This window comes from Mytilus californianus, unplaced genomic scaffold (assembly GCF_021869535.1).
Source record: "Mytilus californianus isolate M0D057914Y unplaced genomic scaffold, xbMytCali1.0.p SCAF_11, whole genome shotgun sequence".
NCBI lineage: Eukaryota > Metazoa > Mollusca > Bivalvia > Mytilida > Mytilidae > Mytilus > Mytilus californianus.
The window spans coordinates 29937900-30056835 of NW_026262593.1; the positions used below are offsets into that span (position 1 = coordinate 29937900).

A 118936-nucleotide genomic window follows, 5' to 3' on the forward strand; every position below is an offset into this window, starting at 1 on the left:
CGGATTATAGAGAGACAGGAAGCCTTCAATATATCTGAATTTGAAACCAAAGAACTAAGCAAAATGGCTTTCTTTAGGTCTTTGATAAAGTTCTGCATTTCCAATTGCAGTGAGGACTGTAAACACCGTTATGTTATGTTGACTTGTGCATCATTCGTGTCCGCTTTAATAATAAAAAATTTCCAAAACAATAGAATGAGCTTTTAAAAGTCACAACCATCCCGGCGTGCATTTTCCTGTAAATTTCATCAAAATCCATCATTACACAGGTATCAACTGTGTCAAAATACCACGGTTGACTGTAAGGGTAATCAAAACAATTATCCCACTTCTGCTTTTAAGAAAATAACACTATTTAAGGGATTAAACTTATTGTTTTGCTTCTTTGAAATGTTAAAGCCAAGATTCAACGGACTTCCCAGTTTTATCATCTTTTTGGGATTTTGTCGGATCTCCATTTCTTAAATCAACAACTAAACTTATTTTGCCTCTAATATGAATAAAACTATATCAACAAAACCTCAAAAAAGAATTACGGACATCCAAATAAATCAACAAAACAATAAAACATCAACAAAAACAAGTAATATCAAGTCCTAAATATTTGAGGAAAACTATGTATGCAGCCAAATCAGGGACGGACACAACTTTCCGGATTTTTTTTAAGTTAATGATTGCATAGAAGAGATTTTTGAAAGTTTAAAAAATATCGTTTTGAATAATCTTACCTCATAAAAACTTGGATATATAAATAGAAAAATTGCAGTTTTATTAATTTTTAGTAGTTACGATATAATTCATTCATCAGCGCCTTATTCTATGATGTTGGAATCCGGTGAAACACAAAATGTCCCCATTTACATTTTTTTGTACCTTCATTATTTGTCATCAAAAGGCATTTAGGATTATATTTTCGCCTAATGAATAAAGCATTATGTGTGACGTTAGAATAAAACAAAAAAAGAATTACATTTTAGTGCAGCCTTTGAATAAAAAGCCAAACTGCGTGCCATTAATGATCTGCATTTGAAGTAAAATTTCCTAGCTAAACGCTAAAATAAAAAAAACTGCACCATACGAATTTTTGACGACCAATCTTAAATTCAAGTAAAATCATTTTCCTGGGACTGTGCAAATTTTTAGCCGTGTATTATGAAGTGAAATTAAACTCTTTTAATATTCGACTTTTTCCTCAGTATTCCGTCACCGCACTAATTTGGTGTATGGAAGGATTGTAAGGTATACATATCCAACTGGCAGGTGTCATCTGACCTTGACCTCATTTTCATGGTTCAGTGGTCAAAGTTAGGTTTTGGAGTTTTGGTCTTTTTTTCTAATACTATATGCAATAGGTCAACTATATTTGGTGTATGGAAATATTTTATGATGTACATGTCAGTCTCGCAGGTTTTAATGGACCTTGACCACATTTTCACGGTTCATTGCTCAGTGTTAAGTTTTTATGTTTTGGTCTGTTTTTCTTAAACTATAAGCAATAGGTCAACTATATTTGTTGTATGGAAGGATTGTAAGCTGTACATGTTTGCCTGGTATGATTCATCTGACATTGACCTCATTTTCATGGTTCTGACCGTTCATTGGTCAATGTTTAGTTTTCTTGGTTAAGTCTGTTTCTTAGAAACTATAAGCAAAGGTCAACTATATTTAGTGTATTGAATGATTGTAAGGTGTACATGTATTTCTCGTTTGGTTTATATGACCTTGACTTCATTTTCTTGGATCATGTTAAATTTATGTGATAGTTGTAGTAAAGCTTTATATTTAGGACTATCAACATAATATCAATGGTTAGTAAAGAAGGCGAGACATTTCAGCGTGTGCACTCTTGTTTTAGTAATAACCTAATTTGTATTTTGTCTTTTTATTTGTCTTACAATTTAGCGTCTACTTTTAGTTTTCGACATTAAATAAATACAGTAAATATTTCATTTACATCAACACAAATTCTGTCGTCAGTGTCTTCTTTTATCGAATTTGACTGTTTTGAGCTCTCAACTTCCTTATTGACATTTTCAGTCTTGTTATTGTCGTTCGTATCATTAATTTGTCCTGTACTTGTTACTTCTTCATTCGTGTCTATTTCAAGTATATCCATAGCTTCTGGGTTAAAAAAATATTTATACATTCTTTATTATTTAAATGTTTAATACCGTCTTGCCTGATATTTGCAATTTATTCATTCTTTCAATTATTATAGTTAACACTGTCTCTGCAAATATTTAACACTTTATTGTATTTAAGATCGGAATATGTTACACACATACAAATGTAACAGTGTATGGCTATCAGCTAATATTAGAACGTAGTCCCGGGAACCAGGATAGTACCAACTATGATTGTAGTTGTGACGCGACCAAGTATTAAGACATGTCTGAGACTAGTATATTGTTATAGCATTTATTTATTGTTGGTAACTTAACGTCCAGTGGCAAATATTGCATAAAATTGAGAATGGAAATGGGGAATGTGCCAAAGAGACAACAACCCGACCATAGAACAGACAACAGCAGAAGGTCACCAACAGGTCTTCAATGCAGCGAGAAATTCCCGCACCCGGAGGCGTCCTTCAGCTGGCCCCTAAACAAATATATATACTAGTTCAGTGATAATGAACGCCATACTAAACTCCAAATTGTACACAAGAATATAAAATTAAAAATAATACAAGACTAACAAAGGCTAGAGGCTCCTGACTTGGGACAGGCGCAAAAATGCGGCGGGTTTAAACATGTTTATGAGATCTCAACCCTCCCCCTATACCTCTAGCCAATGTAGAAAAGTAAACGCATAACAATACGCACATTAAAATTCAGTTCAAGAGAAGTCCGAGTCTGATGTCAGAAGATGTAACCAAAGAAAATAAACAAAATGACAATAATACATAAATAACAACAGACTACTAGCAGTTAACTGACATGCCAGCTCCAGACTTCAATTAAACTGATTGAAAGATTATGTCTTCATCATATAAATATCAGGCACAATCTTTCCCGTTAGGGGTTTAGTATCATACCATCATAACATATATGAGAAGAACATAACCCGTGTCATGCCAACAACTGGTTTTTAAATAAATGTGTTTAGTGCCGATGCAAAGACCCTATAAGTGAATCAATATTAACGCCAAAATATGCAATCTTTAATGACCTGACAACAGTATCGTAACTATATCCCTTCTTAATAAGTCTATTTAAAGGTTTTGTTAGCTTCAGAGGTGAATACTGACATTTTTGTGCTTTATAAAGAATATTTCCATAAAAAATTGGATGTGAAATACCTGAACGTATCATGAAGAAGTCTGCATGTTGAGCTATATTTACGAATGATGTCCTTATACCGATGATAAAATTTAGTAAATGTTTTGACTAGTTTGTGATATCGAAAACCCTGGTGTAATAATTTTTCAGTAATACATAAATATCTCTCGTTAAAATCTAAAACATTGTTACATACACGAGCGAATCGTACAAGTTGAGATAGATAAACACCGTAAGATGGTGACAAGGGAACGTCACCATCTAAAAATGGATAATTAACGATAGGAAATGAAAAATCATCTCTTATATCATATATAATTTTTAGTATTAAGCTTTCCGTTAATGATATAGATATCAAGATCGAGGAAAGGGCAGTGGTCATTGTTAGTATTAGCTTTATTTAAAGTAAGTTCAACAGGATAAATTTCTTTAGTATACATACTGAAGTCGTCATTATTGAGAGCCAAAATATCATCCAAATATCTAAAAGTATTATTAAATTTGTGTATCAGATGTTGTTTCGATGTGTCTTTGCTGATTTTTGTCATAAATTGTAACTCATAGCAATACAAAAAAAGGTCCGCAATAAGTGGTGCACAGTTAGTCCCCATTGGAATTCCGATAACCTGACGATATACGGAATCTCCAAAGCGAACAAAAATGTTATCTAGTAAAAATTCAAGGGCATATATAGTATCAAAGCATGTCCAATTGACATAGTTTTTTTGTTTATTGCTACTAAAAAATGACCTAAAAGAGTTTGAACTTATATATTCACATTCTGACTTTTTAAATGCCCATTTAATTAGGTGTGTGAATTTTTTCTTAATGAGAATGTGAGGCAATGTGGTATATAGGGTAGAAAAATCAAAACTTTGAACAGATTCAAAATCAACAATAAATGCATGCAATTTATCAAGTACTTCCAACGAGTTCTTGACACTCCAAAAGTAATTAATTCCACTATTTTCGAAGTCCTTATTTGAACAATTTATTATCATGTTTTTGATTGTACCAAGTGTACTGGTAAGAAGAATAGACAATTTAGTAGTGGAACAATGGCTTGAAGACGAAATGAATCTATATTTGTAAGGTGTTTTGTGTAGCTTAGGAAGCCAATACATAGTTGGGACTTTCATTGTATTTGGTTCTGCTTGTAGAGCGGTAGCTAAAAGTTTATGTTTGTTACAGATGTCGTTTTCTGAAAATGGAGTCAGTTGGAATGTTGGTGAATTGGTGATTTCTTTTTTCAGAACCTCAACGTAAAATTTACGTCAAACAATAATAATATTATTAGCAGCTTTATCGGCCGGGACAAAAACAAATTCCTTGGCTAGTTCTTTTAGTTTATGTTTGATACGAGAAATAGGTTTATTGTGGTTATTGTTAAGAGTAAAATGTTCTTTAAAATGTTGAATACGTATATCAACTATGTTCATTACTGATTTAAAAAAAGAGTCCAAAGATTTTTTGTCAGCTTTTTCCCGTTTTATCCATTTCAAACAGTAAGTATGGAGTGAGTCGTGGATGATATTACGACACTCATTCCAATTAATAATTGACGGGGGACGATATTTAGGTCCTTTACTGAGGAATAATTTTAACTCTCGGTCTTGAACGATGTTAAGATCTCCTGTTATAACATGGGAAATGGGTCCATAAATGTATTCGGAATTACTGCAATTACATAAAGTAGGTGTATTTTCACTGATATTAACATCTTTACACAATTGGCTATAATTAAACACAAATTTCCGGGTAGATTTCTTGTAAATATAACAAATAAGAGGGAGCTCAGTATTATCAAAATATCCCGGAATTTGTTCTTTAACAGAATGGTCGTTAAAAATACCGGCAACATTTACAAAATCAAAACCTTTATTGACATACTTTATTTTAATAAACTGATTTTTATGCTCTTCAGGGCGATCAATTTTGGGAAACAGTTTAGAATAACAATATGCCATTATAATTTGAACGATTTCATACTTAGGACTGCTATATGAAATTGTGTTGCAATCCTCTAAAATTTTATTTAACTTATTAACCGGTAATGAACAGAGCTTTGTTAACAGATAATGTCTGCCGTTGTTTTTTGAAATAGAAATTAGGTCCGAAATATTGGTATGATTGGTCCGAAATTTTCTTTGATTGCGATTTTTTCTACGACCATGAGAACGGTTTTTACGAACAGTTTTAGAAACTATATCCAAAATGTTAACAGAATCGGTTCTTGATATACTACCAATTCCCATGATATTATCATTAAGACCGAGAGGGTAGACTGTCTGTAATTTTTTAATCCAATTTAATTCAATTATTTTCCGCGATCGTACAAACTTTGAATGAGATTCACCAGGCTGCTTATTTACTACTTCTAAAGGTTGAACTGCTAAATATTTAATAGGATGATTGTGCTTCTTAAGGTGTTGATAAATGATACTTTTGAATTTATTGGGTCTTTTAAAACGATACAGATGTTCTTGAGTGCGTTTAGATAAATATCGTCCAGTTTCACCTACGTACTGAATACCGCATCCCGGTTTGTTTCATGTGAGTAAATAAATTATACTGTTTGTTTTTCAAGTTATATCAGTTTCAAAATTTAAAGAAGAGGGACGAAAGATACCAGAGGGACAGTCAAACTCATAGATCGAAAACAAACTGACAACGCCATGGCCAAAAATAAAAAGACAAACAGACAAATGATAGTACAGATGACACAACATAGAAAACTAAAGACTAAGCAACACGAACCACACCAAAAACTGGGGGTGATCTCAGGTGCTCCGGAAGGGTAAGCAGATCCTGCTCCACATGTGGCACCCGTCGTGTTGCTTATGTTATTACAAATCCGGTAAATAGTCTAATTCGGTAAGTCACATTCGTGAAAAGGGAAGGGTATTGTAGTTACGACATATGGAACATATCCGATATCATCTGTGAAACGGTTATTCCATAACGGTCAACCAACTCGTGATGGCGTCCGTTAAATTTACGAAGGGATGATCTCAACTTCACCATTTGGAACTCTTGGCTTAATAGCTTCCTTGTGAGCAGCAATCCTCTATCAAGAAAATCATGATAGGAAACACAAGCCCGGGGATATCGTATCAATTGGGAGATATATACTCCGTATGCAGGCGCTGCTGGAATGTTGCTACATAGAAATGGAAAGTTCACAATTGGGAAGCTGAAATCATCTCTTTTGTCGTAAAGTTTTGTTTTCAACCGACCCTCATTGTCAATTTCTAGATGTAAGTCAAGATATGAGGCAGACTTAACTGTATCTGTAGTATCCTTTATCTCTAGTTCGATGGGATAGATTCGTTCAACATAGTCACCAAATTTAGTATTAATTAGTGAAAGAACATCATCTATATAGCGGAACGTAGAGTTAAAGGATATTGCTAACTTCTTATCTTTCTTCCTAAGAAGTTCCTGTATGAAGTCAGCCTCATAATAATAAAGAAACAAGTCGGCAAGAAGAGGGGCACAATTGGTTCCCATTGGAATTCCGACAGTCTGTTGAAAAACACGTCCTCCAAACGTAACAAATATGTTGTCAATCAAGAAATCAAGCATCTTGATAATGTCAGTTTCAGAGAATTTTTTGTTTGAATCAGAGTGATTCTTTACAAAGTAGGATTTATCCCTCCCCAAGACAAGATACTTGTATCTACGTTCGCCATTCTTTTTAATGAAACAAAGTAAAACCAACTCTTTCAATTTGTCTTTTAGTTTTGAATGGGGAATACTTGTGTAAAGTGTAGAAAAGTCAAATGTTTTAATACTATTGCAAGATGAGGGAGTCTTAGATTTTATGTACTCTAAAAGACCTTTGGAATATTTTAGTATCCACATCTGATTCACGCCACCTCTAGAATAGGCAGTTTCACAATAACTTTGGAGCCCCGCTTTGATTGCTGATAAAATAGAAAATGTGCGACCATTAAACGTGGACCTTACCGTATTGTTGGTGGAAAGACGGGGACATGTAAGTCATTTTTTGGCATGACACTTATCGATAGAAGGGTAACCACGATTTTTATTGTTAAAAATGTTAGCGATGGTAGTATTTTTAGATAAGCGATTTGGAAGATTGAGACGTGCATGTAGATACCCTTTGAACGAGTTTAGTATTTAATATTTTTCCATTTCTAAGCTTCATATTTGTTTTTTGTTTGTGAATTATATTAGAAAGGAGCAAAGACTGGCGTCCAGAATATGAACCAGCATACAATGAATTAAATTATGTAAAATGATAAATCTGTTCGGCTAAAGATGTCAAACGCTATCCGTATTAATTACCCGAAAAAGAAAGGGTATATCAGGGTAGCGACTGACGTCTGACTAAATAGTAGAATGGGGCTGAATATTGAAATACTACTTTTTGATAAATATTCCTAAAGTAGTGAACTAGAGAAGTTCTCGCTCGGACACACACTCCATAATCTAGTATTTTATAAGAGCATAAACCTGAAGCACGGGGAGGCACTCTACTGTCTCCACACGGCACTAAAGACAAACTCTGTAAAAAATAAAATTGAGAATGGAAATGGGGAATGTGTCAAAGAGACAACAACCCGACCAAAGAACATACAACAGCAGAAGGTCACCAACAGGTCTTCAATGCAGCGAGAAATTCCCGCACCCGGAGGCGTCCTTCAGCTGGCCCCTAAACAAATATATATACTAGTTCAGTGATAATGAACGCCATACTAAACTCCAAATTGTACACAAGAAACTAAAATTAAAAATAATACAAGACTAACAAAGGCTAGAGGCTCCTGACTTGGGACAGGCGCAAAAATGCGGCGGGTTTAAACATGTTTATGAGATCTCAACCCTCCCCCTATACCTCTAGCCAATGTAGAAAAGTAAACGCATAACAATACGCACATTAAAATTCAGTTCAAGAGAAGTCCGAGTCTGATGTCAGAAGATGTAACCAAAGAAAATAAACAAAATGACAATAATACATAAATAACAACAGACTACTAGCAGTTAACTGACATGCCAGCTCCAGACTTCAATTAAACTGATTGAAAGATTATGTCTTCATCATATAAATATCAGGCACAATCCTTCCCGTTAGGGGTTTAGTATCATACCATCATTACATATATGAGAAGTACATAACCCGTGTCATGCCAACAACATGCATTTTCAGGACGATGTGTAGTGATGATTTCGGGATTTTTTTTTTGTACGCTCGTGTAGTACTTTACAAGTAAATGTTAAATATATCTTTATAACATGCTTATAACTATAGAGTATGATTTGTGTGAGTTTTTTTATCAACTAGGACTCGTAAATCCAAAAGCTATTACAAAGAATAAATTATTTTACATCCAAAAGTTTAGTACACTGAAACTGCTCTTTATGCTAAAATTTTATACTAAATTAAAAAACTTGTATTAAAAATATACCTTCAAATGAAATATTTTCTTCACCAGTATTAACCTTATAATTTATGTGCTCACTAGCACAACCATCACCGACCTCAGGCTGATAGGTTTCTGTAGATTCTTCTGTACTATGATATTCTAAATCTTTATCCTCTACATTCAAATGTGCTGTGGTCAAAATAATCTCTCTTCCTGGGTGAGGATTGTGAATGGAATCTATAGATATTTTTAAATGTAACACTATTAAAAATGAACTAATTGCATGTGTGTCAGTAATATTTAAAGTAAATAATCAAATTATACAGACTTAAACATTTCAAACAATGTATTTATCAATATTTTGTTATATCTTTATTGAAATTATTGTCTTATAGAGTATTCATTTTGTTTTTACTTTGTTATCCTCATACTCTTAAAATTTTGTCTTTGCAAATTATAATTTTACTTTAACAAAAGACCAAATTTTAGTATGATTTTTCACTTTACCGCTACCGCCTTTAAATTTGTTTTTGCTATCAGGCGTCTGTAACAAATAACGTAAAACCTTTGTGAAGTCACGGATCACAATTTTTTTTATATTTGGTATTTCACCTTAAAAACAAAAGACAAAATTCTTTAAAAAATTTTTTTAATATTTTTGAAATGCAAAAAATAAGTTGTGGTTGTCTAAATAAATCTCATTTGAAAACAATAAATTAATTAAACTCAACATTCACAATAATTTTGCAAATATGGCATTCAATGTTCCCTTTGTCTTTAATAAAATATCGTTACATTATATTTTGGCATTGTTATATATCTTATAAATTAATAATTTGCTTATAACGAAACTCACCTGTTCATCTACTGGAGGGGCAAAATTTGGTCGCTTGAAAAATAACCGGTAAGGCGTTGCTGGCTTTGTGGCTTTGTGGACTTTGTTATTGTAATTATAGTAAAATTCTTGACGTTCAGAAGGCCAGTCTTTGTGCTCAGACATCTGGATTCTAAAATATTCTGTTAACGTTCTGTTAAACCTTTCTACCCGGCCCTGGCTTTGTGGCTGATAAGGACGCCCATGGATTTGTCGTGTTTAAAACACATCAATTACATCTGCTAGGATGGAGTTTGAAAATTCTTTTCCATTATCAGACTGTAAAATTCTTAGTGATCCTAACACATGTAACAGGTAGAGGAACTTTAAAATTAAATCTGCTATTTCTTTAGCAGTCTTGGTTTTTGTTGGTCCTCCAAAAGCAAACCTTGAGTAACAATCAATCATATTGCATACATATGAAAATCCTCTTACTACTGGCATCTTTTTTTAAATCTACTTGCTATCGTCTCTTTGAATATGTTGCTGTAATTGGTCTCCGTGTTGTAGTTTTAGGTAGTTCAATAGCACTGGCACATTGATGACACTTTACTTCTGTTTTGAAAAGAATTTTAACTGTTTCTCTGACAACGGGAAACACTGTGGTCCTTAGCGCTTCGTATATAGTATCTGCTTTTCTGTGGGTTTTTTTTGTGATTTTCTTTGATCATATCCACTAACTCAATTTTACTTACGCATCTTCTATGGTGCACATTTAAATCAACAGATTTTCTAAACATTTAATTTGTATTTTGGTCGTAAAAATATTGACTTAGAACTGTCTTCATCACTCTCTCAGACAATCCAAGTTTCAGTTCTGCTTTGATCTTTTTAGGTCCCCATTTGCCGTTTTGTTCTTTTGCTTTAGCTATTTCCATGTAATATGGCATGTCGGCCCAAAATGTCTCGGCGTTTGGATCTTTGCTTATTCCTTTTTTTTCTTTTTTTTTTCGAAAACATATCCTTCATCAGGTACTGTGTCTTGTTTCATTGTTGTCTCAAAGCCACCTACGAAGTCATAAAGTTATGACGTCATTGCTGCAAGTCCATAAAACGGACGTCAAATTAGAGAAGCTAAAAATTGGACTTCGATTAGAGAAGCGAAAAATTGGACGTCGTTTAGAGGGGCATAAAATATCTATGGCCGTGTTTATTAATTTAGTCTAATAAAACAGGTGGGGCCAAATCATGTAAAAGATTGTGTAAGTCTCCAAGGCCATTGTTCTTATCCTTCTAACGTGTACCACACAGCCTGATATAATAATAGGTACTGAAACTTGGTTAGATCCTAAAACATCATCTTATGAATATTTTTCAAAAGATCAATACACGGTATTTAGAAAAGATAGACAATCAAATAAAAAAGGCCAATGTCATGGAGGCGTACTCATAGCTATATCAAATAATTTTTTATGTACAGAAATCAAAGAACTAGACACAGGATGTGAAATGATATGGGTAGAACTATTAATATCAAATGCACGTAAATGTTATATATGTGCTTATTATCGACCTCAGCCAGATGATGATACATCCTTAGATTTGCTAAATGAATCAATAAGTAGAATAAACGCCAGCTCAAAGTCAGCCATAATTATTGGTGGGGACTTTAATTTAGGGAACATCAATTGGGAAACAACAAGCGTCATCCCTGGAAAAACAAATCAAAAACAACATCAGCAATTTTTAGACATAATAAATGACTATTCTTTAGCACAAGTTGTAAACATACCAACTCGAAATGATAAAATATTAGATCTTGTGTTAACAAATTATCCAGCCATCATTGAAAAAACTGAAACCATGCCACCATTAGGAGAGGCAGACCATGATATTGTATATATAGAATGTTTATTATCATTAAAAAGATGCCAAACCAAGCCACGTAAAATCTATAAATATAAAAATGCAAACTGGCAAAAAATAAAAGAGGATATAGATCAAACATATCAAAAGATCATGCATAAAAAGGATAGTGAAGATACAAATACACTTTGGTTAATATTTAAAAACTCATTACAAAACACTATCTCTGAGAACATACCACAGAAAATGATGAGAAACAGCAAAAATCTACCTTGGATAACAGACAGTCTTAGAAGACAAATGAAAAAGTACAAGAAAAAATATCAAAAGTACAAATTGAAAGACAAAGGGAAACAAGACCAACTCAAAAAATTAAAACATGAAATACAAAAACAACAAAGAACATCTTATTGGAATTATATTGAAAATATGATATGTGGTATACCAGTTGATGACAACCCTACTACTATATCAAAGAGCTTCCCCAAAAATCTGTTCAGTTATATAAAAACACAAAAGTCTGAAAGCTCTAACATACCACCACTCCGAAAAGAGGGCTCACTTACATCTGATTCAAAAGCAAAAGCTAATATTTTAAATGAACAGTTCAAAAAAGCATTCACACCTGTAACAGATGATCCAATACCAGATAAGGGCGTCAGTAAACATCCACAGATGCCTGATATTAAAACACAAAAACAGGGCATAGAAAAACTTCTAAATAACATCAATATCAACAAAGCAGCTGGGCCTGATCTCATCCATGGAAAAATTTTAAAAGAGTGTAAGACATCTATCACTCCCATCTTGTCAATCATATTCCAAACATCACTGAACTCTGGAAAGATCCCAGATGACTGGCGTCACGCAAGTGTATGTCCAGCATTCAAAAAAGGCGACAAACACGACCCTATAAACTATCGCCCCATGCATATCATTGACTTGCATCTGCTGCAAACTATTAGAACATGTTGTAGCTAGTAATATAATGAAACATCTGGAAAAAAATAAAATACTATATGACTTACAACATGGTTTTCGATCATCTCGCTCCTGTGAAACTCAGCTAATATCATTTATTCAAGATCTTGCAAATTCAAATAATAAAAACATTCAAACAGACATCATAATAATGGATTTTGCAAAAGCATTTGATAAAGTTTCACACCACCATCTCATGTATAAAATCGGTTTCTGCGGTATAAATTGCAATGCATTACATTGGATTCAAGATTTTTTAACAAACAGAACACAAACAGTAGTCCTTGAAGGTGAAACATCAAATAAAATTCCTGTAACATCTGGGTTACCTCAAGGCACAGTGCTTGGTCCAATTTTATTCTTAATATTTATAAATGATTTGGCAGAATATATTGAACATAGTACATTAAGATTGTTCGCAGATGACAGTATTATTTATAGGGAAATTAAAAAACCAGATGACACATATAAATTACAGTCTGACTTGGAAGCCGGCAGATGGGAGCAGGACTGGCTCATGCATTTTCACCCTGATAAGTGCAACATTCTCAGTATAACTCAAAAACGCAAACCTTTAGACTTCACTTATAAATTACACAATCACTCTCTAGAAAAAGTTTACTCTACAAAATATTTAGGCCTAACTCTTCAATCAAATTTAAAATGGGACAAACATATCGATAACATGACATCAAAAGCAAATCAGTCTCTTGGATTTATTCGTAGAAACCTTAAAATAGCCTCACCTAAAGTTAAAGCACATGCATTTAAAGCTCTTGTCCGACCAAAACTAGAGTACTGCTCAACTATTTGGGATCCACATCAAAAACAGCAAATTTCACAAATTGAAAAAGTTCAGAGAAGAGCAGCGCGCTTCTCGTGCAACCGCTTCCATAACACCAGCTCAATTACTGAAATGATGACAGACTTAAACTTTGTACCCACTTGAAATTAGGCGTTTACGATACAGACTTGTCTTCTTCTACAAAATTATACATGAAATTGTTGCAGTCCCTACATATAACCTTTTGATCCCACTAGACAATAGAACTAGACATAGCAATCCACACTCATTTAGGCAAATACAAACATCTAAAGACAGTTATAAATATTCATTTTATCCACGAACAGTTATAGATTGGAATCTTCTGCTCTCATCCCCATTTTCTATCCCTAACTATTTTGTTATGAAATGTATATAGTTTTATCTAAATGAAATTTTTCAAATGCACATACATTATTTTGATTTTTTGATTTTGTTTCTTTTTATTTTTCTTGCAACAATGTAAATTATAAAATTTTATAGTCGACGCCCGGCGAATAATCTTCAATAATTGAAGGATCGGTAGAAACTGAAAGAAGAAGTACCTGATCAGACTATTATGCTTTAATATATTATACATCATGTCCCAGCTTGTATGTAGGCTAGGTAGATTTGCTTTGATCATTGTTATATTTAAATGTAATATTGTCAGTCAGAGCTGTCAGAGTTATGCAAACTGTGTAACATTCTTTAAATAAAGTCTATACGGTAATACCTCCTTAAAGTTTGCTGATTTACTACAACGACAACTCATCTTCAGTATCCTGAAGTTTTGTTGTATAACTGATGAAGAAGGAGAAGAAGAAGAACGTATGGCAATAGTACGAATCCTGATGGCGCAAACAACACACCGTAGACTGGAATCACTCTTCTGGAACCAGTAATATTACGTCACTATGAGTAGTTATTTTTAGAGATTAGACGACTGACATGTGACTTTTGTAAATACGCATCAACTAGATATTACGCCACGTAATTTACAAAATCATTGGAACAATCAAGTCAGCTGTCATAACCTTATGTACAGCAATCTAAAATATAAATTTAATAAATATTTACTCAAACTGAAACGGATAAATTAAAAAAAAATATATAGAACTATTTGGTGTGCGGAGTAATTATTTGTTTATATCCGAAATCCGCCATATTTGTTGACAATTTGTTGCATCAAACAGAAAGGAGAAAAATCTTTAAATCGTATCTAGAAGAAATAATGAAGTGGGAATATAAAGAAGAACATCCCTTTGAAAAAAGGCGTGCTGAGGGTGAAAAAATCCGAAAGAAGTATCCAGATCGTGTTCCTGTAAGTTGTGAACAAGGAAATTAACAAAAAGAATGGCGAAGGAAAAATATTCTAAAAAAAATGTTGCCTGTCCCAAGACAGGAGCCTCATCGGTAGCTGTTCTACGTCATATCTTAATGACTCTTTAAATTTGGAGAATTGAGTTGGATAGTTAGATTTTTTAAATGTCTCTGTCAAATTTATTCACATCTTTTAAGAATTTTGGTGATTTTAAAAAACATATTGTCTGTTGTTAAATGTTTGCCACTTAGCAAACAACAATCAGTCCATCTATTTGTGACGGGATTGTTTCCCTTGAATAGTAGATACTTAGTTTAGCTCAGTCAGTTAGAGCGCTCCCTTGTAACACAGAGGCCCTGAGTTCGAGTTCCGGAGGTGGCAAGCGATTTTGTAATGAAAATAAAGCTCTCGAGTTTCATATTGTTGAATACTGCATAATTCCAGGTGGACAACCTCCAAACAGTACTAGGTCAAAATTTATGTAAAACTAAAAGTATCTCAGTTTCACACTTAGTCTATTTCCAGTTAGGTTGACCTATTAATGTCATCCGTACTATTGTAAATATTTCAATTCTGACTGGTAGTTGTACATTGTACACAATTTCTCATTTACAATAAAACAGTGGTCAGTTATTTTGTCTGTCCTACAAATCTACGTGACTGAAGATTTGTTTGGTTTTGTCAGTTGTGACATCGGCATGATTTGACCAGAAAAGAAAGACAAAAATGTGATATTAGGAAATTGGTTGGTTTTTAGCAGTTTTACTTCAAAATGTACATGCAAACAGATCTCTTAAACAATATACATTGTATGTTGAACATCCAAATGCAAATTCAGGTAAATGAGAACAAACAATTATAACGGTATGTTGTTTAACATTGTAACCATTATTAGGTTTCGTAGTGTAAAAGTACTTTTATATTACAGGTTATTGTTGAGAAAGCGCCAAAGGCCAGAGTAGGAGATTTAGACAAGAAAAAATATCTGGTGCCATCAGATTTAACAGTTGGACAGTTTTATTTCTTGATAAGAAAGAGAATTCATCTGAGGCCTGAAGATGCTTTGTTTTTCTTTGTAAACAATGTGATCCCTCCAACAAGTGCAACAATGGGATCTCTTTATCAGGTACAAAACTAATAAGTTATAACTCCAATAGGGTCTCTTTATTAGGTACAAAACTATTAGGTTTAACAACAATAGGATCAATTTATCAGGTATAAAACTAAGTCTAACAACAATAGGATCTCTTTATCAGGTACAAAACTATTATGTTTAACAACTTGAAAGGCTATACAGCAAGGAGTAGAATACATAATCACATTTTCATTAAAAGTGAAATTACAGAAATTATGTATCCATCACACAAACACACACATACAAAGGAATGTTAATCTTGATGCTAATTTACATGAAGCACCAAGATATATACTAAAAAGATAGCACAGAGGAAATTCTGAGGAATTCACTTTTGATAGAATCATGGTGAGAACTTTGTGTATATAAAAAAGAAGATGTGGTATGATTGCTTTGATGATGAAAAAATATACACTTGTAGTTATATTACACAAATAACATGTAAAAATAAGGAGCTGTATATGATTGCCAATGAGACAACTATCCAAACAGCCTTCAACAATGAGAAAAACTCGTACTGTCTTGTTGGCTATAAAAGGCCCGACATTCAAAATATGAAATATGAAACAACTCTATAGAGAAAACTAACAGCCTATTCTAGCTAATTTATAACAAAACAATTTACGAAAAACAAATCTGACAGACATAAACCAACAAAAACCACAGAACTACAGGCTTATGACTTGGGGACAGTTTGAAGGTGCCAACTCTCCCCTATTGGGACAGTGGTGTAACAGTAAAACATAAGAACAAACTATAAAAATCAGTTGAAAAGGGCTTAACTCATCAGATCAATATCTGCAAGAAGGATAAACTTTTTGTTTAAAGTTTAATGTTGTGTTATAGTTTCAAGACTCTGTAAAAACTGTATACATACAAAATGTGTGTAACACATGTATTAAAATACACAAATACTAGTATTCATTTGTTTTTCAGGAGCATCACGAGGAAGACTTCTTTCTATACATAGCATACAGTGATGAAAGTGTATATGGAGCCTAAACACTGGACTGATGACTAAATCTGTACCGGGAACCAGTTCTTTTAAATCTAATGCTTGTGTATGATAGATGTGATCAGAGAGTTATATATGTTGCTTATACAGAATTTTACCTAACTTTGTAAAATGTCTGTATTTCATGTGGTGACATTTTTAACACAATGGCAAAGATCATTCACATATTCTATTTTTATTGAGGGTGCATAAACCCTCAGCCTTTGTTCTAAAATTTCGTAAGCTTCAATTATTTGAAAAGTATTTGCTTTGAAAATGAGAAAAAAATGAAAAAGTTACATCTAACTGTGCAGTTGACCACAATCAACTGTTGTTGATATTTAACATCTTTTTTAATCTTATATGCATTTAATATTATATTTCTCTGTGTAGTAAAAGTTTGCAATTATGTAATGCTTTTATCAATGTTCTACAAAAACACAGAATGTTATTGTTATGATGAAGTGAAGAAAGTGTTACAATGCTCAGAATTTTACACAAGTATGTGTTTACATTAATGTACACGTATCACACCCTATGTTAAAAGCAGATAACACTGACCCTTTAAAGATATTTTATACAATTTAGGAATTTGAGTACATATACATGTATAGTACACACATGGTTATTCATTTAAAAAAACTTAATATTGGGTAATTCCCTTTGAAAAAAGATTGCTGAATTTTGTTGTTGATAACACTGATAGTGTCATGCAATTTCTGCTGAATAAACAGATTTTATATATTGAGTTAACTACCAGCATTTATTAAAAGATCACCACAGATGTCACCCTGTGTGTGTATTGTACATGTTGTTTCTATATATTCTACCAAATTAACTGTTTTTAAATAATTTTGTGATAATTATGTATATAAGTAGTGTATTGTTATTATTATCTATTGTTTTTATTGTTATATTATCTGTATGAATGGAGAAATAGATGTAAATATTTTAATTTTGTTGTATCATTTTATCAGGTGGTAACTGGATTTGTTTGTCTCGTGTCGGGGAGATAGATATGGGATAATACTGCTTTTGTTTCTTACAGTACACGCAAGATGTAATAGTTTAAAGATAACTTATATAGTAAGCTTCAGTAGATCACTGTAAAATTAGTAGATCTTATTAATACATGTACCCCAGAGAATTTTAGCAATTTAATCTCTGTTACTTTTGGTCTTTATGTTAGTACTAACTTTTGATTGGTACCTAAATTTTTTCCCAAAAAATTACATTAGATTTATGGTCACAGTTTTGCTTGCTTCCTGTAAAATATGCCCCCAACATAAATTATTATTCTATTTCCGGCAATTTTTTTTTGGTATTGAACTTGCATTCACTAGAAAGTGATTTTAAATAACTTAATGTATAGTATCTTAAATTTACTGCAACATGTTATGTGTACTGTACTATTTGTCATTAGCTGTCATAAGTTTTATCAATCTGAAGGCTTATCATACTTGTAACTGAGGTCCATATCGTGTATGAATTAGTATTACTTTTTGTTGTAAAAGCTGACATATTATATGCAGATTTTTTTTTAGCAACTTGTCTATTACAATCTTATTGTTTTAATATGTGAACAATGAAAATAAATGTAACATTTGAAATAAAAATTTTGACAGAGCTCAAGTTAATATTCGGTGAAATTTCCTTAATATGCCTCTTCTGATGAAAGATGACATTAGTCAAAAGAAAATATGTGTAAAGTGTGTTGGTGGTTGCTGTTAAAGCTGCATGCATACAAGTTGGTGTTCAGCCATGCAATGAATTTAATCTTTTGTGGATTTTTTTGGTCAGTATGCTCCATCTTACTTATTTATTATCATGATCTAATATAAATGGAATGGCTCTGTCAGTAATTTTCTCATGTTAACCTAAAAGATCTATAATATATATTTATACAAAATATTTATTCTTATTAGATGGTATGTCTCAAAAAAGTCATTAAGGTTTATAATTTTATTTTTGAACAAAATTAATTGCAATGTTTAGTGAAAAGCTCTTTCAACAAATTTCGTTGATAGTAATACTGCCATAAAACTTTGACATATCACACAGCTTTCTAGAAAATAATTCTGTTTCTCAGGTCTTTGACAATAATATGTCAAAAGGGGACCACATCAAAGATTTTATTTGAAATTTGAAGTTAAGTTATGTTTTACAGATATGAATATCATTTATTATATGTAAGAAGAGTATAAATGTCTGTTGAGTCCACAGTACTGACATTTGGGGATGTTAACAACAGCGCTGACATTTGGGGATGTTAATGCAATCAGAAATTTTAAATTTGTATCTCAATTTTAATTACAACTAGATGTTGTTGGACTCTGTCTCATTGACATATACCCCATTTCTTGTATTTAAACATATATATATATAAAGTTTAAAAGGCCTGATAAATAGACTTTATTTTAGATCCCCTTACTATTTTACATATATTAATTGGTATGCTAAAGACATTTTCTTTATCCAGATATGAATATGTTTAAACAATTTTCAACAGACATTTGTTTCGACATATATTGCATCTTGTAAATGTTCATTTATAAAATAAAATATTGTTCAACTAAACATTCTTGATCTGTTTGTCCCTCCATCTCAGAACTGCATGGTGGTCTCATGGTCTTGTTCTCACCTCGAATGTTGAGATAAAAAAAAAATCATATACTTTGAAATTGGTATTTGCTGCTTCTTTACCAAGCATGTAGCATTCAATTGTTGGGGGCTGAATATGAATGGGTCAGGGTTAGAATATTGTGTTTGGGTAAGGTATGTCTTCCCTCAGAAAGATATCTTGTTTTTTTAGCTGGTTAAAGAGCCATTATTCATTATTATTAGTCCCCTACTGATGAAGTCTAAGGGGACTTTAGGTTTGCAATCCGTCAGTCCAGCAAATCAGTTTTCCACACTTTTTATGCCCCCGCCCCCCGTAGCGGTTGGGGCATTAAATTTGACCCTTGTCCTGTACATACGTACGTACGTCCAAAAATTGGTTTCCATTCTCTAACTTGAGTTTGCCTCGACCAAATGTTATGAAACTTATACACAATGCTTATTATCACAAAACACAGATCAACTTTGAATTTTGATGCCATCACTTTAACTGTTCTAGAGTTATGCCCCTTTATAAATGGAAAAATTGCAAAATCTTTAGTTTCCATTCTCTTACTTAAGTTTGCCTCAACCAAATGTTATGAAACTTATACACAATGCTTATTACCACAAAACACAGATCAAGTTTGAGTTTTGGGGGCATCACTTTAACCGTTCTAGAGTTATGCCCCTTTATAAATGGAAAAATGGCAAAATTTTTATTTTCTTCTAAATATCAAGTAATTTTTTTACGACAGCAAAACTTTTTTGTGGTCGTATATTGGTATGACATTGGCGTAGTTGTCCTTCCGAAGACACATTGGTTTTCACACAATAACTTTAGTTTAAGTGAATGGATCTCTATGAAATTATACCAAAAGGTTCAATACCACAAAAGGAAGGTTGGGATTGATTTGGGGGGTTATGGTACCAACAGTTAAGGAATAAGGGGCCAAAAATAAGCATTTTTTTGTAACTTCCAGACAACAACTTGTGTGTTAGTGTATGGATCTCTCTGACATTGTACCACAAGGTTCCATATCACAAAGGGAATGCTGGGATTGATTTTGGGGGTAATTGCCTCAAAATTTTAAGAATAAGGGGCCAAAAAACAAGCATTTTTCTAGTTTCGTGACAATAACTTGTGTGTAAGTGTATGTATCTTTCTGAAATTGTACTACAAGGTTCCATATCACAAAGGGAAAGCTGGAATTGAGGTTGGCAGACAATTACTTGTGTTCAAGTGTATGGATCTCTCTGAAATTGTACTGCAAGGTACCATACCACAAAGGGAACGCTGGGATTGATTTTGGGGGTAATTGCCTCAAAATATTAGGAATTGGGGGCCAAATAGGGCCAAAAAACAAGCATTTTTCTAGATTCAGGACAATAACTTGAGTGTAAGTGTATGGATCTTTATGAAATTATATTACAAGGTTCCATATCATAAAGGGAAAGCTGGGTTTGAGTTTAGGGGTAATTGCCCTAAACGTTTAGGAATTTGGGACCAAAAAAACAAGCATTTTTACAGTTTCCAAACAATAACTTGTGTTCAAGTGTATGGATCTCTCTGAAATTGTACTGCAAGGTACCATACCATAAAGGGAAGGTTGGGATTGAGTTTTGGGGTGATGAATCATAAGGGGGTTAAAAAAATGGGGGGGGGGGGATTTTTTTTTCCTTTTTTCTTGTTTCTTTAAAATTTTCCATTTTAAAGTTCTTAGACCACATTCATTCTGTGTCAGAAACCTATGCTGTGTCAAATACTTAATCACGATCCAAATTCAGAGCTGTATCAAGCTTGAACGTTGTGTCCATACTTGCCCCAACTGTTCAGGGTTCGACCTCTGCGGTCGTATCAAGCTGCGCCCAGCAGAGCATTTTATTAAAATTGGAGTTATCTTCCTTTGTCCATGATTATAGTTGAATGCTTTATACAATGCAATGTTTAATTTTGACTTCCACTGATAATACACAGATCAAGTTGAATTTGGGTAGTGTCACTTTAACCATTATTGAGTTATGCCCCTTTATAAATCGAAAGAATGCAAATTTTTAGTTTCCATTCTGTAACTTAAGTTTGCCCCAACCAAGCATTATGAAACCTATACACAATATTCATTACCACAAAACTAAGATCAAGTACAAATTTTTTGTTTCCGTTTTCTAACTTTGGTTTGCCTCAACCAAATGTTATGAAACTCATACACAATGCTTATTACTACATAATACAGATTAAGTACGAAATTTGGTGGCTACACTTTTACCATTCTTGAGTGATGTCCCTTTATAAACATAAAAATTGCTGAATTTTTCGTTTCCGTTCTCTAACTTTAGTTTGTCTCAACCAAATGTTATAAAACTTATACACAACCGTTCTAGAGTTATGGGTCTTTACAAATAAAAAAATTGCTGAATTTTTAGTTTCTGTTCTCTACTTAAGTTTGCCTCAACCAAATGTTATGAGACTTACACACAATGCTTATTACCACAAAACTCAGATCAAGTTCAATTTGGGTAGCGTCACTTTTACCGTTCTTCAGTTATGTCCCTTCATAACTATATGATATGCAAGCGGGGGCATCATCTGTGTCCATATGTGGACACTATCCACATTTATTTTCTTCATGCTTGAAGATATTGATTTGATATTTGTTGTATTGTTTTATCATGACAAGTTACAGATAAAGTTCAAATTTTGTTGCGGTCTGATGATTTTGTGCAGAATTATGGTCCTTTGACCTAGAAAATTCACTCAAATAATCAGATTTCCACACTTTTTTTGTCATTCTTGAAGATATTGATTTGATAATTGGTATATAGTTTTATGATGACAAGTTACAGTTCAATTTCGAATTTTTTTCTGGTCTGATGATTTTGTGCAGAGTAAGATCCTGGGACTTAGGAAATTCACTCAAATAATCAGTTTTCTGCACTTTTTTTCGTCATGCCTGAAGATATTGATTTGAAAATTAGTATAAAGTTTTATCATGACAAGTTACAGATCAATTTTGAATTTTGTTCAGGTCTGATGATTTTTGGCAGAGTTATGGTCCTTGGACTTAGAAAATTCACTTAAATAATCAGTTTTCAACACTTTTATTCGTCATGCTTGAAGATATTGACTTGACATTTGTTATACAGTTTACACCATGACAAGTTATAGATCAAGTTAGAATTTTGTTTCAATTCAATGAATTTTTAACCGCCAGGGGACTATTTATTGCCATGCAATACTCACAGAATGCTTGTTTAACACATTATTGTCCTGAAACTGCATGTAACTGATGTTAAAAAGCCTCAGCTTATCACTTGATATACAAATAAGATGTGGTACTATTGCTAATGAGAACTATCAACCAGAAAACAAATCATGTAGATGTTAGCAATTATAGGTCAGTGTACTGCCTTTAACAATTGGCAAAACCCATAGATAGTGCTAAAATTAAGGTCCTGACATGACAAAACCTAAACAATTCAAAACAGAAAACCAACAGCATGATTTATGTACATAACAACAAACGAAAAACAAATATAATATACAGCATCACTTGGAGTCTGTTGTTGTCTGATAACTTTTTCAAAATGTTTCTCCTATGAACTACTGGGGCAATTGGAACCACAGTCATCCTTGGGGTATAAAGTTAAAACTAGAAAAGTGATCTAGTGCTACCTCAGACTGTAGCAATCAGGAATCTGAAAAATTCCATATTTCTTAAATCTAAGAGTCATAATTGTAAATTGTGAATATCAAATCCACCAAAAGCAAAACTTAACTTGTAGTTTATACCGTCCATGATAATGTGTTAAAATGTTAAACAGATATGGACAAAATTTTATTTTAATTATTAACTGGAAACCAAGTATGTGTTGGACAGACATCACTCTATACTCATGAGTATAATTATATAATAGATTTTAAACTATTAAAGGTTCCTAAATATAACATTGAAATTTATTACCATTTTATTAAGCCTTCCTTCATTTATCATCTGTAAACCACAACTCTTAGAGTGTTTAAAGTGAAAATGAAAAAAAAAAATATTTGCAGGACAAGATCTATAAATGTCAACATGGTAAAATTGTTAGTAGATATTGTTTTGCCATTGAAAAACTAATTTTACCAATTTTAGTGTTTTTTAATGGAACTATAGTAGATAGAGAGAAACTGTAACATTAAATATGATCAGCAGGACAAAATCTACAAATAAGCAAAATTGTCAGTCAACTTCTTACAGGGGTTATGGCCCTTGAAAGACATTTTTTATCCAATTTGGTGATTTTTGTAGAAACTACAGTAGATAGAAAATGTAAATAGCAAAAATTATCAGTAGGACAAGTTTAACCATAGAGTCAGCTTGGCCAAAGTTGTTGGCTCATTATAAAAGTTATTGTTGTTAAATGACATTTTTTACCCAAATCAAGCTTTTTTGCCAGAAAATCTCAAAAACATTTTTATCATTGCATCACTTTTTTGCAAAAATAACAGGTGACCAATACAGGTTCCTTGAAACCTCTAGTTTATTGTCTACTCAGATTATATTCTTATATTTTTTCATAGTTAGGTCTCCATTCAGGCAAAAATAGGCTTGTCTCACTAACTTTTCATGTTTGGCTGATTTGGGTCATGCTTACATAAAAGCTTGTATTTTATGCTTGCTTTCCGGTCCTGTGAGCATCCTTTTATTCTAGCGTATTGTCAAATGTTGTTTTTTATGTAGGCTAATTATTGTTGTTATTGATACCTCAATTATTGCTTTCCGTGATTTACTTTTATTGTCTCTGTGTACTCTCTGTATTCTACTGCTCAAGATATTCTAATTGTCACAAAAAATCTAATTGAACCCCAATGCATGTTCATGTGTCAGTACGAAGTCAGGAACTAATCCATACAGAAATTGTTATTAATGGCAGATGCATGGTGAAAATGTTACATTTTTCAATAGGCTGCACTCTTAAATTATTGAGCTACTGTACAGTGTTCTCCCCAGGATTTTTAGATAGCACCAGGGTAATCAAGGCGACAAATTAGATATATGCATCGATCATAATTTTTACCAAAAATCATAGCACTGCGGAACAGAAATATAGGACCTCGCAAGGACTGATAGAACCACGCTCGGAAATTGTAGGACCGTGGGGCCTGGGGAGAACACTGACTGTATCTTAGATTCGTAGTGATGTATTCTGTGATAAGTTTATTCAATATGAAAGTATAAATATCAATACCTTTGCATAATTATAAATGTAGAATTTTTTATTACTGTGATTGTTGAACAATGAATAAGAATGCAAGATTAATTATTGCGATATCAGGAAATTATTAATTTATATAAATAGCAAATCAATATTTAAATGCCAATTTTAATTTTGATGAAACCTATCCCATTGCAATTTCGGCAATAATAATAACATCACAAAAATTTCTGAATTTTCAGCGTCCATTTTAGCTATGGCTAAACAAACTCAACTTATACAGCCACATTAGGGACCCTATTTGATCTGGCTTGTTCACTTCAGGTCATTTTACAAGGCCAAATATAGATAAAGTCTAATATATGAGTAAAGAAATTCTTTATTTCTTTATAACATTTGTAAGTTAATAATAACAGACACATGATTGTAATAGACAGGAATGTGACAAGAACATTACAAGAGATACTTAAGATACGTAAATAAAACAAGATCAATCATAAAAAACTTTATATAAAATACAACAAAATATGAAAAAAGAGAATAAGACATACTGAACATGTTTTATAAAAAGCAAATAAACATATACATACTACAATTCAGTTAAAAAAAACAAGACAGAACTGTTCATTTCTTTACAACATCTAATTCTATATCGGAATGATATATGGTTTATTTGCAATTTTAGATCAGATGCATGTCAACTATTGTAAAAAAACTATCTTAAAAAAGATAATTCAAAAATAAAATAACAATGTCTGAAATGGTTGGCAAAGAATTGTAAAAAAACTCCAACCAAATACTTTAGGTGTAAACAATAAATAAAGAAAGATCAGAGACTCATAGACCAGGTTGCAATGGTTATGATCATAGTATTTGATATTGTTTAATGAATTATTCTAATGATGGTAATGAAGAGTAAAATCTACTGATTTCTAGACAAAGCTGAGGGAAACACGTCTCCTTGGAGGTGTCCACTGATATCATGTAATGAAAGAAGATAATAAATGAACAGATGGATGGATATAGTTAGATTCACAAAACAATAAAACATGTAGCTTTGGATTTTTTTTTGTAAAGATCAAGATAATTAGATTATACTTTAAATTTAGAAATGAATGCACACATTTAATATAGTAATCCTTGCATGACTACTGTGGAAAATGCCAAATCTATTTAAAGCAATTGCAAAATTTTCATGAAGAAAAATCACAATGGTTTACAAATAAAATTAAGATAATTTTGAAATGCTTGAATAATTTTACTATTTTTGCAATTTCAGGGGCCTGAGATAATGGCTCCTATCATACCTCATCTTTCTCATGAGAAATGATCCTGTCAATATAGAAAGATAGCTAGAGTGTACAACTGACAACCCAGGAATAGTAAACAAAATCTTCTTTCCCATGAAGAAAATGACCCTGTCAATATAGAAAGATAGCTAGAGTGTACAAATGACAACCCAGGAATAGTAAACAAAATTGTCACCCATATAATTAATGTACAAGGCAATAAGTACTTGTGTACAATAACATGTTCTACAAACAGATTTAAAATAAGCCCTTTTTATTGTATTTAAAACATTTTAAACTTGTTTCTACAGGAAATCATTTTGAGCTTTAACAGTTGTTAATTAATCAAATTTGGCAAAAAACATTTAGGATATGCACAAATCAAAATTAGATTATTATGCAACAAGAAATACATGCAATTTGAGATTCACTACAAGTTGTATTATGCAATATTTTTTAAAACTTGATCATTAAAATAAAATGTAAAAATGGGTCAAAGTCTCAAATAGCCTAGTTGCAATATTTGTGACTAATCAATGAAGCATGTTTGAGGGATGTTAGTTGATGATTACAATATCAGATACCCTGTTTTGTAAATTTTGCTGGAAAATAACTATGTCCCAAAGTCTGAAAATATGTTAATAAACTCTTCAAAAATTTCCATAATAGCATGTGCACAACTTCAGAAATTATACGTCATTGATATAAGCCTTTATTCATACAAAAAATATATATTTTACAGGTTATGTAACCATTTTAAATGGATTTTTGTCAAACATTACAAATATTATCTAATCCGGTGAAAAGCATTATTCAGGAGGATTAAGCATCATATACTTTCCAAATGAAAATACTAGCACTTTCTCCAATTGAGTCATTGTAGTTTGCTTAATATCCAATGGCAAAATTTCATGCATATTCAGAACACTATTTCATGAGCAGATCAGGACTGATAAGCATAAAACCACTTAAGGGCTGTTCCATAAAAACAAACATGGGACCCAGGGAAGGCACTTTGAAATCTCAACTTATGGGGCGGTGTTAAAATTATTTTGAACAGTGAAAATGTAAAGAGAAATTCTAAATTGCCTCTTTAGTTGGTTACCCTATTTTCAAAGTGCCTTCCCTGCGTGCCATGTATGTTTTAATGGAACAGCTCAAAGTTAAAATATCCAATCATAGCATTAATTTATCGTAGGACATGTAGAAAAATTTGTCCGTTTGGAACAAATCTTAATTAAGTAGTTTTATGCATATCAGCTCTGAGGAGCAAATGCTAGCTCGACCAATTACAAATATGTTAAAGTTCCTGGTATATGGATCTCTTTAATATGAAGTTTCATTAATATTCATTAAATTATTCAACAGAAGTTATGGAATGGTTAACTTATAGAACAACAAAGTATAAGCTTAGAAAAAACCTCCATATTATTATGATGCAATAATGAAGTAATAGCTTGTAAAGTGGCTTTCAAGCATTATACTTTAAACATTCAAGGAAATCCATGAAAAATATCTGGTCAATAATTTAATTGTGGATGTAACGCGTCTTCTGATTGGCTGACGTTGTTTTGTTTATCAGCTCATAGACATAATTTTGTCATGTGACCGTGACGTCATCAACATTTTTTCATGGTTTACTACGGTTTAAAATGGAATTTAGAATTAAATTATAAGAAATGACTGTAATATTTTTTCTGTCTATTCGAAATAACATAAAAAATGTGGTGCACACTTTAAAATAACACGCTACGGGGGTTATTCAGTGTGCACCACATTTTTGATGTTATTTCTTCATAGACAGAAAATTTTTTACAGTTATTCCTTAATAATACAAAGATCTTTATGTGATATGGACAAATATTAATGATAACATCAAGTCGATAAGAAACTTTGCATATCCTTTGACCAAATATAAGTCAAATTGTAAGTGCTCAGATTATATACTGTAAATTCAGAAATTATTTTTGTCAATGGAAATAATGCGACTTGGTGATTATCATAATAATAAGAACTCACATTCTGATATTAGATACAGATATCTGTATGCAGCTTTTCCTGAAATGGCAATAATTAATCTCACATTTTTGTCCATTCTTCAAAAATCGCAATAATAACTGCACGCAATAATTTCTGAATTTACAGTAGTCAAATGACATTTGTCTCAACAATTCATTTCTGTATACCACGGTCAAAAAATTCAATATGTTAAATCCAATATCAGGTAGTTGAGAACTTGCTAGTATTGGACTAGATATAACTATAATACAACCACTCATATAATTAAAACAATAGTTTGAAACCTTTTAAATTTCAATACACTATATTTGGACTACAAATATGATATCATGATTTTATAAACTTATAATTTGTGACTATATAAGAGACTATGCCCAACCAAAATATTCTTTTATTTCAGTGGAGATTTGTGAAGGATTTTTTGGGTGAAAAACTTGCAATATTCCTTACATATGGAAGATCTATAGATATCAAAAATACTTTAATAAGTAATGTCAGACTTTAAAGGCATGATTTTTGTTACCTAATAAAAAGCAACATAGACAATCACTATGTATGATAAAGACATCTTTCAAGATAAAACCAAACTGACTGTAGCAAAAATCAGCTAAAAAGCAAAATGGAATTCATCTCTGTACAAAATGTGAGAAATTTTCTTGACACTTGCATTCTTCATTTTTGACAGCAAGATTCTTGGGTTTTTTTCAGTATATATTTGTTCCTGTAACAATCCAAGGAACTATAAATCAAATTGTTTCTTCATATATTTCAGTAAGGAATTGGCCTCATATTTGAGTATTTTCAGAACCCCACTCACTAAAACAGGACCCCACCCCACTCAGGCAGCTCCATTGAAACAAATAAATTAAATAAACCAAATTTGGTATAAAAAAAATTAAAACATCACTGATTACCACTCTTCTCAATCAGACATAAAATTTGAAAAGTTAATAATAAATGTAACAACCTTCAATAAAAACAAAACACATCTTTTAACAATGTCTGACCCATTCTCACATGAAAAAAAAACCAAAATAATGAGACATTTTAAGATAATACAAATGATATGATGATATTGAATGTTTAAACTGTCAGTTTATCCTGTAACTGACAAACAATGTATGACACATAAACCTTTCCCACTGATTTCCTACCATTCTGAACAATGACCAATCAGACAATGACATTTGTGTTCCTAGTCTTCAATTTGGACAATCATTAAATAATTTCTAGAAGACATAATCTGTATTTTTGTATATGCAGGTTTTACTGCATATGTTAAAAATGTCATATAGGAAAAACATCTACATACTTCCTTTGTTCTCAAGGGAAAAAAGCTTTGTCTTGGTATTTGTTCACTGAACTCGTTAGTCTATAAAAACTGGAAAAATTCCAGTAAAATTTTTTTTTTGGTTCAGTGATAAGTAATTCTTTACTTATTCAAATCAGATTTATATCTGATAAAATTTTCACACTGCAATGTTTTGTCCAGTAAATATTGTTTGGTTCTGTTTATATTGTATGTTAAGCAATACATTAACCCCAGAATTTTTCGTACATTGGATAGTTTGAGAAGTAGCTCAGCGTTACTTGTCCTTCCTGCTAGGATTTTTTACTTGTCTTTATAGTGCTATCAACTTTTACTGATATTTTCTCCAGATCATCCTCTTCTTCATCTAATCCACGAGCCATCTGTAAAATGAAAAACAGAAAATATAAACTGTGAAATTAATGCCATATTTTTAAAGCTTTATGATCATTATACAAAGAAAATGTTCTAGATGGCTTAATGAATCATTTGCCTGTAAAATTATAGGGTATTGATCATAACATAACTTTTTTCAGAATAATGATTGATTGATTTTTTGGTGTTTATAACCACTTTCAGCACTTTTGGCTATGATAATAATAATAAATAATAATAAAATTCTTTATTTAACGAAGGTTACTCATTTAACAATGACATGTTAATCTTCCCTGAGGCCTTCAAAAACTATTAATACAAATAGAAAAAAAAAATGCAAACAAAATAAAATACATAATACAGTTATATAATGTATCATGTCGATCAGTTTTGATTGGTGGAGGAAGCCAAAGTACATAGAGAGAACCACCCACCGTTATCAGGTAAACTTGCAATTCTAGACAAATTAAGGTAGGAGTATAAGATGATGGGATTCACACTCAATATCTCAGTGTTTACAGTGATCACTGTAGAGAAACTACCAAGAGCACATGGCCACCGACGCCCCCTTTTTCAGTAAGATGTACCCTTTAGTACTTTGATAATATACCAAAATAATATCTAAGTTCTTCAGATGAGTAAATGCTGACAGTACCTGTAGTAAAAAATATTAGATACAGCATAAATTTCTTAATACTTTAATTTCTCAATACTTTAATTTCAAGAGAATTGATAGTCAAAATCGGAGAAAATTTTCTTGTTTTAATAAGTCTATTTTGAAAAATCCACTTAAATTCTATTGCATTACATTTGAAACTTTAACTAGTTTTATCAATATGCAGTTTAGGTTAATTTTACTGAAACTTTATGTTATCAATTTACCCATAGGAATAACATTAAAATAATAGATAAACTCAGGAAAAGTTTGCTTAAAATGGGCAAAGTAGTTTCTGAGAAGAATATGAAAAGGGTTTCAATAGGAAGAAATTTACCACTAATGTTCAATGTATGCCACCTCATCAACTTTAAATGAGGATAATTTATAGAGGGAATCATCAATATTAAAATTGGAGACATAGTTTCAGTTATTAAAGAGAAATAATACTTTTCCATGGTAATGGTGCATGATGTTTAAGATCCACAAGTATCCTTTGTAGAAGGTTTCCTATCGTTTAATCCTCTAAAATTTCAAAGGATTTTTCAATGTAGTTTCAGATGAGGAAAAGATTTTTTAAAAAGTGACCAATCAGAATCAAAAATTGTCTCTGCTGATAATGTTTTTTTTTAATCTGTTTGGAACCAACTAAGTTAGTTAATTAGTTGTAGTGAACCTTGCATACTGGTTCATCATTATTAGTTGGATACCAATTGGGGAACCAGGAATTTAAATGTTCAATCAATTACAAATTTCCTATAAAAATGTATGCAGACTTTTGCAAAACAACAAAAGCAAATATCCACAAGATGTAAGTTTTCCTCAATCCACGAAAATTGATAGCCACGAAAATATATGAATCCACTGTCCATCACTCTTGTCAAGTTTGGTTTACCTTAGCAAAGTCGATTCCCAGGGGCCAGTTGTGAGCTAAAAAACAATCTACTTATGATTGAAAATTTGATAAGATTTACAACTCCATATGTGTAAGGTTATGACGTAGGAAATGAAGTTTGACAGCTGTATGTAAGTGTATGCAATCTTTGTAACAGCTTTTTTTATACTCAATGTATTAAATTTTAACAGACGGAATAAAGTTTTTAAATCTTAAAATTTAAAAACCTCTTTTTTAGTGATTACAAATTAAAGATTAAACACATATTGTCCTGAGGTGTTATTTTGGTATTCATGCCTCCAAGTGTCATCTTGCTTTGTTTTTGGGAGTTTGCAGACATGAGCATATCTGATAAGCAGCAAAAATATGGAAAGAGATTTCCTAAATTCTTTTTTTTTTTTTTTAATTGGAATGACAAATTATGCAAAGTCTAGATTTTATTATATTATACTTTCAAACTAATTACCAAAAATATATTTTATTTAGTTCAAGTCGGGTTCAAGGTAAATATCCATATTAATCTAAAGCTAGTAGATTTCTATATTCATACTGTAACAAGGAGTCAATGATGAATGCTATTACGATTATATATTTTCTTTGTAGAAATTTCAAATGGTAATTTCTAAATTAAAAATGTTTCATTTGTGACATAAAAAATTCATAAAAAAATGTTTTTCAAACATTTATCTAAAAAAAATATTAAACACAACATGAAATAGTGAATGATTTAAAAAAAAATCATTTTCTAAGTACTAATTAAGAGCTATAAATAAACTGCATATAGATTATATAGAAAATTCATTTACAATAGATATATACATTAGGCTATATCTTCATACAAAAATAACTTGCATAGAATATCATTCAAATGTTAACTTTCTCTGATACTATTTGAAAAAAAATTATGTTTTCCACCATGGTTTTAAGCTTTTAGCAGACAACATATAAAAGCTATCACTCAGTGGTGAATACACATAGAAAATATACAAATTTACTTTAAAACAGCTGAAAAAAAAAATGCAGCAAAAAAAATTTGCAATCAAGTGTCCTCATCGTGTTTAATCAAATAAAAAAAAATATTCTTAATGTATTGTGTGAATGACTATATTTTGAAACATGCATAATAATTTATACCTTCTGATATGCTGAGATGCATACATAAACCACAAATTATAGAAGAAATATTACGCCACTTCAAAGATACCCTGGTACTATTTGAGAAGTCAGTCTGAGTAAAATGAGGATAATACATTGGACAATTGGATTAATATTTGTCAAACACATAGAATTTGTTTTCAAGCTTTAAATTTGACTTAGTGATTTGATTTTTTTTTTCACACACAGTAGAGATCAAGATTGTCTGACAGCTGTTAGTGATATAGTTGTCAGTAGCATAGCTGTTTTCTTTGAAGATTTGGCTCATTACAACAAAAGCGTCTCAAAACGAAAATGTTAATAAAAAATGATCAGTGATACAGATGTAAAAAAATAATAACTATGTGTAAAACGACAGGCTCCATGTGCTTTTTAACTTACTACACTTCTGTAATATGGTCTTCTAATTCCTTTTGTTTTAATGCAAAAATATTTTTTTAGATATAGATAACTAGATGAAAAAACTATTTTCTCCACATAACTGGGAATGAAACTGTTTTCAGTTGGCTTACATAAACAACAAAACAAATGGCTAAAAGAGTTAAGTATTTTCATCCAGAAAAAACAATAAATATATACTGATATACATTTTGACAGGAGCACATGCTGAAAATAAAATTATATGAAGGCAAATACAGACATTTCAAAATCAACATCTATAGATCATAAACAGGGGTACCATGGACTCCTTCAAGCATTCATTCACATAAAATTTTGTTGACACCTTGGAAAAATTAACATTATTATCTTTGATTTATATTCCATGATTAACTATAAAGAGTGCCTAATTTCTCTCCCTCTAACCTAATTCTTCAATTCATATGGCAAGGTATGAGAAAAATCATATGTGATGAATACAGGAATGGAAGGGGTTCCAAAGTACCTCATTCAAGCTGAAACACTACTACAATTCAGTCCTTAAATACTGTACAACATGAGGATAATAATCATATTATCTAACATTGGGGTCACTGAAATGACAACATTTAAACTCACTTCCACATCAACTACATTATCATCATCATCTAGTTCCTCTTCAGCGTCTGAGGATTCGTTCTGATTCAAAAGTTTGAACATTAGATTTTTTTTGGGGATGAGGGGGGGTGGAGTTAATTTATCAATACATGTTTATTCATTTATAACAAAATTGCTAAGCCGTGTTTTTCTGAGAAAAACCTTAAAAATTAATTATTTACTGTGGATTCATTTAATTTTGTGGTTTTGGCAAAAGCTACATACATTCCTTTAGAAAATTTGTAATTTGTTGAACATTTAAATTCGTGGTTCCCCTGTACCAACGAAATCCAAGAAAAATTGGTATCCAACGAATATTAATGAATCCACAGTATCCATCAAAAGATATTCAGTTTCCTACAAATGTTGTCCATCTATAATTGACCAGAACATCTTGGACATATTTTTGAAAAAGTTCATTAACTAAGTCCTTCCGAAGTGAGTTTAATTTGTAAATGAAAAGTATCTTGTTATTAAAAATTATTGTACACTTCTTGAAAGAGAAAATTGAAAAGTAGTTCAATAAAGCAGTGTTTAACATTAATTAATGTATTTATGCTTACCAATCTTAATCTCTTTTTAATTATTTCAAAGACTACCGTAATTATAAAACTTCCACACTTTTTAAACATTCATAATTTGGATGATTTCAATTTACAATAAATGGGTATTTTATACTAACCATCATGATTGTGTCTGTATCAGCTAGTGCTTGCTTAGCCAGATATCTCTCCCGCTTTATTTTTATCTCTAAAGCCTCAGGTACATCTGGTACCATAAAGTCTATCAGTCGACAAAAACCAAATACTACATGCTACAATACACAACAAACACCATTTATATTTATGATATTTATATATCTTACCATTTGTATTTATGACATGATATTTATATATCTATGCTAAAAGCTACCTTAATCTTAGCTTATATCTGCTTATACATGCTTGAGTTTTTGTTGTCCAGTGCATATTTATCCCATATCCTATTTTTTTATATATATAAAAGGGTATTAATCTCTGTTCAATTTACATAACTTTTTTTAATACACTTATCTACTGTTGAAAATCATATGCTGACCTGAAATTTCAATAGAGACTATGGGCATTAAATCAGTCTTCAAGCTTAACCACAAGTCCTACGGCATTGGCTTGTAAAAGTGCTTTCGGGCTTGTAAAATTCTTCTCTACAAGCCAACAGAATCCAACTAAAATTTTTCAAAAATTGAGCTTCTGGCTTGTGGACTCAAAAGTTAAGCATGAAGGCTGGCATTTACTGAACACAATCAATTACACTTGTCAAATCATGTTATACAAGAAACCACATCACATGGTATAGCTGACTTATATAAACCCTAAAACCAAATTTCAGAAATCCTTATGATGTAGTTCCTGAGAAAGATGCGACGAAAAATATTCATGGGACGGATGGATGGACTGAGGGATGGACGGATGGAAGGACAGAAGAATGGACAGACGGACAGAAGGACGGACAGTCAAGGGTTACACTTAATGATCCTTTCGCCTAGGCATAAAAATAGTAAAGGTACTTCCAAAAATTAATTTTTTTTACATTTATTTAAGTTTTGTCATACAATTTAAGGTTCATTGGTTTTAATATTATCCCTCTTAAAACATCAATTTCAATGGTAATCTGATGCAATACAACATCCTTCTCTAGAAACTACTGTAATCTAACTAAATATTGCGAGAGAAATATAACAAGAGTATTAATTGTCGCAAACATGTTAAACTTAAAAGTATGATGTCCATTTTCACTGACTTCTTTGATCCTCTTATATACATGTATCAATAAAGTTCAAAACCATAAAAAATAAAATGCTGCAAAGTCAGCTAGAAAGGGATAAACATTAAATAAAGTTTTTGCAAAAAATAAGTTGGTTTACTGTATTTCTACAACGACCTAGTCAAATTATATTTTACCAATTTGCAATTTTCTGTAAAAAATATCTCCATCATCAATATTACAGAATAAATTTGGACTTTTCGATTGCAGTGTGAAAATTCTTTTGAAACTATTTAACCAAAACAATATCTTACCTCAAATACAATAACAAATCCTAGTCTAAAGGCTAATAAGTGCCAGTAAAATAACGTATAATGGCCTTCTTTGTCTCGAAAATCTCTATACCTAAAATTCATCAAACAAATTAATTCACATACATTGTCAAATGTTAAGCAATATCTTTTTTGCCATTAGTCATACTTGAAGTCTAATTAAAAGTTTACCCTTTTCCAGAATTAACAATTAAAAGCTGGTATTTGTTTTTTATTGCTAACTTCAACATCATTTGATCGCTAGTGGATAGTTGTCAATCATACCACATCTTCTTATTTTTATAAAATAGTAAATTCTGTAATGCAGTTTTCAGGCAAGTCAAAAAATTACTTTTGAAAAATATGGTTAATTATTTTTTTATCTAAAACATGGAAAAGGTTTTATTGTCAATAGAATTTTTGTCACTTCAAAAATGTCAAACCAAACAGATTATTTTTTATCAAATACAAAGAGAAAGTTGATCTTTAACAACTTTCTAAAATCTTGTACATGTAATTTGAAATGGACAGGCAAACTGAGGGTAATTAAATTCTAAAAAAAATTTCAGATATGATTTAAGTTTGTTTGTATATTTATAAATTAAGGTATTTTTTAGAACAAGCATTGATTAATTAAATTTGAAAAAAAAATTTCATCTATAATTTTGGAAAATGCTTTTTATATATTGCAATTTATATTAATGAGGTCAACAATTTTTTTTGGAAGTTTTTTTTGTTCATTTAACATTGATCAGTAGGGTGAATGCCTTAGTTCACCTAATTTTGTAAACATTGATTTTTAACTAAAAAAGAGCCAAGTATACCTACCGTGTAATATGAATTATCAACTATGCTAAGAGCCAAAAAGGCAACAAAAGGGTTACTGTAAATTCAGATATAATTGCAAGTATCACTGCAATTTTTGAAAAATGGACAAAAATGTGAGATTAATTATAATTGCCATTTCAGGACAATCTGCATGTAGATATATGTATCAGATACGAGAATGTGAGTTCTTATCATAGCAATCCTCACCCAAATGCATTATTCTCATTTATAAAAACTTCGCAATAATTTCTGAATTAACAGTACATTGTACATGTATATACAACTTTTTCAGGTCTTTCTTTGTTTTGTTTTTTCTAATTCATTCTTTTTCAAGAAGCCTACCTGCAAGTCTGATTCATTGTACCATTTGGAGAGACAGCTAAAGAGAAATCTGTATAGCCCTCTAAATTAGAATCATGCTGGAACTGATATAATAGTCTAGGTAAAAACTCTGATGTAAAGGCTATAAGGAATGCCTGCAATGATAAAAACAGTCAAAAGTAAAATTACAGCAGTCTTTGTAAAACAACTTTTTGACTTACAAGATGGAAGACCAGACTGTCATAAAATCTCTTTAAATTTATATTTTACTGGTCTGACAACTTTTTACTAGCCTTGGTTATAATCTTTGAAATCCTTTCATGCACTGATTTCTGACTAGATGTTGGGCCTCCTCATTATATGTGTATATCTCCAAGAAAGGTTGCAATCCAATATAAAGTATTTAGCATCTGGAACCCAAGATGAGCCATGAACTAACAGATAGACATACTGACAGGTTAATAAATTAATATACCCCTCTAATTCTTATAATAGAGAATTTTTAGAACACATTTAAAAATCATAATTTAATGAAATGTGACTTTTTCATACCATTACATCTAAGTTTAAGAAATAGTTATTCATAGTTATTTTTTGGAACCTACATTACTTATAACTGCTAACTGAGCCATGCCATCCAGTATAGAAAACCAGACTCCAATGTCTTGTGCCCGATCAGCCACTGGTCTCCTCGTTTCACATACATATTTCTGTGCATCCAGTCGAATTTCTACCCAGTTGTTTAACAAAGCAAATAAAGGAGCAAGTGGAAAAGCTGCTACAAATATTGTTATAAATCCAAACTGTAAAACTGAAAGTAAAACCATGAAAATGAAATTTATTTTCTGTGAGAATTTCACCTGTATGTATAAAAATATCTTCTTGCACTGTAATACAAGAGTGAATGGCCTTCAACAATAACCAAACTTGAATACTATATTAAAAAAAAAACCTGATTCATGAAAGCCTAGTCGATTAAAAGATGGTTAATTAGTCATTTTCTATTAGCTCAGGACTTACCTATCTCGAGGGCCTGAATTATTTGGGTTAAGCAGAATGGAACACGTTTGAATTGGAGTTATCTTCCTTTCTGCGGTCATAATTGTAGTTGAACTTTAACCAACTTTTGTAATTTTTAATATAATCGTCTTCTTGTTTTTCTGTTCTTTTTGATATATTGAAATACGGGTTTTGAAATATGTTTTTGAAAGAAAATAATCCCTCATTAGTTTGACATTTAAGTTGAATAACCTTATATGATAAACAAGTGAAACTGTGAGCTACTGCTCACTGATGATACCTCCGCCCAAATACTTGATGGTAAACAGGAAGTTGTTGAGTGATGAATCTGAAAACGCATCACACGGTATAGCTGACTTATATAAATCCTGAAACCAAATTTCAGAAATCCTTGTAGTGTAGGTCCTGAGAAAGATGCGACAAAAAATATTCATGGGATGGACGGATGGATTGATGGATGGACAGACAGATGGATGGACAGACGGACGGATGGATGGACAGATGGACAGACAGAGGTAAAACAGTATACCCCACTTTTTTAAAGCGGGGGTATAATTATTAGATAGAATCAGACCATCTTATCTGTGTGTCCGACATTTCACTCTAAGTATCAATACCTACCCATTTCTAAGTATTCATCAAACAAGCCTTGACTGTCTATTAAGTTATAGTCCTCTTCCCATCTAGTTTTTATGGCATTCTTATCCAGACTTATTTTCAGATGATGTATAAATGTTTTCAGTTTTCTGAAATCAAAATAATGGCAAAAGTTAGTAGGAAAAGATAAATAATATTAAGACAGTCATATGTGAAAAAACCATATTAGAATGAATATTTATTTACCATTACAGTTGACTATTACCTCTTTTCATAACTGAGGTTAACCAAGAGTTAAGGGTATTTTTTCAAATAACACTTAACTGTTGTCATATGGCAAAATTTGGGGTACTTTGCTAATTTGCATATTGCCTTATCATGACGACAGTCATTGCAATAGGATTATACATGCTCTTTAATAAAAATGCAAATATGCCAATTCCTAGGTTGAATCAACAATTTGTTCGCATATGGATGACTTCTACATGTTTTTTGCCTTCTGTTCGTGTACAATGAACATTGTCTACTTGGAAAACTTTCGGCCTATTCAGTTTGAAAATTGGAAGCGTGACCGTAGTATAATATATATATGAAATAACAAAAAATTGTAAAAAAGCAAAATTCATCATAGATATAAAGAAACAAGAAGAGGTTGTTCATGATTTGTTCGCATGTAGGGAAATACCTTGCAGGTTGAATTTTCAGGTTAAACATCTTTTATCTTACCTGCTTTCTTAAGTTTTCTGCCAAATTCTTTTAAAAACATGATGATTTCATCCTGCCCATTTCGTAAATAGTCAAATTTACAGCATTTTCCCAAAGAATTACACAACATATTTGTAAATATCCACCAAAGGAAGTTTTCAAAGACACATTAGTTTTAGATCCAAGATGGAAAAAGACTGAATTATCTGTAAATTTGATAAAATTTATGTTTTCAATTTACAACTAAGGGAAGTAATTTAATCAAAAGGGCCCAGGTCACGTGGTGCAAATTATATGCATAAAGTATCTAGGATTTTGCCATATGGTGAAGCAGTCTTAGCAATAAAGTACAGAAATCAAGAACAATTTAAAAAAACAACCAAAAAGCCACAACATCCAGTAGTAGTAATCATTCTATCCTTATTTTAGTTGGCGTTTTTTTTCAAATTCTTTGCTGTTCAATATTTTTTTTGACAATGACCCTCCTGGTCATCAGCCTTTTTTTTGGGGGGGGGCTTTTGTTTCAAATTTTGATGGTTTTTCCAGTATATCATTCTTCATTTTGATCACAATCATAGCTAAGGAGAGATATTACTCTCTCGAGGTATTTTTTACTTACGGCACTATTATTTCTTGTGCATTATTTATCATCTGTTTACCAATCATAATAACAGCTAATTGCTGAGCTAATTCTACTAGACAACCACCATTATTGCACTGAAATGTAATATTGAGATTAGAATTATAGTAATAGCAAATTCTTTGTTAGATTTTTTTTAGTAAGTTATCGAAGTGCATCATTTTTTTACAGAATCTATTTAAAAACCCTTCAAACCACTAGGACACAAGTTGGTGGAGAAAAATTGGTCTGTTGATGTTATTATTTAACCTATTGCTTGGTGGCAGTAGGAGTAATAACTCTTTTTAAGATTTAATGTGTTACTGGTAATGGTCCCATTCCCGATTGCCATGGTTTCTCCCTTTCTCAGCACCAGTTTGTTAGTTGATACCTTTAAGTACAGACATAGAGTTGTGACAAGGATAACTTATAGAAATGAAAACAGTAATGTTAAAAATCAATGACGATGTATTAGTTCATATCATCAAGTTTTGCTTTGCCACTAAAATTTGTCTTTCATGTAGGAATATATTTACCCCGAGACCTTTAATAAATATCAAATTTTAAACATACATGATAACTTAACTAATAAAGAGCTGCGCCATGAGCGCATGATAAGCCCTTCGCTTTTTCAAAGAATAAAGTTCCATAACTCCTCAATGTCATATCAGAAATTTATAAAAAAAAATTAAGGGAGGTTATTTTAATAGATATAAAAGAGTCACCAAAGTTTCATGAAAACTGCTCAAAGCACTTTTGAATTATTGTCTGAAAACTGGAAAATCCCCCCTTTTTTTATGAATGAAATCGAATAGCCCGGAAACGTAAAATCTAAAATTTATAAAAATCAAAAGGGAGCTTATGTCAATAGATATAAATAATTCATCAAAGTTTCACGAAAACTGTTCAAAGCATTTTTGAGTTATTGTCTGAAAACTGGAAAATCTCCCTTTTTTAATGGAAAAAAAAACCCATAACTCGGAAACGTAAAATCTAAAATCTATCAAAATCAAAAGGGAGCTCACGTCAATAGATATAAACAATTCGCCAGAGTTTTTTTCCGACATGTTGACGACAGACTGGCAGACGGACAATGGTATACCATAAAATATCCCGTAAATGGGCATATAATAAACGGGCGTATGAAAATAGCTTAAATGTTCAGCAAAGTTGTTGCAAACAACATGGGAATTTTCTTAATTTGATTTTTCATTTTGTGAATTTTTATGAGACAGATTTATTCTTTGAAACCTAACTTTTTTCAAATAAGAAGAGATCTCTTGTTACTTCCTGTGCACCAAGAATATTACTATTTCAGTACAACACATTCACTCAGAATAAAATTGAGTTGTCTCCCTTTAATAACAGTTTGAGCAGTTCTACAAATTTTTTGTCAGCTATTTTTTCATCAGATAAAAGTTAGACAACTGAAAAAACAGAATTTTTTTTACCCAAGGTGTAGATTGCCTTAGCTGTATTTGGCTCAACTTTTCAGAATTTTCTGTTTCTAATGCTCTTCAACTTCGTATTTCATTTGGCCTTCAAACTTTTTTTATCATAGTGCCACTGAGAAGTCTGATGTAGACCAAATGTGTGTTTAGCTTTCCAAATTATAAGCAAGATATCTCTGATGTTTTTACATCAACGTCATCTGGACTTCGGTGGATAGTTGTCTCATTAGCTATCATATCACATTTCCTTATCTTAATATTATTATGAGTAGTCAAATGTCAGTGTGGAGCAATTGTAAAACTTTTCAAGAGGAGTTTCAAAAGTCTGTTTACAGTCTTCTAAAAGTAACTCGTTCTGAGGTTCATTAACTTTTTTTTCCTGGGAATTCGTGTTTGCCTTTTGTGTATATACTGTAAATTCAGAAATTATTGTGTGCATTTATTATTGCGATTTTTCAAGAATGGACAAAAATGCGATTTTAATTATTGTGATTTCAAAAAAATCTGCATACAGGTCCATGTATCAGTTATCAGAATGCGAGTTCTTATTATTGCAATACTCACCCAGTCGCATTATTCGCATTAATAAAAACCTCGCAATAATTTCTGAATTTACAGTAATTAAAAAATTGTAGACTCTACCCAAGTGTTAGATTACTCACCTCTTCACTTCTCAAACCAAAAAATGAATTATAATGACCTGGATACCCAACAAATCTAAAATACAAATACAAAAAAAGGTTACTTTTAAAGTTTAGAAATCTTACAGTAAGCTGTCATTTATATGTTATTTCAAACTATGAAAGCATTGTCAATATATAATGAATTATCATTTCCACTTTTTTCCACTTTTAAAAAAAAATTAAAATGGACGTACATTGTTAATTACATGATTCTAAGGGAGGGTACTATGTAAACCCTCTACTTTTTGTTGTACAAACTTCTGTAATAAGAAAAAAAATTGTCTTTAAAATAATCAATTTATTTCATGGATTGCTATCTCATTTTGAAAGGGATTTTCCATGACACTATGCTTTTAAAATTAGTTCCAGAGATGTATCTCCTCCTTTTCTAAATGTATGCATTCATCAAGAAAATTCATTCCATACAGTATGCATTAACTTTAAGTTAACTGCATTAATGTAACAGGAAGTAATTTGATTGAATATTCCTACTTGCTGAAAAAAAGAAGCCATGCAGCCAATGGATTTTACATGGAGTTATACTAATGTATTAATTCACAAGATATACTTTGCATATTCAAGCATCAGGAATATAGAAATATAACATATAACATAGATGTATCATTAATTATACATTTAAACAACTTACCTCCCTTTGAAAAAAGCAATATAAAATATGGAAGAATAGAAATTGACAAACTGGAAAATGAACACTTTAAATGTCAATTGATCATCAAATTCTGTCTGGGTTCTGTGCATTTCTAAAATAGAGAAATAGAAGACCTGTTTGTACAAGAAAATTCTTTTTTTTCAAGAATAGAAAAAATATAAATTTGCATTCACACAGTCAAATATTCCTATCGCCCATTTAATGAAAATCTATGTACTAATACGGTATATCCCTGTTGCACTTTGGGTTCCTGTATCTCAAAACCAAATTATGAAAAAAAAATTATTATATTAAAAATAATTAATTTTTTATAATTTTTGTCTTAATAATTCTTTTGATTGTTTACTTGATCTATATTTTGCATTGTGTAATTCCATATCATTAGCATAATAAAATATTTTTATACTATAATTATTTTCATGTTTTCAAAAGTACTTCGGGAAAATATATTACATTCATGTTTTTTTATTGTAAAACACACACACCAGTATCATTTGAGTTTTTAATTTAATGTATGCTTTTCAACACTGGTAAATTGTTCAACTAAGGCCAGTCTCACAAAAAAATCATCTTGTTTTTATAAGAATTGACTCTCTTATAAAATCTATATAATTTATATCAATTATAAATAATTTAATTTTGGATGCAACAAGTCTTCTTATTGGCTGAAAATTTTTTGTCTATCAGCTATACGAAATAACACTTTTAAATAATCCGGATAAATAACCTACCCCACTGTGTCATTTTAAATGCCAACTTTTCATAGACTTTACTCAGTGACATGATGAGGATTAAGTTGACAACAGCTGATGACATGCTGGCAATTAATGATGCTTTGCCTCGTAAAGTTTTACTTTGAAACAATGGTATACTGACGAGAACTCTGTACATTATGACAGCTATTATAAATACTATAACAATGGTAATCTGAAAAACAGAAAACAAATTATTTTATAAAACACTTCTTTTTTCAGTTTTAAGGATAAGCTGTATAGATATTAGAAAACAGTATTTATTTTGACCAACAATTTGGTTTCATTATTGCACACCAGTTTGTCACCATGTGTGGCTGTTCCTTTATTTTGTCCAAATATCTACCATGACCTCAAGAATGTAGGAATCACAGAAAAAATACCTTTCATTAATCAAAATACCACATTTTCTCTTTTTATTTCTTTTCAGCAGATAACTTTGCAGAAAAAAACCTAATATACAATCTGTACATATAAATGATTGATTATTGGTTGCTTGATGTCCAGTGGCACAGTTAATTTGAACTCTGTAAGAGACAGTCAAGAACACCAATCAAGGCTAGTAGTATAACCAGTTTCTCAGTGACACTGTATATAAAGCATTCATTTATATTATACCACCTTGTTTTTACTTCAATGAAACAATTGTATATTGTACAAAATTCTTTCTAGAATATATATTGGCCACAATTAATTTCCCTATCATTTTTTTATTACCATTTTTTCACATTAAAAAAAAATTAACCTTCAAATTTGCAAATTATCTGATATGTGTAATGTGCAGTACAAGTCTCACATTATATCCAACTTTTAGGAAAATCCCTTCTGTGCAGGTCATTAAATTATCCAAAACACATCCATACTGGTATGGAAAAGTCAAGAGATGTTCTGAAAACTATAAATGTTACCTATTGCAACTGGCCTAATCACTCATTCCCACTACTGAATAGTTAAAATAATGCATCTAAACATTTATTTCAACTCTCTTCTTTCATTTCTACCCTATAAAAACTAAGAAATGAATCAGGAAGGCAGACAACAAAAATAAAGAAAAAAGACACTATAATAACAAGGAACTATATTTGTGGACAACAAAAAGCAGGGTCATTAATTGTGGTCTGGGGCCTATTAGGGGTCAAAAACTTGACCAATTCTAATAAAACTTGGCATGATTTAAGCTTAGTGTATTATGAGACAGTTTACCCAGTTTCAAAGCCATATGATATCAATTATAGAAAATGTGGCCTTTTTTATATCTGAACTTTGGGTGCTAAATTGTGATGTTGAAATAAAACAATTTCAACTATCAAATTTAGGCTTCAAAAAAAAGAAAGATACAAAAATGTGCACTTTTTAATGTCTCTATGTACTGTGGATTCATTTTTATTCGTGGTATACCAATTTTCGTGGGTTTCGTGGGTCACAGCGAACCACAAATTTAAGAATTCAACGAAGAATAATCTTGAGAAATGTGTATGGAGTCGGATGTTTATTTCCGGTTATGTTATGTAGTTCTAGTATAGTGTTGACTAGCGATAAACATTGTAACATAATACGAGTTTTTATTGAAAGAAGATACAAGTATTTTGGTTAAATCAATAATAAATATATCGAATATCAGTGATAATTTACATTTTAAAATTGATTAAAACTTTTCATGGAAAATAACTGCAAGTTCTTAATTATCGTGTCATAGTTTGGTTTACTGGTGATTAAAAAATCAATAGGATTAAGTACGGGGATATTGCCCGTAGGTAATATTGTTTATGACATGAACATTTATTTTCACACCTTTTACTTATATGACTGTTTATTATATCTGATTAGGGAAATGAGCTTTCAATCATAGAGTTTTGAATGCCTTATAAAATTCCGACAAGAATTTATAAATTGTAAAAACAAACAAATAATTATTTGTCTCTGTCCATTATTGTAATAGAAGTTTTCAATGAACACTTTAACCTAGAATGACCAAGCGAGGATTTTGACAATTCAAAACTTTTTCAATGAATTCCTTCTTTTTTCTTTGTTTTATTATTGATCAAACCAAGGAGGTTATATGATCTCCTAAATCAAAAAGAAATCCACGAATTACGTATCTGAATTTTTTTTTTGTAATCAGCAATCCACGAATTTACGTATACCACGAAACGTCTTTTTTTCTCTATCCACGAAAATTGATACCCACGAAAATAAATGAATCCACAGTATAAGATATCATCTATTTAAAGTAACAGATAGCATACTGAATGTATCAGACTTATAAAACATTGGCCAAAAGTTAATTTTATATGAGCCTGTGCCAAAAAATAGAGGTTTTCAAATGAAGCGAGGCCTTTTATGAAATGTAATATTTTCCACTTACAACAATTTTCTGAAGTTGTTAAGTTATTAAAAACCATTCTACATATTATAAATGTGATTTTCATGGAAATATAAGTTTCAAATAGCATAACACATGAGGATGAAATGTTTTCCAAAATAATGTAATTTTTAAACAAAGCCATCTGCCTGACATATTTCAAAACTTTCAAAATTCTAATTTCTGTCAAAAAAAAAAAATATCTGTAGATTTTAAATAAATTCTTTTCAATATCTGAAATAGAGTTAACTGGATACTTCAACAGACCACTTTTACTGATACGGTCTAACAATTCACTAGAAGTCGGTCATTAAAATAGTAAAGGTGATATCTGACAAAGAAATGACTTGTCAAGGGTTTGGAAAATTGCTCCTTTTCTCATTTCATACATACAATGTAACATCAACATTTCCACTCTTTTAAAGATTTTCTTATATCTTTTTTTTTAAATGTGAGCATGATGAGTTCTGATTAGTTCTATTCATGGCTGGTTATCTCCCTTCCTATTTCTAATAACTCATGAATTATGAAACTTGTTTAAGAAACACCATTATTTCTTTAATAAATGGTTTTCTTAAGATTATAATCATATTTTGGATCTCATTCAACCTATAATCTTTCCTCTAAATATTAAGTAATAGATACACCAAGATACTATTGTCAATGCAGAATGATAGTTTTCAATAATTTAGGACGGGGTCTTTCAGTGATTTGACAATATGTTATCGAAAAGCATGATAAATGCAGGGTATCCAATTTCATTGAACGACATCTTGGTGTAAGTAGAGAAAATACATATGCCTCTCACCATGATAGTTATCGCAGCAAAACCAGATATAATTCTGGGAAGTCTGGCCCGCTCAGGGAAATGTGGCTCCTTCACACCTGTGATGGGGTTCTTTTCATAAGCAGGAGCTTTGACAACATACTCTGGCCTTGGTCTTTCCTGGAAATATTAATTATATATCTAATAGTATTGAGGTCCTGAATTTCCTTTACTGCCAGTCTTCAAATACCTTTTTAGTTACTTAAAAAAACTTTAAATTCTGATCATGATTAATCAAATCATATTTTTCAAGCCACTATTTATTAAACTGATGTACAAGTGTACAGTAATATTACCAATAAAATTGACCACAAATAATTAAACCTTTTACATAGTGTTTTTCCAAAAAATGCTAAAAAAAAAAATTATCTATCATTTTTCGATTTTTCCCTCAAATTCTAATTAGTGAATGGTTCTAATGTTTAGGAAAATTACAATTTCATATTCAAAGCTTGCTGTTAATGTCTATATATCTATACGTTGAGAGAGCTTCTCTTTGTCTATAGGTTCTCTCAGCAATCCACAATAGATATATAAAGCTTTAAATTAAATACCGCCCTTTTCATATTTTTTTATTATCTAATGGGGGAGAGAAATGCTCACCTCTTCCTCTTCAAAGTCCAATACATCCCAGTGATGAGCAAGACTGGCATTCTTTCTTTTCCAATATTCTAAAAATGTCACAGCTATAAAAAAGGGTTTATATATTAACAAAAAATATATGCATTCAATCAATTTCATTCAACACTGCTTATGTATAAAATAGAAATATATACAAACCAATAGACATATTTACACTTGTATGCAAATTTGTCCACCATTACTTACAGTCACACAAGTTCCCGTAAAATTTGACATCACAATTTTAAAAATTGACGTCATAATTAAAAAGTGATTGTTGCTTGATGTCAATGTTATTCGGAGACAGATCTTAGGTCATTGGGAGACAAAATTCAGCTAAATACCAAAAGTGTAAATAAGTTTATTCTGTGAAATGCAGGTCTGTCATATTTCCTTAGTGTTTATCACTTTATAGGTCTTTTCTCTTTCAGTATTTGGTATGAGTCAATACTACTTTCTATGCATGAAGAATCAGAGATTGAATTTAAAGGGACTGTTATATCCCTGTGAAAATTTCTTTACTGGCAAAAATATGCATGAAGTCATAGTTATAAAAGTGCATAGTTTAATACCCTGCAAGAATATGTTTGCCCCTCTTTGAATTTAACATTGATCAAAGAAACATGAATGCTTTCACATATCATATCTATAAATTTAAAATGACCTCGGTGTAAATTATCAATTTTTAAGTCCACAACTAAGAGATACTTACCCCAAAATGATGTAAAGACAGCGTACAGTACAGTACCAGGATGATCAAATAAATAGGATACTTTTACATAGATACACACATCAGATAAGTACCAATATGGGCAACCTATATTTTCAGGACAAATAGGACACATCTTAAATGTTTCTGCACTGTTACAAACTTCATTTCTGTTAAAAAAAAATATCATCAAACAGTTAAGCTAACAGGATATTCATCATTTCCTGAGCACATGAGATCATCCCCCGTTTTTTATGTTGTTTGTGTTTGTAAGTCTTGTTTTTTGTTGGTGTCTCTCACCCCCTGTTTTTAAATGTAGTTTGTGTTTGTTAGTCTTTAGTTTTTTGTTGGTGTCTCTCATCCCTTGTTTTTTATGTAGTTTGTGTTTGTAAGTCTTGTTTTTTGTTGGTGTCTTTCATCCCCTGTTTTTTATGTAGTTTGTGTTTGTAAGTCTTTAGTTTTTTGTTGGTGTCTCTCATCCCCGTTTTTTTTTTTTATGTATTTTGTGTTTGTAAGTCTTTAGTTTTTTGTTGGTGTCTCTCATCCCCGTTTTTTTTATGTAGTTTGTGTTTGTAAGTCTTTTGTTTTTTGTTGGTGTCTTTCATCCCCTGTTTTTTTTATGTAGTTTGTGTTTGTAAGTCTTTAGTTTTTTGTTGGTGTCTCTCATCCCCGTTTTTTTTTATGTAGTTTGTGTTTGTAAGTCTTTTGTTTTTTGTTTTTGTCTCTTTCAAGTTTTGATTCTCACTCAGTATCATTTATCTTAGTATAGTACAGATGCATTAGAAATTTGCTTTTTGTACAGCTTTTTGAACAGTTCTGACCAGTTTCTGTTATTTTCACAAGTATACTATTAATTGTGTTCAATCAAATTTTAACATTTCATCGTTATACCAAGTGCACATTAAACCTGTCAGAGGTAGGGTTTTGATTTAACATGCGAGATAAAACATGGACATAGGATGATACAGTATACTCACGCTGGCACATTAGACGCCATTGTAAAAACACCATATAAGAACACAATTACACCAATAATTGAAGCTGGTAATAACCAAGCCGTATAAAAACCTACAATTAAAAAAATAATTATCCACAATTTACTAAATTAATCTAATTTCTGGACAACTTAAAAATCTATATAAATATATAATTTACCTAAAAGCAAAAGCACATGACACCAGAATTTAAAATCCTAGATACATCTAATGCAATAGTTAATATTTGAGATATTATTAATATAACATTGGAGTGGAAGACTATAAATATCTACTTGAAAAGGTAATATTTCAAGCTTTAAGAAGATAAGTCTTTTTACAAAGAGGTAAAATTTCCCACTTCTGAGAAGAGTATCACCCAAGATACAAGATACAAGATATTTTATTAACCAATCATTGTGCCCAAAATTTGAGCTATACAATCAAATGAATTACAAAATAAAGCACAGTAAATGATTAGAATGATTAGAGTGGTTAAAGTACATTTTAACAAAAACATGTATACACTTTTAAACAAAGTAACATAATTATAAACAATGTCATTGACAAAACATTAAGTCATTTTGGAAGCCACTGTGACCTGGAGAAAATACGTTTCTTAATCAATTTATAGACATAGGTCTATGGGAGACAACTCCATATCGACTTTTTTTCTTTCTATTTTTCAAACTAAATTGATATTTGCTAGAAGATTTTTTTAGTTCTTCAAAAAGGGAGTGCAATACTTAAGATAAGTTTAAAGTAACAAACAAATCTTCAGATGAAAGAATCCAAACAAATTTCATTTCATCAGATAACTTTGAAAAAATTTTTGAATTTAGAATTTAAATTAGACAGCTGTTGAGATCTTGTATAATTTAGAACAGGACATTTTAAAAGAAAATGTAGTTCATCTTTAACTGCATTCTTACATAGCTTATACTTTCTATCTTCAGCTTTTATACCAATTTACCTGACTCTTTCAATTTCAAGGTCATGACAGCTAGTTCTAAATCTTGTAATTATTTGCCTGTATTTTTTTTAATTTATTGTTAAATATGGTTCAAACAAAAAAATATTTTAAATTTTCTGTAAGTTATTAATTTATTGCCTGACTGTATATTGGTCTTTTTTTACTATTTTTAATATATGGTTTTGTTTAAAATTTGACTGGTTTACAAATAGATAGTTTAAATCTAGGATTTTAAATACATGTCTAATAGTAAAAAATCCTATCCAAGATTACTGGATATATTTGTTCGTAGAATGGGGATAGATTTATGGCCTCCAATAGGATAATATTTGAAGGTTCAATTTCTTTCATAAGATGAATCCAATATTTTATCATATTCATAATTACATAGAAAAATGTAGGGAGTGAACCTAGTTACCTTCTACATCATACATGCCATATTTGATGTTTTTGTGTTAACTCCAAGTGAAAATTTACAAAGCTTAGTATGAATTTTCTCTAGTACAAGATAATCAGTTTCTTTTGATATAAAGTTATCCATATGTTTTTGTTTCTTATATGGAATATAACCCCAAATTTCAGATCCAAACAACAAGATGGGTTGGATTGTAAGGTTATAGATGTGTAATAAAGTACTAGGTTTTGGGCTTTCCACTGAAAAGGTCTTCCTTAATTTGAAATAAGCTTTCGTTCCTTTATCATAAAGTTCTTTCTTTGCCTTTTGGGAACTCCCAAATGCTGAAAAATTTATTCCTAAGTATGCGTAGTTCTGTACACATTCTAAAATCTGGTGTCCTAAGGATATTTTAATATTTCTATGCTGTCCTGATTTGTTAAATACAAGAACCTTGGTCATTTTGGTGTTAACTGTCATTTTACAATCTACTGTAAATTCAAATAATTTATTAACACAATTTTGAAGTCCTTGCTCAGATGATGATAAAAGAACTGCATCATCTGCATATAATAAAATATTTAAGGGGTGTGTGTGCAATGGGGTTGGGTCACAATAACTATATTGTTCCTTGCCATAATGTGGTGCAGGGGACATAGAAATGTCGGGTGGGTGTCTGACTGTTTGTCTGTATGTCTGTTTGTTCAGTTTCTTAAGTGGTCTCCCACCTACATATCTTGTCAGATTTTCATAAAATTTATATCAAAGGTTTACTGTATATCAGCATTGTCTCAAATAAATTTGACAGTCAGCACTGATCAATTATTTCATTAGAAGTTATGCCACTAAGAAATGTAAACTATTAGAAATTGCATCTAAAAACAATAGAAACTGGCATGTCTTTATTGAATTTAGTAGAAAATTAAAATTCATGCTAATTATGATGTCATAAAAAGAAAGCTTACAGGTATATGAAAAATTCTTAAAAAAGACCTATTTTCTATCTAGTCAATAGCCATTGTTTTAATTACGATACACTATGAAAATAGCAACAATTCCCTTATTTGAAATTTTTCCTAAAAATATGTCCATATTGGGACCTAAGTCTATCTTACTCTGTTGTCCTATACCTATATCCTCCAACATACATTTATATGCAAGTGCCTTCAAAGACCTTAATCAATTTTTTCTGAAACTACCTTCATTTCCTTAATTTTTAATTGATAAATAAATTAATAAGTTATTTTCAATTTATTTGCAAACATTTCCTGAAGTAATAAATTGTTTTATTTTTAAGTCATATTGTTTATTTTGTTATCATTGGTGGTTTTACATTATTGAATTAAACGCATAAATCATCTTTGAAATCACTGTTTGAACATTCAAAAGATTTTTCATGTGAATTAGAAATAAAAGACTATTGCAGACTAATTGGGAGGTTTTCTGATATTGTGTTAGACAGACTGCCATATTTTGCCAAATCATTAAGTCATTAGTCTTGTATAAAATCAGGCATCTGCCATATAGAATATAGAAAAACTAGAGCAACAATGGACACTCTCCAACATTGTCTTGCTGATCATTTTTGATCTAAACACTAAAACTTAGTAAAAATTGTCATTAAGGAGGAATAATTCCAATATCGAGTTGACTGAATAATTCTGTCATTAGACTTATTTGTAGATCTTGCGATGCTGATCATTTTTGCTATTTAAATTTTTTATCTATGTATTGGACTTATCAAAATATCTAGCACATTTCAAAATGTCAGATTAATAATTAATACTTTACCTAACCATGCGAAATAAATTCCTACTTTTTCTCCAAAATACTCCCGTATATGGTCTAGTGGTTGGTACTTAAACCATTTCCCCCACCTTGCCCAGTATTCATATAATATTTGTCTGTCATTTAGTTCTTCATGTTTTATTGGCTGCTTTGGTTTCTCAAAAGTCCCCTGCAATTAAAATAAATCTTATAAAGTAAAAAAAGGTTTTGCCAGTGAACAAAATTTTTCAAGGAAAATCATATTTTCACAGTAGATTTACAAAAAGTAACCAATATTTTTTTGAAAATAATTTTGGAGTAATTAAACCCTTTTTTAGACTTTTCAGCCACTTGTCCTCTTCAGTTTCTTTATTATCCTTCTAATCTATATGGTAGACAAGTCACTTTTCACAATCATTTTGATATTATACATTTAGATCATTGGTAACGTAATGACGTCTCAATAACATGATGTCAGAATAACTTAAAATGAATAAACCTCAAAGTTGTTGTTATCAGTTAATTCAAAGTAATTCTCTTTTTCAAGTTGACCACAAATGGCTTAATTGTATTTAGTCTTTGCATCCACTGTGCTTACATATATCTTCTATAATTTATCCACTTTTCTTTTATAAATTTGTTAAAGAAGTTGTATTGTCCTCTTTACAATGGTCCTTCTGATTAAAATGTTCAGATATTGCTTTTTCCCTGTTATGTCTAATATTTGCTATGTGATTTGATTCTGTCGTTCAGAGATGTTTCTGTTTCTCATACATATATATATAGTGGTCACATTTTCCATGGTGTAGTCCATAAACAAGGTTTATAAGTTTACATTCACGAATGCTGTCTTTGAAATTAAATGTCTTATCACCAAGTATAATGTTTCCTTCATTTCTTTCAATATTACACACTCCATTCTTTTTTACATGTTTTGTAGTTATTGTTGTCATTTTTTAGTGATATTTTTTAGCTTCCCATGTACTATTAAATCTTCAAAGTCAAATCCTCTCTCTTCATAAGCTTAACAAGCAGTGGTTCTGGAAAAAATTCTTTCATAAAGCCAGTTTTGTAAAATATTAATTCTTTTTTTTCACAATATCATATATATCTGGTAGTAGAAGAGTACGCATAATAACAAGTGGTACAATTTCTGTTGTCTTTTTGTTATTTGATTTTCTTTGTAACAGTTCTTTACTTTTTAGGTTGTCTTTTTTTCAGTTGGTTTTCAATAAATTTTCCATTGTAGCCTTTTTTCAACAGTTGTTATTTAACCCCTTGTCTGTGTCTTTGATAGTCTTCTCCACTCTCTCAAATTCTCCTCCTTAATTTCAAGACTGAATTGTTCTTATTACCTTTTCTGGATGACATGATTTGCTGTGAACATAGATATATGCTTCATAAGTGTTTCTCGTTTCTCGTTTTTAATTTATAGATTAGACTGTTGGTTTTCCTGTTTGAATGGTTTTACACTAGTAATTTTTGGGGCCCTTTATAGCTTGCTGTTTGGTGTGAGCCAAGGCTCCGTGTTGAAGACCGTACTTTGACCTATAATGGTTTACTTTTATAAATTTTGATTGGATGGAGAGTTGTCTCATTGGCACTCATACCACATCTTCTTATATCTCTTGTTAGTTGGTTTGCAGTGAAATAATCATAGTATGAGCTGCGTCGGATAGAAATTGACCGTATGCAAATGAATATTAATACATCTGTCAACCTATTTCTGGTTGAAAAAATATTGATGGAAAGTCTGTAACTCTTCAAAAATTGAGCTGTTATGAGAAAATCTACAAAACAGACCAAAATTCATCTTTTATTTCGTATTTTAATGTTCAAAAATCAATCAAAGTCTTATACATGTACATGTATACGTGCACTTGCATAAGGTCGATTTCTAATCGACATAGCTCATATCTTACATCATGTAAAGCATAGGCAGCTTTATATATTCCCTCTTCCAGTAATCTCTCAACTCCAATCTCTGCATGTTTACGTTTACCATAAGCTGTTGTTGCCAAGATTTCCCAAACAATCCTACCTCGTTGTGTAATTGAGAAATATGTCTCTTGATTATCACTTCCTAAAAACCTGCATATAAAATTGAATTTAATAAGACAACTTATTTCAACATTTTTTATAAATAAAATGTAGATATCAATCCCTTAACAAAGTTTGTAAAGTCAAAGCATTTTGTAATGAATTATTTTTTTAAAATGACAAACAAAAATGAAACTGATCTGACACTACAGTATATGATAACAGCTTAGTAAAATGTTCAGGGTTTTTATAACAATAACAAATTTCTCCCCCAATTATCTGAGAGCCTCTCATTCATTCCTGGAATATAGTGTTATTCTCTTCATGCATTTGTTATTGCCTAGTGCATTGTGGATCTTTTTGTCTCATGTATATCTTAACAATAATATCCTGTTATCCAAATTAAGTAACCATCCTAAGAGTAATCACATGAGTGTTTTAGTTAGTATAAAGTAAAATAACAAAAATAACAAACTCCAAGGAAAATTCAAAACAGAAAGTCCTTTATCAAATGACAAAATCAAAATATCTCAAACACATCAAACGAATGGAAAAAAACTTTCATATTCCTGACTTGGTACAGGCATTAAACCTGGTTTTATACCTAGCTGAATCTCTCACTTGCATGACAGTTGCATAGAATAAGTTAGTATGCGGACCAAATGCCTATATCAATCTCGAGAAATCAATAGAATATTCACTTACTAATATACCTGGTATATAAAATTTACATATTTTTTTATGTCTCAAATAATCTTACCTATTTAATTTAGATTTTTTGAAAGCACATGTATAATAATCTAATGGTTTGTTAGGAACATCTTCAGCCATCATATTTGGTATTCTGAGCATCTTAAGAATTTTCCCTGACCAGTTATTTGAAGGGTTTGGATGTGCCTGAAATAGATAAATTACAACAGTGTAAAAATAACATAGTTAAATAATGTTTGAGTTCTATTATGGTAGTGTGTTTGCCTCAATTGGGTGAGGCTATAGTTTGGACCCCCTTCAGGGTAAAACAAAACTACGTTGATATTGTAAGTGTACCTTCATTTAAGCTTGTAGAACTTGTAGTAAATGAATATTGCACCAGTGATTTCCTTCTTCACACTAGTGTGTTTATTCCGTCGGAAATAAAACCCTCAAGAAAATGTGTCAAGAAATATTTACAATTATCTCATCCAAAAGTACACTGCTGGAAAAGTTTCACTGACACACATCTTACTATTAACAAGGTTTTGTTTTGAAGCAAATTAATGAGTAAACAATTATTTTCATGTGCAGTTTGTTGTTTGTTGCATTCTAAACAAAGTTTATGTTTGTAAAGTCTTAACATGTGAGAGTTTGTGAAGATAATTCAAATAACTGTGGTTCGTTTAAACAAAAACAAATTAAAACATTATGCTCTTCATTGTAACTCAGACTGAGGTTGGTTTATGTGTACTTTAGTAAGAATACATATTCATAATCCTGAAATAAAATGACAATGCCCTTTATTCACTCAATCAGACTGTCTGAGAGGTACATGGTTTATATGAAAACTGATAAATCTATAACTAACTGCACAGAGAACCAGCAGTGATATTAACCATTATATAAATTATAGTAATGATTTGTCACCAACAGAAGTACTTGGTTTAATGAACAATTTTAGATACAAATCATTGTGTCTGACATCCCTCAACAAGGTATGATCTTATAGCAATAGCTGTATTATGACCAATCTCCAACACCTGATAACACTGTGCAAGATGGCATACTACAGTAGAATACTTAGAACTAAGTTCAATCCCCCACATATTCATATGCCTGTCCCAAGTCAGGAACCTTGCATGTTATATCCTTATGTTTTTCGTTATTTGGAGAGTTAAGTGTTGAAGAAGATTTTCAATTGTTTCTGTTTAATCTATTCACAATTTTTGATGAATCAGGACAATTTAGAACTTGTTGTAAAGACACCTGTCTATTGTTGAGGACTGTATGCTGCGTCCTAGATGTCGTTCTTTTTTCAGTTTGCTATCATTTGCTGTTCCCCTTTTAATCCACTTCATCTCGTTTATTTCAAAAATCACTTGTACCTGATTTATTAGGAACTTACTATTTTCTAAAAATTGGTACATTTGATTACCAACAAGTATAATGGCAATAATAAGGACCTTCCCCTCTTTCACAGATAACATTTGTGTCATATTCAATTATATATAAGAATTTGTAACTTATAAATGAATATCATAGTTTATAAGAGTAATTTTGCTTATCAATAATTCTAAAAGAAACTTTAAATTTCATTTTTTTAAACTTAGGAAAAACCAGACGCTACATCCCATATTTAAGTATATAAATAAGAGGATGTGGTATGATTGCCATTCAGACAACTCTCCACCAAAGACCAAAAGACGCAGAAGGATGATTTGATTATGGAGTTAAGTTTTACTCTTTAATAACAACTGCTTCCTTAGAGATTTATTAAAGGGTAATCCTACATTTTATACCTGACAGAAGATATCATATTAAAAAACACAGACATCTAATGCTAGGTTTGCATGACAGATATATAATCTTACTTCAGATTATACCCAAAAGATATTATGTTTTACTGAAAGGAAACAGAATCATTTCTCTACCATTAGCTTACTGACAGAAATTCCCATGTAGTATTTTTTTATCTCACTAGAGGCCCACACAATAATGGATATAAAACATGAGTATAAGCTGTAAATGTTGTCTCAAGGTTTATAAAATGGTCATTACCTTTTTATGTATCAGAGCCAAGTGTTATGTAATTCAATCTACTATAATTTGAAAATGTACTTATAAACAAATATATAAGCACCTTTCTGTAATACTGCACCAAAGTTTCTGGAATATCAGATTATTTAATCTTTGTGTTAGTCCTAATCAATTTTTTGTTGCATAAACAGCAATTTGTATATTTGTATGTTACGTCATAAGTTAATCTAACTTATCTGTATAGATTGTTGATGTCTGAAAAGAAGCTACTCAAGTCAAGAAAAACAAGTCTTATAATTGACATAAATAATTTATATTGACTATAAATTTTGCAATTGCTTTCGTACATTTCACTTCTACACCACATAAAAATTTTGTAAAAGGTGAATCATGGGTGGAAAGCCTACAAATAATCATTTTTGATATTTTTGTTCAGAATGCAAAAGCTTACTTTAATTCATATCTTAACTCCTGCATGTTAAAGGAAAATATAAAACATATGGAAAGCACTATGAAAATTCTGTAAAGCGAGACAACTCTTTGATCTGCAGTGCATTTCTTTGAAACTTTCAAGTCAATTTTCTTCCATGAACAGGCAGTAAGAGAAAACCATTACCCTTTTTATAATGTGTACCAAACAGCAATTCAAATAACAAAACTAAATATTTGTGTTTGCTTACATCCACGTCAATTGGACTCTGGTGGATAGTTGTCTAATATTGGCAATCATATCACATCTCCTTATTTTATATTTATTACATAAATCGATCCCCTTTTTTCCAAATTGCATGATTGTTATATGGAATGATATTTCAAAAGCAGCAAATGCCTACCTGACACGACATTAAATGAGCACAAGTCTTGCATTTAAAGTTATTCTTATTACATAATACCAGTTTTGTTTATTATGATGCGTCTGAACAGAATTTTACCGTCTGACTGAGAGCATAAAGTTTGTGTGTAGGATGTAAACCTCCCCCACTGACTAATAATCTGAGTGCAGCTTGGCTACAATAGAGATACTATTTGTATTGAGATTGAATTAGCAGGATTTCATTAATGGTTTTTTAACACAGTAAATTGATTCCCCGACAAATAAATTGTATGCTAAAGATTTTAAAATTAAACCTATCAGTCATTTTCATGCCAACAATACCATTTTTGAAATTTTTCTAAAATGAAATAAATTTTTAGAAAGTACAAAAATCAAAATTCTAAAGTTGAAATTTTCTCCATAAATTCCATGACAATCCAGCTTTAATTTGTAATTTTTTATGGACTTCATCAAGTCTTAAAATATATTCAAAACTTTACATAAAGGACACTGGTTTTCTATTTTTGATTTTATCTTGTTGACAGATTTGGTGTTTTAATGATGTTTAACCCAAAAACTACCTTCTTACTGGTATTGCAATACAAATCATGACTGTCCTGACTCGTCTTAATACTCTTAGGTTTAAAGATGACACTCTAATCATCATTATTTTTATGGCTTGTGTAAAAAAGTTAAATTGTTAGTTTACTTATGTTATTGTATCAAAATAAGAAAATTTTCTTGCATTCTGCCAATTCTAATGAGATCTTGAGGCTAGCAATAATCTGACCCCCGATTCAAACAAGTTAGTTCCCCTTATCCAGGCATTTGCTGAACCATGGTACTTTCATCATATTTAATCATGTGGTGCAACAACATTTTGTGAAAGATTGTTTCAAAATTGTTATGCTCGTTTCATATTTTGGACAAAACTGTTTTTTTACCTCAATTTTTAAACTGAAATTCTTCCATTTAAGATAGATCAAATAAACCTCATTGCCCAACTTCAAACTGTTTTACCAGTCCCAAATATAATCAATCAATTTCGAGAAATGAAATTCTATTTTTTTACACATCAGGCATATTAGAGATACTCCATAACTCAATCTTACAGATGAGAAAAGATTCTAATTTCATTTTGTTTCCTAAAATATTGACTATCAATCTAGATTTCTTTATATTACAAACCATTATTAAATTTACTTGTTGCTGTGGCCAGAAATTCTTTAAATAAGATGTTTAAACCACTAAAATAACTATAATAGAACTTAAAATGTATCAAGCTTTCTGAATTTTCTAGAAATAATTCTTACATGAATGGAATTTATTGAAGTTAGACAAATTGTTTATTAGGATTTAAATGCTGGTAAAAAAGCTGTTAAATAACGAAAAAGAAGGGATGTATGGTATATTAATTTTCCGAACAAAATTGCTAGACACATTTGACAAAGCTGACGTTTCATATCCTTATTTTCAGTAATGTTTCTAACACTTTTAATGAAAAAAATAGTTAAAATGGAACAGATACAATGATACCTCCCTCCTTCTACATGTCTTTAGCGGGAGGAGGCTGCATTTATCTTAAAAACACAGGATAAAGTTTCACAAAACCACCCAAACTTAGCATGACATTTATCTGATATTGTTCCTTGAAAATAAAGTCAGAAATGATAAGTCATTTCATTTTCATTTGTAGACCAAAAATTTATTTACCTACAAAATGAATCCATTACTGTTGCTTCCTTTAATTTGGTGGTTTACATTGCAATATCCTTAGTTCTCCAAATAAGAAAGGCACATATTTTTTGTCAGCGTATTACTATATATTCTGAATTTGATGCAATACAAAGTTGTGGGTTCCCCCCTCCTCCCCCAATTGCCTTTGTTAAAACAGCCTAAATGGCATCTCAAATCATTTTGGGGTGGGGTGTTTCATTGCTATCAAAACAAAAAAACAGACTGTCTAGTTTTTTTGTTTAAATTGTTTTGTGGTGCAACCGAAAGATTTGCTATATTATTTAAACATTTTTCCTGTCAAGTTGTCTTATAAATCGCTTTATGTGCTCTGTGATGGTGTGAGTATTAAATACACCTTGAGGGCGTTAGCTCAAATGGTTGTATCTAATTTACACCAAGATAATTATTGTCAATGCAGAATGATAATTTTCATTGATTTAGGAGCGGGTCTTTCAGCAATTTGACCATGTGTTATTAAAAAGCATGATAAATGCAGGGTATCCAATTTCATTTAACAACATCTTGGTGTAAATATGTTTTTGTACTTCACACTGAAAGGCTATTGTGAAAATTTTATAGATTATAATATTTTGAAATTACTTCAAAATTTAGTAAGTCATAAATGCAAATGTGTACTGCTACTGACATTTAACAAAAATTTCCACTCAATTCATTATGGACTGTGTGAACTTAATTGCTGTGAGATTTGAGCTCAATGCTCTGTGTTAATGTCTCACTGTGACTTTGAGATGATAAACAGCAATAAAAGCCGTTTTTCTGCTTTTGGTGTAGTCAATGTAGTGTAATGAATTGATACACCATAACCCTAGTTTTCCATTTATTTTTTACAGCAAATGACCATGGACTTACCATCATTTCTCAATTGATTTTTCAAGTTTCATAATTATAGAAAGGCTTGTATTTTTATATTCATTCTTGTGTTACTATCTTACAAGAAACAACTGAAGATAATTCTTACAATAATACATTGTGAAACAATCTCCACGTTTTCTTTGCCTGGCAATTTATTTCCCTAAATTATTCATTCTAGTTCAAAATATTTCTAAAACTGTTTAGCCATCTGTTCTTTATTTATCAAGTCCTATTATAACATAGTCCAGGCAAATAAAAATTGTAAAACAAGTGAAACTGTGAGCTACTGCTCACTGATGATACCCCCAGCCCAAATATGGATAATTTTAATAGTATAAAAATATGTAAGTATTCGGTAAACAGGAAATTGCTGAGTGATGAATCGCATCACACGGTATAGCTCACTCATATAAACCTTGAAACCAAATTTCAGAAATCCTTGTAATGTAGTACCTGAGAAAAATGCGACGAAAAATATTCATGGGACGGATGGACTGATTGACAGATGGACCAACAGACAGAGGTAAAACAGTTTATTTCTTATGCAGCAAAAATACTGCAATCTGATTGGTTAATTACCCCGGTGTAAATAACACCCCACCCTTGTTCACCCCGGGATAAATAAAATTTTGCCAAAAAAAAAAAAGAAAAAAAATTTAAAAAATGGCCAAAATGTCAACAAAAAAAAAAAAAATGTCAAAAAATAAAATAAAACAAAAATAAATAAAATGTCAAAAAAATAAAATAAAAAATAAAACAAAAAAAATATGAAAAAATGAAAAATAAATAAATTTGAGGACAAAAATTTGTAAAAAAAATTAAAAAAATTTTTTTTTTTTAATTTTTCCCCGAAAATTTAAAAGAACAATTTTATTTTCTGAATCCCCAAAATAAAGAAAATAAGTATTTGACAATGCGCAGCAACATCAACATTGAAAAAATGTAACACTGGAAAGTTTTCATTAGCATTTTTCAATTTTACATCCCAGTTTAAAAAAGAGTAAAGGAATTGTTCATAAGAAATAAATTCGTTATCTTGGTGTAATCAGTGGTGTACGGCATTTTACACCGTTGTTGAAAATTCATACACCCAATTGGCTGCGCCTCAGGGTGTATGAATTTTAACAACGGTGTAAAATTCTGTACATCCCTGATTCCACCAAGATAACTAATAATACCCCCACTTTTTTGAGGTGGGGGCAAAATTAACGAGAAAAGCTGAAACTGAGATTTGGATCACAGGTAAACTAAAAATATGGTACACAAAAATTGAACCATAAGGGATCCACTGAAAATCTTTACTGATATCATGCATTATATTTATATAATAAGTCAATTGTATACCACCATCACTATGCTTAAACTAATTAACGTTATAATGATTCTGTTAATCATAATTTTTTAAAAGTTCTGAATGCTCTTCAACTTTGAACTTTATTTGGCCTTTTTAACCATTCGAGCATCACTGATGAGTCTTTTGTAGACGAAAAATGTGCGTCTGGCATATTAAATCTTAATCCTGATATCTATGATAAGTGTATTTACAGCTTACATAGAAAAATGTCAGCTCAATATCTGCAGAAATAATGTAAAAAGTAGGTATCACTATTTGATTTCAGAATGATTGAAGGACAAAAGGATAGAATGATGAATTTGGTAACAATATACACCCTTGTGACAGAGTAGGAACACCATGAACATTATTTCTTTACTAATCATTTAATGGCACAGACTATAAAAAAAAAGCCAGTCATCTACTTTTCTTCATGATAATTCAGAAAAAGTAAAGGTGGTTGGTTAAACCAGGTTTTATATACTTATTAAAACCATTCATTTGCATGATAGTCTTCCAAAGAATAATCTAAGTTAAGTTTAAAATTTAGTGACAATACAAATCATCATTTTGAAATTCATCATTTTATCCTTTTTAAGAGTTGTCTAACACATCTGTAAACATATTTTTTTTTTTGTAATTGTTTTCTTTTCTTTCACTGCTTAAAAAAGGTTATAAAAGCATAGTAACAAAATGGATGCTCTAAGATTATAATATTCCCTCTCCAGCATTCAAACTTTTCAAAAATGGGTAAAAACATAAATATAGGGTCAGCAAATAATCTACATTAAAGGCAAAGTAACCATGCAAAAACAACTTACGTTACTTTTCTTATCAAATATCTGTAGGTCATAGTCGTAAGCAAGTATAAATAGGTTTACTATATTAACAGTGAAGTTAAAAAATCTAAATCTGCTTTTTTTAATGCCTGCAATTACCAGATATTTATATATATATTATCTACATATAATAATAATGATAAAATAACACAAAACAAGAGCAATTCATTAAAAGTTGTAATAATAAAAATGTGATAAAAAGTGTGCTTTTGTGCAAGTTAGTAATATCTATAGATAGACATGTATATCTTAATATGCATGCATGTAGTCAAATCTATTCTGATGGTTACATGAGCTTTTTAGCTTTTTGATAAGATTCCTTGGATTACATTTCTCCATTGGAAAAGCTGAATTTGCTAACATCTATCAGTTTTTAAAAAGGTGTTTATATACTGGACCAATCTGAATAGAATTGTCAACTTGCATGAAAATTTTGATCAGCTTTTGTTGTAAAATAACCAAATGACATTTACAAAGAAAATGTAGAAAGAAGCTACAAATAATGTATAATATATAAAAAGTATAAAATGAAAGTCTTGCTTACATTGCAATCAAGAAAAAGACATGTATAAAAAAAAAATCCTAAACTAAGGTTTGACAATAACTTGGTCAACTCAACAAAACGAAGCTGACCACACTTGGAATGAATGCAATTGACTATTCAAACATGAAAATAGAGATGAGTGGTAAGTGGAAATTAATAATAAATTTTAAAGTTAGGCAGGGAAAAAAAAGATGTGTTTGTTGTACCTTCACCGATCCTAATTTTTGAGAGCTGACCCTAACTTTTTTATTACTGAAAATTGGGCAAATCATATTTTCCCAAGTATTATTCTTGACAGTAATGCTCCTTTTTTTTCAACCTGTAGCTTTATACCGAAAATTGTCAACAAGTATTGTGTAAAACTGAATAAAAACATACGACTGACAAAAACAACTCTGACAATGGCAGCTAACCAGAATGCATTAATTACCGAATCTGATTTTTTCAGCAGGTTACAGTAAACATACATAAATTCTTTTGTTTTACATTAGAATTTATTTATAAACTACTAATTCATGTTATTCAAAAAGAGTGTACATCGAAATAGTGCATTTAAGTTAATATGTGAAACATAAATAGTTATAAAAATTAAGAGTATACCAGACAATACCTGTAATGGGGCTCTCATGCACAGGTCCTCTGCGTAGAAACAACAAACATCCCAGGGAGCATGAAGTTTGATGAATGTTGTGATCTTTTTTTGACTTTGCACATTTTCCTAAATAGAAAAGACACATGATTAGATGCTATTTGTCATTTCACATGCAAAAAAATTGCAGTAAATAACTAAGGCCACAACAATTCAATTCTAAGATCTTTTAATTCTTCAGAGACAAAAAAAGAGGTGCTATGTAATAGGTAAAGACAAGCAATTCACAAGGATAATCAACCAATGAGTGAATAGCTTACAGCATGTGAGAGAGCTGTCTTAGTTATTATTATGTTTTAACTGAACTTGGATAATAGTTATCTCATTGACAATCATATCACATCTCCTTATTGACAATCATATCACATCTCCTTATTTTCATATTACATAGAGTGCAACCATATAGTCAGGTTAGCTGGTAGGGAACCAATAAAACATCATATGTATATCCTTACTATTTTTTTTTCACTAAGCTGTGCAGCTTAATGTATTTATGTGACGTAACATATACTGTCTTAATGTATCTAGGTGACGTAGTCTCTGTCTCTTGATGTATATAGTTTGTCATAATATGTGTGTCTTAATGTATCTAGGAGACATAATATGTGCATTTGAATGTATCTAAGTGACATGACATACTGTCTTTATGTATCTAGGTGACATAATCTCTGTGTCTTAATGTATCAAGGTGACATAATCTGTGTGTCTTAATGTATCTAAGTGACATGACCTGTGAGTCTTAATGTTTCTAGTTGACATAATCTGTGTGTCTTAATGTATCTAGGTGACATACTCTATGTGTCTTAATATTTTAAGGTGACATGACCTGTGTGTCTTAATGTATCTAGGTGACATACTCTGTGAGTCTTGATGTATCTAAGTGACAAAACCTGTGTGTCATAATGTATCTAGGTGACATAATCTGTATGTTTTAATATATCTAGGTAACATAATCTGTGTGTCTAAATGTATCAAGGTGACATAATCTGTGTCTTAATGTATCTAAGTGACATGACCTGTGAGTCTTAATGTTTCTTGTTGACATAATCTGTGTGTCTTTATGTTTTTAGGTTACATAATCTGTGTCTCTTAATGTATCTAGGTGACATAATATGTGTGTCTTAATGTATCTAGGTGACATAATATGTGCATATTAATGTTTTTAGTTGACATACTCTGTGTGTCTTAATGTATATAAGTGACATGACCTGTGTCTCTTAATGTATCTAAGTGACATGACATGTGTGTCTTAATGTATCTAGGTGACATACTCTGTGTGTCTTGATGTATCTAAGTGACATGACCTGTGTGTCTTAATGTATCTAGGTGACATTATCTGTGTCTCTTAAAGTATCGAAGTGAAATGACCTGTGAGTCTTAATGTATCTAGGTGACATAATATGTGCATCTTAATGTATCTAGTTGACATAATCTGTGTGTCTTCATGTATCTTAAGTGACATGACCTGTGTCTCTAAATGTATCTAATTAATATGACCTGTGAGTCTAAATGTATCTAAGAGACATGACCTGTGAGTCTTAATGTATCTAGGTGACATACTCTGTGTGTCGTAAGGGCATACTATAGTTACAAGGGAGGTAATGACGTTGCTAACATAAAATATTATTTTTAGGGATGTCAAACTATGACATATCGAGAAAAGATGCATTTTTCGACTGATTTAACGTGAAAACAAGTTCATGGACCCCTCTTTTAAAAAATGACATTTGGATTGATTATGTATGAAGATTATCTGTGCCAATTTTGATGAACAAATCACAGATGATTTTTTTTTAAATTAGATAAATATACAGCCAAAAATGCCGTTTTTTTTAACTAAAAAACACACTTGTGTCGAAAAGATATTTCAGACGAGTTTACAAAAATTAGTTTGCGTTTATCATTTGAAACAAAAAAGTTGCGTAAGTTTCTCCAAACGATAGAAATGTTGAAGAAACCGAAATGTCCAGTAAATGTCTAAAATTCTACTCTAAAAGTAGCACATGAAGGTATATTTTTTATTACATATTTGAATTGACTAGGTGAAAAATAGCTTTTATGCAAACTTTCATGAAAAATTCACTGTGGGATCAAAACTGTATCATATGCACTTAATGTAATTCGGTAAATAATATTAGTGTCATAATGTATCTTTGTGGTATGATCTGTGTCTTAATGTATCTAAGCAACATAATATGTGTATATTTATGTATCTAAGCAACATGACATGCGTGTGTTTATGTATCTAAGCAACATAATATGCGTCTTTATTGTTCTAGGTGACAAGACATTTTTTCACTTTAGTTCTGGTGAATTGTTTTAGAAATAACTCTTAAGACTAAAAGCTGAGAAACCTTCTATACATATTACAATAGTTGCTTTTACATAAATCACTTCAAACAGCAATAACCAATATTAACACTCTATTCTGTTATTACAAGTTTTGAAGTGCAACATTCTAACTCATTAAAATAGATTAATGAAGCTGCACTATCTAATAACTTGAAAAACATGATCAATAATCTTCTATTAAACACCCTGTAAATTACTTTTAAAGGTTAAAACTTAATAATTCAATTATCATATCAGGATGTGCAAACCTCTTCTACTTCTAGACCAATTTTGTGTAAATTTTTCATGAATTTTTGTCTCCATTTTCCTATTTTGACAATCTCACTGTTACTACTTTTAGTTTCTAATTCCTCCTCATAAACCAGGATAAAATCTGTAAAAAACAAAAGTGAAAGATCAATATAGTAATTAGGGAAATATTTAATCAATAGAACTTCATTAAAATTCTATATATATAATAATATCACATCATTTTATAGCCTACTTAGTGTTTATGATGTATTCTATGTATTCAGGTAATGTAAATACCTGAAAGGCAAATTTAGTGGGGGGGGGGGGGGGGCATGACTGGAGCGGGCCCTCTTTTATGGCAGTCAGTGGGTCCCCCTTTTGAAAATTTCTGTATCCGCCACTGAATACAGCAGTATACAAATACACACAGTATACCAATAAACATTTAATGTAAAAAGAACTCAATTTTCACAAAATTTCATTGTCGAAAACTGCATTATTAAGGGCTCTTTGGGGTTTGCTAAACAGACAAAATTCTAATCTTGTGCATGACATATTTGACTTTAGTGAAATTATATGAAAACCTAAAAATATACTGTTAATTCAGAAATTTTTACGTAAATTGCATCTAGGTAGGTTTTGCAAAAATAATATCTCACATTTGAAATTCAGATAACATTATTTGATCATTGTTCAACAATAGCATATCTAAATGTAAACAGAAACTTCTGAATTTACAGTACTCTGGTTTTTCATATCTTTGTATTGATGTCTCATTGACATATACTTAGTCATTCAATTCTTCAAAGTAACCATTAGGCCCCATTAATGAGATAATAACATTTATTTACATCAAACAATATCAATAATTAAACTCTCTTTACTTGTCAATGATCATATAAACAACACAGCAGGAAAATAAACCATGATAAGAACAATGTACCTCTATCTTTTATGACATTGTCATCATCAACTAATAGGAAGTATAATATTCACTGACAGTAAGTAACTGTCAATTTAACATCCATAAATATACGGAAACATGGGATTATTAATGTATTATAGAACTACTTTACATTGTTTCAATATAGAAATTTTATTTGTAGAAGGCTTAGAAACAGGTAGAACGTGAAGCTTTGTCGAGGCTTTGTCAAGCATTTCTAATGTTTCTAGCACTCAGATTACAAATAAAATCTATGCTTGGAGACCTCTTTATATGGCAACTCTTACAACTGTCCCAAATGAAATATATTAAGTAAAATCAACAATTATCAATTTGAAGCAGATGACATAAAAAATTTCTCAAACCTGTTGACTACTTTCATTACATCATAGAAAAAACTCTACAGAAACTCGAGATCATTATCAACATCACAAACAAAGCTGCAATTAAGTTATACAGTCAGTGACTTTTTCCCATAAAACCTTGAGATTATGATTACTTAATTGTCAATCTGTAAAATCCTTTCATATCCTATAACCTTTTATACTTGAAAGATGTTTTTTAAAAAGGGTACATTAGGTGCTGGAATAGCTTTCATTTGTTCATCAATTTCTGTAGTAGAAAACCTACATACAGTTTAATAATGATGAAAACAGGAGATAAATGAGAACTTCTTTCCAAAGAGAAAGGTCATACCCCCATTAGTAGACTCTGTGTTAAAGAATAGATTTTCATATAAAAAAAAATATATATATAATATATATTTACAAGTAGGCTGCAATGATATATGGAGAGCTCATACATCTATATATCACCTTAAGTCAAAGATAATCATCATACATTGCCATTGTTCTTTATCCATATAAAACTGACCTTTTCTATAAAAGCCAAATGTGTTGGTGGATCAGTTTCATTTGATAAAACGTGACAATCCTAAAATGGGAGTAAAAATAAGAAGATATGTGGTATGATTGCCTATGAGACAACTATCCCCCGCTAGATCAAATGAGGATGTAAGCAACTAACAAATAGGTCCCTGTACAGCCTTCAGCAATGAGCAAAATCCTGACCATAAAGTTAGTGACAAAAGACCCAAACATGATAAATGTAAAGAAATTCAAATGAGAAAACTGATGGCCTGATTTAAGCTAAAAAACGATTCCGGTAACCAAAAATACAAACATGTCAGACAGCAACCAATTTGTTGTTCTTAGTAAAGAAATAAACTGATTCTAAAACAAAAATGCTAATGTGTCTATTGTCTTTTTGATTTTTGTTCCTTTGGGCAATGCTGTCTGATTGATGTATACCCCAAATCTCCTTTTATTCCTACTCAAGACAAATAAATCAAAACATGTCGGATGCAGAGTAATATTAATAGATTTACAGGTTTTTGGTGTCAAATATTAATTTGCAGACATCTAGATTGAGTAATTCACAATTGAAAAATGTGTTTATCCATTGTATTTTTTACTTAATATAGCTGTGAATAAACCAGAAAATGAGACGAAAACTATTGTTGACCTTTATTTGGACCCTTCATTAAATCCTATTATTTCCCTGGAGAAAAATAAGTGTTTAGAATTCAATAGGATTTTCCATATAAACCCATTCCAATCTGATTAACAAGTAATTTAATTGTCACATCACAAAGATTATGCTGATTTTTGTAATTGTTTACGATCTAGTTCATAGATCAAATGTTTAGTCCAATTCAGTCCATATGGAATTGGTTGCATGAATATTTAATACTAGACTACACGCAAAGGAATGAAGTAAATATTATTCAGTAAGAAGCAAAAGACAGTCACAAGTTTTACCAAAATCACACTATCCATTCAACAAACTCACACCCTCCTCAAAAACAATTTTACTCACAAAAAAAGGCTTTTTTCTTCTTCAAAAGGAGTTACATATAAAATAATTTAATTTCATCATTACCAATTCTACTCATAGTTTCTTGTTGTTTAAAAATACATTTTTATCTTTTTTTTTTACTGTTTGCTGGCTGGCTGCTCTTTGGAGCAACCTGCTGCATACTGACAGTGATTCTTGTGGTTAGTTTTATTTGTAGAGTACTAGTAGAAACCTAAAATTCTGTCCTTTATTTCATGTAATATCTAATGACAAAAAGAGTAAATAAGTGATGAATAATTCAGACTAATCAATTCTAGTCATATGATATTTTGTGAAACACTGACCTCAGCACTAAGAAATCTGAACTGATAAACTGAATCATACACCTGAAATTGCACCATAATTTTGTAAATAACCAAGGAGGACTCAAACTTCTACCATACTAGAGGTGGAATCATTACAAGGTTAAGTACGGTCCTACTAAATGTCAACAGACTATCCAGACCGTTCAGTCCACATATCCCTCAGTTAAATGGCAAACTTAAATAAAAAGGCAACCTTGATCGAAGCATGGATGTTAAGCCTATACATCTATGATCGAAGCAAAACATATCTTATACACAGGACTTAAGTAAATGCATGCAGTCCTCATGTTATGAAATTAGATCCAGTAAGATGAATCATTCCATAGTCCAAACCATACTTTACTTGACAGAAAAACAGAACAAATGACAATAGTAGTAAACAAGATACAAAAATAAACTGAACTTAAATTCAGACAAACAATTCAGGGTAAAAAATATTTTTATCTGAAATAAAGTCATTTATTTTACTTCATCATGACCACTTTGTTATTCTATTCAAGTTAATTAAACAGCCTCGTGCAACTTACGTCTTAATCAGTCACGGTCTCCATTATAATTATTTCCACTAAAGTATCTAATTAAGAATAATGCTTAAGGGACTGTCAGTTACTTCATTATCAAAAGGAATCAATGATTTTACTAACCTTAAAGACAACAGCCATGCTGGTAAAAAAACAATGCAGGTTTTTTCAGGGAAAACTTTATGAGACACCACTCTATCAGTATTTTATTAGTCAACCAGGTATATACAATATCTCATTTTATTAATAAGTGACAAATAAAGAGCATCAAATTAAAATTCAAAATTTTGGGAAAAATTTCTTCATAATAAGTCTCCTTCATGAGAGATTTTTATTGCTGTAAATCGTATGAACAATTGGACAGATAGTTTTACTGTTTAAAAGTAATGGACCATTATGATATAACCTTTATTAGAAACTAATGATCAATATATGTCATTAAGCCATTATCATGCTAAACTAGAAACTTACAATGAACTTTTTCCTTGTCTATAATACAATGTAATACACCCACAAATGTAGCCATTTTTGTATAAAATGCATCATTAATTTTAACTTTTAGAAGGATATAGAAATAAAGTTTAATTTAAATTATGTAAGCACTTTTTTCAAAGGATTCACTTGAAAACCAGCAAGATTTAAATCAAAAATTGGAAAAATAAAGTCTGCCTGAAACAGTGAAGGAAAGATATTTTGCAATCAGATGTCTTACTCGAAGGTGTTGGTGTGAATCAAATCTCTTTTAGAGTAAGGCTAATAGTCATAAAACTAATCATAGAATGGTCATTTTGTGTCTATAATTACATTTTTTATGACTTCAGAGTGTCACAACACAAATAAAATTTCTTTACTGAACTCCCTATACAGTGTTACCTATTTATTTATCAATAAAGTTAGCATAATTTAACAATTGACCATTCCATCATTTTTGCAATTTCACAGACCAAATAAAGACCTTTATCACACACCTCAGTTACAGGTGTATCCAGGATTTTTCAAAAAGTGTTGGCCAGTGAAAAATAGGGATTCAGAAATCAGAAGAAATAAATGTGGATTGTGGACAAAGATGATGCCCCCGCTTGCATATCATATAGTTATAAAGGGACATAACCTAAGAACGGTAAAAGTGACTCTACCCAAATCTGATCTTGATCTGAGTTTAGTGGTATTATTTAATTAATAAGCATTGTATATAAGTTTTATAACATTTGGTTGAGACAAACTAAAGAAAAATTTAGCAATTTTTAAGTATATAAAGGGGCATAACTAAAGAATGGTAAAAGTGACGCCACCGAATTTCGTACTTAAACTGTATTATGTAGTAATAAGCATTGTGTATTAGTTTCATAACATTTGGTTGAGGCAAACGTTAGAGAACGGAAACAAAAAAATTGTACTTGATCTTAGTTTTGTGGTAATGAGTATTGTGTATAGGTTTTATAATGTTTGGTTGGGCCAAACTTAAGTTACAGAATGGAAACTAAAAATTTTGCAATTTTTCGATTTATAAAGGGGCATAACTCAATAATGGTTAAAGATACACTACCCAAATTCAACTTGATCTGTGTTTTATCAGTGGAAGGCAAAATTAAACATAGCATTGTATAAAGCATTGATTGTAGTTGATTCAACTATAATCATGGACAAAGGAAGATAACTCCAATTTTAAAAATTACTTGAATAATGACATTTATATTTTTAGAAAAAAAATGAAAAATTTAGCAATTTTTCCATTTGTAAAGGGTAATAACTCTAGAACAGTAAAAGTGACGCCACCAAAATTCAAAATTGATCTGTGTATTGTGGTAATAAGCATTGTGTATAAGTTTCATAACATTTGGATGAGGCAAACTTAAGTTAGAGAACAGAAATGAAAAATTTTGCAATTTTTCCATTTATAAAGGGGCATAACTCTAGAACGGTTAAAGTGACGCCACCAAAATTCAAACTTGATCTGTTTTTTTTTGTGGTAATAAGCATTGTGTATAAGTTTGATAACATTTGGTTGAGGCAAACTAAACTTAGAGAATGGAAACCAATTTTGGGACGTACATACGTACGGACAAGGGTAAAACTTAATGCCCCTCCGCTTCGGTGGGGGCATAAAAATATTAATGTTAAAACATGCAGACCTGGCTCCCTCTATCCACTGGATTCATCCTGGGTCCTCCTTTGTTGAAGTCAACATTGTAAAAACCATATCCTGGGCAGGATATAACAATGATAGGCTAACTCAAAAACCAAACACATTTTTAATGTGCATGTCCTATTAAGTCATGAGTCTGTAATTCAGCAGTTGTTGTTTTTTTATTGTTTTTTGCATAAATCAGGCTGTTGATTTTATTTTTTGAATTGACTTTGATACTCAGGCTGTTGATTTTCTTTTTTTAATTGAATTTGATTCTCAGGCTGTTGATTTTCTTTTTTGAATTGATTCAAATTCTGTCATGTCCTGGCATATTAAAGTTTACTTTATCTATACAATATTGGTTTTTCTCATTGTTGAAGGTTCTACAGTGACCTGCAGTTGTTTTACATCCTCTTCCTTTGATGTCTAGGAGATAGTTGTCGCATGCGCAATCATACCACATCTCCTGTTTTTATATTTTTCAAGTAATAGTTCCACTAGCAACTGTCAAAACCAATTTAGTGGTTAGAAATCAAATTCTAACATACCTAAAGTGTTTCTCAAATGAATCTTACAAATAACAAAATGACAAACTTTTAAAGATCAAATAAGGAAAATATCTATGAAATATACTTAAAATATGTTTAACCCATAATGATATAAAAATAAGAAGATAAGTATAGTATAAAAAACAATAAGTATTGTAGAACAGGAAACACTGCCTGGCAGGTCTGAAATCACTTACAGAGGGTATAACTCATCATAAAACAGTTCCAGTTAAAATATCAAACTGTTTCTTAATATAGATGCTGATATATATGTGACAGAAAATTCCATGCTATGTTTGTATAACAAACAACTAGAACACACCTGCAATGTTGCGGGTCTGAGACTGAATTAAAGAACCTACGCCTTATTTTCAGCCTGGATTTTTAGTATTTGTATTATCATCTGAAAAAGTCATGCTGATTATAAGGTGCATAGTTTTCTCTGCTTTCAACATCTTTCTGTTTGAACCCGTCCTGGTTTTCTTACTACAACCGGAAACTACATGTGACATTATATACTATTGGTATCAGTATCGGATTCAACCCAGAACTTGTTATCATTGGTAATATTAATTATGTGGAAAACAAAAGGGCCTATAATGGTGTAATTTTTAATCAACACCATTGTCCTATATAAGTTATATATAAAGTTGAATTCTTTGATTTGTCATTTGTACGTCATACCATTTAACGAATTGGACCTGGTTATTTTAGTAGTATAGAAGTATCGACAATAGGAAGTGACTGCTAAACAGGTCTGAAAACAGCTTACACTTAAGGTCAGTACAACTCCTAATCAGAAAGTTCCACACCTTATTTCAAATCATTCTTTCAGACAACAGCTGAGAAATATGTGATACAAATTTCTACTCTAAGTACTATCATAAGTATCGTCAAACAGGAAGTGAATGGGTGACAGATCTGAAAATAGCTTACAGGGTACAACTCATCATAATAAGGTTCCATAGGAAATATCAAATCATTCCTTTACACAATCTGAATAATAAGCAACAAAAGTTATGGACAGATCGATGGACAAGATGAATGCAGTATATTAGCCACTCTGTGAGTAGGGGTATATAAATTTAAAAAAAAAACATCTCCTGTAAATACTCATTTTTGTAGATAAATGAATAGAAATAACAATCAATCAAACAATCGACAACAACATAAGGGTACCAGAAGTAACCTGTAATTCCAGGGTACCAGAAGTAACCTGTAATTCCAGGGTACCAGAAGTAAACTGTAATTCCAGGGTACCAGAAGTAACCTGTAGTTCCAGGGTACCAGAAGTAAACTGTAATTCCATCCGTTATTTATTTTGTTGTTTGGTGCATATCATTTGGTACAACACAAAGATTCCCACAATATCCTTTGTTCTGTCCTACTAAAATAACAATCAATTCTTCTAATTAAGCTGAAAAATGATAATGGAGCCAATTTCATTACTAATCAGGTATTGGATTTTTTTCATTACATATAGAAAATTTCTCCAAAATTGGTTAATATATTGCCAACGGAAATAGAACATATTGTTCTGGAATCACACTGTAAAACATTAGCCTTCAAGGAAACAATACCATCATATAATTTACGGTTGTCACTTACTATTGACCAATAAAATATTCTTTATTTCCGATGGTTGTTCAAATTACTATAAATTTACAATTAATTTTATTGCCCCTATCACATACTTGATAGAAAAGCAGCAAAATTCATCTACAAGTAATGTACTTTCTTGAAAGTATGTCTGACTTTGTCATTTAGATTTAGTCCTAAAGTTACTAACTACAGTCATCATGATAAAATGGAATATATTTAGAGAACAAGTACAATAGTCACAATCCAGTTCCTGTTCTCGTTTTTTATCAATCTCGTGTTTTGACCAAATATTAATGACTTATTATTTCATTTTCACATATCACAAAAACAGATGCCAAAAGTGGAGCAAGAAATGCTTACTTTTCAGATCACTTGACTTCATACCTCCGATTTTTTATGAGATTAGTAATGCTTCTTCCTTAGTGTTTTGTGTTTTTTGTAGTAGACTATATACTGTTTGCCTTTTTGTCTTTTTTAGTTTGGTCAATATGTTTTGATTGCCTTTAATCTAAATATGGGAAATGATTGTTTGGAGCTTGAATTTATGTAAAATTTATAAAGATAAGACAAGTTGGGGAACTCAATTGTATCAATAAACAGTTATTTCTGCTATTCCAACATTTTCAACCGAGAATTTAAATTGGATTAGGTTGCAAAAACATAAAGCTAATTAACTTCAGGTAAATATCCATAAAACTCAAAGATTTCAACTAATGTGCAATTTGTAAGTACATGTATTATAAGCAGAAAATGTAACAAAATATTAAAATAAATACATGTCCTTGTATCATTGAAATGTCATGTGTCTTTATTCTGTTTTATTTTAAAAAAAATTAAACTGTTGTTTGTTTATTTGGGTAACAAAAGGTCTGTATCATTGAGTATATACATAAAATAAAAATAAAAACAAATTGGATTTATTCCCCGAGAAATAAAAGTTTATAACTGTAAACACAATTACATAAACATTATTTACACTAAAATACAAATATTTATAGAAAAACTAATCGAAGAATTCAAATAGAGAAAAATATTCAACGAGTGACTGAACAACACATTAATTCACGAATGCGCGTAGCGCATGAGTTAATTATCAGTGTTGTTCGGTCACGAGTTGAATATTTTTCGATATTTGAATTCTTTGATTAGTTATTCTTTTTATTACATTGGCAAATGGCTTTTTTTTATGAAATTAAAGAAGAAAAAACATAAGGAACTATATCTTTTTCTATGCATTCACAATTTGTTTTGATCCGACGTTATCGATGTCTTGACAATGCCTATTGTTGTATGACGTCAGAGGAGTGAAATAACCACGTTTATTTCACATGTGAAATTATCGGTTTTTATTTCACTTGGAAATCAATGTAATTCATTGCAACCAATGTAATAATATCATATACATGAGAGAAAAAAATAATCAAATTTACTGGACAATATAATAGATTTAATTTTGATAATTTTTCATAAAATCAGTTCATATGACACAATAACTTGATTAAATGAAATTTGGAGAAAATTGTAAATTGTCTGCAAAAAAGGTTTTTATTCCAAGTTTTATTCTAATTCTTGCACAAATCAAATTAAAGCTGTGCAAAAATGTGATTTTTAAGGGCAAGTGAAATGGTAAGTAATGCAAGCAATTGTAATGCACTGGTGTGTAGGAATAGAATGAATGGGTATTCTAAAATGCAAAGATAGCATGACAACACCAAATTAACACCAAATTTTAAATTCTGGCACGAATTGTTCATTAAATTTCTGCCAACATACCAAACAAATAAAAAAATCATTAAATCATTAAAGTTCTGTATATCATGACAATAAAAAATCCACAAATTAATTTCACATTCAACAGAATTTCATCATCTGACCTTTTTAGCAAATAAATTGAAAGTTATTAAGTGTGACATTCACACATCTTAACTATTTCATTAAAATTGAAATGGATTTTGCTATTAGTTTTTTTCTCTCACAATGTCGAATTACCAACATGAAACTCCTACATCTTGTCTGGTTTCATGACATTTACAGAAAGTACTACAATTTCAATTTATTTTCACATTGCATGACATGAATTATACTCCTACTCTCAGACTTTCATCCTTTCTCAAGAACAATCATAAATAGAATAAGACTTTATATATTCAGTCTGAGTCAATCAGAAGTTAATTAAGTCATTCAGTCTATCATTTAAAGCACCCAGTAACCTTTACCATTGGTGAGTCAATGGTATGTAAGAACAATTGTAGATCAGAGAGAAATTACTGAGTAAGCAAAAACTTGATGCCCAAATCAAGACAAGATAGCTATGCTCAAATCATCTTATTTCCCTCAAAGGTGTGATATTATTGCTGAAGGCCTAATGTCAGAAACTGTTTAAATGAACAGCATGCAAATACAGATTTAACATCATACAATTATTGACTTTTGGTGAGGTTGATACAATGATTTATCAACCCCAGAGTTATGAAATTCAATGTGGCCAATTGGGGACGGTGAATGTCATATCCAAGGTGTTGATAAATAATTGTATCAACTGATATCAAAAGTCAACCATTGTTTTATCATATGACTGTTTATCCTTCTCCAATTTTTGAGTATTTTCTCAAGATACTTTTAAAACTGCTCCTTGTTTTTTTACAAATTATATTATCTGCTTTTGCAGTTGCTAACTTTTATAAGTTGAAACATTTAAAAAAGTTTACTAATTAAAAATACACCAAAAACAAGACAAAGAGAACAAGAGTGCACACGCTGAAATGTCTCGCCTTCTTTACTAATCATTGATATTATGTTGATAGTCCTAAATATAAAGCTTTATTACAACTGTCACATAAACTTAACATTAACCAAGTAAACTATACATTGACCAATGAACCATGAAAATGAGGTCAAGGTCAGATGAACCATGCTAGGCAGGCATGTACAGCTAACAATTCTTCCATACAACAAATATAGTTGACCTATTGCTTATAGTTTAAGAAAAACAGACGAAAACACAAAAACTTAACACTGAGCAATGAACCTTGAAAATGAGGTCAAGGTCAAATAAAACCTGCGTAACTGACATATAGATCATAAAATATTTCCATACACCAAATATAGTTGAACTATTGCATATAGTATTAGAAAAAAAGACCAAAACTCAAAAACTTAACTTTGACCACTGAACCATGAAAATGAGGTCAAGGTAAGATGACACCTGCCAGCTAGACATGTACACCTTACAATCATCCCATACACCAAATATAGCTGACCTATTGCATGCAGTATTAGAAAGAAAGACCAAAACTCAAAAACATAACTTTGACCACTGAACCATGAAAATGAGGTCAAGGTCAGATGACACCTGCCAGCTAGACATGTACACCTTACAATCATTCCATTCACCAAATATAGTAGACCTATTGCATACAGTATAAGAAAAACAGACCAAAACACAAAAACTTAACTATAACCACTGAACCATGAAAATGAGGTCAAGGTCAGATGACACCTGCCAGTTGGACATGTACACCTTACAGTCCTTCCATACACCGAATATACTAGACCAATTGCTTATAGTATCTGAGATATGGACTTGACCACGAAAACTTAACCTTGTTCACTGATCCATGAAATGAGGTCAAGGTCAAGTGAAAACTGTCTGACGGGCATGAGGACCTTGCAAGGTACGCACATACCAAATATAGTTATCCTATTACTTATAATAAGAGAGAATTTAACATTACAAAAAATCTGAACTTTTTTTTCAAGTAGTCACTGAACCATGAAAATGAGGTCAAGGACATTGGACATGTGACTGACGGAAACTTCGTAACATGAGGCATCCATATACAAAGTATGAAGCATCCAGGTCTTCCATCTTCTAAAATATAAAGCTTTTAAGAAGTTAGCTAACGCCGCCGCCGCCGCCGCCATAGCCGCCGCCGCCGGATCGCTATCCCTATGTCGAGCTTTCTGCGACAAAAGTCGCAGGCTCGACAAAAAACTTTACTCCAAAAACAAGATGAAAAAGAACTAGAGGCTCTCAAGAGCCTGTGTCGCTCACCTGTATTTACTGATGCTTTGGAAATCATGTAAAATAAGGTTAAAATCATAATTAATAGTATTAGATATTAGATATTATAATGATATCTAAGATAATAACAAAAACACTGCAAAATTTTTGTAAAATTACTAACTCAGGGGCAGCAACCCAACAACGGGTCGTCGGATTTGTCTGAAAATTTCAGGGCAGATAAATCTAAATCTGATGAACATTTTTGCCACCTGTCAGATTTGCTCTAAATGCTTTATTTTCAGAGATATAAACCAAAAACTGCATTTTACCCCTATGTTCTATTTTTAGCCATGGCGGCCATCTTGGTTGGTTGCTGGGTCATCGGACAAATTTTTTAAACTAGATACCCTAATAATGATTATGGCCAAGTATGGTTAAATTTGTATCAGTAGTTTCAGAGAAGAAGATTTTTGCAAAAGATTACAAAAATTTACGAAAAATTGTTAAAAATTGATTATTAAGGGTAATAACTCCTAAAGGGGTCGACTGACAATTTTGGTCATGACAACTTATTTGTAGATCTTACTTTGCTGAACATTATTGCTGTTTACAGTTTATCTCTATCTATAATAATATTCAAGATAATAACCAAAAACTGCAAAATTTCCTTAAAATTACCAACTCAGGGGCAGCAACCCAACAACAGGTTGTCAGATTTGTCTGAAAATTTCAGGGCAGATAGATCTTGATCTGATAATCAGTTTTACCCTATGTCAGATTTCCTCTAAATGCTTTGGTTTCAGAGATATAAGCCAAAATCTACATTTTACCCCTATGTTCTATATTTAGCCATGGCGGCCATCTTGGTTGGTTGGCGGGGTCATCGGACACATTTTCTAAACTAGATACCCTAATGATGATTGTGGCAAAGTTTGGTTAAATTTGGCCCAGTGGTTTCAGAGGAGAAGATTTTTGTAAAAAGCTAACGACGACGGACGACGACGACGACGAGAATTTACATGTCGTCATAAACCTACGTCATGGATGTTGCCTTGGAATAACTATATTTAGGTACACTTAAGCTGTTCCAAATCTTATATTAACCTCTCATGATTTTTCTGGTGGCGAATATATTGTTTTATCAAAGAAGACTCTGTATGCTTTTAGCCAATGAGAAAAGAGAAATTTTTTAGTCATATGATAAAAAAGTATGTTGTAACGTCCTCCATCTGTATAAATCCATATTGAATTCTTTTCCTCCTTAATTTTCTAATACTCCTACTTCTAAATCTGTAGATAAAGTAAAACACTTATTTGCTCAAAACTTTTAAACAACGGTTATAAACAAATGAACAAATCAACCAAATTAACCACTGAATAAACATATCAGCTGATTAAAACATTTAGGCAACCCAGTTCAAAGACAAACAGAACACAAAATCTTACTCATATCCTAAAAACTTAGTTAAAAGCAATATGTTGGTTTTAATAGTCCCTTAACTCAGACACACCTTGCTAAATGTAAGTGAAATATTTAACTAACAAAGACATTCTCAAACTTGGAATGTAAACAATACCTCAAACTTTACCAGCAGTTATTCAGTAAAAAAAAAAAGATTACTGTTAATTCATTATTACTCATTATTCGTTAAATAACAATTTTCGTGCATTTTGAGGGTATAGGTTAACCTTCGAATTTAAAAGTTTATAAGTGAAGTACAAATCTTCTGATGGCAAATATGCAGACTTTGGCAAAACCACAAAATCAAATATCCACGAAAATACAGTTTTCTCTCAATGTACCAAACTTTGGTATCCATGAAAATAAATTAATCCACAATAACTAAGCATTCCAGAAGCATGAGACTGCAGTCTTAATCACAGACATTTTATAGTCACCAAACAAACAATTAATATTCCACTTGATACCCAGAGGTAAAACAATTGTCTGTTAATATACAATATAATCAATGTTTGTCTAATATTTGTATAAGTAATTATGTAATGACGAATAAAGTAATGAATTTTTCACGATAATATGCTATATTTGTCTTATAATGAAATATGATAAGAAAATTCTTCTAAGGAGACTAATTTGGGTTCAGTCAGTTATGTGAATGTCAAGATAAACTCCAATTTTTATCATTGGAGTCAAAACAAGATAGACACTGTCAAATCTAAATGATGAAGCACAACAATTATCTCACATTAGCCGATTATCAGGTTCTCTTCAAAAATGTTTAGTAATGCATTAAATGGATCTGTCCAAGGAGGAGCATTGAAAAGCAAAATCCAGCATGGTGAAATTCTTCACTTGTGATGTCATTTTGTCTAGACATCATAACCATGTTCAAATCGAACTATTTCACCTATAATGGGGATTATACACATACTTTTTGGCTAAATAAAGGGTACCAAACACTTTGACGTAAACGGATTTGGCCCGTTTAATTTTTATAAAATTTGATAAAATATTTATTTGACCTATTGACAAAATTATAAAAATTTCAAGAAATTCAACGGTTTCAACCTCACATTTTCCAGAAATTAATTCATCAGACTAGGTACTTGGGGACAGGACAAAATCTTAAGCCTTCCCCCTTTTTTCTGAAATCCATTATTTTTTTGTTTTCTATTATTTTCAATTATTTTTGCATTTTTCTGTATTAAATGAACACAAATATACTAGAAATAACTTGTATTTGCTTTTTACTATCTATTCCAAGTTTTCTATCCACAACGGTCATGCACTCATATATTACTTTAAACTGTTTAATCCATTTTTGGTAATATACTTTTGGCGTGGCTCTGTACTTATACATATCGCCATTGTGTTATTGTCCTTGGTTATTTTTTATCTTCTTGTCTTTCATTTTTGCTTATGTACTTTGTCTATAGTGTCTACATACCATTTTTTTTTCTTTGTTGAAATAGTTATTTGTTTTTATCACTGTTTATAGTGATTAAGATTATAACACAATGTTGACAGCTTTACCCTAATTTTTGACATTTTTACCTATTATGTCTGTTTGTTTTGCAGCAGCTCACACATTAATGTCAGTATAATGGAATTCTATATGACTTGTCATACAAGTGAGAGGTTTAGCTAACTATAAAACTTGAGGTTTAATTCACCATTTTCTACATAAGGAAATGCATGTACCAAGTCAGGAAGGTAAACGGACAGAAAGTCACAGGACAAAAAGTCACAAGACATAAAGTCACAAATTTGATAGGACAAAAAGTCACAAATAATTTGTTGACAATTGTTTGAATATATCAGAGAAAGATCTTGAAGTATTTTCTTTTTATTACATATATTCATTTTTAAGTTTAGGAAATTGTTCATAAGCCTTGATAAATGAAAATTTATTAAATTTTAATCATGCAAATGATATATTTCTTGGCACAATCAGCCATTTAAGTACCAAGCCACTTTGACATTTTGTTTTCATAACAATTATTTGATCATTATTGATATTTTTTGAATAAATTTTAATTACAAAGTTGCTTCATATATAATAGTTCAAGAAAAAACAAAAATTTTATTTTTTAAATAAGTGTTTTCTTGTTTAAAGAAAAATAATCTCAAAACTGATTTGTGACTTTTTGTCCTGTGACTTTTTGTCCGTGACTTTTTGTCCTGTGACTTTCTGTCCTACATTCAGTCAGGAATATGACAGTTGTTTTCCATTCGTTTGAAGTGTTTGAGCTTTTGATTTTGCCATTTGATAAAGAATTTTCCGATTTGAATTTTCCTTGGAGTTTGGTATTTTTGTTATTTTACTTTTTTTTATAGATAAAAAGCCAGTGACTGCTGTGGGTGGAAAATTTGAAATAGATACATGTAGTAAAAAGCAAAAACAAGTTATTTCTATTATATCTGTGTTCATATAATACAGAAAAACACGAAAATAATTGGAAATTATAGAAAACAAAAAAATAACGGATTTCAGAAAAAAGAGGGAGGGCTTATAAAAATTTTGTCCTGTCCCAAAGTACCTATGCTCAAAATGAAATTATTCTAGTAATTTCTGTAGTTCTTCATTAAATGAAAGAACTTTGAAGATATGCTTAGTAAAATTTTATAATCAAAATACTCATACCTGACAGACTAAAGTATTGTAAACATATATTGTGACATCAAATTTAATGTACACCAAGGTGAAGCTTTATTTGATATTAATTGACAACCCTGCAGACCGAGATATCTACTTCAGGAGTCTCTGCCAAGAGTGATCATAATGGCATTGGTTCACTAGATGGAGTTATAATTGTTATATTTAATTTGAACCTTTGCATCCAAAAGGAGAATGCTATGCCAACTGCGCTCATCTACAGAGTATATATATGGACTACTTAATATTCCATACATAAGACAAATCAACGAAAAAGAAACCAAGATTACCAACTGACTTCTGCTACCAACCTAGTTGAACCGACATGTATTTACAAATGAGAGATGCTAACAACAACATACAGAACAGGTGCTCATTTTTTCAATTCAAACTACATTATTTTACAACCATGCCGACAAACAGATTATCTATGCCAGAAGATCAACGAAATAATTTTACATGTGAACAATTTCTGAAATTCCATTTCTTATTAGTAGCATCCAAAGTTTCCCCAATGTAACCGACACGCCAGGAAGCAAAACTCTCTAACATATTCTATTTTTCATTTGTTCTATTTATTGTTTTTCATTATTTCTCTCACCCAGGGCACCGACACACATTCATTGTGATGTCAAATTAAATGTACCGAGCTTTGCAATTCAGTGCTTAACTTCTGTATGTAAATTGTCCTGATGACACCTGCCTGGTAGGCAAAACATGTCAACCAGCATTTTGATCATATTGCAGTCTCATGAAGTGTTGTTGTCAAATTGGTACTTTATGTTAATTTTGTATTGTATAATATAATGAAAAGTTGTAAATCTAAATCTGAAGGTCAAAAGAATTCTATGAAGGTCATGGTTTCTGGTCCCCTTTTTTAATCTGTTGTGCAGTATTTATACTTACTTCCTCTGTTTATCGTTGTAATAGTGACTTTAGTTTTAGTATTATCTTATTCATTGCTGTACTTTGTAGATACAGAAATATACCTAATTTTCAACTCCAAAAATATATGTTAATATATAAACTACAAAAATAAAGGGGATGAATTTAAACAAGGTATTTTATGAATTCATCCCTTTTATTTCTGGATAAGATAACTTTAATATCATACGGAAGATTATGATCATCAATGGGACAAATGAAGATTTTATTTTTCATTTTCCACTGGACGTTAAGCAACCAACAATCAATCAATATTTTTCATTTTGAACCAGTTTGCAATTACTGTTAATTTCAGCATCATATATCAGTGATGTAATTTGCAAAAGATATAAAAATAAGAAGATGTGGTATGATTGCCAATGAGACAACTCTCCACCTGAGACCAAATGACACAGAAATTAACAACTATAGGTCACCGTATGGCCTTCAACAATGAGCAAAGCCCATAGTCAGCTATATGCTAAAGGACAATAATTAGGCCAAAAGTAGGTCAACTAGTACGGGAACCAAAGTGAAAAGCCTGTTCCAATTATTTCTAAACTATTGTATAGACATCATTTTATTTTTGGACTGTATGTTGACTTTTAGATGTATTTTGGTAATTGGTTTCATTTGTTTTCTGTCATAATGACATAATACACCATGTCTTCTTTTATAATAACCAATTTGATGATTGTAGTTAAGATTACTTTTAACAAGAATGCACTCATGTCATGCTAAGCATACCCCCACTCACAATTCAAAGTATTGGACATTAAGAACAAGGTATCTGGCAGATCTGTAAAGAACTTACAAATTACAACTCATGAAGTAGTACCTGGGAAAAGTGTGACCAAAATAATTGATGGACAGATGAACAGACAAGATGAATAAAATACAGCCCCTTATCCTAGAGTGGAGTTAAAATGTACCCAATAGATTTGCAACACATTTTGACATGCCAGGGCCTTTTATAGCTAACTACACATATTGGTTTTGCTCATTGTTGAAGGTTCTATGGTGTCCTTGTTTACGTCTTCATTACCTTTGAACTCTGGCAGATATTTATTTGTCTCTTGGAAATCATACCACATCTCCTAATTCATATATTATACACCATGTTATGATTTAAGTGATGACAGTGCGCAAATTTGACATTTGCATCAGGTTAGTTAAAACAGGGCTCTAGATATTTGAAAAAAAAACAAAATCTGTGTGATACTATAGATGTTGAAAACAGGATAAAAGATTATACAAAGGTCACCATTACATATGATCAACAGTATATCAGTGACCCACACAATTAAATCCTTACAAAAAGTGACACAATTGAATGTTTAAATAACTAGTAATGCATAAAATATCTAACTGATCCTTAATGTGATATATCAATACAACAATTTCAAATAATTTCAATTTAAACCCTTTACAAAAGATGTGAATACATCCATAAAATATAATATATAAAATCTACATGTAAAAATATCTTAATGGTATGCCATATATTGTATATTGTTTCTTAAATCTAAATTTATGAGTAGAAAAAATGAAGAAAATTTTGCATTTGTTGCAAAAATTTAAAGAATCTATTTACTAAGAGTAAGTGCATCTTTTCATGCTAATTCATAAAGTATAGTCTGAACTAAGAATACATACATGTTTAAAAGGACAATTCAGCGAAACAGTACTTTAAAACCATGAAATACCTCAACTTGAAATGGAATCCAGATGTAATTATTTATTAAAGTGCACATTTAATGCACTATTTGTTTATGAGAAATGATATAACAAATCTCTTTTATAATGTTGTAAATGTTTATCATGTTTATCCTGGATACAACTGTAATTTTAAATGACACCAAATCTATCTATAAGCATGATTACTGCAAAACTGTCTGATCCATAACTTAAAATGAAATCAATTTCACCAAAATAAATATTGTAAATATTCAGAATATGAAAAACATATTCAGTTTGTCACTTGAAATGAAACTAGTTTAACCAAACTTTATACTGCACAACTGTTCTGTCAACTTACGATAAAACTAGTTTACCAAAATTTAATTTGAAATGAACAGTTGTGTAGTATAAAGTTTGGTTAAACTGGTTTCATTTCAAGTGACAAACTAATTATAAGGTACATTGTACAAGTATATGAGTATTGCAAAACAGTCTGAACCTTCATCTCAGGCCTTATAAGAGAGACGACCTTTGAACTGAGGTAAAAATTGTTTAAGTCTACCCTTAAACAGGTAACTCTCAGTCAACCTAGTCTCATTGATGTATGGAAAAATTATTCTGTCTTTTTTTCTCAATAACTGCGACTATGGAGAAAAAAAAATAACAAAAGATTGATCCTCACTACAGCCTTACAAAGAAAGTTTATTGCCCACACAGAAGAGAACACTAAAAAAAACAGAAGTAAGGGAGGTGTCTGATTAATATAAAAATAATCGAGAAGGTGTCCTTGGGACATAGATGATGCCCCTGCTTGTATATAAGATTATTAGGGGGCATAACTTGAGAACGGTAAAAGTGGCGACACCCAAATTCGAACTTTATCTGTGTTTTGTGGTAATAGTCATGTCCTGTTTGAATTGTTTTACACTAGTTATTTTGGGGCCCTTTATAGCTTGCTGTTCGGTGTGAGCCAAGGCTCAGTGTTGAAGGCAGTACTTTGACCTATAATTGTTTACTTTTTACACATTGTGACTTAGATGGAAAGTTGTCTCATTGGCACTCATACCACATCTTCTTATTTATATTGTGTATAAGTTTCATAACATTTGGTTGAGGCAAACTAAAGTTGGAAAACGGAAACCAATTTTGGGAAGTACATACGGATGGACGGACAAGGGAAACACTTCATGCCCCCTCTGGTGACGGCTGGGGCATAAAAAAGAATATCTCCAGATATAATTGAGTTGTATTATAGTTACCTATTCTTCTCTCTCCATCCCTGAAGAAACATGTTTCTTCTTGTGGCACCGGTGTCTTAGCTTTTGCAGACATCTCAATCCCTCCTTCTGAGCTCTAAAGAATAAAAACATAATATTGTAAAAATAGTGAAAACAAATTAGGTGTATCAAAAATAAATATTCCTGCCTGCACTTGTTATTCATAATAATACAACAAACAGGAAACACCAAGCCAATAAACTGAAAATAAATTACACAATGTAACTAACATAGAGCAAGAACGATTCCTTACTTAATGAGAAAAATGTTATCAAATTTTTACATTCCAGTATTGCATTCAAAGGACATGCATCTATTTAGCAATCTAATTAAAATTAAATGTCCGCCCTTGCTCATTTCTCTTGTACTTTGTCGCTGCATGAGCAAACAAATTTTTTATTTATATGTTAAACAAAAGGCAAAAGGTGCCAAACTTTATCTATCTTAATGATTTTTTTTTAATTTTTGCTAGATATTTGTTCAAAATGGTCATCTAGAATACCTCAAAGAAAAGAAGATGCGTATGATACAAAAGCACATGAAACGGTTCATATTGAAATAAATTTTAAAAATGTATTAGAAAACAGGTGTATAGTCTGCCCTTAATAGAACATTTAAGGATGCACGTTTGGTCAGTTTAAATGTTAATTGTCTGACCACTTGGAGTAATGTATTAGTATACCCACAGTTGGAACTGTGCATGTATTGTTAAAAGCTAGTCTGAGACCAGATAGCATGTTAAGGCTGATTTTGGACCCTGGAACATAGGGTCAAATATATTTATTTTCACATTACTTGTGGAACCTTCAGACAATGTTAATTCTGAAAGAAGCATAAGAACTTCGTATCTGATGACTGCTTACACACTGACCTTATTTTCAAAGAATTAATTCATGTCAATAATAATTAATAATAAAGGTATTCTAATTGCACCTACCAGCAGTTTGGTCTTCATCATTTTTTAGAATCAGATAAATTTCAAGTCCATTATTGTACTATATAACAATTGGTTGATATAACAAATATCAATACACAGTTTATGTTGACAAATTCCCACAGTACATAATTTTCTCTAACTATCTCTATACTGTCATTTCAAAAGCCTATTGTTAAAAGACCTTTGAAGCATGACTTGAAGTTTTTAACTGAATCCATATTTAAATAATAAATAAACAACAAACACTTGATTGGGTTTATAAGTTTAAATCTCTAATCTCAATTTCAGAAATGCACTTTCATGTAAAAAATAAACTGTAAATAATAAACTATATTACATTGATCTCCCTAGAGTTTATTTGTTTAAAAAAACCAAGACTGAAAATTGAAAACCAAATCTATGGTACTGTATTTTAAATGAGCAATTAAAGGGACAATAGCTACGAGATATAGAAAAAAAATAAAACATGATTTTTTTTTTGTTCAATCATTAATGAAAGTGAAATAGTGATATAATTATTCGCTTTTAGCAGCCAGTTTGGTTCAGTTTTGTCAAAAAAGCAAAGAAACATCGCTAATGAATTATTCACTTGCAAGGGAATAATTCAACCTCATTAAATCCGTATTCATGTGAACTACAGTTGAACCCCTTAGCTAGAGATGGGTTACGCATGAACAAGGCGTGCTCAGCTATTAAAAAGAAAAGAATGTCAACATTGGAAGTGAAACAAGGGTAAACCATTTGGTTTACTGATTCGATCTTCAAAAACTCATTGTTATACAGTTAAAACCATTATTAGCATATTTGTTTAACCTATAATATGAAATCAAACAGACCTAGAAAAATCAAATTGCACGAGTTCTCTATCTATTTATATCTATGTTCATGTTTATATCGGGTTATATGACCGTGGGCAGTCTTCGAGGTTACCTTGATGGTTAATTAGATGACGTCTAGACTAAAATACACACTAAATGCTGATACATATTATCGAGTCAGTGCATCGTAAATTGTTTACTTTAGACTTTTTATTATTTGGATATACGTTTTAGTATGTTATAAATCAAATATGAGAATTTCGATGAGTCAAATCGGTGAACATGAATTTGACAGCTAATGCCCCTTTAAAGGAGCCTGTAAATCAGTGATTGTCGTTTGTTGCTGTATATCATATTTTTGGGTGGTTTTTTTTTTACATAAATCAGGCTGTTTGTTTTCTCATTTGAATTTTGTTATGTCATGGGCTTTTATAGCATGCTAAATGGTATAGATTTTGCTCATTGTTGAAAGCTGCAGGGTGACCTAGAGTGCTACTAGCAGGTACATCATTTGGTCTCTGGTGGATAGTTGTCTCATTGGCAGTCATTGATAAAGTACTTATTTAATTTTACTTCATTAGGTAATATAAACAGCAGTACATGTATATACAAATATCAATATATGCAAAAGAATTGAGTAAATCTCCAATGAAATGAGCTAAAAGTGCAGTTAAAAAACAAAATCTCAAGTACTTTGAAAGAATATTTTTGCATCTTATAGATCTAATCTCAGCTATGGGGACATCAGAGGCTGAGTGGTCTAAGTAATTCATCTACAGCAATCACTAGCCTGTTAACACTGAGGTTGTGAGTCTGAACAGCTATAAGATCATGGTTCTCTACTGTAAAGCACTCCAGCTTCCTCCACAAATAAAACCTAACTAGCACAATATAGCCAAAGAGTGCTGAAAGAGGTTTGTTTTAATACAAATCCAGTTAAAAACTGATAGGCAGATAAAACAAAACTGAAAATTCTTTTATCATATAAAAATTTATCATCAATACATTTTTATTTTGAAAATGTAAATTGCAAACATTTTTCCGTTAATGTGACAAAATCATCCCTGGACTTTTAAATAAGAAGATGGTACAGTATAACATTTTCTAGTGTTTAAATAATACATTGTGAACAGTACATTTGTTACTTAACAGAAGATTTCTGGAAGACTGAATGTTAAAGTCTAAATAATTACAGTACACATTCAGTGGAGTGTAAACTTTATTTCAACAATGTTTTCAATTAAACATGCCCATAAGCATCCACATAAAGAGCTTAAAAGATACCCCATTTTCTAACACATTCAACAGATATAAATGGGATAACTATGATGTAATCTATAAATAGATAATCTGATAAACGTAATGATAATAAAAGATATAACCTCTCAGCTATTTATCCATCTAATTCAGTTTAATTTACCAATTCAGGTTGTATACACTAGCTGTTGGTATTTGGATACCAAATAAAAATATTTTGACCAGAAGCTGTAGTATTAGCTATTAGTGGATTACTCTTTACAAAACAAACTTAAGAGCCTATGATACAGTTACAGGGGGGAAATGATGTCAATAATATAAAATGTTATTTTTCGCAACGTCTCAAACTGTGACATATTGGGAAAAGATGCATTTTTCAACTCATTTTAATCATTCGCTTGAAAACGGGTTCATCGGTCCCTCTTTTTTAAAAATGATATTTGGCTTGATTATGTATTTAGATTATTTGCACCAATTTTTATGAACAAATCATGAATGAATTTTTTTAAATTAGACAAATATACAGCAAAAAATGCTGATTCAATCATTATAAACAACATATCTCCTTATTTTATATCAGGTAAAGTTTTTAACATTTTAACTTTTTTGGCCTTCAAAAGATTTTGAGCATACATAATGAAAGATATTTTAGAAATGTGTTATTATGCCCACTGATATATCAGCATCATACAACGTTGTTTTACTTCTATTGTGTTGGATGGTACAGCTACTGATTGAATATAAATATATAGGGGTACCATCCACCTAGTAGCCCCATTGACTATAATCTGTACCGAGGCATACCTGAACAATATTAGGTAGTCCTTTAAACTATTTGTACCAATTTGTATTAGCAGTTCAATTTAATGCTTCAGTGCTGGCTTTGCATCATAAATTAAAATATAATTTTTTTTACATCTTACAACAATGGCTGTCTGAATCAAATCTTTAATCTCTCAAATAATGACCAACCAACAAATGGTATTGTCAAACTCCATCTCAGAACTAATATCCACTTAAACTTTCATTTTTGCTACAAAAAGTAATCAGCTAAAGAAATAAGATTAGTTATAATACTTATAGATCCATTCTACATCTCAATAAGCCTTAAATTGAAGGAATAATATTTACTTTTCTTTTCCGATTACCAATCATCAAATATTAAACAAGAGTTTCATCAATCTGTGATATTGCCTAGACTAATACTCTAGGTTCTAGTTTGTACAATAAATGATAAATGAAGCTTCAGGTTTAATCAATATAAAATACAATGGTTTGAATTCTAATAACTATATTGCCTAAAATTCTTTCTATGGATATGTTGCACTTTTATTTCTGCAAATATACAAAGCAATTATAATACTTCATATTGGATATTCTCTAGTTGCTGTAAGTGTAATTAGAACTCGATAATATTGTAAAACCTTTCTAGATAAACGGGATCTAGTTTTGCATTCAAAATAGATTCTAAACTACATGAATTTGACCTGATTTGGCAAGACTTAACTACTGATTTTCTGGGAATTTATTAAAGAATAGCTTAATGCAGCATTGCTGATTTCTAATCATCATAAATGAAATATTTGCCACTGGACATTAAGCAAACAGCAATCAATCAATTTAATCTTATGATCCAATCAATATCACTTTATTAACGTGACTCAACCTTACCTGAAATATAACATTTTTATTTACATAGCCAAATAAAGTTAAAGGTTTGAAAACGAAATTGTGAGGAAAAATTACTTTAAATCGGTCTTCTGATAGAGTTTTCAAATTATAGGTCTTTCAAGATGGGTTCAATTGGAATGACTTAAATTCAAAATATCTATTTGTTTTCAAAAAAAACCAGCCATAATTGTTTTATGCAGGTTCCTTGCAATTTGAGTATAAATGCAGTGAGAGCATTCAAGTACCAATCCATACATAAGCCAATCGTCAAACTATTACACGCGAAATTCCTGGGTTTGATTTTAGGGCTGGGCTACTAAAAATAAGAATAAGAGGAACTTATTTGACACAAAATTGGCGATACTTTTACCTTTTTTGACATTTTATTTCTTTTTGAGGAGGAGAGCGCCCCCATCTGAATTAGTACTATGACAAAGTTGGAACTGAGCTTGAGACTCTAAAATAATATTCCAAAAACTTCATTCTCAATTTAGACAGAATCTCCCCCTTCCTGCCTAGATTAGGCAAGGTTACAATATAAACAGCTGATAAAATCTACAATAACACTCTGATATAAAACTTTTGTAAGCCTTTACAGAGAGAAATATTGATACATCTGATACAGTGACAGTCCAGTATTGACTTATCTAAAGAAAGGAAACAGCTGCTACATGGGATCAGTTCTTTGACCGTCAAATCAATAAGAATTTTATCTTGTATCAATTTGCTTATATATAATTGTGTGACAATTTATCAATTATTATATTTCTCCTGAAATATATTTCATTTAAATCTAAGTATTTAAGATCTATTTTAATGTTGGAAATCATTATAGTAACAATTTCGATTCTAGGGATCACCTAGAAGGCTTAATACATCATCTTGCGGTCTAGATGACACTCCTAATCCCTCAACGCCTTATAATCCAACATCATATTAACAATGACCAGGAGCTAATATTTACTAATAGCATTGTAATTCTTTAAATCTGCTTATAAGATGTCTATCTATAACCTTGCTAAAATGACCAAAAGAGTTGTGAATTTTTCAGAATTCTGCGTTATCAGAGGCATGAACGTGACTACCATATCTTTTGAGGCCTTGCAACTTTTGGGTCTGACTGAGATAACTGTATCTCAGTAGTTGATACTTCGGTTATACTGACATGATTATAACAAAGGAGTAGGCCCGGTAAGACCCCTTTTTGGCCCCAAAATATAGCATTTTTACAAATTTGTTGAAATGTAAACTTTTAGGTATTTTTTGGTAAGTAGAATACTTCTGTTCCATAAATATGGGCTGTTTTTTGACAATACAATGCACATGCATCAGGTAATAGCATCATAAATTCATGAAGTAGGTATTTGACAGATCCAAGAAGTTCTCACACGTCACAACTCATCACTGTCAAGCTGCTCCCTTAATGTGTAGTCATACTGTCAAGTAGTCTCTGACAAAAGTGTTACAAAAACATTTGTTAGACAAAGTCAGACCGACAGAAGGTAAAACATGGAGTAGGAGTGATAGTAGGAGTAAATTTAGAAGATTATAACCAACGACATAATAACACCAGAAAATACATCTCCATGTCAACATACAGTCTTCAATAATAAACTATTTCCTGTGAATGTAGCTCTAAATCACCCCCGGCTTAACTTTAGTTGTGAATAAAATATAAACATATCTACTTATGATATCAATCTCAGAGCCCAATACACTAGTTTTTGGAATAGTTGTGTCATCAGGTACAATCTAGGCTAAAAGTTGGGGAAGCCAAATATTTATATAATGCTTATAACAGCATCAAAATTACAAAGGGACTATATATTTGTACAGTAGATATTATCTAAGAACATATATATATATAAGCATGTTGCCAACAACAGACAATAACACAAATAAGGTTATAAAATCAGATTATCTTGACAAATACATACAATTAATTATCTTTTCCTGAATCCTGATCTAGCAAAACTTTTACATGCAACCTGATGCACTCTTTTCAAACCCTTAAAACATTTTTTTTCATTTTAACCCGCAAATATTTTTTAACAACATTTATAGTTTAGGGCTGTTAAAGGGGCACTAGCTACGAGATATATAAAAATCTAATATATGATTTTTTTTGTTCAATCATTAATGAAAGTGAAATAGTGAAATAATTATTCGCTTTTAGCCGCCAGTATGGTTCAATTTTGTCAAAATAAGCTAAGAAACATTGATGATGAATTTTTCACTTGCAAGTGAATAATTCGACCTCATTGAATCCATATTCATGTGAACTTCAATTTAACCCCTTAGCTAGAGATGGATAACACGTGAATTGTATGTGTAAAGTTATTTAAAGGAAAAGAATGTCAACATTGAAAGTGAAACAAAGGTAAATCATTTGATTGACTGATCTGATCCACAAAAAATCATTCTTATACAGGTAAAAACAATGATAAACATATATTTTTAATCTATAATATGAAATTAAACAGACCTAGAAAAATCCAATAGCACAAGTTCGCTTAATCTATTTATATCTTAATTTATATTTACATCGCTTATATGGTCATCGGATGACTTTGGAGGTCAACTCGATAGTTAATTAGATGGTGTGTAGACTAAAATACACACGAAACGAAGCTATGTGTTATCATGCCCATGTCCTGTTAACTGTTTATTTTAGACTTTTAATAGTTTGGATAAATGTTTTACATTGTTATAAATCGAATAAGAGAATTTGAGTCAAATTGGTGAACATGAATTTGACAGCTAGTATCCCTTTAATATACATGTGTATTTACTATGATTTCTAATAGAGGATGTATGCATCTGTCATATAAACACCGATTTTTAAATACAATTATTAAACCCACATTCAATGTAAATAGCTATCACTCAGTGACAAGAAAATTATCAATTATTCAATTACATCACCAATTAAATCATACACAGTAGCCATGGTGTAATTCAGTGAATCCTATAACTACAGAGAAAATTAACTCCTAAATAAGAATTGTATCATTAGTCGGTTTTAATTACCCATAACATTCTAGAACAGTTTTCTGCTGGGGATGAAGCTATAATTCGCTTTAATACAGATAGCTGATGAAATTGATCTTTGCCAATAATACCATATAACCAGTAGCAATGTAAACTGCTTATAAAAACTTCTAGAATGAGGCTAGGTTAAGTAGTGCATGTAACAACTAATATTGTAGGTCTTTGTGACCAGCAACAAGGATTATTAAATGCTGCTGAACATACAATAAACAATGATTTTCTAAAAAACAAAACAAAAATATATCGCAAAAGTTTGAAATTAGACCCTAAAAACAATTTTCCAGGAATTATCAAAGCTTGTTATTGAAAATGAAATAATATCCATTGTGGATATCAATAATCACATAAAAATTTCTGCTTTAATTTCCTGTTGATAAAATGACTGTTCAAGGCCATACTACCAAAGGGGAAGAAGCGTTTCAATGTTTTTTTCATGTATATTACCAACAAGATGTACAGTGAGTATGAGCTTGCTTATTGCTCTCTTATATTATCCTTACTCAATGTTGTTGACTAAATCATTAAAATGTGACTTTAATTTCATATCTATATGTGAATAATCTTTTCAAGAAATAAGTATTTTCCGCAAACAAGAAGTAAAACATTGAAGAAACTGATATTTTCTAACAGTATGGCATAGCCAGATAAAGCTTTGTGCCATTTAGGCCATAAAAAAGAATATGTTTGTTTATGCCCTAATCCAACCTACCCAGAAAATAACAGTGCCTACTCAAAATCTTTTATTGTCCTGATGTGAAAATTTTTTTTTTTAATCAGATAGGCAGGAAGACTAAAAACATCTGACACTTCAATTTCTCTTTGCATAAAAAAAAAGAAAATAAAATGTCTACCTACCTACCCACCGTCTACCTTTGGGTAGGGTTTGGGCAAACCAAAATATTTTTAAGTGTGGCCTTACCTAGACATTATGACCTGTATGAAAAATTTTACATAAACATTATGCGTCTGATAGCATTTCAAAGTTACAGCATAAAAGAAACTGAAAACATGTCACATAGTATGTGAAATGGCATAACCAGAAGATGCATGGTGCCATTTATCAAAAAATCCATGATTTGTACTAGTAGTTGATGAAATGTGACATAAATATGGTAGGAACAGGGAGACACACAGAGGGACAGATGAATAACTCTGTATACCAGCATCCTTTGAAACAATAGTATACTGGTTCATAGATCTACGAGATAAAATAAAAAAGATCCTTTGTCGCTCACCTTAGTCTATCCAGCATTGTAGACGAGAATAAAATTCACAACAAAACTTTGTTTTATTGATCTTGTATTACTGATCACTTAAGTCTGTTTAGTTTCTCTCTATCTTTTTTAGTTTTTGGTCAAAACACAAAAGAGGGTAAAAAAATTCGTAAGGGTTCCGCGGAACCCAGTGTCTCGCCTACTTTTTCTGTTAATCGCAGGCTCAACAAAAATGAGGAAGTAAATCAATAAAAATATTCCTCTTGATACTATCTTTTGATTGTAAGAACTTTCTGTCCAAGTTTGGTAAAAATCCAGGATAGTTTATGAATCTAATAAATGTTTAAAAACTTTATCTGCAGACTGAATGTAATGTTAACTTAAAGAAAACAAAATTTCCTTCTAGATACTAGCATTTGATCATAAACAAGCTTCTGTTAAAGTTTGGTGCAAATCCAAAATAGTATAAGAAAGTTATTAAAATTTTAAAAACTTTAACCACAGAGTGAATGTGTTGTTTCCTGGCAGAAAATCTAAGTCCATTTAAAAGTAAAATACGGAAAAAATGGATTTATTATTTTACAAAATTTCCTTCTGGATACTATCTTATGATCATAAACAAGCTTCTGTCCAAGTTTGGTAGAAACCCAGGATAGTTTAAGAAAGTTATTAAAATTTTAAAAACTTTAACCATAGAGTGAATGTAATATTTCCCGGCAGAAAAACTAAGTCCATTTATAAGTAAAATATGGAAAAAATGGAATTTTATTTTTACAAAATTTACTTCTGGATACTATCTTATGATCATAAACAAGCTTCTGTCCAAGTTTGGTAGAAATCCAAGGTAGTTTAAGAAAGTTATTAAAATTTGAAAAACTTTAACCACAGAGTGAATATTTGTGGACGCCGCCGCCGACGACGACGACGCCTACGCCGACGGAATGTAGGATCGCTATGTCTCGCTTTTTCGACTAAAGTCGAAGGCTCGACAAAAATGAATGTAATTATGGGTTGTATAGCGTTTACATTTATTAAAACAAAAAGTAGACTGCCCTTTCATCTTTTTATGGATATGTTAAAACCCAAGAATAAAGGACAATTTGTAAAGTTCATTAAGCATGACCCTTTCATCTTAGAAAAAAGGCATTATGAGACCTTAAAAAAAATCTATCAAAGGAATAAAAAATAACTGGTATAAACTTTCATATTTCTATTCATCTTATACCATTCTTACTAACTTGCTAGTTAATAGTCACTGATAATTAAGTACTCCTTTATATAAATACATGAATGCTACCTAAATATTATTTTAAGCTCCTGGATACCCTTAATTATATTAGATGACCGTGAAGACTGTCAAAATATAGGTTCAAATTCTTCTATTACAATCTTACAAAAAAGTTTTACACGATTTTTCTCAAAACATTGTGACGTCACACATTCAATTATACGAGGTATATTTAAACCTAAATAATAGTTCTCTAAACTGACATTCATGATGTAAATACATAACAAAAATATTATGTTTTTCAAATATTGAATATTACACTATCTACAATAATACTGACTTTAAATATTAAGTTCTTGTGAACAGACTGTTGAAAATAAGATTTAAACAGTAAACAAATTGCCAACAAAATATTATTTTCCATAAATATAGCTGACATATTTAAAATAGTATGTACCAAAGTTAAACATAATTCTAAATTTAAAGCTTGAAGTCCTCATTGTGCAGTTAGAACTGAATATTTACATACAAAACAAACATATGCACATCTTGAGTAAATATATCAATCTTTGCTTACTCACACAGTGGATTCATTTACTTTCGTGGATACCAATTTTCATGGATTGAGGGAAAATTGTATTATTTTGAATATTTGATTTTGTAGTTTTGTCAAATTCTGCATACAAGCCTATAGAAAATTTGTACTTAGTTTATATTCGTGGTTTATAGCCTTTACCCACGAAATCCACGAAAATTGGTATCCCAGGAATAATAATGAATCCACAGTAAGTAAGTAAATATAAATACAGAGATTCCTATTCCAATGCATGATAGTTGCAACAACACATTTATTAATATGGTAATGTGCCTTTCAGTTGAATGCCTAATATATATCTCCTTTTATTCCTTATTTATACTTAATTTGTTGTAAAACTATTGTTGAGAAGTCCCTCGTTCAATCCCTTGCTCTCCATGCCATTATATGAAAGATTTCAAAAAAAATAGTATTTGCTGCTTCTCTGCTATCTGCAAAGCAGACAACTTTCAGAATTAAATGCCAAATCCATCAGTTTTTAGGGTATAACTATTGTTAAGAATTCCCTGGTTTAATCCCTTAACGGTAATGACCCCTATTATATGGAAAACTTCAAAAAACTATTATTTGATGCTTCTCTAGATCTGCAAAGCAGACAGCTTTCAGAATTAAATGCCAAATCCATCAGTTTTTAACATAAAACTATTGTTGAGAAGACCCTGGTTCAATCCCTTGACCCCCATTATATGAAAGACTGCAAAAAATTATTATTTACAGTTTCTCTGTAAAGCAGAAAGCTTTCAGAATTAAATGCCAAATCCATCAGTTCTTTTTAAAGAAGACTGTCATATCAAATATCATTTGTCTCCTTCCTACATTGTAAGTAATAACCATTTAAAGCCATAATGCAGTATATTTCTAGCTTTAGAATCAATAAGAACATCTAATAGGCTCGTTATAACACTTCAGCTTTTCCGTCTGTAGGAAGTCTGTAGGAAACGTTTCAAAGGAGGACAATTTCTGAAGTTGGAAATAATCTGTTAATTGCCTGGTTTAAGAAGACAAATCTATATGAAAAAGGCTAATCAATATGGAATTCTTACAGAAATGTGTATGCCACATTAGTAATCTACACTTAAAACAAGATTTTAAACCATTTATACATTCAGGTAATTAATGCAAGAGAAAGTAGCAGGAAGCAAAACTTTTGTATGAGTCAGATATTTCTGACTGCATGTTTAGATATATTAGCCAATTTATTATAAAAATCAGTCATGTAAAAAAAAGAAAAAAACAGATAAAATTCTGCATCAGGTTAGTAAGGCCTAAAAATTGGTCTAATTGATAAAAAAAAAATCATTTTACATATTGATTTAGGGGTAATTAACATATTGTCAGCCAATAAAGTGTAAACTTAGTTAGGACAAGATTATTAATGCTGAAAAATTGTCAATTGTAACTGAAATAACCAAGCATAAAGTTTACAACATCAGAAGGCCATAACTTATAATTGCTTATATCCATGCATGTCATTTGAACTCTGATGGATAGTTGTCTCATTGGCAATCATACCACATCTTCTTATTTTTATAAGCAGTTCAGCTTCATAAATTTTCCTTTGTACGGTTGCATTAAATGGACATCAAACTCAGTGAACTTAGTATTTTTCTATGACAGCAACTTACTATTACTTTATATCCCAGCATTTTACCTATTTATATTTCATGCAAATTTGTTTAACTGCTTCCCACTGAACCTTGCATAAATTTGTGTAACAATAGACTCTATATGAAGATGAAATAATTTTTTTATACATTTGTGTAACTTTGAAGGTTAATGTTCGTAATAATTAACATTTTTATGACAAAAAAAACGTGAATGAAAGGCTATAAATGAGATCTATATTACCATTAGATTTGATGTAGAATAAGATTTTTAGATCTATTTCTATCATACGCAGCTGTAAATTCTGAAATGCTCTTCATTCCCGACTTTCTGTTGATACATTATTTGTAATGTGAAATTTTATCATTTTCCAAAAATAAGTTTGCATACAAGTGTTCTCCTTGAATTGGTCATTTCATATATATGAGACTGAACAAATTAATGAAAAGTTAACGAATTGAATCATTGACGACTGTAGTTTGCTGTGTATCATATTGCCTAAGACTTGGTTATTAAAGCTGCTTATTATTGGTGATTGAATTTTCTGGTTAGAATGAACTATCAATACTGGAAAATTGATTAGATTCTATTTCAACTGAGCGTTAATTGATAACTGCATTTTCCACTACCTGTTTCGCAGAACTACAATAAATCTAATTTCAAATGAAACATTTCAAACTGTACATGATTTCATCATCATGGATCATACCTACCCTTACTAAATTTCAGTTGACAACTAAAACTAAAGTTGTAGTTTTTAATGGAAGCATTACTGAAATCAGACCTTTCTTCACTAGACATTCACTGTATGCTGAACTTTTTTTTTTGTTATGGCATGAAACATGTAACTTATCAAAGGTACAAGTCTCCAGTCATCAAATATATGGAATGATGCATGAAAAACAATTTCATTTTATCCTTTTCATATTAATCTGTCTTAAATGAAATCATAACTACACTGGTTTTAGTCAGGATTGTGAATCCCTAGTGATTTTATTTATGATAGAAGAAAACTTCTCAGAAATATTGATAGAAATAAGTCTATATTTCTACTACAACACAAAATATCTTAGTAATCCCTTTTTCTGTCCTTAAAGTGATCAAGTTGATTATGAAAGGTCCTATAGATGTAATTCGAATAACTTTTGCCATGTATTTAAGGTTTTCATTACGTGTTTCATTTTTCAATGTAAAAATAAGGAGATCATGTGGTATGATTGCTAATTAGACTATCACCACCAAAGTTCAAATGAAGTGGATGTAAGGTAATATAGGCAACCATACAGCCTTGAACAATGAGAAAAACCCATACCATACATACTATATAATGTTCATTATGTTTTTCATTTATTTAGATACATGTATTATAGGCAAGGGGAGCACTTATAGAAAAAGTTTGCATCTGTTGTTGGTCCCACTACCAAAATATGTTTCAATTTCCATTCTTAAAAATTATTCCTGCTCTATTTTAATGTATCAAGTAATTTGTACAACAATACTTTGTGTTTACTTATATAATGCTTTATTATTATTTCAACTGAGGCAAGAAAGGAAATTTTTTTGCTTGTTATGATAGTGTATAAAAATTATTTAACTTAAATTTAGTCCTGACACTGAAGAATATAAGTGTAAAATAAATATTCTGGTATATATAATACCAGAAATATCAAATAAATACAAAAACAAAATAATAATCTTTTGTACAAATTATTAATTAATACTTGTAATCTTATGGTTGAAAATTTTGCAGGCATGAAGAAAACTTTACCCATGATGAGTATTTAGATTTTTATCTTACATCCATTAGCCCTCTAACACTATATAAATTCATTAAATTTCTATCACACAGATTAAACATTACCATAATGACCTCAATTTTTTGCAGGTTGAGGCATCATAAATCATTTCAATAGACTTACAAGTTCCTCCTTGTCAATAATTGGCTGTTTGTCCACTGTTCCATAATCATCATATTGATATGGGCCACCATTTAATCCTCGTTTTTCACTCATTTTTCAATGTTTAACATCCATCTCTGTAAAAGACAAGCATGTTACTGACAAGTTTCGGATCAATATTAATTGTGAATGGAAAGTGTTCGTTCCGTCTCTTGTGGCTTACTTGACTTCCTTTAAATAGTTACACTTCGTGTTAGTTGAAGTAGATAAATTATTCATCCTTGTTTTCAGTTGCATTTGCTACATAAGCTTTCACAATTATCAATAAACTCTTATTACCTGACTACACAACCGTAACATAAAAATATCACAAAAATTCACTGATGCTAACATGAACATTTATAACAATGAAAATGATACAGGGAAATCTCCAATAATCAATCTACTTACATATGATTAGATCAGGTGAAAAGGAATTGTTTATGTGAGACAATAATATAGATAAAAGCATTCAGGAATTGACATGGTTTGACATTTAAATTTTTAATAAGGTACAATAACATGTACAACTGTACAATGGAAGGAATAGTACAATCTAACAATAGAGCAGTATATTTGCATGGCTCAAGTAATTTAGTAATTAAAATCAGGTTTTGTAATTTAAAGGTTCAAAAACTCAACTTGAGTAGAGGTCTACATTTGAACAAGTGTTAATAAATTATCAAGGGTGAATACAGTGTTGTCAACACACATTAAACAAATTTGATGAAGAAAAAGAATCATGATTCATTAATAGGAATTCAATGGAGAAAACTGCATCCAAATCAGATTTCTTGAAAAGTGGTGTTCCGAAGGTTTTGACCACCAAAATTTTGCAAAGGACTGACACAATTTTGGTATTCTGCAATAAAAATAATATTGAGGACCAGCAGATTTTCTTTAAGGATCACCAGGAGAAAAAAGATTTTGAAATTTTGAGAACTCTGCCAAATAATACAAAAATAAATTAGATACTACCAAATAGGTGCAGGTTGATCAGTTTCAGAACTTTTAAACTCTTGTTATCTTGGAAACTGCAAGACTTGGTTTAATCTTGGTTGATGAAAAGGAAAAAGAGAATTTCAGAATTAATCTAAATAGAAAATCAATCTACAACTAATATAGAATCTACTAGTACTGCTATATGATATTATATAATTTCTCCTCTCAAGACTATCAAATTTTCAAATTTAGAGACAAGGCTTGCTAAGTGTTTTACATCTTTAATATCCAATTTAATTTTTGAGAATTATTATTACACAAGATTCTATTGTGGAATATGCTTCTATACTATGATTTCAAGACAATAAGTAGGCAATTTTGTCCCTTTTCTCAATGATGTGCAAAAAGATCCTGTTTATTTTCTGTGTGATATCATCAATCATGGTCACCTTTATTTTGATACATGTATGATGTAACAATCAAATTTTGACCAATGAAGTCAGAACTGAGATCTAGTTGACCACACATTCATTATCCAAAAAAATATCAACAGCTTTAGGAAACTATAAATTGGCTTAAAATCAGCAAGATTAGAGTAAACATTACCCTGTGTCTGGTCTAGTCCAATCTGTGTTTTGATTCTGTCTCATTAATTACAATAGGTATAAAATTTAAAGTGAATGCATTATTTATTAAACTCTTGACTCCTTACATGTCCAAATTTGGTTTCACTTAGGGTCCTTTTTAGTTGATCAGCTCTTCAACAATTGTTTAAGTTTCATGTTTTCAAAAATTTGGGCCTCAAGCATCACTGAGGAGACATTTATTGTCAAAATGCTCACTTGGTGCAGTAAAATTGGTACCATAAATGCTATTGAACAGAAAAATGTCCTTTATTTCTATGAAATAAATTAAGTGACAAGGAATAATAATATCAAGGAAATTTTAATTGAATAAAACAATTTCAAATCATTACATTATATGTATGTTTTACTAGAATCTGTAATTTAATTTGCTGACAACAATAGTGAGGCACTCCAATATCCTATCTTATTTCTGTATAATATACAACAGCTATGACTGCACGTCCTATCCTTGACAATGTTAAAATAATGCATCGAAAAACATACAAAAAGCTTGATATAACTCTTAAATTTTCATGGTTGTAGCATAAAAAATGTAATTATAAGAATTGAATGTTTTTTTCATAATTTTATACAGTGGTATTAGAGTTGATCTTCTGTGCTAAATACAAAACGAGCTTTTGAACTTTCTCACAAATAAAATGTTCAGTTGGATGCCACCATGAGTTGGTTGACCGTTATATCTGTATCACAGATGACAACAGATATGTTCCAATTGTTGTAACTACAATCCCATCCTCTTTTCCTCGAATGTGACCTACTGAATTAGACTTATTACCAAGTATGTACTTATATGAGCAACACAACAGGTACCATATGTGGTGCAGGATTTACTTTACTTTCTGGAGCAACTGAGATCAACCCTGGTTTTTGGTGGGGTTTGTGTTGCTCAGTCTTTATTTTTCTATGTTGTTTTTCGTATACTGTTGTTTTTCTTTTGGTCTTTTTTGTTTTTTGGCATAGCGTGTTATACATATGATACATGTACTAGTCACTGAGGCATTACATACCTCAGAGAGCAAACAGTTATCTAAAATAGGCCTGTGCTAATTTCTGGTTTTTTTTTTAGTATACACAAGATCCATGCATGTTGAAGGCCGTACGGTGACCTATAGTTGTTTATTTCTGTGTCATTTGGTCTCTTGTGGAGAGTTGTCTCATTGGCAATCATACCACATCTTCTTTTTATATTTATATACATGTATATAAGCTTCTTTAGCACTAAGTACTATAGATATTGGATTCAAATTTATTCTTGACACTTTTTAAAGGGGCATTAGCTATGAGATATAAAAAAATTAAAGATATCATTTTTTTTTGTTCAATCATTAATGAAAGTGAAATAGTGAAATAATAATTCGCTTCAAGCAGCCAGTTTGGTTCAATTCTGTCAAGCTAAGAAACACCACTGATGAATTATTCACTTGCATAATACTTCGACCTCATTGAATCCATATTCTGTGACCTTCAACATGTTCAATTTAACCCCTTACCTAGAGATTGGGTTACGCATGAACTAGGAGTGTTCAGCTATTAAAAGGAAAAGAATGTCAACATTGAAAGTGAAACAAGGGTAAACCATTTGGTTGACTGATTCGATCCACAAAAACTCCTTCTTATACAGGTATAAAAGATTTGTTTAACCTATAATATGAAATCGAACAGACCTAGAAAAATCCAATTGCACGAGTTCGCTATCTATTTATATCTATATGCATGTTTATATCGGGTTAAATGACCATCAGCAGTCTTCAGAGGTCACCTCGATGGTTAATTAGATGGAGTCTAGACTAAAATATGCACGAAACGCTGATACATGTTATAGTGTTCATGCATCGTAAATTGATTATTTTAGACTTTTTATAATTTGGATATACGTTTTAGTATGTTTTAAGTCCAATATGAGAAATTGAGTCAAATCGGTAACATGAATTTTACAGCTAATGAATGCCCTTTAAATTTGTACTTTTTATTTAAACCAATTTCAGGGGTGGATTCAGGCGGGGCATTCCCCCCCCCCCCCCCCCCCCCCCCCCCTAAAATTTGCAAAGCATTGGTTGCCCTCAGCTTAATAAAGAATATTTCGATAATTTAATCTCAAAATTTTTTTTAAGTTTGCGCCCCCCCTAACCTATATTCCTGGATCTGCCCCTGAATATATTTTATTTTTATTATTTTCTGTAAACCATTATAATTGAATAGACCACTTTCGAGTTTGTCCTTCACCGAAAAAAACTCGTCAATTATGCGCGCCTTTATGATGTCATTTACCAGATAGAGGGGATCGCCTGTATCCCTGCACTATTAACGTTCATCAAGCGTCTTAGTGATCGTCATTGTGCAGGACAAAATAGAAATAATGTTTGTTTCGTAGGTACTGAATCATAATTCCCTAATGATAGCAGTGCTGATTGTCAATTATGAGAATTTAATTTGCCGAATAATTCGTGCAATATAGCATCATAGTTTTCCAACCACTCGCTCAACATGGGAACGGAGGTGACGATGCCCCTAAACGCACGAATGATGCTCACTATAACCAAAGTTTTTGATGGAAATGCATCGAACTCTAAAGTTGTCTATTCAATTGTATATAAGGGGACGACCATTTGATATTCTGGGGGGGGGGGGGGGGGGGGGGGCCAGGAGGATTTGTTTTGGATGGGTTATTTATTTTTGTGGACCAAAAGGACAGATTATTTATTTTCTGCACTGTTGAAGCATGATTTTTCATTTTCATTAAAACAAGGGACAGATTATCTATTTTCACAATTATATTATTAATATTTGAAAACATACAATTTTTAAATTCTTAAATAAATAACATAGTCAATTAAGTCAATCAGCATTATCATCATCCTCTGTAAGTTAATCTTCTGAATTGCAAACTGCATATATTGCATACATACAAGGAATTAAAGCTGGGCTGTAACTAGCCTCTTTTAAAAGTTGTCAAACATATATGCCGAGCGGAGCGAGGCGAAAAAAAAACAACTAAGAGTCTGGGGTTAGCTGAACCCTCCAAGAAGCTATAGAAAAATGGTGCAAAATCATGCATTATGCACGTTTCCCAGACCCTTTCTTTAATCTGAAACGCAAGTTCTGTTTTAATTTTTTGACAATATTCTGGTTTCAAAGCAAAATATATAGATTCAGTGTAAGACTTTTAGTATTTAGGGACAACATCAAAAGACCAATATGTAGGAAAAAGCAAAAAATGTTTCAGTTTGCAGAAAAACCTTTTATACCTGTCAATTATGTTTTTTTCAATTTAAGTTAAGAGGGGGCTGATTATCATTGATATAACTATGTCAAGTCAGTTTTTATAACACATTTCAATTACAACTTGATGTAGTTTTGTTTTGAAATTTCCAACATGAGGCATTTGCCTCAATGTAGTTACGGCCCTGTAATAAAAGTGAGGTTAATGTTCATGAGACAATATACCTCAAGTGAAATGAAACCCATTTTCAAACATTTCAAATACATTAATATTTACATTATTAAAGTTTTTCCCGAAAAAAATATGAAAAAAGATGAATTTTGGAAGAATCTGGTGCCATCTCATACTTCAGAATAACATTTATAATATGGCTTAGAAGACCTGCCAAGTTATTTTCAATACATTGTAAGTCAGGTTATTTATTTTCAAACTACCACAGAACAAACCATTCATTTTTGTTATTATCAAGGCTGATCGAGTTATTTTCAAAATCCTCCTGCCCCCCCCCACCCCCAGAATATCAAATGGTCGTCCCCTAATTATGTTACTATTATTTCAAATATGATGTTTACTCGAAATAAAGCTAACCATTCCTATACAGGGGTGTAGCATTGTAAGCATGTGCTTTATAATTATATCCCCATATTATGAAACTTTTTTTTCAATAAGAATTCTCTTATAATCGTTCAGCTACTGCAGTACTGGGGTGCCTGCTGCCCCAAGACCCCTGCTTACAATCATTTTTCCAGTGGTTACACCAAGTGTTGCTATACAGTATACCCATGTGATACATGTGAATGCCATGTAGGACTGTAGTGCACTAAAAGTGGTGACTGTTGTATTGAACATTGCTGGTGATTAAAATGCAAGAATTATAAGATAAAAATTACCTGTATATAAAAAGCTTGTACCATCTCCATATCAAACCATCATACCGTATCTAACCTATATTTACTGGGACAACACGCTCAAGAAAACCCGTCTGCTAGCATTGCCCCGTTCACCCCAGTAATTTGTAGTACCCGGAATGAAACGGAAATGCCAGGTATATCCGCACTCTTAACTGTAAAAAATATAGTGGATTAAATATAACAAGAATTAAACAAGAATTTATATAGTACCAGGAACATATATATTGATGAAGATATACTGTTCCCAGATAGTACTAATAAAATCCCTGTTTATATCAGAGACATATGATACAGTTATATTATATTATATGTCTCTAGCCAGTCATATACATTGAATTTTTTAACCATTACGGAACTTTATAGGGCCTACATGAAGTACATGACATTAAAATTCACTGCAAGTTGATAAGGGTAAATTTCAACCTGAAGTTTATCTAAGTTTAACGTTCTCAGATTTGTCTCTTACTTTGATCACAACAGCTAAAAATTCCCTTGAAGAACCTTCGTGTCATGAAATTTAATTATACTCGACGGACGTATATAGAGAGGCAAAACTGAGATGCCAAAGGGATATTCAAACTCATAAATCCAAAACAAACTGACATGGCGAACTAGAGGTTCTAAAGAGACTTTGTCATTCACCTATATCTATATGTATCTTCAACAATGACTCTACAACATTGTAGACTAAAATATAATTCATGACAAAAATCTCTTTTTCGTTGATCTTGTATTGCTGGTCATTTTTTTTTTATACGGTTCCTCTCAATCTTCTTTAGTTTTTACCCAAATTGTCTTAAGGGCATTCACTCCTATAAAGATTCTACTAACGATTTTGGCAAAATTTGACTTATTTGTAGATCTTGCGTGTTGGTCGGTTTTGCTATTTAAAGTGTCTATCTATATTTATAGTTTTCAAGATAATAGGCCAAAAAATAAAATATTGATAAAAATCGTCATTAAAGAGCAAGAACTCCAAGAAGGAGTCGACTGACAGACGATTTCTGCTTTGTTGACTTGTTTGTAGATCTAGTCTTGCTGATCATTTTTGCTATTTAAGGCGGTATCTGGCTATAATAGTTTTCAAGATAAGAGGCAGAACACTGAAAATGGATAAAAGTCACTAAAGAGCAACAACTCCAATATTTAAAGGAGTGAACTAACGATTTTAGCCAGTAGATTTATTTGTAGAAGTCACTAAAGAGCAACAACTCCAATATTTAAAGGAGTGAACTAACGATTTTAGCCAGTAGATTTATTTGTAGATCTTGTCTAGTTGATCATTTTTGTTAATGTAAGTTTCTATGTATTTATTTTAGTTTATTTTCAGATTTAAGGCAAAAACGCCAAAATATGGTAAACATTCTCATTTAAGCCGGAGTTTAGACGATTTCATCCATGTAGACTTATTTGTATATCACTGATCATTTTGCTTACTTAAGTTTCTATCTTTCTATGATAGTATTTCAGATATTAGACAAAAATGCAAAAATTGGTAAAAATCGTCTTTAAAGGGCAATAACTTCAACAAGGGGTCCTCAGATGATTTTAACAACGTGTTTAACTTATTTGTAGAGCATATCTCGTTGACCATTTATGCTTATTCAAGTTTCTATCCATCTATTATAATGGTTTTTCAGATATAAGGCAAAAACGCAAAAAGAATATAAAAAAAATATTAATTACAGGGCAATAACTCTAATAAGGAACCGTCCGAAGATCTCATTCATGTTGATTTATTTGTAGATTTTGTCTTATTTATGATTTTTGCTATATAAGTTTTTTTCTCTATCTATTATTATGTTCAAGATAATAGGCAAACATGAAAAAAAGGTCAAATTCGTCATTTTAGGGCAATAACTCCTATAAGAAGTCGTCCGACACTTTTGATTTAATGGTCAATAGGTAGATCTCGTCATTCTAAATATTTCTGCCCTGTCAGAGTTTCTCTTTTTATAGCGGTTTTCAGATAATAGACAAAATCTGTATTTTACCTCTATTTTCTATTTTTAGCCATGTTGGTTGGCAGGCGGGGTCATCGAACACATTTTTTAAAACTAGATATCCTTAGTATGATTGTGGCCATGTATTAAAAAAATGGCCAGAGGAGAAGATTTTTATGACGACGGAGACGACTACGAACGCCAAGTGATGAGAAAAGCCCTTTGGGTCATGTGAGCTAAAAACAAAAAGCTGATATCGACATCACATATCGGTGTGTTCGATGTAATGTGTAACTTTTTGTACGTCGCAGTAAAGAAAATATAAACCAGCGTCTTGGTTTAGTATCAAAAGGTATCAATCAGTACACATCAACGGATTCTTAAGCGTAAAAGACGTCATAAACAGTCTGCTCAACGCATGACCTTGTGCAATGTCAAAAAATAAGTAAACAGTATCGACAAGATGTAGGATCGTGATTAGTCATAACTGTATATATAGCAAAATGTTTTAATTTATCAAAAACAAAATAAATGTGTCTAGATTTTACTACGGTGTTAAATTGATAACCTTTAAGAATAAGTTTATGCAAAGGACCAATGAGTTAACTTGGAGGTATCTCAGTTTACAGGCTCTATAACCAACATCGCCATAAAAATAGGATGTGATATCTTGTTTTTAATAATAATCCTACAGGTACAGCCAAACTTCCTAACCAAATCTTTGTATTCATGAAAGAATTTAGTAAAATCATAGACCTTCACTACTGATCCAATGGATGGATCTGTCGTAGAGTTGTCACTTGTTTAGACGTACTTATCAAAATAATTATTTCTGTGACTGTATCTTACGATCCTTTACGATAGGTATTTAGCTAATCTGCAATCAATTCCGTCTGCATGCCTAATATATCATGTACTGTGTTACAACTCTAGATTCTACTGACGAGGAAAGGTAACACTAGGCCACAAAAAGCTAAATTATTAGTTCAGTGTAGGTGGCTGAGTGGTCTAGAGCGCTGGACACAGTGCAGGCGGTGTTGTCTCGATATTCCAGTAGCATGAGTTCGAATCCCGGCGAGGGAAGAACAAAAGATACAACATTGTTGTACTGATATTTAGAGTAATTATGAATATATATATAAATGGTAAAATTTGAAAGTTTTAATTAATTTGTGGTAACGATCCGAAATTCCTGACTGAACGATTTACCAGTTATACATAAATTAGTTTAATTGAAATCTAAAATGCGAATAGGAAACTGGCATTTTAGTCTTAGATACATGATTTTTTTCATTAGTTGTTATTGACTTTGAACTAGCTGTTAGTAACTGCGAGTACTCTCAGATCTGTACTTAAGAGTATTTTTGTTTTTGGGATGTATAAGTACCCGTCCACGTCCACTCTGTGTTTCTGTTAGATTTAATTCTATTTGTATCCATCTGATGAGTTAAGCCTTTTTCAACTATTTTTTTATAATTTGTTCTTATGTTGTACTGTAACTTGAACCACTGTCCCAGGTTAAGCGAGGAGGCTTGAGCGCTCACAAACATGTTTAACCCCGCCACATTCTTTATGTGCCTGTCCCAAGTTAGGAGCCTGTAGTTCAGTGGTTGTCGTTGGTTCATGTCTGTCATATTTGTTTTTCATAAATTGTTTTGTTATAAATAAGGCCGTTAGTTTTCTCAATTGAATTGTTTCATGTCTTTCATGTCGGGGCCTTTTGTAGCCTACCATACGGTATGGGTTTTTTCTCATGGTTAAAGGCCGTACGGTAAAATTGCCTAAAATTGCTTACATCCACTTCATTTGAACTTTGGTGGGTAGTTGTTTCATTGGCAATCATACCACTTCTCCTTATTTTTATATAGCGAACAAGTTGTGAAATATACACACCGTAAGAGGGGAGCCAGAGGAAATATAACACCGTAAAATCGTGGGCTACATTTACTGTAAAGTCTGTTTGGTCTATAATTGACAATGTGGCTGCTTTAAACGCAAAACCGTTTTCTATGCAGATTTATTTACACACGTTTACAGTTTGAAATACAGGGTAAAACTACACAGAGACATATATACAATATATATTTATGTGTCTCTGGACTGCCTATAAGCAACAATTTACAAAAACAATCAGTCATACATTCAAAATTAAACGCTAAGTGTTCTTTATTAAAAAAATAATAATACTATTATTGTCCAATCTTATATAATAATAATCGGAAGTTAGTGTCCTCAGTGCAAAATGCGTAAAACAGCGATAACTGCTTCTTTGAAGTTGACGAGTATGAAAAGACTCAATCTAATTAAAATATAGATCTCTGATTTCGTTATACTCATTTGAGTTCGACGCAAGTTACGATAGATCGATTAGATTGCAGCATAGTCAAAAGTGTATTTATATTTACATTCAAAATATACCCACAGAGCGATATGAATAAAAGGAGGTGTCGGGTGTATATCCATAAGAGAGCACCCAAACGACAAAAATAACCAAAGCCACATCTAAAGTTTAACACAATACAATAAACCATGTGCAACAGTCCACAAAACACCACACATGAGATCAAAGATCAATTAATACGAAACTATGTAAAACCCGTGTTTAAACACAAGTGCACTGCAAGGAAAGGCAGTTCATGCTCAACAATAAAGAGTTCGGTTATAAGTAACATTCGCTAATGTCAATAGTCAGTTCATGCTCAACAATAAAGAGTTCGGTTATAAGTAACATTCGCTAATGCCAATAGGCAGTTCATGCTCAACAATAAAGAGTTCGGTTATAAGTAACATTCGCTAATGTCAATAGGCAGTTCATGCTCAACAATGAATAGTACGGTTATAAGTAACATTCGCTAATGTCAATAGGCAGTTCATGTCAACAATAAAGAGTTCGGTTATAAGTAACATTCGCTAATGTCAATAGACAGCTCATGCTCAACAATAAAGAGTTCGGTTATAAGTAACATTCGCTAATGTCAATAGTCAGTTCATGCTCAACAATGAATAGTACGGTTATAAGTAACATTCGCTAATGTCAATAGTCAGTTCATGCTCAACAATAAAGAGTTCGGTTATAAGTAACATTCACTAATGTCAATAGTCAGTTCATGCTCAACAATAAAGAGTTCGGTTATAAGTAACATTCGCTAATGTCAATAGGCAGTTCATGCTCAACAATGAATAGTACGGTTATAAGTAACATTCGCTAATGTCAATAGGCAGTTCATGCTCAACAATAAAGAGTTCGGTTATAAGTAACATTCGCTAATGTAAATAGACAGCTCATGCTCAACAATAAAGAGTTCGGTTAAAAGTAACATTCGCTAATGTCAATAGTCAGTTCATGCTCAACAATGAATAGTACGGTTATAAGTAACATTCGCTAATGTCAATAGTCAGTTCATGCTCAACAATAAAGAGTTCGGTTATAAGTAACATTCACTAATGTCAATAGTCAGTTCATGCTCAACAATAAAGAGTTCGGTTATAAGTAACATTCGCTAATGTCAATAGGCAGTTCATGCTCAACAATGAATAGTACGGTTATAAGTAACATTCGCTAATGTCAATAGGCAGTTCATGCTCAACAATGAATAGTACGGTTATAAGTATAACATTCGCTAATGTCAATAGGCAGTTCATGCTCAACAATGAATAGTACGGTTATAAGTAACATTCGCTAATGTCAATAGGCAGTTCATGCTCAACAATGAATAGTACGGTTATAAGAATAACATTCGCTAATGTCAATAGGCAGTTCATGCTCAACAATGAATAGTACGGTTATAACTTATAAGTATAACATTCGCTAATGTCAATAGGCAGTTCATGCTAAACAATGAATAGTACGGTTATAAGTAACATTCACTAATGTCAATAGGCAGTTCATGCTCAACAATAAGGAGTTCGGTTATAAGTAACATTCGCTAATGTCAATAGGCAGTTCATGCTCAACAATGAATAGAAGGGTTATAAGTAACATTCGCTAATGTCAATATACAGTTCATGCTCAACAATAAAGAGTTCGATTATAAGTAACATTCGCTAATGTCAATAGGCAGTTCATGCTCAACAATAAAGAGTTCGGTTATAAGTAACATTCGCTAATGTCAATAGAGAGCTCATGCTCAACAATAAAGAGTTCGGTTATAAGTAATATTCGCTAATGTCAATAGGCAGTTCATGCTCAACAATAAAGAGTTCGGTTATAAGTAACATTCGCTAATGTCAATATACAGTTCATGCTCAACAATAAAGAGTTCGGTTATAAGTAACATTCGCTAATGTCAATAGGCAGTTCATGCTCAACAATGAATAGTACGGTTATAAGTAACATTCGCTAATGTCAATAGGCAGTTCATGCTCAACAATAAAGAGTTCGGTTATAAGTAACATTCGCTAATGTCAATAGAGAGCTCATGCTCAACAATAAAGTGTTCGGTTATAAGTAATATTCGCTAATGTCAATAGGCAGTTCTTGCTCAACAATGAATAGTACGGTTATAAGTAACATTCGCTAATGTCAATAGTCAGTTCATGCTCAACAATAACGAGTTCGGTTATAAGTAACATTCGCTAATGTCAATAGTCAGTTCATGCTCAACAATAAAGAGTTCGGTTATAAGTAACATTCGCTAATGTCAATAGACAGTTCATGCTCAACAATGAATAGTACGGTTATAAGTAACATTCGCTAATGTCAATAGGCAGCTCATGCTCAACAATGAATAGTACGGTTATAAGTATAACATTCGCTAATGTCAATAGGCAGTTCATGCTCAACAATGAATAGTACGGTTATAAGTAACATTCGCTAATGTCAATAGGCAGTTCATGCTCAACAATGAATAGTACGGTTATAAGTATAACATTCGCTAATGTCAATAGGCAGTTCATGCTCAACAATGAAGAGTACGGTTATAACTTATAAGTATAACATTCGCTGATGTCAATAGGCAGTTCATGCTCAACAATGAATAGTACGGTTATAAGTAACATTCGCTAATGTCAATAGGCAGTTCATGCTCAACAATAAGGAGTTCGGTTATAAGTAACATTCGCTAATGTCAATAGGCAGTTCATGCTCAACAATAAAGAGTTCGGTTATAAGTAACATTCGCTAATGTCAATAGGCAGTTCATGCTCAACAATGAATAGTACGGTTATAAGTAACATTCGCTAATGTCAATATACAGTTCATGCTCAACAATAAAGAGTTCGGTTATTCGAACATTCACTAATGTCAATATACAGTTCATGCTCAACAATAAAGAGTTCGGTCATAAGTAACATTCGCTAATGTCAATAGGCAGTTCATGCTCAAATTAAAAATGAATAGTTCGGTTATAAGTAACATTCGCTAATGTCATAATCCAGTAAAAGAGAACAACAGTGTTGAGGTTTTGACAAACGGAACATATACCTGGTCATCTTTGGAATAGATATTTTTTATTGGTCAATTTCAAGTTTATTTTGATAGCTTCAACTAACATAGTCCCCAAACTTTTACTTTTTCAGTGAAAGGATATTTTCATACATACAATGTATATATATATATAGAAGAACGAAAAGTTTAATGTTAATGGTCTTTAAGAATAAAGGAATGACTCTACAAGAGGGGCACAATAATTAATTCACGTAGAAATACCGACTGTCTGTTGAAACGTATCTTCTGATTTTGGATTTAGTGAATTTTACAAAGTATGATTTGTCCCTTCCAAACAAATTGGACTAGTTCGTTCAACTTATCTTTACGTTTAGAATGAGTATTACTTAGGTAAAGAGATGCTATTGAACGAGGTGGGTGATTTATGTTTGTAAGAATTTCTATATCATTTGAACTTTTTAGTTGCAAATCTCATTCACACTATCCCTAGGTAAAGTAGTTTCGAAAAAACTATGAAGCAGGTTTAAAATTGACAATGGTTATATTGCCGGCACAGGCAAAATAGCCGCTTTGGTGCTATTTTACCGGCCCCGACAAAAATAGCCTCATTAGCGCTATTTTGCCGGAGCCGGCAAAATAGCGACTTATATAGAGTTTTGCTATTTTGCCGGTCATAATTAAGACTTTCCATTATATTAATTACGAATACAAAAGAAATGTAGAAACATACACTTTTTTTTTAACATGTTACAAAGAAATGTCTAAAAAATATGTCTTCTTTAAAATTATACCGTGAGCATGCATATTAACATTTTTATTCTATTAAAAAGTATTCCATTAGTTTTAAAATTTAAAGTTACTTTTTTAAAAATATAATACATTAGCAAACCGTGCATATTAAAATTGATATTCTAATTCAAAATTATAATAAACATATCCAACAAGTTTTGAAATTTAAAGTATAATTCAACAACTTCAAAATGTTTTAGAAGTGTTATAAAATCATTGCCTTGCTTTTGCTACGTTTTTTAGTCTTGCAAAAGAAAGATGCTGTCACTGCATACATGAACTGCACATAACACTTGTTGGATAGGGTTTTTAGAACAGTTTGTTTATGATTTGTTGTCAAGTTAGCAAGAATAACACAATTATGCTTTAGTTATTATTTTATGTTTGTAATAGTATGCACTACATTAGAACGCACTTGTTAGTGCAAAGTGTATACCAAGTTTGGTTTAAATCGATTGAAAGATGTTGAATGAAAGACAATTTCGTAAGTTTTGGCAAGGTTAGTTTCTGTGCTGCTTGTCATCTCAAATGCGTGCCGCCATTCGTAAATGTATATAGTTGCAAGATAAAAACGAAGATACAAGTACATGTTATTATGAAACAATTTGATTAACCAGTGGATGAAGGTTTGTAGTCTTTGCGCCATGAACACAACATTACTTTATTGCACCATAGACTAGATCGTTATTAAAGGTTTTGTTTGGTATTTTATAGTCCTTGAATCATGTTTCAACAGTTGCACATAGTTGTCCTCTTCAAAGTGCCCCAAACTGCTTTAGCTCTTCAAATGAGTCGAACATAGTGTTTATTTCAAGTCTTTTTGACAGCGAAGTGGAGTCTTCCATTTTGCGGACGTCAATGATTTCAATAAAAAAAATGTATTTCATTTAGTCTAAATTGAAACCAGTAAAATTGCAAAACTCTATATAATTCGCTATCACAAACGAGGCTATTTTGCCGGAGCCGGTAAAATAGCACATAAGAGGCTATTTTTCCGAAGCCGGCAAATAAGCCACTGCCTTTAAAATTCGATTGCAGATAAAACAAGTACTTATAACTTGGAAAAATATTTCGTGTAGCATCGGCACACCCAGCTATATAACGTTGTTTCGTGTAGCATTGAATTGGCACACACAGCTATATAACGTTGTTTCGTGAAGCATTGCCCCATGCACCCAGCTATATAAAGTTGTTTGTAAGGGTTTCGTGTAGCATTTGCACACTCAACTATATAACGTTGTTTCGTGTAGCACTGGCACACCCAACTATATAACGTTGTTTCGTGTAGCATTGGCACACTCAACTATATAACGTTGTTTCGTGTAGCACTGGCACACCCAACTATATAACGTTGTTTCGTGAAGCACTGGCACACCAAACTATATAACGTTGTTTCGTGTAGCACTGGCACACCCAGCTATATAACGTTGTTTCGTGTAGCACTGGCACACCCAACTATATAACGTTGTTTCGTGAAGCACTGGCACACCCAACTATATAACGTTGTTTCGTGTAGCACTGGCACACTCAACTATATAACGTTGTTTCGTGTAGCATTGACACACCCAGCTATATAACATAACGTTGTTTCGTGTAGCACTGGCACAACCAACTATATAACGTTGTTTCGTGTAGCACTGGCACACCCAACTATATAACGTTGTTTCGTGTAGCATTGGCACACCCAGCTATATAACATAACGTTGTTTCGTTTAGCACTGGCACACCCAGCTATATAACATAACGTTGTTTCGTGTAGCATTGGCACACCCAGCTATATAACGTTGTTTCGTGTAGCATTGGCACACCCAGCTATATAACATAACGTTGTTTCGTGTAGCATTGGCACACCCAGCTATATAACATAACGTTGTTTCGTGTAGCATTGGCACACCCAGCTATATAACGTTGTTTCGTGTAGCATTGGCACACCCAGCTATATAACGTTGTTTCGTGTAGCATTGGCACACACAGCTATATAACGTTGTTTCGTGTAGCATTGGCACACCCAGTTATATAACGTTGTTTCGTGTAGCATTGGCACACCCAACTATATAACGTTGTTTCGTGTAGCATTGGCACACCCAATTATATAACGTTGTTTCGTGTAGCATTGGCACACCCAACTATATAACGTTGTTTCGTGTAGCATTGGCACACCCAGTTATATAACGTTGTTTCGTGTAGCATTGGCACACCCAACTATATAACGTTGTTTCGTGTAGCATTGGCACACCCAATTATATAACGTTGTTTCGTGTAGCATTGGCACACACAGCTATTTAACGTTTGTAAAGACACTTATATGATTTGAGTATCAAGTAGAGTAATGTAAGACCCAGTACATTATCTTCGGCTGAAATTGAGAGGAAGAGAAGATAACTTTAAATTGTAATCCTATCGAATCATATTTTAAAGAACTTTGATACATCTGTTTAATCATTTCGTTATAAAATCTGATTCACATTGACCTTAGATAAGATAGTATTACAGTAACTGTGAAGCCAGATTAAAGATACTTTTGATTTGGAAAAATATTTCGTGGAGTATTGGCACACCCAGCTATATAACATTGTTTGTAAGGATACCTCTGTGATTTGAACATCAAGTAGAGTAAAGTAAGACCCTGCACTAAGGTTCATATTTGGTCGGAATTTCATTTATGAATTTGAAATTATGTTTAAAGTGATTGTCCAGGATTTTCTCTTCAATAAATGTCGAGGAAGTTTATGTTCGGTTTCCAAGTGAATTTCAACACTTAATTTCTTTATCAAATAATTAGTATACATGTAATGTGCACATTAACAAACAAAACGATAAGTGGACGGTTTTAGTCCAATTACTCAGGAACCATCAATCAAATGCCTTTAAAATTAAAAGTGAGCTTTTTCAAATATTAAAAGAAGCCTCATGAAATTTGATCAAAACATTCTCTATTTATTTTTGGGACAAATGGGACAGACAGATGTATAACAGTATTGGCTTTACAATCAAATTGAATAACAAAAGTGAATGTCTTCTAATCGGATGGCAATTTGGTTTGAGCCAAATGTCATATTCTTCCATATTGACGAATCCTTTTCACATTTCAAAGTGTCATTTAACCCTAGTTCCTAATAACTATTAACCTAGTAACCATTTATACTTTTTCTAAGTCTTATGAAACAGCATAATATAAAGACATGATGCATAATAAACTATGAAATAAAATAATGCTAAAGTCGTTTGAGTTAAAATACAAGGGTAATAGGTAAATTGAAATCAGTTAGAAAAATACATTTGACATATGCTGGAAACAAACGAATAATAAGAAGATGTTTCAGTTTGGACTTTATCAAATGTTGTTATTAACTAAAGTTCTTTTCCGTTATTGTACTTTTATTTTGTGTGTATTGTTAGGTTGGTGTCTCATTAATGTATATCCCAGGTTCCCTTTGTAATTGATAATCATTTGTTTTTAAATGCTAAGATCTGTACTCGCTGTACACTTTTCATAAAGGTCACTGAAGGAAGCATATTCACACAGATATATAGGCCATCCATAGTACTGTGAGCCAGTATTCAAAATATATCACAAAGGGGAGACAATTTTATCCAAACTTATTTTAGCACACTAACTTTTGTTGTGATCAGGATGTAAAGCAGTTAACATCACATACTGGTATAATATTCTATTAACAGTTCTTCGTGCCACAGGTTAGAAGCACTCACACACATTTAAAAGGTAACCATGGTAACTGATAAAGGACTTGGTCACAATAAATATATGAATATATCATCTATGGGGGTAAGCAATGCCATCCTTATGAGTTTAGTAGGTTTTAATGGACATGTTTTTGTCATCACCTTTTTTGGTGGGGTTCATATTGCTCATTCTTTATTTTTTGTTGTGTTTTGCATATTGTTGTTTGTCTTTTTTTCTCTTGGTTTTTGCCATGGCAATATCAGTTTGTTTTCAACTTATGAATTTGAATGTTCCTTTGGTATCTTTCACTTCTTTTTTTTTAAATGTAAACAAATTATTTATAGGAAGTTGCTACTATAGAATTTAAAAATAGTTTTGTTGGTACAACTCAACATTATCAAGCTGCAGACCAAATATAAAACAAGAGGCTGTCAGTGTGACAGCAAACCGGATTTTCCTGCAGAGGTCGAACCCTGAACAGTTGAGCAAGTATGGACACAACATTTAAGCTTAAAACAGCTCTGAATTTGGATTGTGATTGAATATTTAAAATAGCTATTTTAATAATGAAAATGATATTTGCAAATCTGAACCCCCAAACAGTATCAAGTAAAAATTGAACACACACAACAAAAATGAATTACACCATAACAACTGTGACATCTACCTTCATAACACACATGACTTAAAAAAATAGTTATAAAGAAATTTTTGACCACTAATGACTAAAAAAATTAATTGAACAGAGACAATCATTAATAGACTAAAATCCATATACTTAACCATTTCTGTTCAAAGGGAAATAACTCCAACTTATTTCCATGAACCAGTGATGTAAACAGCAAAAAATAGTTCTCTAAAATTAGATATGATTTAACCACTAAAAATAGTTCTCTAAAATTAGATATGATCTTATATCTATTTTCAAATTATAAAATCAAAAATCTAAATACCACTAAGATTCAGCATATCAAAGAACACCAAGAATTCATTTTTTTTTTAAATAAAAAAAGTTGTATTCTGGACCCTTTGGACCTAAATGTGGACCAATTTGAAGACAGGCCTCAAAATAAAAAAATTAACAAGAGACCAAATGACAAAGAAATAAATTATTAATTTCTGTTCAAAGGGAAATAACTCAAATTCATATAATAATAAATGTGGATTGTGTCCACATGTGTCCACAGATGATGCCCCCGCTTGCATATCATATAGTTATAAAGGAACATAACTGAAGAACAGTAAAAGTGACGCTACCCAAATTTGAACTTGATCTGAGTTTTGTGGTAATAAGCATTGTGTGTAAGTCTCATAACATTTGGTTGAGGCTAACTTAAGTAGAGAACAGAAACGAAAAATTCAGCAATTTTTCTATTTGTAAACACGCATAACTCTAGAACAGTTGTGTATAAGTTTTATAACATTTGGTTGAGACAAACTAAAGTTAGAGAACAGGAATGAAAAATTCAGCAATTTTTATGTTTATAAAGGGACATAACTCAAGAATGGAAAAGTGAAGCCACCGAATTTCGTACTTAATCTGTATTATGTAGTAATAAGCATTGTGTATAAGA

The 118936-nt window shown here is 31.3% G+C and overlaps 2 protein-coding genes across 5 annotated transcripts; one reads left to right on the plus strand and one right to left on the minus strand.

Annotated features, from left to right (window-relative positions):
• Positions 1–14076: 14076 nt before the first annotated feature.
• Positions 14077–19161, plus strand: LOC127719879 (gamma-aminobutyric acid receptor-associated protein). Its single transcript, XM_052226233.1, has 3 exons — positions 14077–14455; positions 15384–15581; positions 16527–19161. The coding sequence occupies exons 1-3, from the start codon at positions 14366–14368 to the stop codon at positions 16590–16592; spliced, it is 354 nt and encodes a 117-aa protein (XP_052082193.1). The 5' UTR covers positions 14077–14365; the 3' UTR covers positions 16593–19161.
• Positions 19162–24739: 5578 nt separating this feature from the next.
• Positions 24740–105670, minus strand: LOC127719867 (anoctamin-7-like). 4 transcript variants are annotated; one of them, XM_052226211.1, is made up of 24 exons: positions 105539–105670; positions 99822–99937; positions 85509–85602; positions 65575–65699; positions 62936–63043; positions 61764–61784; positions 54216–54352; positions 53338–53506; positions 51440–51605; positions 48285–48375; positions 47311–47477; positions 46581–46663; positions 45960–46097; positions 42769–42964; positions 42017–42128; positions 41347–41401; positions 39234–39331; positions 37934–38058; positions 36898–37103; positions 36314–36447; positions 35147–35237; positions 33772–33903; positions 32457–32485; positions 24740–29378 (listed from the first exon to the last, which is right to left on the minus strand). In XM_052226211.1, coding segments are annotated over exons 2-24 (2571 nt in total). In that variant the 5' UTR covers positions 99915–99937; positions 105539–105670; the 3' UTR covers positions 24740–29377. The 4 variants fall into 4 exon arrangements, with proteins under 4 accessions (XP_052082171.1, XP_052082167.1, XP_052082169.1 ...); XM_052226207.1 differs by lacking the exon at positions 32457–32485 and adding an exon at positions 33072–33131; XM_052226209.1 differs by lacking the exons at positions 32457–32485; positions 61764–61784 and adding an exon at positions 33072–33131.
• Between the last annotated feature and the right edge of the window lie 13266 nt (positions 105671–118936).

What these genes read in the sequence shown, in the direction of transcription:
- LOC127719879 (XM_052226233.1), top strand. Translation starts at nt 14,366, where the DNA reads ATGAAGTGGGAATATAAAGAAGAACATCCCTTTGAAAAAAGGCGTGCT. An exon ending in AGTATCCAGATCGTGTTCCT is followed by an intron (nt 14,456 to 15,383) that starts GTAAGTTGTGAA and finishes TTTATATTACAG; the next exon opens with GTTATTGTTGAGAAAGCGCC. An exon ending in CAATGGGATCTCTTTATCAG is followed by an intron (nt 15,582 to 16,526) that starts GTACAAAACTAA and finishes TTTGTTTTTCAG; the next exon opens with GAGCATCACGAGGAAGACTT.
- LOC127719867 (XM_052226207.1), bottom strand. Translation starts at nt 99,914, where the DNA reads ATGAGTGAAAAACGAGGATTAAATGGTGGCCCATATCAATATGATGAT. An exon ending in GCACAAGAAATAATAGTGCC is followed by an intron (nt 38,059 to 39,233) that starts GTAAGTAAAAAA and finishes TTTTGATTTCAG; the next exon opens with AAAACTGAAAACATTTATAC. An exon ending in TGATGAATACTTAGAAATGG is followed by an intron (nt 37,104 to 37,933) that starts GTAGGTATTGAT and finishes TTTTACTTTCAG; the next exon opens with TTTTACAGTTTGGATTTATA.